The sequence below is a fragment of the Delphinus delphis genome, chromosome 13, assembly GCF_949987515.2.
Source record: "Delphinus delphis chromosome 13, mDelDel1.2, whole genome shotgun sequence".
In the NCBI taxonomy this organism is placed as follows: Eukaryota; Metazoa; Chordata; class Mammalia; order Artiodactyla; family Delphinidae; genus Delphinus; species Delphinus delphis.
Genome location: NC_082695.1, coordinates 51893409 through 52037587, shown reverse-complemented (window position 1 = coordinate 52037587; position 144179 = coordinate 51893409). Strand labels below are relative to the sequence as shown.

Below are 144179 nucleotides of genomic sequence, written 5' to 3'. Positions count from 1 at the left end.
GCCATGGGAAGTTAGAAACTAAATAACCTCAGAAATGTCCAGACTGCCTAAGGGAGGAGGGGGAGCCAAGTCCACTCGTGTGGAGGTTCTGAGCTCTGCTGCTCTCCAATGTGAGCACACCAGGAAGTCACTTGGTGGCATGAGTTCAGAGACCTGGAGGTCCTCCAGCTGCTGACCCGGGGCTCCCAACCTTCAACAGTAGAAATTCGAGTTTTTTTATACAAACATTGGTGAGCAGATGCCCCTTGGAAAGTATCCTCCATTTACCCTGGAATTTTACTTGCTGATTCCACAGTTGGGGGAGAGTGCGAGCACCCTCCTGAGGAAGGTCACAGGGAGGGGGAGTCGAAAGCTGATGAAGAACTTCCTCATTCAGCCCTGACCATGTCCCCGGGGAGGTGAGCCATGCCAGAAAATAGGTCTGTGGGAAGCTTTCCAAGCAGGACCAGAAATCAAGAAAATGACCCTCCATTCCAGGAATAGAAAGTATATTCATAAAGAGGAAACTTCTGGCAATAAAGAACTGAGGCTATGGGAAGCTGGGAGTTCTCTGACACTCTATCCCCAAAGCCACTTCAATTTAAAGTGCCCCTAGCAGAGAGTCTTATGATAAACACAGTCATTTTCCTCCAGAAGGAGAAAGTCTGTGTAGCAACTCCTCCAAAGGAGATGCCAGGCCAAGGAATAGGAAGGTAGAGAGAAATGCCCAGAGAACAAAGGCTCTTGAAGAGCATCTCTGGTCTGTTGGTACCTCCCTGTAAGGCTTGACTTTGTCTTTCCCAGCACAACCTCTGGGGCTCCATTCCAGTCAGGGTCAAAGCCAGAGATGCCTTGCATCATAAGACCCCAGACGTTCCCACTCAGGTTCTCACTAAATCAACCCACAAATACTTAGAGAAGACCTACTATGTGCCAGGAAATGCACTGGGTACTTATTAAGTACTGCCTAAAAATTCTGGAAGTGCTGGACTCTTCAGGTGTATGGAATGGTGAGTCAGAGACCCTGCCAAAGTCCTTGACAGCATCAAATACAGTTAATACCTGTGCATTTGGGGATCCCGGAGGCCATGACTGAGCACAGCCAGGAAGCCAGCCCTTGATGAGGTGAAGTCCAAAGTGAGACACAGTCAACTCCCATCTTCTGGTGTTTTCCTGGACTACGGTAGCAGGAAGGCATCTTTCCTACTGAATTGACCAGGTACTCACTGTCCTCACACTCAGATGTGTCATTACACCGTCCCCGGTAGTAAGTCTAGTTGGTGGGGCGGGGGGGAGCGGGGCGGCGGGAGGGTTATGTGACTCTCATCTCATCTCATCTCAGGTGACTCTCACCTGAGAGATTTGACTGTATCTCACAAAGCCTGGAATAGAGTCTTGTAATATGGTGCATTGTCTCTATACGTATTGAAGGAATTAGGTGTCTAAATGTTTTGGCAAAGCAACTGTTGTTGACCCAAGTTTATCCCTTCTCCCATGTGCCGAGTTTCTCAGGAGGTTTCTAGAATTGGTCAAAAACACATGTAGGTTAAAAGAACAAGGTTTCCATGCATATGATGCTTAATATAAGTGTGTATTTCATCATTTTCAGTGCTTCTCTGCAGGAGCTGCCTGGACCTGGATGCATTTTCTCAGCCAGTCATTCCCAGCCAGGAGAACCCTTGAAGTTTGGCTCATCACCTCAGAGTGCTTAGATCTTGAATTTCAAGTAGAAAAGCAGTAAGATTCCAATAAGGCTAAAATTGAATGCTCTGAAAAAACACACAGTTATGACTTTACCCTGTGTCCTCATTTCCTCCACCCACCCAAACCCTAACCTGAACCACAGTGTTAATCATCTGTACCGTGCAATTGAGACTTCAGGCTACTTGATTGTAACTTCTCTTTCCTTGATTTTTAACCTTTTTCTCATTTTGTTTTGGCCCCTCATCTAGACTGTAAGGCCCTTGGAAGGGCAAGGATGTGCAACAAGATAGAACAGGACACTTCCTGCTTCATTTTTCAACCCTAACCCTTTATGCAGAATTTACAAAGGAAAAAGAAATCGAACATGGTTTTGCAACTTTTACACCCCTCAGCTCAGTCAAGGATTTAAAGTGGAAAAGGCTATCTTCTCTCCCCAGACCTAACAGAGGGTTCTCCAACAGGGCCACATGCAGGAATTTGAAACTATTTCTGCATTTAAAAGACACAGAGGGGGCTTCCCTGGTGGCACAGTGGTTGATAGTCCACCTGCCGATGCAGGGGACGCGGGTTCGTGCCCCAGTCCGGGAAGATCCCACATGTCGCAGAGCAGCTGGGCCCGTGAGCCATGGCCGCTGAGCCTGCGCTTAGAGAGCCTGTGCTCCGCAACGGGAGAGGCCTGTGTACCGCAGTGAGAGGCCTGCGTACCACAAAAAAAAAAAAAAAAAAAAAAAAAACAGTGAGAGGGCTGCCACCTGACTCACACCTGAGAAGATTAAGGGAACTAGAGGCAGGAGTCTGACACCCACCTGGAAATCTGCTGGGTGAGGACAGAGTTGACCAACGACTCCAGTGGTGAGGGCTGCTTCTCTGTGATTGGCCTTCTCTCTGAGAAGAGAGCAAGATATGCATGAGTGTTTTTCGTGGACCAGATGTGGGCCAGGTGGAGAGAGGCTACCTAGGGCCTTTTTGCATCCTAGCCAATGAAACTTCCTAGAGGAAACAGGGTCCTCAGTAGAAAGAGATTCAAGGTGTACCACTGGATGTCCATGGCAAAAGAAGATGTCACATTGTCCAACTGAATTAGACAGGGGTCACACACAGGTCAGGGAAACTTCAGAACAAAGGAACCCAGCAAGGAACCTCTGAAAATCACAAGAAAGTGCCCTCAAGAGGAAGAATCAGTTCTGTCCATTGGCCAATACCAGAGACCATGATGTGCCCAGCCAAGCCAATACTGTCTGATCCACTCATCACTCCCTCCCATGCCTCCAACCTCCTAAGATTCATTACAGGGCCTCGTGACCAAGTCAGGGAGGATATGCGTAAGGAACCAGGGAACAGCAGACAACCAAAGAACCGTGCCTCGTGTCCCACCCAGGCTTCCAGCCTGAAGCAGTTCAAATCAGAGGAGGGAAGTATAGGCAATTCCAAGTTTGGTTCAGAGTTTTGATCATCACATGAGACTATGTATACTATTTATTGGCTCCAGCCTGTGTTTATGGCCTACAATAATAGCATCTAAAAATGAGCAGAAAAGCCATGAGAACTACCACAGTTCTCATTGAGCATTGGGAAAATTACTCTCCCTAAGGAAGTTTAAAACAATGTCAGAAAACAAAAATAAAGTCACATGTTGGTGATGTCTAAATCATTCATATTCAAAATGCCATGGAACAATGCCAATGTTTCAAAGTTCTGGACAAAAGTCCAACTTTTTAAAATAAAAAACATGACCCCCAAAGTAAGAGAAGTTAGGCACCAAAGAAAGAATCTGATAGTAAAAAGTCAGAAAATAATCATGAGGGCCCACCCCAAGCTTCCAATCCACTCCAATCCACATTCCAAGAGACCACAACACCTGCCCTGTGGATGGTCACAGAAGGATGGAACATATAGCAAACGAGACCAAAATCTGTGTGGGTCATTTAAGGAGATAAACAGTAAGCCAGGGTGTGGGTTGGCTGGGAAAGCTAAGAAACACCAAACAACAACAACAAAAATCCTCTAGTTTAAATATATTTTTAAAATTATAAAATCCAGCTGTGTTCCTTAATTCAACTGAATCTTTTTGACACCAACAACTTGCTAAGGCTTCAAAGCGCTGCTGAAAAGTAATGAACACAGTATCTCTAAGTACCAGGGCCTCCTGGGAAGGTATCTGAGTACCAGGCTCCCCTTAACGACATGGTCATTCTGAAAAGTCAAGGACCATGAGAGATGGTACCAACTCTCAGGAGTTATGACATGTCCAGGAAGAGTACAGGGTACAGATGTTTGTATCCTGGTCCCTCACCATTCAAATTACCCCCATAGCAGCCTCGCTCTGGCAATGGGGTTCTTATTTTCCAAAATCCAAGGAGGTTGTTTGGAAATGGAAAGGAATGCTCATCATCCATCATCAGAAACCTCTTTTTATCCATCAGGGTCTGGAAAAGTGGATTACAACAAGGAGTGTGTTGAGGAAAGCAGGATGGTGAAGCCTGGTAGTTGCCGCCTCACTGGCTCCCCAGAACCACCGATGTGGGCATCCATACAGCTTTTCTCTCACCCAGGACCCTTCCTACAGATGTCGCCCCTCCATCTGCCACAGGGTCCCTCCAGGATCACTGCTTTCAGCAACCCAGACAGTCCTCTCAGCTCTCTTATTTGCATCTTAGTTTTACATTCCAAGAATCTCAGCTTCCTTGAGGATGAAAGGCTTGTATAAAGAACTTTTTCTGACAGAATCATCCTGTGTCAACTTGTGACAGGGGAGGAAATCTCCTTCAAAGACCAAACCAAGCATCCAACCTAGGAAGGAGGCTGTCAAAATTCTCTGCTAGTTCATCTGCTTCAAGGCCACCACCACCAACAACAGCAGAGCTGACCAGGATTAAATAGTTATTTTTAAGTTTTCTTTTTACCATTTTCAATATTATAAAGACCCAAACTAAAGTCACAGTTAATAGAGTAGTCTCTCCTTACACTTAGCATTGGTTTCAAAGGAGAGTTTCTTTTATAATCCTTCCTCAGATACCAAATCCTCCTCATCCCCCACCTAAGATGTGCTTTACACACAAGCGGAGATGAGTCAGATGCTCAGGGGATTTGTACAGTAAGTCACTAAAACTCAGTTTCCCTGATACTCACATGGAAGGAAAAGAAGAAGAAAAGGCAAATGAACAAAAGGAAAAATGAAAGTCTGGTTAACCTAGGAACTTGAAAGAGAAATGCAATCAACCGGCTCTGAAGTTGAGGGAATCAAGAGCTCTATAACCAAATGCAAATAGGCCCTGGGTGGAAAAATTGTGTGGGAGGTGATGGAAAAGTGGAGAGAGGAAGGAAGATGGAGATTTCTTTGGTACTTACCTGTATGGCATCGACTTCAAGTCGTCTTTAAGTGGAACTGACGGCATTACAAACACAATAAGCACTTCTAGACAAACTGGAATAGCAATCACTTCAGGAGCTGGGAAGCATTCACAATTTTGCTGTTGTCAACGCTTTCAGTGGCTTTAATTTTCAATGGTAAGCACAGCTTCTATACAGTGTTGTCAAAACCGCAATGAAGTCATGTCATGGAATATTAAAGGGCCAGCCCGTGGAATGCCAACACAGAGATTTGAATTTCATGCTCACTCCTAAACATCAAGACAAATATGTCTAATTTCATAAAAACCTGGACAGCCCCAGGGAGGCTGACAATCATATCTATTGTTACCCAAGTTTGCTAGAATAAAACCTTGCCTTCCTGGGTGTGCGGGGCCAGAAGGGAGAAGGAAGGAGAGGAGAGAGAGAACAGAGGATTACCAAAGATAATCAGTAAAAAATGGCTGACCTTGTATGGATTTTGTCGACTGAGAGCAGAGCTCTGATTGCCTCCCAGTTGCTACCTAACTTGACCACTTTGGACTCAACCTTCCTAAGTGGTACTGAGAATTCTCTCAAAAGGAATTCTTTGAGCCTAACAAAGTGATATACTTCACCTCCAAAGAAACATGTACTGGACATTTCCTACCATATGTCAGCCTGTCTTAAACACAATAGGCAATGCTCGGAGTTGCGAGAGTGACCAAACCAGTTGGGCTATAATGGAGATGGATTTTAGGAACCAGTGGGAGCTTAAGTTTGAGAGGTGGATGGGGACAAAGGTGGGAAACATCTCCACTGGAGACTTTTCAGCAAGTATTAACATGTTAAATGTGGTGTTCCAAGAAGATTAATTCTCAGATTCACAGAGCTCAATTTGCTCCAAAAGAAAGAGCAAAATGCAGGCAAGGACATGGTCCTTTTATGAAGAAGGAACATAATGAAAATGGTTCATAGAATAGGCTCCTCCTACTCTTAACATTCACTTAAAAAGATAAGCCCTTTGTAATCCCTCCTCAGACACCTAACCCCCTGACCCTAACTGCCACCCACACCTCAGATCCACCTCACATTTAGAAGAAAAATACCAATTATACTAACAATCCGAGGGTCACATGTTGTTTTCAAGCCTTCTTAATCCATTTTTGCATCATGGCATTTTAAGATTTATAGGTGTTTTCACAGCTCTTATCCTGTTAGATTCTCATATTGATCCCATCAAGAAGGTACCTAATGATACTAATTTGATAATCACCTTTTCCAACCCATTTTAAAGTTGCCAGATGTGATGCCCCGAGGAGCTATGACTTGTCCAAGGGATTCGCTTAAGTTCCATCTTAGGAGTTCTGACTCCAAAACTAATCATTGTTTCTTCTCATTTTCTCCTCAGACTTCAGGTGGGGTTCCTGTGTTTCCTTCCACAAAGCTCACATCCTGATCCAGTTGAGATGCCTGCAAAAGAAACCCAGGATTTAAATAATACTTGTTCATTTTATGAGGACATGGGTCTTGTTTCAGGAATGATGAGGAGGGAAGATCTGAGTGTCCATGGAGAGTGGATGGAGTAATTCTTTCTTCCACATTTCACAAGAGCACATTCCTCTCCAAAAGCTAGGAAAAAATAGGCATAATGAGTGACAGAATGAAGAAACAATGGGCAAAATGTAGGCAAAGAGGCAGAAAGTCATAGCACCTTTCTATAACCTCCTTCCTATGGCATTTATAGCCAGAACTAAATCATCTATCCATTGATTAGTTTCATTTTGACCTCTTGTTAAGGGTAAGGACTGTGCATGCTTTTGCTTTATTTTCTAAAGCAGTGGTTTCCAGTTTTTGTAGTGCTCAGACGCATATGAGATGGAAGACACTTGTCAAACACAGATTCCCGGGACATTCAATGCCAGTGAGTCTCATCCAGCAGGTCTGGAACAAAGTTTAATGAACATCTTTAGGAAATTAGGTGGTTAGGTCATGGAATGGATATTGGGAAACTTTCAAGAGGCAGGAAATATGACTTGAAAGAAGCAGGAAGCAGATCTATGAGGGCCTTCAACTGCATGCCAAGGCATTTGGACTCCATCTTAAAAGCAGTAGCAATCCTAATAGGATGTTAAGCATGGATGAGGCCATAATTATTTATTAGAAAGATTATTTTGGTTGCAAAGTAAAAATCGGATCAGGCAGGTAAAGCTGGAAAGAAATAGAACAGTTAAGAATCAAACTCTACCTGAGTCCCTGAACTGGGTCAGCTCTGAAGGAAACAAAAAAATGGGCAGCTCCAAGAAGCAATCAGAAGATCAAGATCCTTGCTGATGGACAAGGTGAAGGGATGGAGAAGGAGAACTCAGGAACGACTTCTAGGTTTGTGCTTGGACAACTGGGTGGATAATGATGGATGTTTATTAAGTGTCAACTATGAGCTAGGCTCTATTCCAGTGTGTAGGCACAGCAGGATATGAAAAGTTGCTCAATTTGGAAGTGGTGGATCCAAGATTCAAATGCTAAAACCCACATCAACTGGGTCTAGAGTTCATGCTTCTAGATGGAGCTGGAGATAGAGAAAGACAATGAGTGTGAGTTTAGGAGCTGAGTTAGGAAAGGAGGAGAGGAAGAACAGAGAGTGAAAGAGATGTAGAGAGTGGATAGAGAGAGAGGAGGAGACTACAGAGGAAGTGGAATCCTGCAAATCACAAGAGAAAAATATCTACCAAGATCCTGCAGGAAGAAGGACATTAATGCCATATGTTGCAGAAAGCAAGATAAGAACCAAAAATGTTCTTCAGGTTCAGCCACCTGGAGGCCATTGGAATATTCACACTTAGGTCCATGAATTGGTAGGGGGAGATGGCAGGGACTTAGGCAAAAGAAAAGTGATGAGAGAGGTGACAATCCTCACAACGAAAGGTGATGTCAAGGAGGAGAGATGAATTATTCTCACACTGAACTTATGAGGCAGCAAGGCCTTGAAGAGGCTGTTAAGGAGGAATAGAGAAGGCAGTAAGGATATTTGAGGTGAGTGAGGCAGAAGTGAGAGTGATGAGGGTCTGAAATGACAATCTTTAGGGATAAGAGGATATCATGGACCCACAAAGCAGTTGCTGGGGAATGCTGAGGACCTAGTGATCTGTGGCTCCACCACTGGCCTGGTTGCGGTGGGGTTTTCTCCAGCTGCACCCCTCAGCTTGAGTCTAGGTGTATGGCTGGGTCTGCAGCTGAGGATTTGCAGGAAGGTTTTGTCTGGATATACAGTTAGATGGGATAAGAATAAAGTAGATAGGTGTTTTGATCTGAGTAAGTAAATAGTAAAGAAATGGGTGGCTGGATAGATGGATTACATTCCTGAATGTGGCCCCCATAGTACACGTCCCCATCCGACCATCATGAAGCAAGGAAGAAGGCAAAGCAGGAGTTCACAGCCCACATTCTCACAGGGAATCCAAGAATGAGTTATTGAAAGGTTGTGAAGAGCCTTTAGTGCAGGCAGCTGTGCCCTAGGAAAACCCACCTTTATAGCCATGCCCTAGATCACAGCGCAGGGCAGCCCACTGAGCCCAGGGTCTTAGGGAGAATCACGTGTCATGGGCAGGCTCTTCCCGAGTCCATTAAGTTGGGGAGCCATTACTTCTGAATGTAGCACTGGCACTGTGTCCTCATTCCCCTTTTTCTCTTTCTCCACATACCCTATTTTTTTTCCTTCAAAGTACAGGTCAAATCATGCCTCATTAATGAAATTTCTCATGCCCCAAGGCCTGACACATATTAAGTGCTCAATAAATAATAATGACCATTGTTTCATGATCGTGATTAGTGTTGTTTCAATGGTATGTGATTTCTTATATCCCCAGCCAGCCTGTGGACTCCCCAGAGGCAATGAACACACCTTCTCATTTCAACATCCCCACACCCCTGCTTCTGCCCGTGGCAGTTTGCCTGCAGTGGTAGATGACCTTCAGTTTACTCCCAACCCTGAGGGTGACCATGGTTGAAGTCACCTAACCAAGCTGTCCAGAAGAAAAGTGTGAGGATAGAAACTCTGGGAGAGGAGACAACAGGGAGCTCCAATACCTACAGCCAAATCCTCTCCTTACCTTCAGAGAGAAGTGTTCATCTTCTCTCTGAAGACAAACTCAGTGTATCACTGAGGGCCATCAGGAAATGGAAGGTACCCAAACTGGGGTTTTGAAAAGAATTTGATGATGGGACTAGGGGCAGTTTTCAGGAAGCCAACAGTAGATGTCAAGGCATCCAAAGATTCAAATAGCAGGGGCCTGAGAGACCAGGGGAGGGAGGAATTGACATTACCAGAACCCAGGGAGAGCTACAGTACTGGAAGAGGGCCCACGTGGCAGGAGCTGCAGGTGTAGAGAAACAGCTACAGCCAGAACCGTTTTCCCAGGTATAAGAGAACAGGACAGAAACACCCCAACCACATTCTCCTTGTCACCTCCAGCATCTTGCTTGTGTCCCATCGCTGAACTCAACAGGAAGACAGACAGAGGCTGCAAGGGAGCTTGAGGGAGGTAATGTGCAGGGCTCAGCATCCAGGGCAGCGAGCAGGGCAGTAAAGGGCAGAAAAAGGTGGAGTGTAATCATCACAATTAGCAAAGACCAAGAGCCAGATGAGGGAATGTGGACCACATATTCATCAGAGTTAATATTCTCTGAAAGGGCTGGACACCTGATTGACAGGAGGTAATGACTATCATTGACTAAGTGTTTGCTTAATAGTTGTTGGAGACACACTAGGAAAACCAAGCAGTGTCCATTCAGGCAGAGTAGGAGCAGTGCTAGCCTGATGTGGAATTTCATGACTCTGTGTACAATAGCAAATTTAGGGATGACCATGAAACCTTCTTTTCCAGTCTTAACCTCATATCCAGCAATCACTACCATGCAGCAATGGAATAAATAACTAAAAATAAACTGAAGCCTGGCCTGGGGAAGGGAAGCAGCCCTACCTTCACCAGACCTGAGACAATGAAACATGAGCAAGTGGGTGTCAGTCAGTTAAAAAGAAAAACCCCCTAGGAATTCCAGGGGAGAGAGGTCGTCACGCTGGGGTCACTGGTAGCATGATGTAGGCAGTGACCACAGAGGTCCTGATGGAACTGGGGAGAGACTCTGATGAAACTCACAGACCAGTGGTTATTTTCTTCCTGGAAGGGAAATCAGGCTGGGAAATAAGCAATGATGCTCTGGGGATTAGCAGTGCAGCTCCTGCCAGGAGCAGGTGGTGATTCAGCGGGCTGAAGAGACTAGAGCCCCGTATTCCTTCCCCACAACAACTGTGAGTTTTATTAAGAGATGCTCAGATTCTATGAGAGTGGGGATTATGTGGAACTGATTTCACCACCCATTTGACTCTGCTGATGAAGTTTCTTTCTCTAAGACCTTATGAAATGAGTATTGGGAGGCTGGTAAGGGAGAAGTCAGTCCCTAAAAGCCTCATCCCTTGAGTAGCTGGGCCACAAGGACTCTTGGCAAAATTTCCAACTAGGTCACCCATAAAGGTGACATAAATGGGAGGGGAGATGAGAATAGTACCAGACCCTCTTACCTTTATAATTATTACTTTGTGATATAATTCATGAAAAAGTGCCCTGAAAAGGTAAATAAATATAAGGTATTATAAGAGCCAAGAAATGTAACTTCATATGCAAATGAGACATAAAATGAAATTTTCCTCTATGGATCAAAATATACCTACACAGTCACACATGCAATTATGTATTACTAAGCATCAGAAACCTTCAGTGGCACTTCTCATTTGACTCAGAGGAAAAGCCAAAGCCTTACAATGGCCTACAAGCCCTCATGATGTGGCCACCATCATCCCTCCAAACTCTTCTCCAGCTGCTCACATAATCTCACTCCAGCCACACTGAACTCCGTGCTCTTCCTCCAACATGCCACAGCCTAAGGCTTTAGCATAATAGGCTGTTCCCTCTTCCTAGTTGCTCTTCCTCCAAATACGTGCTCACCTACTTCTTTTCCAAAATCATTTAAATGAAGGCTGCCTTGACCACTCTAATTAAAATTACCTTCACCCCAACCCTCTCAGTCTCTATATCCTTTCCCTTTATCTACTTTTCCCTCTTTTATTTCCACTACACATCACATTCAATCATACTATTTAGTTTCCTTATTTGTTATACTTATTGTTTCTTGTCTGTTTTCTTCACTACCATGAAAGCTCTGCAAGCACAATGATCCATACATTGTTCACAAATGCTTAGAACAGTGCCTGGAATATATAGGCACTAAGTAGGCATTTGTTGAATGAATGAAGGAATGAATAAATGCTCTACCATGTGTCAGACCTTAATTATGAGTCTTTATTCCACTCTGCTTGTTCCTAGCATAATTCTTGTCCCAAATTAATGCTTCATAAAGGGTAGTTGATGATGTCATTTAGTCAACAAACATTTATTGAGAGCCTATTTTACCTAAAACATGATGGGAGACACTAAGAAATATAAGATATCCAAGCTGCTCTTACAAAGTTATTATGTAGCTAGGGATGTGTTTCCCAATACCCAGTTCTCCCCTCCCAGACACCTGGAAAACTGTACTTTTCAGATGCCTTGAAGATGGGCAGTTGTGTGACTAATTGGCCAATGAAATTTGAGCAAGAATGATATTGGCCACATCCAGGATGAGTCAGTGAAAAACATCAGCTACCCCTGGACAGTGACTAAAGTGGCCCTGTACCCCAAGATACAGTGACTAGCTGGAGGAGACCCACTAAGTTTGGATCCTTGAACAAAACAAGAAAACTTTCTAGTGTTGAGCCACTGACATTTGGGAATCTTTTGTTCCTGCACAACCTAGCCCTTCCTGATTATCATGGGGTGCAGTGGGGACTACGAAACATAAGAATGATAAGACCTGAGTAAATAGCTTTCATGAAGCTGGATGTAACAAGTGGTCAGTAAGTGGTCCAGACGATCTCTGAGGTGTCCATGAAGAGGCAGGAATGTTGGAGTGCTATTGGGTAGATTGAATGAAAGAACTGAGAGCATGGTAAGGATGAGTCGTATTTAGTTAAGAAGAAAAAAAAATGAGAACGTTTTAGTTGGACAAATGGCTTGAAGGAAGGCCTGATGATGATGATGATAACAGTGACGGCGGTGGGGGCGGGCGGCATTGATGGGAGTGTTCATGAAAAACAAAGACAGCTGAGGTAATAGGGACAGGCTGATCAACTCACTAATTAATAAGCATGACTCACAGAAGTATCAGCATCAGGACAAGCCCAGCAAAGAGAAGAACATTTCCCCTCCCCTCGCCCCCACGCACATTTCACAGGAGCAAATGTTACTTAAAATTCAATTTACCCTTTTTTGTTGATTTAGGATGGCTGTTTAATTAGTTTTTAGCATTGCATATTGTTTATGGTCATTGTTTCAATAGAAGTTAAAAGTGAGAACGTTTACTGCTCTTGATTTGTAGACAAAATAACTAACTGTTCCAGATTTCTCTCCTCTCCCCTTGCCACATTTCTGATTTAAAAGTGTCTCTGACCTAGTGAATTGCTTCTAAATCATATCACTGCGGTTTGCTGAACTTCTATTGCATGGAATTTCTCCCCTAAGACAACATCCCTACAGCTGAGAAAACACATCTTCTCTCAGTGTTTCAAGTGAAAGGATGTCTGATAACAAATGTAATAGGCCAAAAGAACATTTGTCCTCTGGAAATGGCATCATCCTCAATAAGGAAAATTCCACAAAAAGCTTACGCTGAGAATTTCACTTTGGAGTTCACTAAGTCTGGTTCACCAAGTCTGAGCAAAGCTCAGACTTGCCCATGAACCAAACCAGACTTGCAGAGGGCTCCGGGCTGAGGCCATTTCTTTTCATTGTGGATCTATAATCAATAAACAATGGGAATCAACTAGGACCTGTGCTGGGAACCAGGGAATGTGTAAGCAGAAGAGGGTCTGCCCCCAGATTCCTCACAGCACTATCTGAGGACACATAATTAATTCTCATGGAAAGGAGGCTAACAGTGCCTTGAGAGCAGCCATGTTACTCAGGCTCCCTTCCTGCTGCCTCAGCATCACAGCCTACTTGCCCAGGTGCTTTTGATGGCCAAAGAGAGGAGCCATCTTAGAAAGAACTTCCTGAGAGAATTGAAAACACAGACAATTAATAGGACTAAAGATTACCTAAAGTTCTAAAAATGAGACTGGGAGGAGACTGATACAAACATAGCACATGAAGAAATGGTCTATTTTAGGAATATCCTATTCGTAGGAATCGCATAAGTGTTGGAGGGATGTACCCTTTGAAAAAGAGTTTTTTTCTCTCAAAGCCCACCAGGATTTCTGCCTTATGGAGCTTCCATTCTTCCAGTCATTTCTAACTTCTCCTCCTATACTGATATAGAACCTCTGCCCTGCGCACATGCATACACACACACACACACACACACACACACACACACACACACACAGCATGAAAGCATAGTTCAGCTCAGCGGTTAGGAGCTTGGATGCTGGAACCAGCCTCCCTGGGTTCAAACTCAGCGTTCTGATTCTTTAGATTTGTGACCTTAGTCAAGTTACTCCATCTCCCTTTGCCGTGATGTTTTCATTTGTATAATAGGGCCAGTCATGGTATTTACCACATAAGGCTCTTACAAGAATTGGATGGAGTGATGTGTGGAACATACTCAGAACAGTACCTGGCTTGAACCTGTGTCTTATGTTTCGGTTATGGTTCTTACTGTGTGCCTGTCAATTCAGTGGGTGGTTAGAAGAATCCCTGCAGTATGCTAGCGCTACAAACTACAGAGAGTATTTCATAGAGTCTCCGCCCTTGGGGTTGTGATAATCTGGTTGGGAGTACAAGACTGAGAGAGAGAGACTAACTAGAGAAGATTCTAGGGTGTGCTTGAGGGTCAGATCAGAGGGCGCAGCTCCTGGCCCTGAGTAGTTGGACTCCACACATGTGCTCAGCTCTTTCATTCCTTCCTGTATGACTCCCTCCTTGCCTGAATGCAGTAGGGCAACCATGGAAGCAAAGTCCACATATATCAGGGTGTCATGATCTCCAGGTGAAACTTGACTTCACCACACATTTCCCTCCCACACTTCTCTGTCCCAAAGCCTGAGGCTTCCCACTATGGCCTATAGACCCAGCCATGCGGAAAATGGGTTGAGAGGTGCTCCCTTATAAAAGTTCTTCAACCTTGAGTATTAAACAGTCAAGAAACACCTCCTAAAATAGCCTAACTTGCCAAGGTGGCTTTGGGCTTCCAATCTGCCACTGCTTCTCTCTAGAGGGAAGGCAACAGCCTGCACAACAGGGCCACTCCCCATCAGAGCCCAGGATGGAGATGGGAAGAACCACCCACCATTTTGTCTGCCATCCTTTATTAGAAACTCACAGCCTCTTCATCTTAGCCCAACAAGAACACGCTCTGTCTTTGTTTTCTTTCCACACATAATCTCTCACCCCAGGATTGTGTAAAAATATGATAGTTCCTAAACATTTCAATAACACCATCCCACCTGTGCTCACATGTAAAACAACTCACAATTCCAGCTGATAACCAGATAGCCAGATGCAGGAACAAGGTGGGGCTGAGGAAGGAGTCCTTCTTGAGTCATTTTCTCCCATCGCAGGCTCACAATTCAGAGAAAGGAGGTATCAGAGGTGGTTGGGCAACAAGAAATGCTTCCCAAAGCCCAGAGGAGTTTAGAGATGCTTGAGAAGTGCTTCCAATTAACATGTAAAGCAACAGTTAGAAATGGCAAGAGGATCCCAGATGTGGGAATTGGCAAAGGCAAAGGTGCAAGAGAAATCAATGTGGCACCTGTAGAGGATGTAGTGCTACAATTATAATGACATGACTTGCAAATCGGCTGGGGATGGGGTACATACATACATGTTTATTTATATTAGAGGACATTTCATACTACAAAATGCATCTACACAAATTACCTCATTTGATTTTCACAACTGATCTGTTGGATTAGCAAGATATGATATGATTCTTCATGTCACAGGGAAGAAATTCAAGCAGAGAGAGAAGTAATTTGTTTAGTTCATAAGATTAGTAAATATGGAATTTGGATTTCAAGCCACAAGTTCTAATTCCAGGCTCAATGCATTTTCCAGATCCCCTCTTTCCTCTCCTTTTTCTTCTTCTCCTCTCCTTCTTCTTCTTCCTCTTCCCCTACCTCACCCTCTCCTGCTCCTCCTTCTTCTTCATTTTCTTCTTCTTTTCCTCCTTCTTCCCCCTTCCCCTCCATTTGCCTTCTCCTTATCAATATGGTTACCTCCATCTTTATCTCCACCTCTATCCTTATCTCTATTTCCCTCTCCCTCTCCTTCTCTCTCTCCTTCTCTCTCTCCCTCTCTCTCTGGTAGTCCTGTTTGTACAGAGGTTGGTCAGGCATCTAGGATAGGGCTCCTATGTGCCCTCTGAGCCTATACCTCCCTTCAGTCTCTCTCAGGAGGCCTGGGTCCCAATCACTCTAACCTTTCCCCATGTGCCATCTCCTTCTTGCTCAAGGGATGGAACCTGCATGTACACATTCTCTTACCACTGGAGAGTAGTGTGTACCTGAGGCAGAGGGGAGTCCTTCACAGAAGACCCATCTGCTGAGTCAAGGACATGATGTCCCAGGGTGAAGACAGGAAAAGGAAGAGAGAAAGGGGGGCCCTGGGAAATAACGGGCATGAGAAAGAGGAGGTGCCAGTATGGCAGCTAGGTCACCTGCATTCACAGATCTAAATGCACATAGAGGGCTGTAACAATAAATAAAAATAAACAGAAAAAGAACTGAATCCCTGAGGAGGAAAATGGCAGGCTGCATATGTAAATGTCACTGTCAGATAGTCATTCCTGGCCACTCACCTGGCCCAGGGACCAGACACAGCTCAAGGCTCAGAGAGCTTGGGCACGTGCTCAATGTAGAAAGAGAGAACCTGGTCTCTGAGGTCTCCCCTCATGCAGTGATCTCTAGAATATTCCATGGCTTGGAGGACCCCATAGGAATCCTAGATGCTGCCACAGACACCATGTCTCAGACATACACACACACATACACACACATATCACGTATTCCATCCCACTCACCTGTGGGACAGGACCCTGTACTGGGACAGGACACAGGGACAGGACCCTGTGCTGGGAAACTCTCTTCACCCCAGACCCTCATCTCCTCCTCCATGATGCCCCACTTGGAAAGGCTGACAATCTCATTCCAATAAGGTGACAATGAGTAAGAAAGGGACTTACAAGTCTTTGTCCTGGGTCATATATGTATTGATGGAGAGCCATGCCTTAGGCCAAAGAAAAGGACAAAAGTGCTGCACAGGACACACACCTCATTTCCCTCCGGTCCCCAGGCACAGGGAAGTGGAAACTCTTAGAAACTTTAGCCTTGGCTCAACCTCCATTCGGAGTTCTAGGGACAGGGACAGAGGGTCCTGGCCTCCTTGATTCCCACTCCAATTTGCACTTCAGAGAGCTCAGGGCCTGATGTGCTCTCCAGAGAGGTGAACCATTCCCAGAGAAATAAGAGCTCTCAGTTCATCCCATCCTCCCCTTCCCCCTCTGTGTCCACAAGTCCATTCTCTACAACTGCATCTCTTTTCCTGCCCTGCAAATAGGTTCATCAGCACCATTTTTCTAGATTCCATATACACGTGTTAATATATGATATTTGTTTTTCTATTTCTGACTTACTTCACTCTGTATGACAGACTCTAGGTTCATCCACATCACTACAAATGACCCAATTTCATTCCTTTTTATGGCTGAGTAATATTCCATTATATATATGTGCCACATCTTTATCCATTCGTCAATGGACATCTAAGTTGCTTCCATGTCCTGGTTATTGTAAATAGTGCTTCAATGAACACTGGGGTACACTGACATATAAACACTACCATGTGTGAAATAGATAGCTAGCGGGAAGCTGCTGTATAGCACAGGGAGCTCAGCTCAGTGCTCTGTGATGACCTAGAGGAGTGGGATGGGGGGGTGGAGAGAGGCTCAAGAGGTAGGGGATATATGTATACATATAGCTGATTCACTTTGTTCTACAGCAGAACCTAACACAACATTGTAAAGCAATTATACTGCAATAAAAAATAAATAAATTCAACAGTTAAAAAAACACAAAAACAAAAAAAAAAAGGGGGGAAGAAAGAAAGAATAAGAGCTCTGAGAGGCCTCTCTCCTCTGTTCTGGGGCTGCAGAGCCTGGCTCCTGGGAGGCCTTGCCCCTGGAAGGGCCGAGACTTATCCTTTCTCATTCAGCTGCTCCTGGCACCCTCCCCAATCTCTGCAAGTGGAATCCCTCAGAGCCCCTCTGAGAAGCCCCTCTGAGAAGTCCATTAAGAACCCTTTGGATTGGTTTCTATCTCTCTCTTAGGAGAACAAGTCATTCCTCGATGATCTAAATTGCTTTGTGGTTTCACCCTACTGTAACCTCTTTTGAGCATACAGAAATGCCCAAGTCTAGGCGTTTAAGAAACAAGACATTCTTCCTCTTCTCACATTCCTTCCCCATTCCAGGCCCAAGCTTCTCCAAATGTGTTTCTTACCCCCAAACATCCCCTCCAAGCTTTTCCTCACTTTTCTCCTCTGTGCCTCTGGGAGACTACTTGGTGCTTATCAGAGGATGACTTGTTAGGACAGTGGGGCTGGTGTCTTTCTGGAAAGAGGAGTGGGAGGACAAGGCCCTCCCTCCAAAGGGAACCAGGGTAAGCAAAGGCATTGATGGCAGAAGTGAGTTTATTGTGAAAAGGGCCCAGGGCCACTGGGTTCACTGGAGCCAAAGGTTCAGGCAGGAAGGAGACATCATGAGAGAATAGAAATTATCAAAACACATTGACCCTCAACTATTTAGACACAACTTAGCCCTGTATGCTTTGCTGTGGAGCCCTCACCCCATGAGCATTCCATGGGGATGAGCTTAATGGCTGGAGCATTTGTAGTAAGAACCCCAACGCTTTTATCTGATCAAACACTGCTTTAAACTTTAAGCAGGGCCATTCTAGAACACACATCTTCTTAAGAGTTGTGTGTATATATGAGTCTTATCGGCAAAGAAACTATTAGCTCCTCTAAGACAAGGACCAGATCTCCCCTGGCATTGCTCTTCCTTCTCACCGCCCCCTCCATCCCAGGGCAGCACTGGGTGTGCAGTAAGGAGGTCACATGCCGTAACTGTGGGAAAAGCGAGGCTAGGAGATGCAGGCTTGCAAGAAACCTGGGCTTTAACCCTGGACCTAATTATCCTGTGACTTTGGGAAAGTCACCTAAATTCTCTGAGTCTTTCCTTTCTCACCTATAAAGTGACACTTGAGCTACTTTACTTCTTTAATGGAAAATCGGCTTGAAAATTCTTTAAATTAAAATATACTATTCAAATCTTAGGTACTACAGACTTGGCATTCACACATTCTATGCTCCATCTTTGACTGCTTGCAAGAGACCCCCAAATCCCATGGTATGACAAGAATTAACCACTTTGCTGGGATCTGACTTCCTTCAGGGGCCAGTAAAATTGAGGCATCTATGCTCCTAGTGGGTGAGCCTACTGACTGCCCAGCATCCATCCTTCCCAAGTGCACACCACACCTCTCTTTAGAAATCTGAAGGAGCAATAGCAGTTTCTATGTGTGTCACCTCTGTCTTCATAACATGTCTTGAATTCCTCCACCTGCCCACCCTGGTCTAACTAATCACCCTTGGGCTGTTGCAACACCCTCCTAACTAGTTCTTACTTTTAGTCTCCATCCCTGATGGTCTGTTCTTAACACAGTGGCTGGTATTCTTGAAAATCATAAGACAGATTCTGTCATCCCTTCATTCAAACTCTCCCATGTCTCCCCAGCCTCCCCATCACGTCCAGGGCTGTCTGAGGGTACAGAGTGCTGTGGACAGCTCCTGGATGGTCCTGAGTAAATACTGGTAGAATTAATAACTGATCGCTATTGCATTTGTAGAAAGAGGGAATTATACATGACTGTGTTTTTCATGTGTTTGAGATTCACAAAAGCCTCGGGATATAATCTCACAGACGTCAAGAGTTTCCCATACTACAATAGTAAACAATCCATATGTATTTAATTGTATATGGAAGTGAAGTGAATGACACCTAAATCCACATTTCCAGACAATGCCCAGAATTGGTGTACAAATAAATCCAGGATTGTGCATTGAAGCATGAGGTTAGAACACATGCAACTCAAGAGAGGATGGGGTCATGGGACAGAGTGAGATGGTAGGGGTCCTGGACAGGCACAGAGAGCCCTCCTTGAGGTGGCTGGGCAGGACAGTGATCAATGCCCGCAGGGGAGAGGAGCTACTCCGGGTGACTTGCTAAGAGAATTCTGTGGAGTATGTTAATTTCTGTGGGACTTCAGAGGCCCCATAACTCTAGGAGATTAATAAGAATCTAGGAAGTATCTGTCTTTGCCGGCTGCTTTCATTTGCGCAGTAATAAAGCTCGCCTTTCTTGTTTAATAAAAACAATGTGGAAACAAATGGTTCTGTGCACAGTGGAACTTTAGAGAAATGAATTTGGTGGAACAGAGGCAAGCATTTCATCATGCTGCTGGCTCCGCATATCCAAAACAGAAGCCATGTTTCCTCTCTCCCACCCACTTTTGCACACCTCACCCTACATTTTGGTGGTGCATCTGGACCACTCCCTCTTGCAAAGGGCTGGTGTGTCAGATGGAGAGGCACAGGCAAGTCCCCTGCTTCTGCTAGCCTGCACTTATTCCTCAAACAGAGGAAGCCAGGGCTTGGCTCTTGAGATCCCAGTGTCTGGAGGGAGGTGGGTGGAAGCCCAGTCCCAGGCTGGCAATAAATATGATGAGGAGGCACCAGCTCTCCTGCAAAGGGAAACAAACGTGCCTGTGAAGAGTGAAGAATAACGGGCTGAGAAATGGTTTAGAGGTATCACCAGAAAATGGATAACTAATGGGTCCTGGGGAAAAGTTGGTTCACATCGCCCGTTTGTTTGTACAACATGTGCCTGCAGATGACACGGGGAGGACAGAGAGTCCCCATCCAACTTCCTCCACCAGTAACAAGCACCTGCTAAACAAGCCATCGCTCTGACCCCAACAGTGCTTCTGATGTCCCCCACCCTTAGTTTCTCAACTGAGGACACGATCTCCCAGCTTAAACGTACCATAAAAGCAACAGGCTTTGCTAGAAGGTTATGCTTCCTCTTTAAGGTCCTGTATGACCATGAGAAAAGTGGTACTAAGGCTGGAGAGTATCTAAATGATGCTTTATGATGAGGAGAAAGACTAGTGGACAGCCTCCCACTGTGGGAGAAACTGAAAAATACAGGATTTATTAACTTCCTACTATGTGCCCTGCCCCACTGGCCACCATCCCCAGGGCGACACATGAATCACAGTAATGAATTAGAACCTCTTTAAACTAGACAAGTAGGGGGTCTGGTCTATCTGCACTAATGAAGATCTGATTTATTAACCATCTTTAAAGAAATGTAGTTTTATTACTTTCAAGTATAAGCATTGATTCATACAAGTGCCAACAAGTATTGCCAAGTGGAGGTCCTGATGGCCCTGCCTTAACAAAAAGATAAGATTAATTTGTAATTAACGGCATCCATTTGCATGGAAACAATTAATGGCTAAAGTCCTCATAAAAACAGTGCAATCTATTAACTAGATTAATAATGCCCCTTTACAATCTCAGAAAACTTATTAGTTTTTTCCAGAAAAGGCAAAGGTCAGCTCTTCAGGAGCTTGGGGGCTATGCTGAACCCAGAGAAAATTATAAAAGATGCCCGAGCTTGTTTGCATGACCCCCAACTCCCTTATCTCTTTTTCCTTCTCAGTTTCTCTCAGTTGGCATTTATTGAGGGCAACTAAAAGAAATTTAAAGAGAAAAGTATAGGATAATCTTTGACCTCAAGGAGCTTACAGCTTGGCTGGGAAGACAAGACACAGACACACTAAAATATTAGGGGGAAATCCAAATGCTTGATCAAAGCATGAGTAATAAGTAATGAGTAATAAGTTCCAAAAGTGGTTGAACCCCTTAGTTGTGCTAGTCCCTGTAAGAATCCCTTGACATGTGTATGTTAATATGTAAGCAACCCTGGGAAGTAGGCATTATAGTTTCCTTTCCCAATCCACAGAGGAAGAAACTGAAGTGCTGAGTGCTCTATACCTTGTCTACATTCAGACAACTGATAAGATATGTTATAACTAGTCCTCAGAAATGGCCCCACAATGAACCATACCCACTGGCATTCACAACACTGTGTGGACTCATCCTCTTGAAACGGGGCTTGTTCTGTGACTCAGTTTTGACCAATAAGAGTCTTGCAGAAGTGGTGGCTTGTGACTTCTGCAGCTAGATCATAAGAAGCCTACACAGTCTGCCAGGCCTCTGCAAACACTTCCTCTAGGAGAAGCCAGCCACTATGTAACAAGTCCAACTACCCTGAGACTGACATGCTGTGAGGAAGCCCGAGCTAGCCACATGGAGAGGCTATGTAGGAAAAGAAAGATGCTTAGGAGGTCCTCAGCTATTGTAGCCACGCCCACTAAGGTCCCAGACATGTAATTAAAGCCTCCACCTCGGAAACAGAGCCCAATTGAGCCTTCAGTTAACGCCAGCGCCAGCCACCATCTGACTACAACCACAAAAGAGACCCCAACCAAGAACCACCCAGTTGAGCCCAGCCAATCCAGAGAACCAATAAAATATGGGGTTTTTCCCTTATGATTCTCTGCAATAGATAATAGAACTAGTTGGTAAAATTTGAATGACAGCAGTATAATTCCAGAGTTACAAAGCGTAACCACCATTCCAGACCAGCAGTTCAGCATCATAGACCACTGTGTGATAATTGCATGTGTCTGCCCACCTTATCCCTTAGTTTGGAGAATCCCAAGCAGGCCTGCTCCTACATTCAGATTCCTGTCCTGTAAGAATGGTATTCAGTCTGTGAGCATGCTTCAGAGACGCAGTAACCCCACTCAGCTTCTGTGGATCAGCATTCATGACACAGGTACTAAAATACACGGCAGAGGGCAACTGCACCTGTCCTAAAACCCATTTTAATGCCCTCCTTGCAGCTGCTGTGAGAGTTTGTCCTGAGTACCCTACTCTGACTTACATCTCTCTGGTCTGAGCCCCATACCCTGGTCCCTACTATTTTTTTTCTTTTTTTTTCTTTTTTTTTTTTGGCGGTACGTGGGCCTCTCACTGTTGTGGCCTCTCCCGTGGTGGAGAACAGGCTCCGGACGCGCAGGCTCAGCGGCCATGGCTCACGGGCCCAGCCACTCTGCGACATGTGGGATCTTCCCGGACCGGGGCATGAACCCCGTGTCCCCTGCATCGGCAGGAGGACTCTCAACCACTGCGCCACCAGGGAAGCCCTCTGGTCCCTACTTTTAAGTTCATACTTCCCTCTCCCTAATACCCCATTACCCCGCTGGATCCATGGGGGTTAGGCTACTGAGTTGGCTGGTGCTTAAATTTGCTTTAGAACTAGGCAGGTGTCACTCTGAACTCAGATGAATTTATACAGAGTCTGACCAATCCCTGGACTTTGGTCTATATTGGTCAACCCTCCAACAAAAATGTGTCTTCTGGTCCTAACAGCACCAACCAGAGGCTGAGACCCATGTACATTAAGGTGGACAAATAATGACAACAGCTCAAGATGTTACACTGCCTTGGCTGCCACCAAGGAAAGTGCATATTGTCAGAGTCAGTCTATTACTAATACAATGAAGCTCCTAATATAAAATTCCTGACATCCGTACATTATGGTCTAGATACTTTGATGAATCTCTTTTCAAAATCCCTGGACATCCCACCAGGTCACTTCCTCTGTGTACATATACCAATGGATTGATCTCTGGTGACTGTCTACATCTCCCAGATTTTATTGGGATTCCTTTCTATAGCTTAGAACAAAACCAGGAGTTCAACTGGAGGATGAGGGTGTAACAAAAGAAGGATGTTCTTTAACATCTCCCTCCCGCTTCCTCTCAGCTGTCCACACCTCCCAGCCCAGAGGGCTCTAAAAGAAAGCTCCAGATGAAAAACCTCCCTCCTGAAGATGCATGCGACAAGCAAGTACACGTGGAAGGTGGAAGATGACTTCCTGGAGACATCACTGGCTGAAGGCTCTGGCAAAGTCCCACTGAGGCAAATCACACAGCCAGGGTCAGGAGCCCTGATCTGGAGGTGACATCCTGAGTATAATCTTGGACTCTGTTACTTCCTTATTCTGCAGCTTCAAGCAAGTTCTTTAATGTCTAAGACTAGTTTCCTCCTCCATAAAATAGGGTTAGTAGTGCTTACTGCATAAAATTTAATGAGAAAATATTAATAAAACTCTTACACAAAACATTAAATGGTATCTGTTAGCAATTGTAGCATATATGTGCAGTTTTCATGTTTTTGAATCAACTTGTAAGTGTTCAATATTTGGCCACAAATTGTATCTCCAGATTTAATTCAAATGCATAGAGTAAAAAAGTTCTCATATCAGATTTTATTGAATCCTCATAAAATCACTACCACAACTACACTTCTCTTAATGATGAAAATGAGATTTGGAGAGGTGCAGTAACTTGTATTATCATCTCAAGTTTGCAAGTTAAGGATCCAAGAGCAATGATGTGGCCAAAGTGGCCTAGCCCCTGAAAAGAGAAGAAAGGTTTGAATCCTATCTTTGAATTTGAAATTTGACTCCAAGCCCATGACCCTCCACCCTGACCTCACTAATGTAACAAGTCACCTCTCCACCAACAGGCACTTGTTGGAGCACCTACTTTCTACCCAGTCCTAGAAAAGATACGAGAAAAAAATTCCCAGGGCCTCTTCTGAACAGTTGATGAAGGAGAGACAAGGGAAATGTCAGCATTATAATGATTGTTTTAATGAATACAGAGAACATTTTTAGATGTGTTCCAAGTTTAAGAAGGCCTATAGCATTTCCAAAATAAGAAGAGAGAGTAAGACCTGGAAGATAGATATTGGGGATATATGTCAGGGCCATTCCAGGAAAGGAGGGGACACTCAAATTAGAGGGTTTCTTTGCAGAGCATTTATTACAATGGGGCAGGTAAGGTGACAAGGAAGCAAAAGGGGGGCCAGGAAGAGCAGCAGTGGAGCTGTGATGGGCCTCAGACTAAAGGGGTGAGGAGAGGCAGGGGTCAGGGGCACGGAAAGGGAGAGAGGCTTGTGTAGAGCACTGACAGGGGCAGGACCTTACAGTGACAGGCAATGTGGTCCCAAGGGAGGGAAGGAGGAGAGGAAACACCTTGACCCCACATTAACTCCTTCCTTATTGGCCCAACCAACCGAAAGCCAGAGGGTTCACGTGCCTGTTGGTATACAGAGTATCCTGAAGGGCAGAGGACGAGTGAGCCGTGGATCTGGAGGGCCAATGGGAGATATACAGTGTAGAGGGCTCTGAATTGTGGTTGGAGACTCATTAGATCAGGAGAAGAAAGTTGAGGGAGCCAGCATTTGAAGGCAGAATGAAGATGTGAGTCCAGTAGAAGGCAGTGGATGATGAGAAAACTGGCTTCGTTGGGCTGGATGGGCTTGGTAGGGGAAGAGTGGGATTTGAGGCTAGGCCAAATGTTCCAAATCACGGATTAGAGCAGCAGATCATCCAGCATGATGCCCAGCACATAGTAGGATCTCAATAAATCTTTTTGAAGAAATAAAGCAGCACAACCATTAAATACGTGGCTATGAGAATGTGGGGTGCAGTAAAGGAAAGCCCTCCCTAGATCCTACATGGGAAGGGGAGCCGGTGCAGACAAACAGGGAGAACAGGCTTCGTGCCTTTTCCTCTTTCTGGCCTCTCTTTGTGGAATCACTGCCCTACTACAGAACTTTATGGCATATACCCCATCAGGGCAGATATAGCCTAATGAGGCCCAGCAGAGCCACATTTCCTTCAAAGAGAGTCCAATTCTAGGGTTTTCACCCCACTTTTATCTTGAGCAGTAGCCTAAGACACTTACATTGGGATTACTGGAAGGAGGGTTTCTGGGTGGTAGAGGGCACAACAGGGCAGAAAAGAGCAAGGAGGGAGCCAAACAAAGAGGCAGGATCTCTAGACCACAGTCTGAAGGTGGACAGTGCCGGCAGGCTCCTGCCCCGACCTCAGACCTAAGGGTTTCCTCTCTCCCTGCTCCAAATTAACACTCAGGGCTAGGACTCTCCACCATCAGAGTAATAACACAGAGAAATCCTACTTCCTTTGTGTTTGAGTCTCCATGGGACCTTGTGCTGATGTGTCCATTAAATATTCATGGAATGAACAGAGTAGAAGGGAAGAAGGCAGGCCGGAAGGGAGGAGGGGATTTTCGAATGGTTACCCACACCAAGCCCATCAGTGAGGATATTCTAACTACCACTCATATCTCTCCAGGACAACACAGGGTGCTGTTGAAAAGACAGGAAAAGAAGGTTTAGTTCAGTTGGGGGACAAGACTGTGTTAAAAGGCACTCACCAACTACCACCGTTAAACAGCAGGTTGAGTAACACGGAACTGGTCATAAATGTAAAAAATGAATGCATGAAAAGTACAGGTCAGGGGAGTGTGAGACTGAGTGGCTCAAAGGATTGCATTCTATTTTGATAGTATGAGCGAATGGAGGAAGTTTTCCCAGGTGAAGGATACAGCCTGGATGAAGGCAAGGAGGTCAGAACAAAGGAGGGCCGTGTCCAGAGCAGATGCTCTCAATTCATATCTACAAATATTCACACACACACACACACACACACACACACACACACACACTCACTCACACACACACGCACCAGGATTGGGCAAGGTACCAGGGATTGAAGATTAGAAAGACAGAGTCCCTACTCTCCAGAAGCTGCCAGATTGTTACCAGTTCTGAGAATCTAGGAGTGGTGAGAAACTAGCCAGGCCTCTTACCCCAAAGATTATTTTCAGGGAACACCGGAAGGCTGGTAGCCTGGCTTCTGCTCAGACATCCCCAGATAGGGGTGGACATAGGGTCATCTTGATTCTCTCTTGGACAGTTTTAATTGATAGAAAGTTTATTCTATAATAACTTAAACATCCCAGTTGCTCCCACATAATGTTGTTTTTGTTGTCACAATCATCATCATGATTATAACATGATTATTATTACGAATATTACTAGTTTCTCCATGCCCGCTTCTCTCTGTGGACCCTCCGAGGACACCAGCAGACTCTGCAAGAATGTTGGGGCCACTGTCCTCCTGGGCAGGACCTATTCTGATGGCCCTACTCTTTCTCGGGTGCAGGGACTTCAGATCAGGGAAGCCCCTGCTCCCAGCACCCTTGTCCTCTGTGCCTTGGTCACATTGGGAAATCCATCGAAGGCTCCAGCCGAGCAGGAGAGCCTATGTTTCCGGGCGTCACGTGGCAAGAACTGTCATGAGAAATGGCAAGTGAAATCTCAGAGCCTCACCCACCACCCGCCCTGTTGACACCACCCTTTGAAAGCTGTGGGAAGTAGGAAATTGCTCATCTTCTTTTAATCAAGGACACTTTTAAGATGCTTAAATACAATACTAGTTAAAAATGGGCAGTTTTATATAAAGGAAAGGAGAAAAAGTACAGCAGAAATGTAAAGTATATCAGATTGAATTAGCTTTTCTTGCCACAGCATGTAAACAAATCTGTTTAATTAGAACACCTTGTTTTTATTGCCTTCTGAGCAATTTTTCCATGTTGAGGAGAAAAATAAGATAGTGAGGAAGGGATTCTGAAATCTCTCAGGGACCCCCAGAGATCTTCTCTGCTTCCCCTAATGAACCAGCTCCTGGAGTGCTCCCCTGCATTCCCCATAAGTGCCCCTGGCACCCCCTCTTCCCACTCATCCCCTCCCCCAGCTGTCTTCATTTGCAGAGATTACAGCAGATTTTATGCACAGAGGGGAGATGAGGTGTGGTCTCTGACATAACTTGGGACCCCCAAACACTGGAGAGAGGCAAACCCTCAAAGTTCCCAAGGCTCCAATAGAAGCTGGCAGAAAGGAGAAAGCCCTGGGCTGGAGTCCAGCATCTGGTCCTGAATCTGGTGCTGAGCCGGGGCTGTGGGTTCGGTCCTACTGCTTAGGCCTCTGACTCTGCAGTTATGTAGGGGAGAGACCCCTGCCAGTCCCCATACTCAAGGATTCAGACTTGTGTTTTGGACCTCATGCTACCCTACACACCCGCCTGGTATACAGAGGCCTAAACCAGGGGAGCTGAGAAGGATTTATAGAAAGCAGCTGGTTGCCCCTCAGCCCGCTCAGGTCCAGATGACACCCCGGTTTGCCCACCTGCAGTGGTTCTCACCTCCCCTCCCCGACGTGCACACATCCTCACACACACACCCGTGCTTCTTCTCCCCCCACCCCCGCCATGGCACTCACACCTGCAGGGGTGTGAGTATTTGTATTTTTGGTGTCTGGTTGGTTTCTGAACAAGCAGAAGATTTAAGCTTCTAATCCATCTGTTGGGTGCAAAGCATAATATATTCTGGGAGTGGATTAGGGGACTAAATTTGGGAAATGTGTTGTCAAAATGTGGTTTTGCAATGCAAGCTTATTGATGAGGGTGGCATTTGGAGTCTGAAGGCCTTTTGGAAGTTTCTGTGTGAGGAGGGGCAGGGGCTGGGAGGAGCAACAGGTGTACAGAATTCACCCTCCACAGAACGGTGGAGGTGGAAAATTCCTTCCGGGGTACCCCAATCACCACTTTCTAGACCCTCCCCTGTTTCTGCTCTCCTGTAGCAGGACCCTCTACCTTTCAGGATCCCTCCCCTCCATAGTAGCACCTTCAGGATACTGACATATTTATTCACACTCAGGAATGACATCTAATAATAAAACATAAATCTCGACTTCTTTCTCGGGTGTGTGCATTTTAATGATGTTCAAATCTTATGTTCTCGTAGTAGGAATGCAGGCATCAACCAACATTTAGAGATGATACTGGGAGTGGAGACAGACCAGGAGATCCACTTCCCAGACCCAGATCCAGACACAAACGCTCACTGGTGTCATCTCAGTCATGTGACACCTGGGATCAGTTTGGTCATTAGAACACAGATACCCATGGACGTGTTGCCCATGGATGTGGCCGAAAAATGGCTTCAGTCTATCTTGTTCCTGACACTAACCCTTATATCCCTCTCCTGTGCCCCCGGCCTCAGATAGGGGTCATGGGAGTGTGTAGCTTGGGATGCAGAAGTCAACTGCAGACTTGGGAGAACTAAGCAGCAGCCATAGGGTTACAGGGTTAGAGAGTAGGTGGGGCCGAGGGATATAGGCTGGGGTGGAGTAAGCATCACAGAACCCATCACTCACCCATCCAGGTGGAACTGGGCTCATCACAGAAAAACAACAGGGTCCTAAGAGAACATCTACAGCAATGTAGCAATCCCCAGCATCCGTGACTGGTAACTACCAACCTCCAGTAGATTATCCCCAGGGAGGGAGATCTCACTACCTCTCTGAGAGGCTGACCACCATGCTCCTGGTGTGGAATGATGAGACAGGGGAGAAAAGACTGACCCTTGATACATCAATAGATCAGAAAGATCAGAATCCAGTCTCACTACAAATTTGATATAAATGGTTAGGATGAAATCTCCCCATCAAACTCACCCTGCCCTTTTCCCAGCTGACTTGAAGATGGGGCTGAAACCTCTTCCAGTTTGTAGGCTTTGCCCATAACTGACCCCTGTCATCCCTCATCTGAGAATTGCCAAGTTTTATCAGTCCACTGTCCTTCTCCAGACAGGGGCTTAGTGCCCTGGAGCATATGAGAAGTACAGTCCTTGGCTTCAGAAAGCTCACAGCCCATGTGGGGCTGAGAGAGAAACTGCTCCTAGGACACAGAGTGATTTCAGTTGGGGTGGGGGAACATGCTGTAGGGCAGGATGTGGATGCGAGTTCAGTAGAGTCAAGGAAAAAAGTAAGATCCTTTAGTCAGAAGTCACAAACACTGGAGACCCCACCCCTCCCAACACCACTGTCCTCACCTTGCTTCTGAACAGGACAGCCCTCACCTGACCCATTTCTTATTACAATCTCCAAAGTCATCGACACTACCTATCCCTTTCTTTCATGGTCAGTCCCAGTTTGTCTCAACATGACCTTGGTGTCTTAAAATAGAGTCTGTCTGTATCGCCTCATGGACTAAGGTCACGGAGCCCAATTCTGCTTTCTCATGGTCCTCTCTGTGCAACAAAGGGAAGCACAGGAAATGGTTCAGGGTTCCATATTTAGAAAATAAATGCCCTGGTGCTGCTGTGCCTTGAGTGGAAGGATAATAGACAACAACAGAGGAAACACTGATGCTAATGATGGGACTGAGACTACCAATGGGACTTGATGCAATCATTTGACAGGAGAGAATCATAACAGTGTAATGAATATCCCTACTGGGGTAAAGAATACCAGGAGTAAAAAGCCAGAAAAGCTGGAGCAGTTCCTTTGGTGGTTTCCATGTCACTATCCTTTCTCCTATTCTCTCCTGCATTATCAGTTTTTCACTCTCTACTGGGTGATTACCATCAGCACATAAACATGTCATTATGCCACATGTCTTCCATTAAAATAAAACTCTCTTGACCCAGCTTTTCTCTGACTACTGACCCATTTCTTTGTCTCTGCGACAGGCCTCCTCAAAGGATTATCCTCTCTCAAATTCCTCTCCTCACTTTCTCTTAAACCCACTCTTCACAAACACCTCTCAACCAAAACTTTTCTTACCATGATCCCTAGTGACCTCCACATTGCAGTGTCCACCCATCAGTTCCCAATCTGCATCACACTTGCCCTTCCAGCAGCATTGGACAACACCCTCCACCTCCTGGGACTCCATACTCTCTCTGCGTGTGGAGGGCTTCGGAGCATCACCTCGGTCCTCTTTTCTAACAACGCTCACCCCCTTGCTGGTATGACCAGGCCCATGACTTCAAGTACTGATGTGGGCTCATGAATCCCAAATTCATTTCTCATCTAGATTTTGCTCCTGATTTCTAGACGTGTGTCTCTGACTGCCTACATGACAATCTCCACTTGAATGTCTAAGAATCCTCTCAAAGTCAACATATCCAAAATTGAACACCCAATTTTTTCCCACCCAAATCCTATTCTGCCCACACCATTTCCTGTCTCAGTTACTCAGGCTGTGAAGTCACCCTTGGCTCTTCTTTTTCTGTCACACCCTATATCTAATCTGCCAGTGGATTCTGTGGGCTTGTCTTTCAAAACACATGCAAATTCAAGATGTTCACCCCCTCTGTTTTCATCACCCAACCCCAATTAACTATTACATCCTTCCTTGAGTATTCTCACAGCCTCCCTTACTTTCTTGGAAGTATTCTTAACACAGCAGCCATGTGCTTTAAAACATGTTTCATGGCATTGGATATAAGAACCATGTCATGTGTTCAAAACTTTCCAGGAGGCCGTCACTCCACTAAGACTAAACTGAAGCCCTTGTGATGACCAGCAAGGCCCTCCTCCCTATGACCTCTCCAACCTCAACTCCTTTACTCTTCCCCTCGTTCATGGTCTCCAGTCACACTGAACTCCACGCTGTTCCTCAAGCACACTCTGCATCCCTTAGGCCCTTTGCTCTGGGGTCCCCTGACTAGAACTTTCTTCCCCCCAATGTCTGCTTGGCTCCCTCCATCTCCTTCTTTCAAGTCTTTGCTCTCACTTTCTCGAGAAGGCCCACCTGACCAACCTATTTAATCCTGCAACTTGCCCGCATAGCATCATGCCCATCCCCTTACTCTCCTCTACATTCTCCCATAGCATCAACGTACTGTATCATTTACTTATTTTCCTGTTGTTTTATGCCTATATCTTCCTCTGCTGAAATGTAATCTCCACATGGCCAAAAATCTTTGTTTGCTTTGTCCTCAAATGTACGGCAAGTGTAGTGTGTGGCACACAGGTGTTCAATAAATGTTTGTTAAGTGAGTAAATTTTCCTTTTTCTGCCCAAACACAGCCTGCTTCACTGGTTCCTTCCAGCTTAGCTCTTGATGAGTCTTGATCTTTGGGATAACATGCCTGCATTTCTGACAATAACAGTTACAACAGCTACAGTAGCTATGGCTTATGCATTGCTTACAAGATATGTAACCTAACCAATCACATGTGAAGTGCTTACAATACACCAGGCAAGGACCATGACAAGGACCATCTCTTTCAATTTTTCCCATGGTTCAGAAAGGTAGTATGATAAAATGCATTACTGGATCCAGTGTTTCATCCCCACCCCACCTGCAGCACCCGTACCACTGAGGTGCCCTTATGAACCCAGTGTATTCCCTCTCCCCTTAACTTTGAGTGTGGCCATGTGATGTGTTTTGATCAATGATATATGAGTGAAAATGACAGCAACAAGTTCCAAGTCTAGGCCCTAGAAAGCCTTGTATGTTTCCTCTTGTCTTCCTGCAATTCTGGAATCCCCAGAGAATCGTGCCCGGGCTGGCCCACTGGCACTAGAGAAAAATAAGAGGCATGGAGCCACTTCAGCGAAACCCAGCCTATATCAAACAGCCTTCCTTGACCCCCAGCTACATGATCAGTAAAAATGGTTGTTTTAAGCCACCGGTCTTTGGGGTGGTTTGTTACACAGCAATAGATAAGTGATAGAGCTATTGCTATGTTTCAAATTGGCTTTGCAAAGGTGAGTAATCCACCCAAGATCTCAGGGATGGTACGTAGTAAAGCCAGGGTTCATCTCAGGCCTTCTGATCCCAGAGCCTACATGCTAACCACGAGGAAACACCACCAACCCCCTTCTTGCCTTCTCTGTTCTGCACTACACATTGCTCGGACATATTCTGAATTCTTCTCCAAATATATTTACTTATTCATTCATTTGTTCAATCATTCATACTTTCAAAAAATAAAAGTTGATTATCACACAGTGCCGATAATTTGAAAGTTGCTGCAAATGCTGAAAAAGAACCTGAGCTATGTAAACAGAAATGTACCAGAAAGGGAGAAAACACAGAAAGAGTATAGCTAGAGAGACATGTGCCCAAGATGAAGCTGAGAACAATCACAAAGTAGACAGTGCTGGGGACAATTGTTGTGAAGGTTCCCAGGAAGCAGACCCTGATGCGGCCTGGAGCACCCAGCTTTGGGACAAGATGCTTGAGATAACGAGACTGTTTCTCTCCTGGGTGCTGTGTAGACCCAGCCCTCCTTCCTTACAGATACTCCTTAACCCCCATGACCTTTCACTTCTCTCTCCTCTCTGAATACGATAAAAGAACCTAATATTATTAGTTATTGTCCCTCAATGTTAAAAATAGACAAGCCATTTTCAGGCTTCATCAAAACAATATCATGATGAGTCACTTATTTTTCAGGATTGTGAATATCCAGAAAATATTAAAACGTTCCCAAGACAGCAAGGCAGCTCTCATCGTAAGAACACGTGGTTCTTTCTAAGATTTGTGACTTGCCAAGTGCCATATGGCTAATAAGTGGTATAATGATAATGAGTATTTAAGGATGAATGAGACAGTGTATAGAGAGAGGAAGCACGTCACTCTTTGACCTTGGGTGAGTTGGTAAACCTTTCTGAATCTCTGTTTCTCTATTAATAAATTGGAAATGAAAGTACCTAGTTCGTAAGGTTGTCGTGAAGTTGAGATAAGTTAAAAAATAAAGGGCCCAACAGGTGTTTGTCACTAATCCTTGGGCACTGATGCAGCATCATGCCATCCATTCAATAAATATTCAGTGGGGCTTCCCTGGTGGCGCAGTGGTTGAGAGTCCGCCTGCCGATGCAGTGGACGTGGGTTTGTGCTCCGGTCCGGGGGGATCCCACATGCCGTGGAGCGGCTGGGCCGGTGAGCCATGGCCGCTGGGCCTGCGCATCCAGAGCCTGTGCTCCGCGGCGGGAGAGGCCACGGCGGTGAGAGGCCCACGTACCGGCAAAAATACAAAACAAAACAAAAAATATTCAGTGAATGTCCACCACATGCCAGGTTCTATGTGATGTCCTGGGAATGCCGAGATATACAACATGGACCCATCCCTTCCCTCCTGAACTCACTGTAAAGGGTACAGATAAGTAAAACTGGCAGATCCAACAGAGTGAGCCACTTGCCCTGGTGGGTTATGTACCAGGTAAAAGGGAACACTGGCCAGTTTGCATTTTCAAACTTACAGTTACCAAACCTAGGGCACTTGTAAAAACCTCAGAAGAGATTTCAAATGATAACACAAAGAACATATTCATCAGGGTGTACTTACCCTGTCACGAGATAGGAAAGGCACATTCCAAGTACTCTGATGACCCAACCACGGAATGGGGACTTCCAGCCCAAAAGGAAATGGTCCAGCACCGTGAAAACTCAATGAAACAGATGGAATTGCATCCAACTGGGATGTCTGCTTGTCCTCATTCTGCATTAATCCTGCCTATGTATTGAATGCTTATTCCACAACCTCACATAATTCTCACAACATTCTCATGAAGTGAGTGCTGACATTTAACCCCTTTTCACAGACGAATGAACTGGTGCTTAGAGACATTTAGTAGAACTTGGAATTGATAGTTAGGAACTTACAGGGCTGCGACTCAAACCCAGGACCTCCTAAGCAGTGAGGGTCCTTCTCTCTCTCTTCATGGGCCTGTCTGGTGGGGCAAAAGAGCCTCTTGTAGGGAGCTTTTGCAGACCTAAGCCTATTTATGATTGCTCCCTTACCAAGAACCACAAGATCAAACTGGGGTTATAAATATAAGGGCTGTGCGTGACCTATGCAGTTTGAGTTACTTGAGAAGACTTTGAAACACAGTTAGGACTTCAGTTTGTCCCTGGGTGGAGAAGAAAAGCGACATCCGTTCCGTAATTCTTTTGATAAAGATGCATGTTCTGTGCACTGAGCTGCAGTTTATTTCTTATTCATCTGTTTCTGTCCTCTTTCTTAGAACATCTTAGATGCATAAAGAAAGAAAACAACTGAGCTGCTTCTATTACTGTAATTACAGCATGATAGGGCCGTAATTGAAGAGTAAACCACCTCAGGGGCTGGGGAAGGAGGGACAAATGCCAAGGCAGTCACCCGTGCCTGTAGGAGGGCAGGTCGCAGGGCTTGCGAACAAAGAAATAAAGTTCTCATTACACAAGATTCTTACCTGTTCCTTCTAGCAAGCGCAGCATGACCCTGACTTAGGAAGTAGTTATTAGTTCATGATTCTATCTGCTCCCAGCCTTCCCAACAAGAATAATTCTCTTTTCAGACCTCCCATAAGCCATTAACTATGCTTCTTTGGGACAATTTGGAACTTTCCATTTTGTGTGATGTTTATGTACAAGTGCAAGTTACTACTTCTGCTCAGCTCTCACCTCCATACAGGCAGGCTCTGTTTTAACATGTCTTTGGGTCCCTCACAGCAGACTGTGTGCTTCATTAATGTTCACTGAAAGAATGAAGATACAGCTCCATCCCTTGGGGAAAAACTTGCTTTAATCACACTGGCTTCCTTTGAAGATCTGGATGAATGGGAAAAAAAAATTTAGGTCCTGTTCTCAATTTCTACACAAGAATGTCTGTCTGGTCCTTGGAAATGTCTGTTTAAATCTCAGAAGAGTGGTAACTGCTAAGATCAATTGATGAAGACCCTGGGCAAGACCCTCATCAAATATTTAGAATAAAAGCTAAAACTGAAGGATACTAAACCCAGCAAGCTCCCCTTCCCTCCTTGCCTTGCTTGCTCGCAGCTTCTCCTCCTCCCTCTGCATCGTCATGGTCCATCCCCAACCTCACGTCAGTATAGGCCCTCATCACTGCATCCTCCGGTATTTCAGAAACTCCTAACCTCAATCACTCCCCGCTTCCTTCTAACCTGTATAATGTTTCCAGATGAACTTTCTGAACTCTTAACGTTAATTATATTGAGAAATGAATAAACACGGTGGTTGAACACAGAGTTTTAGAAATAGCCAGAGTTGGACTCAGTCCCAGCCCTACCATTTACTAAGCCTCAATCATCTCATCTATAAAACGATGATAATAACAGTACCTGCCTCATAGGCAGTGGTGAGAATTAAATGAACTATTATGTATATTTACCATAGTACCTGACTCCTCACAAGTCCTCAAGAGATGTTCAGGAACAGAAAAAATAATTTCCCTATTCCCTAACCTGAAATGGTTCTTAATGCCTACAAGGCACCTCCCTTTGCTTGGCATCCCAGGACCTCCAGAAGGTAAGTGCAATCACCCCTGCAGCTCTGCCCCCTACACAACCCCCGCAAGCCCCCGCTCTGCTTCAGCCAGAATGACACAATTTCTCCATTTAAGCGTGCTGGCTTCTCCCTCTACTACTGATCTAAATCCTGTCATCCTACATCTGGGTAAATATTTGGGAAACGATCTTTAGGAGACCCCCTCCTCAGAATGTATCTTAAGATATAGCCCAGATTGATTTGAGAATTCAGTATTTTATGTATGAATATGGACGTGGGTATGTGTGTGAACACAAAGGAAAAACAAGGTAAAATTATTCTGTTATTGTAATAAGACCTTTCATACATAAGAGCAAAAGAAAAATACATAAATAAAAAGATTACTAGATTTGACCACACGAAAGCTTCAAAACCTCCCTACATCTAAAAAACACATCACAAACAAACCTGGAAAACAGAAAGATCAAATGAGAAAAAAACACCATATATGCTGAACAAAAGAGTAATAATTTATAAACAGCTGTTACTAATCAATAGGAGGAAAATACCAATGGAAAAAAATAGGCAACGAATTTAAACTAGCAAATCACTTAAAAAAAAAAAAAAACTCAGACGCTAAAGAAATATATGGGAAAATGCTACCCTTCTAATAATAAGATAAAATCGGAGTAAAGCCCAAACTTCCACTTTGGTCTCTCAGATAGGAAACTGTCCTTTGCACCCAGTAACAACCAATACTGGCAAACCTGCAAATAAACAGGGACTCACCCTGGCAGGATGGGCAGCCAGCATGACCTGTCCTAGAAGCCACTATGACAAGATATGTAAAAGGTTTTTAAAATATGGATAACTTTTGACCAATAATTCTACCTTTAGCAATTAATCCTAAGAGAATAATCATAGATGAGCACCAAGATCTCTGCATAAAGGTTTTCATCAGTGTTTTTTGCAATAGGAAAAAAAAAAACACAACAGCTTAAATTTCCAACGGTAAGTGATTTAAAAGTAAATCATAGCATAGTCACATGACAGAATGTTCTATGGCCTTTCAGCATTATATTTTAGAAAAAATATTTAAAAGTTTAGGAAAACATTCACAAAATATTTTAAGTAAAAAAAGTTAAGTAGGATTGCAAATTTGTAATACATTCCCAGGGAAAAAAACTGGGGGAGATGGACCTGGAAATGCTAAGTAATTATTGTCTCATTGGTAATGGGAGGAATTACCAATAATTATTATTTTGCTTATTCTCATTTCTTTTCTGTGTTGGTAAAAAATGAATATAAACTAAACGTAACCAAATGGACCCTACACAGGCTTCAAAATCAGCTCAAAGTCTTACTTCTTCCATGAGGTCTGTCCTGACTCCCTCTTTCAGCCATAATTATCCATGTGATACAATCACCCATTTGATCATACACTTCCTAGTATTGCTGACTAATTATTCCAGATTAGTCTTCATTAATTAGTATTAGTTTTTCAGCAAGATTTCACTCAAGACCACTCACACCTGGATCTACCTACCTTTTTCAAGATGGCTGCAACACGTTCTCCCATCCCATGTGTTCTTCTTACAATTGGCATTGACATTCCTCCAGTGAAGAGGCAAGTTATGTCCCCTGCCCTGGCACCTGAGCCAGCCTGTGATGACAGAAGTGATACTAGGTGACTCCTGAAGGCAGAACATACAAGAGGATAGTGCTTCCACCCAGTTTCCTTGAGATGCCCTTTTTTTGGAAACCAGCTGCCATTCCGTGAGGAAGCCTAAGCCACATGGAGAGTCCAAGCATAGGTGATCAGCTGGCTAAGAGCCTCAGCTGAAGTCCCAGTCAACAGCCAGCAACAACCACCAGTATGCAAGTGAGAAAGCTTTTACGATGACTCCAGCCCCTTGCCACCAACTATCTACCTACAAATACCTGAAAGACCCTGAACAACAACTGCCTGGCTGAGCCTAGTCAATCCTTGAACTTGTAGAGATAAAAACAATAAAATTATTGCTATATTTTAAGTGATTAAGTTTGGGGGAGATTTGTCACACAACAATTGATAACTGGAACTTACTTATACCTCCTCTTCTCCTTTGCTGCCTCAGCAGCTCTCCTCTCCAAAACACTTTCAGTCCTAAATCCTTTGGCCCTATAAAAATTAATCCATGTATATTTATTATATAAATGAACGAGTGAATGAATGGGAGTTCTAAATGCCACTGTATTCCTTAGTTTCAAACTTATGCATGCTGATGAGCCAATTCTTAAGAACTTCCTGACCTAAGAGAACCAGCAAAGCAAATCCTTTTTATCCTTTTAGAGTCTGAACTTTGTTTCCTTCTGCATAATTCCTTTCAGTTACTCCTCTAGCTACCCAGCATGCACAAAAGTTTCACTCACTAAAAAAGAAGAGCTAATAAAACAAGAGGACCAATGAAGAAACTGACAGCACTGAGTTCACACTTTTCTCAGGAAGAAGCCACTTTCTAGAAAAAGGTGGGCCCTCTTTATCAACCAACGTGTGAGCAGGATATTGCTATCTTCATTCCCCCAGTCAATAGGGAGGCAAGCTATTGACTTCAGAGTCACAAGGAGGAATCCCAATGGGCAGAGCCCTCAATCCCATTAAGCCACCATTGCCACAGCCCTAGCACATGGCACCACCTTCGTGGTGTGGTTTGTAGGGCAAAGGGCCTTCTCTGTGCTAATCTATCATTTCAGATCCCTTCAAGGGGTAAGCACTTTCCTCTCCAGGCTCTTTCATTAAAGAGAAAGCTCCCTGGGAAGGGAGCACATGTTCATGGTGTGACAGAACCAGCAACAGCACTATTGTTATTCTGTCCTAACATCACAGAATGTGTTCCTGGAATTTTGTCCCTGGACTGGAGGGATAACTGTGCACAACTGAGGCAGGGGTTCATGGGTGAGGACATCCACAGAGAAGAAAAAATTAAAGGAAAATATGGCTAAGAACTCTGAAATCAAGCTTCTCATGTTTTACAATCTCACCAAAATTGAGTGATGCTACCAGTGCCTCTCTTTACTTGATGGTAACTGATTAAATTTGGTTAATCATTTTTCTTTTAATGCTTTTGGGAATCAGTGAAATTGGGATTACCTGGAACTCATGTTGCCCCCTCTTTCACTAGCCCTCAGAGACCTTAACTTGTCCCTTGCTGTTGAGGATGCTGTCAGTGACATGAGGAGTCAGACCTCAGACTTCCTTTGCCTTAATGCTGCCATCTCACCAGTTGGACCCAATTACTAGGAAAAGCAAGGATGTTGGGACTCGAGGGTGGAAATAGCGGGTAGAGGACTTATTGCAAGCACAACCTCACATGAAATGCTCTCCAAAGGCAGTGGGATTGTCTCAGATGTTGAAGAAGAGGTTGATGATTGACTTTTCACATCCTTCCTCTCTAGACACACTTCAGAGAAGGAAAATGAGGAGGTTTGGTGCCTTCTTGTATTAATCTTACATTTGGGAGGTCAGTGGTTTGTTCGGCCACTAATATCAGCTTGAGTTGGTATCTCAGTGCACACTTCTCTGGGCCCACCAGAAAGCTGGTGCCATGTTGTAATATACTTGGTAGAACTGACACCACGTATTTGGTTAGACAGAATTGACCACAGAAAAAGTGTTTTCTTTCCCCCTTTCCCAGAGGTAGATTTTTTTTTTTTTTTTTTTGCCAATAATCTACTTTCCCAGACAAGAAAGTAAAGTTCAAGTTAAGGTTTGTCCCCTAGATTTCCCAACAAATTTCTAAAACCTAGCTCCCTGCTATTGTCACCACTGTCACTATCATCATCCTCACCATGTGCCCACAAGCTCTATCTTTCCCGTCACCCAATCAGGTTGGTCTCATTACTTTCCCCATCTCCATCATTAGTGCCAATTAATCATCACCACTAACATCATTAGAATAATGGCCTTAGCAAACCCCAACTGGGAGAGGCTATTTCCCACCACTGCAGGAATTTCCATATTAAGACTTCTGAGCCCGTGAGCTCTGGAATATACTAATAGAGAGAAACCGTATTGGAAAAGACCTCTGGGAGAAGCTGAGGGAAAGCATGCCCCAGTCACCTCTCAAAATATCCAGCAAGAAGCCATCGGGGAGCATGTGCCCGTTCTTTGAACTCCCTCAAAGTACCTTTCATCTGTTCTAAATCCAGGATAGTCTTTGTACAGGGCTTGCTGTTTCTGGATAAATCCTTGGCCCTTGTTCAAGCCCTGGACTGTGTCAGGATGTTCCACAGACCGCAGCAGGACAGCATTGCTAAACGAGCGTTTCCAGCGGGACCCCTTTCTTGTGACACGGATTCCAAATCCCAGCCCAGAGCGTCTGCACTCAGCAGTACAACATGGCAGCGACCGCGTTCTATTCTCATTTCATCTCCTGTCTTCCTGGAGGAGGCCCCCCACACCCACCACAAGACAGTCAGTGGCTGATCATTCTTTCCTGAGGCACTCTATTTTCGGCTTCATATCATATCACAGACTCTCCCTGTGGAGCAAGCTAGCAAAACACTTTTTCCTTGCCTAAGCATTTGCCTTGTATCTGATTCAAATCTCTAACCTGGAAATTGGGAGAGTAAGCCAACAGGACACCAGTAGGAGGGCCTCCTGCTCTGCCTGCAGACTGCACCTCAGTCCAGGGACTTGCTGTGTGATGCTGGGCTGATATCCTTCCCTCTCTGAGCCCCCATCTCACTGTCCATTGTCAGAGAGTGTTTTGCACCACCTGCTTCCTGGATGTGCCGGAAGACAAACTCTGTTTTCCAATGCATATTACCAAACTGTAACACTTTCCCCTGGTATTTTTTTCTTTTTTCTTTTTCTTTTTTCTAATTGTCAAATGATTCTTTATTGAAACATTTTCCTTTGTAGTTCTTAACTAGGTGGGCATTCTGCTGTAACACTATTCATGTCATGTATGATGTCATGAAGGCAGCCATCAACACTGCAACCCACAGACTGTGCAGTCATCTCTAATGGCTCCAGAGAGTTCTCTAGCTAAAAATCAGTGCTGCATCTGTCAGGCAATGCTGACAGTGTCATCAAAAGTGGTATTTCCACTGAGCTTAATATTTTTCTTGATGATGATCAGGGCAGAGGCAATGGTACCACCTCCATATAGTTCTGTCTCTTCTGAATAGTTGGTTCCACTGTAACCTTAGACCCATCCAGCCACCTGCTGCCTTGGTGACATCATCATCAACCTTTTCTGGAGACAAGTTCAGGGGGCCGATGACACACATAGCACTGGCTTCCCCACAGATACAGCTCAGGTACGCAACTTTAATCTCCTCAAGGTCAAACCTGGGCAGCGTGTCAGAGGCAGCTGGGGTAGGATGAACTCAGATGCAGGATAACCGAAGAAAGTTGCACCTTGGCCTCCTCCAAGTCAAGAGCCAAGAGCTCCCAGGTATTTTTACACAGCCTCTATCTCTTCATTGCATTTGCATTTAATGTGTCACATAAGCCATAACCTGTAAGCAAAGCAAAATGGTCTTATTCCCATTTTACAAATAAGAACACAGATCAAGAGTAGTAGGTACCTCTTTCAAGGTCTCGGCTATCTGGATAGCGGCCACTTTGGGACTGGAACCCAGATGTCCTAATTGCTGGAGCTAAACTCCTTACACTTCCCCCTCACTGCCCTGCATGGAATGAACATGAGTAAGTCACAAAATGAGCCTGAAACCAGCGGAAGGGAGCAAGAAAACTATGAGTGGATTGTGAAACGTGAGTGAACTGTGAAAAGTATCCATTTAAATATACCTCACACTCCTATGGGGACACTTGTCACACTAAAACACAAAGGCCCACGGGCCACTTAGAGTTACAGGCCAGATGTGAGTGCTAGAAGAAGACTTGGGGGTCAGCGTACATTTTATAAAGGAGAAGAGTGATGCCCTGCAAGCCCACTGACTAGTCCAGGCCACTCCAGGACTCAGAAGTTCATCCAATGCCTGTTTCCAAAACCCTTCCCTTCAGAACATTTCTCCCTCCTTCTATGAGAAGGACGTGACCTCCTCACAGTGGTAGAGGCTCTGGCATTCCACTGCAAGCCAAGGTAGTTGGCCCTCAGCCATGGACACAGGCAGAGAAACTGAACATACAGCCAAGGAACTTCAGAGTCACTAGGTGGAGCATCCTATGAAGCCACCTCCCTGCAGCCTGCCACAGCGCCTGAACTTCCAACATCAGGTAACCAGGTCCATGGATTATGGCACGAAGGACTGCAGTGCAATTGTGAAAGTACCACACAGGATTATTGATGGCCAGAGCAATTTTTAGCCGTCAGTAGCCTACTATAACTTAGTCAAATAAACCTTGGCAGAGGGCAGGGCCCTGAAGAGATGGAGCACAGCACAGGTGTGTTTTTCCAGAAAGAAGAGGGAATAAGTGGTCCCTGGCCTGAAACTTGGAGTTTGGACTAAGGAAACTCCCCAGTCTGGAGGACAGCCCTGGATACTTGGGCAGCAAAGGGATGCAGGGGAGGGAGCAGTGATGACATTATGTGGGTAGAGAAATCTTAACTGGGCCAAGTAGTAAAACACCCACGCAAACTGGCTTAAGCATTAATAAAATAACAAAATTTTAAAATAAAATAAAATGGAATATAATGCCTTATGAAACCCAAAGGTCCAAAGGTGCACTGGCCTGAGGCTCAGCTGTCTCACTTCTCTGCCTGGCTCTGATTTCCTCTGGGTGGGCTGAGACCTCCTCCAGGACAGCAAAGAACGCCCATGGCCCCCTGCGGCTCCGCAACCCCTGCAGAAAAAGAACTCCACCAACCCGGAGTGCAGAAGTGGACTCTGATTGGCTACCTTAGACCACGTGCCCCTCCTTAACTAATCACTGAGCTCTGATTAGCCAGGTCTAGATCACGTGCTTCCCCAGAGCTGTGTTGGACTGACAGCCTCAACTTTCATTCAGGAGGCCGATTCAGCCAGTGCCATCAGCCCTGCCCCTTACGTCCTCAAGCCTATGCCACACGATGGGGGTCCGTGGAGGACACACATACACACTTAGGAGCACCTCTGCCACCAGGACTACCCAGCACTCTTCTGGGAAATGTCACAGTGATGGGATCCAGATGCTCCAGGGTGAAAACTGCTGGAAAGGAACCCAGCCACCCCCGCCCCCCGCCCCAGTTCTGAGCAGGACAGTTCCTCGGGAAGGGAACTGTTAAAACCACTATCCAAAGTAGCATTATTCGTTTAATTGTCTATTTTTGCTGGCGTTCTTGTCGGGTAGAAATATTAGCTCTGTGAAGTCAGAGACTGAATGTTTCCTTACTTGTGGAATCACCAGCACCCAGAATGGGTAGTACCTGGCCCAGGATACGAACTCAGTAAACGTTTAAGCTTGTACCGCTGAAGCAACAAGTGTGTCTTTAGGCTGCCCTCTGAGCTCCACCCCTACTCAGTTCAGGCACTGCCACTGTCCCTCTAGATTCCAGGAGCAGCTTAGGCTGACCATGAACAGACACATCCCTTCCTCTGTATCACCGGAGCACAACAGAGACTGATAGCTCTCACCTCTCCAGATTGCAGGTACAGAGGGTTCCTGCTCTCCCCTTCCCCCTCCAGGGCCTACTCACACTTGGCAAGGTTAAGCCATGGAGGTCCGCCTAAGTGAGTACACGCCCATAAGGGGGGAACAGCTGAGGGAGCTCCAGGCGAGGTGTTTAGGGCCTGGGTGGTCCAGATCACTGTAGTCTGAGTGGGGCACTAGGAGGCCAATGGCACCAAGATTCTGGGGTCTGCATGGAAGGAAGTCCTGCTGGTGGGAGAAGGGAGCAGGAAAACAGGGAGGGGAGGCGGCAAGTGGCCTGAGCAAAGCTTTCCTTCTCTCACCCAGACCTGTCATTTCCTGTATCTCTGGGAGGCTATGAAGGGGGTGCTGTCGTCTTCCTTTCTGCACAGCTACCTGTAATCATGGGTTCCATCGACTCCGCGTCCCTGTGTGGAGACTGCTCGCCATACCAGCTCCAGACCAGGGTTGCCTAGCAACTCAGAGTCCTGAAAAGAAAGAGAGAAAGCAAAGGAGCCAGACAGGAAAGGGCAGAGGGAAGTGGGTCTGGAAGAGGGAGGAGATACCAGGAGCAAACTGCCTTAGGCCCAGGCTCTCTAGTCCTTAGGACTGATCCACCCACCTCCAGCTGTTCTCTCACTGGCCATTAGGTGCCTGACATTCTACCACTGGAGATATTTCTCTTTCAATCCACTAATCTCCCTTGAATTGCAAATCCTCTAGAGAGGCTCTGCCCACTGCACTGTCCCACTTGACCATAGGAGGAACTTATCAGATGCTCTTGGGGAGAAGGAAAGGGGAAATGTGGAAATGAAGTCTAATCACATCCTAATCTGCCCTGTGCTTCCCCACAGCTACCACATTTGATATTAATTCAGTCCATTCCACTCTTCTCCATCCAAAGCCTGTCCACAGGTGCAGGGCAAAGATGTCAGGTTTGGGTGTTTGACAGCCAAATCTGTGGGGCAGTCAGTGAGCTGCTTACCTCGTGGAGCCTCAGTCTTTTCGAAAATAATCTTCAACCATGAGATTGTTGTCCAAGTTAGGAAAAATAATGCATTTGAGACTAACTGGAACAATATTTGGCACTTAGCACACATATATGCTAGTTTCCCTTCCTGAAGATTGGTCACAATGCCATGGTCACTGGGACGCTTGCAGTCCATGTAGCCCTTCTACTGTGGTGCAAACTAGCCAGACTCTAATTTTGGAGGTAACATTTAGCTCCAAGGCTGGAGAAATCCCCGGAACCTAATTCTGACTTTAAAGCTGGGAGACTTCAATCCTTACTCTTGGGCAACACATCACCCAGTGGGCAAAGCAGAGTCCCAACAGCGAGGAGTCAGAGAACAACAGACGATGGCACAAGGTTTTGCTCCTGAATTAATCAGGTATTCTGTCGGCTTTATTTTTCCAGCCTGTTGGAGCCATTCTTGCACCTGGCTGCCTTTGATGGGTCATTTCAGTTAACCTATGGTGGTACTTACAGCTTAGCCTACCTATCATCACGGTGCAGTGGGAGTCAAGCCTGGGACTAAGAATTTGTCTGGAACTGGGCTTGCCAGTCTTTGGCTGGTGTTAGACCTCTAGACAAAAACAAAGCTTCATTTCAGACCCTTGGAGCAGGATTTAAGATCAAGATCTGGCTGGCAAATGAAATGATTTTGTAAACTAATAATCTTGGGTTTATCCACCCTTCTATCCATCCTGCACTTACTAAGTTGGACCCAATTCTGCACTAGCTATAAGGAGTACATAAGAAAGAAGAAAATGGCCCCAGCCTGAATTTTCTGCCTAATAAAAGAACACTAGAAAATAGCCCATCCTTCAAATCCAGATAGAGCGGTTCCTCTTCTTAGGGCAAGCGTAGTTCAGAGGTGGAGTTGGAAATAGTATGGTCAGGGTGAGAGGGCTCCTGGGCGGAGGGAACTTTTTGAAGCATCCTATCTCCACACAAACTACCAAAGCAAATTACGAAGCTAATCTGACCTTTTCCAATATCCACATTCTTAGCCCACCCAAACACTGGAAAAAGGTGTACCTAAGAGTGGAGAGAAAAGTGACAGGCAAGCAAGGACCCCAAAGCTTGAAAGATATTAGAGTTGATAGGAAATTGACAGGAGAGGAAAGAATAAGGGACAAGGGTGCCCCCAGTGTCATTTCTATAGCTACCCGTTGGGTGTCTGATTAACAGTCTTAAACACCAGCTCAGCCCTGAGTCTTCATCTGCTCACTGCTCTCCAATTAAAGCTGCTGTGTCCTCCAGGTTCCCAAGGCCTGTGTGTGCATGTATGTCTGTGCGCGCACGTATGTCTATGCGTGCACATGTGAGTGATGGGAAAGGACGTCAGTGTGCCTGCTGAGGAACTGAGGGGCACCTACAGTGCATGCAGGTGGAATCTGAATTGTGTGTGTGTATAAAACCGTGTGGATTCATGATGGAAAACACTCATATCAAAAAACTGATATTAAATAGTAAACTGATAATAAAGTACTGGCTCAAAAGCCAGAGGTCCCTGGAATCTTTGGAAATATCTGACAATTTTGTTTCCTGTGGGGCCTCTGTTCAGTTTTATTCCTGGTACCAGCATGTGCAGCAGAGAGATGGTCTGAGATCAGAGCCCCTTTTCTCTGAGCTGCCCAAGGCCTTCCCAATGATTATTTGAGCATCCCCGCCATGGCTGTGGTTGTATTTCATATTTATCTAAAGTGGGCTGGTCTCCTCTGCAGTGGGTGACCCACTTTCAGGGCAAGACAGAAGACTTGAGCATCAGACGTTTGGTCTCTGCCTGACGCCTCATGCATTGGGAAGGGTGCTGGCAGGGAAGAGACCCATGGCCACCCCCTTCTGCCCCTCACTTCTGTCCCAACCAGGAGGTTTCTCATTGCCCCCAGGGTGTGGCCTCTCATTCCCACTCCTGGCCTTTGTCTGGGCTGTGCCCTCCACCAGGAACACTCTTTCCTCTCCTGCTCTGCCCCTTCGGACTCTGCATCCCGCCTGGGGCATCTCCCCACCCCACAACTGACAACCCCCAGATCCCTTGCCCACACAGCAGCCTCTCTACTGTCTCCCCTCAGACTGTCTGTGCAAACCACTTTGGTTTGCACAGACAAATTATATTCTGTCTTCTAATCGTTTCTAGCTGGAATTTTTCTCTCCAACTGAGGCAGGAGGTTGCAAATGTGCTTCCCTCTTTGACACCTCCTCCCTTGCTACAGTCTTCGCCTTAGGCCAGTCCCTTAATAAATCCTGCTTCTGTTGAATTAAGCGAAGCAGCCCTGCTGGAAGACTCACAGCTGGATGGCTCGAAATTTACCTAAGCTGAGGACTTTAGTGTTTGCACCAAGCCACTTCTGTGAATTTTATAATCCGAGACTGACAATTCCTCTTCGAGGAAACCAGGAAAGGGCTTATTACCCCCACGTTACAGATTAAGGAAGGTGAGATTCGGGGAGATTCGTGATTTACTCTAAGATCATGCAGTCAGGGGAGGGCATCCAGACAGCCAGTCCTGATCCTACAGATCCTACACTCTTTTCACCACTGCGTGTGGCCTGGGCGTTACCCTGATGCCACTCACATCCTCATCTCAACTGTTTGCTCTCACCCAGTACCCTCCAGGTGATGTCCCTCCATCTACCTTCTAACTTCCCTTGATCTCCAAAACCCCACCAGCGATGCTAAATCCTTGGTCGTATTTCTACTCCAGCCACATTGGAAAGAGGTTTAGAAACTTGATCACTATTGTTAACACTATTAAAACTAGTGCTAAAATATGAACATTTCAAAGGGGATGTGAGTTAGAACAGTAATGATCCCTTAATCCTCTCCCCTCTCCTGGCCCAACTGGCAGAATTTCGAAGAAAAAGATGGTTTAGCCCCATTCCATCCAATATGGTGGTTATTGAGTATTTGAGAAATAGCTGATTCCAATTGATATATACTTTATTTTTTAACACTATTGTTTTTTATTTAACATTTACCTAACCACGTTTTAAACTTTTTTCCATATAAATGTAAATAAATCTGCTTCATTTTTCAAAATTATGGTAAAGCACACAAAAATTACCATCTTAACCGTTTTATTGTATAGTTTCTCATTAAATATATTCACTTTGTGGGGTAACCAATCTCTAGAACTTGTTGATCTTGCAAAACTGAAGCTCTGTACCTATTAGACAACTTCCCATCCAATTGATATATAATTTAAATGTAAATAAACACAAAATTTCAAAAACTTATTTTGAAGAAAAGGATGTAAAACATCTTATTAATAATTTCTCATGACGATATGTTGAAATTAGAATATTTTAGATGTAGTGAATTAAATTAAAATGCATTCATAACATTAACTTCACCTGCTTCTTTTTACTTTTATAATATGTCTACTAGTAAATTTTACATTATATTTGTGGCTCACATTATATTTCTATTCAACAGTGCTTGTGTGATCATACACTTCAAATTTCTAGGACCCTTCAAATAACTCCATGCAGGTAGCCATACGCTCAGATTGTGTTTGAGGTCCCATTAGATGCAGCAATAAGAATTCAGAACAGCGTCTTTTGAGAAGATGGTACTTGTTTCCTCCCAAAAGTTGCCCCTAGCAGTCAGCTTCCCTGACCTTCCAGGGTTGATGGTCGGCCCCACCATGGAAACACTCAGCATTCCCAGCTGAGCAAGCCCTGACTGAATTCCCTAAGCCAGGCTCACTGCCTGGGCCAGGCACCTCTCTAGTCCCTTTGTCTTCCTGCATACTCCTGCCTGGCCCCAGAGGGAGGACCCCTAGTTAAAGTCATGCCTTAACATTCTGCACGCTGCCATGGAGTACTGAGAGGCTATGCATGCTCTTTACCGAATCTCCAATGTCTTTTAAGAGGTTGCTGGCTTTGACCAAAGTGAAGATACTAACTCAGGCTGGTTTAGAACAAATTAAGTTGGATCAACAAAGAGTAACTGACCCCCTGTTGGTAAAATTTGTCCTCCTGTCTGGTACATGTACTGTGCACATAGAAGCAGTTAATCTAGTCTTGCCCTCATCAAATATATAACAGTTAGAAGACCACTCATTGATAAGCAAAACTTAAATAATCGCAACTCAAGACAAAAAAAAAAACCTCAAGACTACAATGGACAGCTTTTTATCTTAGAGTTTAGAAGTCTTCCAGTTAATTTCCACACCCAACACAGACTCTGTGGCATGGTGGTGGGAAGGGGAATTGAACACCAGCTGAAGCTTGGAACCAGATTTACTGGCTGTGGGACCCTTAGCAGAACAGCCTCCTGTCCACCTGAGCCTCGGTTTCCTCTATCATATTTTAAAGGTGAGGTGTGGACTAGTTGATCTCTTTAACTACTTGTAATTCTGTCCTCCTTAAATGCTGCAATCTAAACTTTAGCATCCCCGCAAAGGCCCACGGGCACTGTTTCAAACTTTTGGTAACGTAGAGCTCCTTCCTTGAACAATATCTACGGTTTCTCAGAGATCTTCCTCTCAGGAGCTGCCATTATACTCTCTCTAACTTCCACCTGCAAAGTGGTACCAAATGGATGAGTAGATTCTAGTTGCTCTAGGTTTCAGAGGAGGCCAGGGCTTGTGAAGATGGAGGAGTGATCAGCTAATCTAGGGAGGGGAGGAGATTTCAGTGCAGCCTTGAATAATGGATAATATTGGACCTGCAGAAAGCAAGAGTATAGAATAAACCAATGCAAAAAGAAAGGAAGGAATGAAGGGAGGGTGAATTAACTTCTAGCCTGAAAGAGACCCAGGGAGAGAGATGGTTCAGAAAAGGGAAATACACAGGTTTTCAATTGCTCTTTTTAGTCTGCAGAAGATCATCTCTAAGTGAGAGAATAATATTTATAACCATTAAATGAAGCATCTAACATTTATTGAGTACTTACTCTGCGTTAAGCACTTTTATTTCATTAAAACTTCATAATCACTCCCATGAAATAGGAACTAAATGTTTTCCATTTTACAGATTAAATAACGAGGCACATGGAGGATTTTTTTTTGCACAAATGTTTGTTCTAGCTCCAAATTCTATTACCTTGTGATCCATAAAAAATCTTTGTTTCGGTTGGCACTGAAAGGCACCAGGAGATTTAGGACAGTAGATGAGGATGAAATGTCTTCGGCAGATATCCCACCCCATAAATATTTCTTGAGGTAAAGAGAGTGCCTCCCCCTTCACCCAACGCCTTAGTGTGCATGCTGGTGGAGAGAGGGTAGGTTCAGGAGGGTAGGACTTTTGAAATGAAGTCAATGGTCAATTTCTTGACAAGAAAGATGGGGTTGCCTAGGAAGGTGTTCACAGTCCATATTCCATGGGATGGCTCCCACTGGTCTCTGCTCTCATATCCATGTCACCTCTTGATGGCCACATTGCCCTGGAACTATAGCTTGTCTCCAAAGATTCCACATAAGCCAAAGGAGGCCACCCTCAGAGGCCACTGCCTGTCTCAGCTCCAGCAAGAAGCTTTGAATAAAACAAGAAAGGAAACCACAAGCAGCCATTTTCCAGTAGAGCAAAGAGCCCCCCGAAACATGAATCCACAGAACTAAGAAAGTCTGTAGATCCCAGGCTGCCCCTCACACTGAGGAGGGGGTAGGTAGGGGGTACATAACAATGTCATTTCATATGATTAAAAAAATATTGCATAAGTAGGGCCAAGGAAAATAGAATAAAATATAAACTAAAAATAAATGGTTGAGTCAACTCATCTTTAATGCTTTTCTCTGTAACATCTATTTTGTAAAATGGAATACGACTTTCATACTCTGACTACAAATTTAACCTTGGCCACAAGTTATGATGTACATTACAATCCCCTTTTATTATGTTACACAGTATTGTGGTGGGTTTTTTTAATCTATTGCTAAGCCCCTAACAGTATGTCTGCGTCAGTGGAGCCCATCTGTCACAACCACAGTGGAGATATTATTATGTAAATAGTTCTAGGGCCTCCTTTTGGGGGAATTTAATATACTGTCCTAATATCCCAGCCAGGCAAAAAAAAAAAAAAATGTTTATGAAAAAAAACTCTTTTTTTTTTTTTTTTTGGTTTGTTTGTTTCATCTGTAGAGAAAGGCAGGCTGAGTTGCTGAGGGTTTTTTTTTTTTTTAAATAGTTCAAATCTCTTCCCTTCTCTCTCTCATTCACAATGTCTTTAAAAGCTAATGCTATGGCTCCTAATAAAATAAAATGAAATACATGAGAGACTTCTTTTAAACACACCAGCAGAAGTGTAGAGCATTAATATCTTGCAGCCTAGTGCATTAGCCATCTTTTCTATATTACAGTCATATTTCAATAAACTAAGTTTTCTTAGCAGGTGCCATCTTGGATTATTTCTTTATTAGACTGAGTTATAAAATATGCAGAATGGTAGGCTGAATTTTTTGTTATTTATTGAGGGTTTTAAAGCTTTGCCAAAATCCATACAACTAAATCTTTCTCCTTAGAGGTGGAGAGGCAACACCTGGAAGGGACCTGCAGACACTTTTGCTTTCAGGGTTGCCAACCAGGTGGCTTGAGGAATGAGGGCAGGACAGAACAGAGTGTGATTTGCAAACAGAAGATGACAGTTCCCCAGACTTCTTAGTGCATCTTAATTAACCAAGTCAGGATTTTAGGGCAGCACAAAGAAAGGGGCTACCGGGACCTCCCAAGCCCACATCAACCATGTCCCCGATTTTACTCAATCAGGCATCAAAGGTTTGCTGAGCCCTAGCCAAGCGGTGAGTACTTTGCAAGAAGCAAGGGAAGCAAATTGCATGTACTCCAAGACCTCAAGGGGCACCCAGTCTAGACGGAGAGAAGCGACACCAGGTAGAGAACTGCTTGAGGGTTGTCTTAGTCTGTTCATGCTGCTGTAACAAAGTACCATTAACTGAGTGGCTTATGAACAACAGAAATGTATTGCCCACAGTCTGGAGGCTAGAAGTCCAAGATCAAGGCACTGGAAAATTCAGTGTCTGCTAAGAGCCTGCTTCCTGGTTCATAGACAGCCATCTCCTTGTTATGTTTTCACATGGTGGAAGGGCAAGAAGCTCTCTGAGGCCTCTTTTATTTTTTTTTTTCTCTTTCTTTTCCCCACCAGGTTTATTGAAGTATAATTGACAAATAAAAATTGTATATATTTAAGATGTACAAGATGCTTTTTTTTTTTTTTGTATTTTTTACTTTTGGCTGCATTGGGTCTTCATTGCTGCACATGGGCTTTCTCTAGTTGCAGCAAGTGAGGGCTACTCCTCACTGCGGCACACAGGCTTCTCATTACGGTGGCTTCTCTTGTTGTAGAGCACAGGCTCTAGGAGTGTGGGCTTCAGTAGTTGTGGCACACGGGCTCAGTAGTTGTGGCTCGCGGGCTCTAGAGCACAGCCTCAGTAGTTGTGGCACACAGGCTTAGCTGCTCTGTGGCATGTGGGATATTCCTGGACCAGGGCTCTAACCCGTGGCCCCTGCACTGGCAGGCAGATTCTTAACCACTGCACCACCAGGGAAGCCCACAAGATGTTTTGATATACATATATTATGCAATAATTACCACAGTCAGCTAGTTAACATTTCTCTCACTTCATATAGTTACCTTTTGTGTGGGGGGTGCAGTGGGGGGAGTAGTAAGAACACTCAGGATCAACTCTCAGCAAATTTCAACTATACATTATTATTAACTGGTCACCATGCTCTACATTAGATCTCCAGCACTGCATCATCTTACAACTGAAAGTTCATTACCTGTGACCAACTTTTCACCAGTTCCTCTGGGGTCTCTTTTATAAGGGCACTAATTCCATTCACAAGGGCTCCACCCTCATGACCTAATCTCCTCCCAAAGGCTCCACCTCCATATACCATCACATGGGAGATTAGGTTTCAATATAGGAATCTGGGGGGGTGGGGACACAAACATCCCACCTATAGCAGGGGTAAAGTGGTCACGTGACAGTATGGATGGTTCCGACTAAGGGCTGTAGGGGTTGAAAAGAGGGAGCTGTGGTGCAGGGCTGGCTAATCAAGGGAAGCTTCCCGAGGTGGTGGGGTCTCAGCTGGGCCCAGAAGGAGAAGTAGGATTTAGCTAGATGGAGAGGAGGGAAGTTGCCACCAGCCGTCACAACACAGGCACACATCTGTACTTGTTCCAGGCAGAGGAAAGGGCACGATGGAGGTCTGGGGGCAGAAAGAACAGAGGAGATGATAAAGAAGCAGATGGGGGGTCAGGGTGGCACTTCCCCATTTCAGCTTGCTGGGATCAAGAGAGGTCTAGGAACCAGGTGAGGCGAACCCATCCAGCATCTGTTTCACAAGGGGCTAAGTTTCCCGGCAGAGAACTCTCTTAAAATAAGCAGAAGTCAGGAAGCCAAGCTTGGCCCAGGAACAGAGAAGTAGTTTGTGATCACACTGAGAGCAGCATGATCCTCATTCCTCACACTCCCCTCCCAGTCTAGCCATCTCTCAGGTCCAAGGGGAAAAGTGACTATGAAACAGGAAGGAAGGAGACAGGGCACAACCTTTGAAAGAATGACATAGTCCAAGGATGTGACATAAACGCATTAGAACCAAATGGATCCAAGATGGCAGACAAGTCGACTTCCACTAGACCTTGAGCCTCAGTGTATGCTCACATAAGCAAGCTAAATGACACACCCACAGGCGCCATGACAGTTCCAAGACTGACCATAAGGATTGAAAAGTGGGCGGTGGCCCAATTCCTGGAAATCCCCGCCCCTTCCTAAAATAGCTGGAATACTCATCCCACTCATTAGTCTACGAAATTACCTACTCTTCTAAAAACTGACAATCCCATACCCTGGTGCCTTTCTCACCTTCTGAGATGGCCCACACTCTGTCTGTGGAGTGTGGTTCTCTCTAAATAAATCTACTTCTCACCTATCACTTTGTCTCTCACTGAATTCTTTCTGTGATGAGATATCAAGAACCAGAGCTTCATTGAGCCCTGAAACCACGTGTGTGATCTCAGTTGGAAGACTGGGTTTTGGCCGGGTTTGAGTCCCAGCTGTGTGGGTTCAAGTCCCAATCAGGATTTTGGCTGGGCTCAAGTCCCGGCCACGTGGGTTCAAGTCCCAGCCTGGGTTTAGGCTGGGTTTGAGTCCCAGCACATTGGTTCAAGTCCCAATCTGAGGTGCACAGTTTCAGCTACAAGGCAAAACCAGAAAATGCCACAAAAGTGTCGCCAGGCATCACAGCACAGGCTTCTACTTGTGACCCCCATCAAAAGGACACAGAGGGGTAGGGAGACATCCTCTGACATGTTGACTGCACACAGCTTTAGTCCCTAGTGTCACCTGGGCAATGGATGAGGTGGCCACAGCAGCAGTGGTGCCCAGCGGCAGATTGCAGGGGTGCACGGGACAGGAGAGTGAAGGTGGGCATGGGCCCAGAGCAGAGAAGGCAGCCGCGCCCAGAGGAAGCAGTGCCCAACAGTAGCGACAGCAGTGCCCGGTAGGTGGGGCCACTACCCAGATTTACAGAAAGTACATATGATGAAATGTAATCCAGGAAGCTAAGTGTCTTGGTAGAAAGATGTTTGTGAGCGTCAGCAAGCGGCTACAGTGAATGTGACTCCATTTACGCACCAGCACCATTGCCCCAGGAAGCTTGAGGCACACAGATGAGGGGAAAGGAAGGAACACTGGAAGTTGGCTGGTACTGAGGATAGGGATGTGGGACTGAGAGCAGGCCTGCCCGTGGCAGCGTGAAGCCATGTGGGTGACTGGCCATCCTCTGTATAGTCCACTGTCTTCAGTCAGGATTCAGCTAAGCACCTCCAGGCAGAGGGACCCTCCCTGCCCTGCCTCCAGACAAAGCTAGTTCAGGTCAGAGCTGGCAAACGGGAGCCCGGGAGAAGTCCCTGTGGCTTAGCTATGCTCAGCATTTGGTTTCTCCATCAGCGTGGACCACCACGGCAAGAGTGGTCAGGGGGCGACACCATGAAGGCCTCATCTGAGCAAACCAGGAGCGCCTGGTCCCAATAGAGGAAGGAGCCCCACAGGGAGAATGAACTTCCTCTGGTCTCCCTGTGCTCACTGCCGGAGCTCAAGACAGTTGTGGGAGAGGAGAGGGGTTGAGAAGCAGGAAACAGGGACCTTCCCAGCAGGGCTGAGTCTGGAACTGGCTTTGAGAAGCAAAAAGAATTTGACTTGGGAGTAAGAGGGGGTCCACTGGGAGCAGAGGACAAGCAGTGCCTGGTGCCCCCTCATCACACCTCCCCAAGGCAGTCAGGATCCAAACATGCCAAGTTCCCCTTAAAATCCCAGCCAAGAACCTAGGGGTACGACGGGAATAAAGACACAGACCTACTAGAGAATGGACTTGAGGATATGGGGAGGGGGAAGGGTAAGCTGTGACAAAGTGAGAGAGTGGCATGGACATATATACACTACCAAACGTAGAATAGATAGCTAGTGGGAAGCAGCCGCGTAGCACAGGGAGATCAGCTCGGTGCTTTGTGACCACCTAGAGGGGTGGGATAGGGAGGGTGGGAGGGAGGGAGATGCAAGAGGGAAGAGATATGGGAACATATGTATATGTATAACTGATTCACTTTGTTATAAAGCAGAAACTAACACACCATTGTAAAGCAATTATACCCCAATAAAGATGTTAAAAAAAATAAATAAATAAATAAATAATGTAAATGGAAAAAAAAAAAAAATCCCAGCCAAGAAACCCCAGCTCTGCCATTTGCTACACTGTGATCTTAGGCTATTTTCACAATCTTTCGGAGCCCCAATGCCCTCATCTGTAAAAGGGCGTAACAACGCTTACCTAGCAGGACTGTTGTGAGGGTACATGAGTTATCAAGGGCCACGCAGTAGGTGTTCAGCAAACGGCAAGCCTCTTCCTGCCTGTAGGTCCACTTCGGTGTTTGGGATTTATGTCCCGTGAACTCATGTAAACACACCTGTGGCATCTAATTACATTTCAACCTTCACTGCATACCCCTCCTCAGGCGGGGTAGTGAATCCCAAAGTCAATCCCCTCTCCAGGGACCATCTGTGGAGTTTCCTTGATGTTCAGACACACCCTTCCAGTGTCTGCCCCCAAGTACCACTGCTCATCAGAGGACACACATAAACTCTCCGGGTCTGTGCAGAGCTTTGAAGAGGCCAAAATTAAAGAGACTGAAAACAGGTGATTTCAGGGGGCCGTGTGAACCTAACCCTGAAAGAGGCCAGAAATATCAGAGGGGATCTTCCTCAATTTAGTTTAGATCCCCCACAAACGTGCAAGGCTGCAGGGAGAGCGACATCCTAACTCTACCATCACTGACCCCAAGAGGGTCTTGGCAGGGTGGGTGAGAGCAGAGAGCCCAAAGGTGGGAGGGCTCCCCAGGGCAGGAGGGGTTGGGAAAGCCTGGGGTTCCCAGGATGACTTCACCAGCAGTCTGGCTGTGACAGCTCTGGAAGGTAAATTACAGGGGCCCCTCTAGGGCCAGGACAACAGGAGCTGAGGTTTGGGCATTGTCCACCCCCTCCTCCAGCCTCTCCCCACTAGCCAGGTCTAGTGGGTCTCCTGAAATCACCTCCCACTCTCACAGAAGTAAGGCCATGGAAGCGGCCTAGACTGACCTGGCTGCCCCGAGGATATCTTCACGGGATTTGGGAAAAGAAGGAGGCAGAAGAGGAAAAGGAAGGACCAGGAAAGCAGCCATCTGGAGAAAGAGCAGGACGGCCTTTAAAAGTGAGATTTCCCAGGGAAGAGCTAAACCAGAACCTCTTTTCATCAAATTAGCAGTTAGAACCTTCCAGGTCTTGTGGCAGCTTCGCAGAGATTATCTGTCAGCTGAGAGGCAGAGTGGGGTGGATGCCCCAGGGTGACACCAGGGTTTGGGGAACTCTGGAAGAGACTAAGAGGACACCACAGAAGCCATGGAGGCCTGGGAGACAAGCTTTCCCTCTTTCAGGGGCTGAAGGTTGGCCCTGACACCTGAAACTATCTGGCACTCCCCCAGGAAGGGCGCCGCTGCAGGGACCCCTCCGGTCAGACCCCACCAGGCCTGAGGTGCTGCAGCAAGATGAAAGGCATCGAGGAGAGGCTGAGAGCTTTCAACTTTTATCTGAACCCTGTCTATCCAAACTCAGGTATCAGGTAGCAAAGGATGCTAAAATGAGATTTACGAAATATTTTTTTCCCCAAAGTCATCAGGATGGGACTTTAGGTCCTTATTTTACAGGTGATGATTTGCCACTCAAGAAGACTCACCAAGAACATGCAGTGACTCTGTCGCCCCAGACCCTGAGTCCCATTTCCATGTTCTTTCCATAAACTCATTCAAGCGGAGGTTAGGGCAGCTTTGGTACAGCCAGTCGGCTCCTCTTGTGCCTGGAACTGTGATGTCCAAGAGCAAACGCTTCTTCCCCTGGATGACCCCATGGTTGCCCCAACTGCTCACCCATTGCCTACGTCCAGAGCTGATTTAGCTCTTTGGACACAGTGGCTGATTAATAAGAGGAAAAGCAGGCACGGTGGGAGGGGCCTAAGGGGCCTGGCACGCCAATGTGCGGGGCAAGAAGTCCCGGGAAGAGGTAGCTCCATTTGGAAACACCCCCACCAGGATGCAGATGTTCCAGCAGCTGGCTGGGCAGCAGGCCTGGCAGGAAACTTCTCCAGCGCTGACCCCAAAATCCATGCCTCTTCCCCAACCCCCTTCTCAACACTTCTGTCCGCTCTTCTCCCTCTCTTTCCTATCCCCTACTCCCTTCCCTCTTCCTACTCTTCCCACCTCTTTTCCTCCCCGTTGCTGCATTTCTCACCCACTCTGTCCCTTACACCTTGTCCCTTTCCCCTTTCCCTCCTTGGCATTTGTTCTCTCTCTCTCTCCCTCCCTCCCTCTTTCTCTCCCTCTCTCCTTCCCTCCCTCTTTCTCTCCCTCTCTCTTTCCCTCCCTCCACGTCTGGACTTTCTAGTGCTGAGTAGTTCATATGGGAAGAACACCGACCTGGCAGTGTCTGGGTCTTTTTCTTTTGGCCAAAACCAGGAGTGTAGACACAAGCAAAATGTGTACAAGAGAGGAGGAGAAATTTCATCTAAGAACACGTTGTCTCATCTAAGGACACATTCCATTCTCATACTCCCTCCATTTGCTAGATGGATGGGAAAAGAGAAGACAAGCAGCCCATTGAACAGTTGGAACTCGTAGGGCACAGACATGAAATCATTTGCCTTTTTCCCATCCCTGGTTTTCAGACGGTCCCTGTCAAATCCCTTTTCTCAGCCTCAGTGATAACCCAGGCATATCTCATTGCTGGCTAATCACTTCCAATGATTAAAAAAGCACAAATGAACTGAGCCTTTTTCAGAACTCCATCATACATCCAATAAGGCATCATCTCCCCCCTTCCTCCAACACTGGCCAGGCTCTTGCCTAAAGGACAAAGAGATGATAAAGGGAGTTGGTCTACTCTTAAGACATCTCCTACTCTCCACCCCCACCCCCTGCCACCTCTCATGTGTTGGGGCAAAAAGGATAGAAAAGATGGAAAGTGACAAGTGTCTTTTACAGGAGTGGTGCTATGGTAGTCCTTTGAATTGACAGACCATTGCTACCTGTTGGCTTCTAAACTTCACTTGCTCAATCGTGGTGACCATAACGGCATCTCTGGAGGCCACTCACAGGGCCTGCCCCTGCACAGTGCCCTCAGGGGGGAGATTCAGATTCCCCTCCACCTATTTACCCTCTCACCACCCTCTACACCTCTGCCACTGGGCTCCTCTCCCCAGGCAGCCAACCTCTTGTGGATGGACCAGGGAAGTGCTGTAAAGGGGAGGGCATGAACACTGAAGGAAGAACCCAACTTTTACATTTTAGAACATTCTTTGGCTGGGAGATCCAGGATTCTGTGTTCTGGTCCCTCACTTGCTATCTCTGTGTCAATTGACCTTTGAAGTTAGCAGAGCTATATTCAGATTCTAGTTCGTAACTTGCTCACTGAGTGACTTTGACCAGTTATCAGCCTCTTTGTACCCCAGTTGCTTCACCTGCAAAATGGGGATAATAATATCTTCCATCCAGTGCTGCCAAATATGATAGAACTTAGCACAGGACTGGCACAAAATCAATGTCCCTTAAGTACTGGGAACAGTATTTTGCCTCTTGGAGCCCTAGTTTCCCTCATATGTAAAATAAAAAGGAGTTTTGAGCTCCCAAGTTCCTTTTCAGCTTTCGATTCTCTAGAATGTGCACATTTATCTCCTCTGATAGGGGTGTTAGCTATGCCTATGCTGGCAGGAGCACAAATCTCCTTCCGTGCTTGCCCAAGTATGCATATCGAATGGAGAGGCTGGGGGACTCCGATATCAACAACCCAACCCTTTGCGGGTCAGTCAGCATCACTCAGGACTTGAGCTACACACCCAGGCTGGACCCCTCACCAAGCCTAAGAGAAAATAAGGATGGACAATTCAGCATTGTCCATGCCCAGTGCTAGAGATGGGAGAACACACTCTACTCAAAGGGGTCAGGACTGCCATCTGGGGATCTAGAAAATCACAATTTCTTACTGTGATATTTTTGTTTCCAAAGTTACAAACGACACCAACCACACAAGCCATCTCTAGTAGATGGATCAAAATTTTCAATACTATTTCTCTTACTGTATTTTGAGTAATTGAAGAACAGAAAAGGAACTTCTTTTGCCCAAGGTCACACAGTATCTAGAATTAAAACTCTCTTCATTCTGTAATTAGTCTACTGGCCAAACTGCCTCTAAAGCACTTTTCTCCCTCTCCTGAGCCATCCCTCAGGCTCTGCTAGGAGCAAGGAGAGGAGACCTGAGACCTTGGGGATGCCTGGTACTTTGTTCTCTTTCCAAGCTGATCAGACTGAGAGCCACTGAGACTCAGTGAGGGAAGAGCAGAGCTCAGCAGGTTTGGAATGACTCCAGTTCATAGCATTCTCCACTCTCCCTGGGCTCCCAGTAGAGACAAAACCCAACAACCCCAGTACACCAAAAAGGATTCAATAATATATTGGGATTTCCCAAAAACCCATGGAGAACTTGGCCAGGCAAAGGACATGTCAACAGCTCTTTTGATGAGTTCAATGTAAATGAATTAGAAACAGATGGGCTAAGTTTCCCTTCAAATACACATGTGCTGGAGAGTTACAGCTGAGAAAATGCTTAGATCCATGCATTCCCAGGGACTGGTCAACCCCAAACAGAGTGGGATGTTTTGCTGAGTCTCAAACGCTGGCTTCTTCCCCTGTCCCTAAAAATAACTGAGCTGTCCAGCTGCTGGATGGATATTTTCTCTTTTGGTTTTGTTTCATTAGCTTTTCTCACAAAGCACCAGGGTGATAAATGACTTCAAACCTGGTAGAATGTTCTAGAGAAATCAGGCATCCAGAAAAGTAAAAAAAAAAAAAAAATCTGCCACTCTGCTCACATCATTCCCCTCACTGGGTATCTTGCCCCTTGAACATTACCTATCATTACTTACCCATCTGTCAATGTCAACCCCGAGATCTACTTCCTCTGAGAAATCTTTGGGGATTATTTTGTTCTTCCTGGACATAGAAATAAATCATGGCAACAACATTTTGAGCACTTAGTACATGCCTACAATATTCTGAGCATTTAGTGAATATCTAAGATAAGATCTTTGCCCACAGTGAGTATTTTCTCTAATTAAGAAAGTCCTATAAACTTGTGAAGCAATTAAGAGATAATAACAGGTGGTACAGGGAGGTCAAAATTAATGACACAAGTATTAAGTGCCTTCGGGAATTCAGAGAAGGTGCTGTGTGTATCAAAGAGGTCAGAAATCTTCATAGTAACCAATATCTATTAACGGCTGTGTTTGGGGGAGTTTCACAAATGTTTTCTCTTTGGATCTTCACAAAAGCCCTTTAACACAGACAGGGATTGATTTTACAGAAGAGACTCAGGAAGATTAAATGTCTTGTCCATGGTCATACCACACGTAAGTGGTGAAGTAGGATTAGAGGGGCAGACCCATGGTTTCTAACCCAGGCACACTCGCCTTACATCACACCACGTTCTGCAAAGGTCTGTTAAAGTCAGACAGGTGAGGTTCCCTGATGTAACTACAGCCTTATCCTGGAATCTCCTTATGACTGGAATATCCTGGACATTTCTCAATATGTCCAAAGTTGACCTTCACACTCCCACCTTCCCATTTTGCTAATGAAATGCACTCACCTGGGATTTTCTCCTCTTCTCTGCCATTTTTAAAGATTCAGCCTAAGTCTGTACCCAGGATTTCTCCAGCCTAAAATGTTTTCTCCTTTTTTAGAACAAATAGGACTTAGGTTGCATTTCTCACTTGTCAACTAATTATGCACTGGGTTGCACATCACTTCTGTTACCTTGGATGTTTATTTAAATAATCTTAGGTTATTGTTTAGTACATCAATGTTTCTTCTTCTGCAGAGATTAGTTACCTCTGAGGAGAGCTTTTATGTCTGATACATGCTCCCAGCTGTTTTGAGAGTGTTTCAATGGCCACAATGAGCAACCATGTCTTGATAAAAGTAACAGTCTCCACCCATGATGATGACTGCCAGCTGCAGCCCCAGGTCCCATCCTGCATAGGACTGTCCACCTGAATGTTCTACATGCTTCTCAAACTCCTCATGTTGAAAATGCTACTATCTTCCCCTAAAACTAGCTTTCTTCTAGATATTTCTCTTGCTTCAGAGGCAATGTAATTCTCCCAATCAGACTCCAAAGGTAATCATCAGCTTTGATCTTGACCCTGGACTCCTGCTGATTGTTAATTGGAAGTTTCTTATATGTGTTAAAGGGGGCCCTATCATTCATGTGTCAGATGATCTGGCAGAGATAAGGAACAGATTCCTGGGGGGGGGGGGCTGTAAAGTGAAAGGATGAGATACACAGGTGTTGGGCTTCACCCCGCAGGCCTGCAAACCCTGTGCTTGCCCAGCTTCAAGACAGAAGAAAGAGACCGGAGTCAGCAAGAGACATCAATGGTTTAATGGGTCGGGGAGCTTACACATCTGAAGCAACCTCCTGGTGTGACACCCCACTGTGTGCAGCAGATGGTGGGCAGGACATGGCAACTCCCAGAGGAAAAGGGAGATTGCCAGTTACAGGGGAATTGATGTCAGGTTGGCTCATCGGTTACCAAAGAAACTAGCAGAGGGGCACGCCCCTCACTGCCCCTTTGATAAGAATAACCACTAGCTGGGGCCTGGGGCAAGTATGTAGGAATGTCAGTCAAGTGAGTAGGGTATAAGTGAAGCAGTTCGGCAGCCATGGGTAGAGCAGGGGATGTAGAGAGAGCAAGAGATCAGCCACTTTGAGGGGCCTGACCACAAAACAGGGAAACAATTAGACAACCCAGACCCTGTGTTGTCAGTTCACGTTGCAAGTGCCATGGGGATGACAAGCTTTGGTTGAAGTAAGTCAAAGATGCTTCCTGGAAGAGGATTCAAGTGAGCCTTGGAGGCAAGGAGGGCTGAGTTGGGAGGAGAAGGTTCTGTGGCCTGCCCTGGGGAGAGGGAAGAGAAGATAAATGCATAATCCTGTTCCCAGGCATCAGAAGAGATCCAGAGGAAAAGCAGATGAGACAGGGAAATGCTGAGACCCGGAAGGGGATATGTCCAATGGGGCTGGCTCAGGGAGCTGAGAAAAAGAATACCAGAACTAATGTTCAGAACCTAGACTTCCTCTCCCTTCTCTTTCAGAACAGAGCCAGGTGTAGTCTCCCCATGGCAGGATTCTGGGTTTGTTCTTATGTGACCATGGTACATGCTTTCAGCAGCTTCACTGTCAGCAAGAAATTGTACCCAGAATAAGCCTTCCACACCTCCTTTGAGAGCCTCTCTCTCTGCCCCTAGAGTCTAACTCCCAGGGTGCCTTGGGGTGCCCCCAAGACCAAGAAGCTCAGGAGAGCCTCACAGAGGCTGGAGGATGTGGGCAGCTGAAGCCATTGGGTCTCAGCCTTAGTGACTGAGTTACCTCCATGTCCCAAGGCGATTTTTCAAAGGGGCAAAGAGGAAGTCAGCCAGCTTTCAAAGTTCCCCACCTGGGGGAGGCACTGGGGACTGTCGTCAGAATCCCACCTTCCCTCTCCTTCCTTACTGTGGTAGCCATGAGAATGATCATGCTGGACTTAATGGAACATAAGTGACTAAGGGCTCCAACTCCTAATATTTTAAATCCATGGACTATGGCTCAAGGACTCCCAGAGGATTTGTAGAAATTTCCTTAAATTAATCTAAGGATGCTTCCACCCAATGTTCTCTCCATCTCCTTCACAAAGTCAGATTTGGATCATGGTCTGAAGATTTTTTTTTTTTGTGGTTGTAATAAAAATGTAATAGGGAAGAAGATTTTGTATCCTATTACAAGTTAATCACTAAAGGGATGTTGCCTATAAGCTTAAATTATACATAATGGCCCATCTCTGGGAACCCTTCTTCTCAGGTAATGAGCATTAAGCTAAAATACCTTTGTTTAGCTCACAGGAAACATCCTGATTAGGCCCACCTGTGAATGACTGCAGGGAGGAAGAAATTAACACATCCCCTCTGGAGGCTGATGCGATCCAGGAAGTGTTTGACTTTACTCTCTCCCTTTTAATATAAAAGGAGCCTGAATACTAACTCAGGCAAGATGGTTCTTTGGGGCATGAACTCACCATCTTCTCAGTTTGCTGGCTTTCCAAATAAAGTCGTTATTCCTTGTCTCAACAACTCGTCTCTCGATTATTGGTCTGTCGTGCAGTGAGCAGTATGAGTTTAGACTTGATAACAAAAACACATAATATGAAATTTACCTTCTTAACAAATTCTTAAGTGTACAGTAGAGAGTTGTTAACTCTAAACACAGTGTTATACAGCAGATCTCTGGAATTTTTTCAACTTGCATAACTGAAAATTTAAACCCATAGAACTCCCCATTTCCCTCTCCCCCCAGCTCCCGGCAACTACCATTCTACTGTTTCTGTGAGTCTGACTACTTTAGATACTTCATGTAAGTGGAATCATGAAGTATTTGTCCTTCTGTGACTGGCTTACTTAATGTAGCATAATATTCTTGAGGTTCTTCCCTGTTGTTACATAAGAGAGGATTTCCTTCTTTTTTAAGGTTAAATTATATTCCATTATATGATGTATTTACTGCATTTTCATTATTCAACCATAAGTGGACATTTAAGTTGTTTCCACATCTTCACTATTGTGAATAATGTTGCAGTGAACATGGGAGTGCAAAATATCTCTTCAAGACCCTGACTTAAATTCCTTTGTATAAATACCCAGAGGTGGAACTGATGGATCATTTGGTAGATCTATTTTTAATTTTTTGAGAAAATGCCATACGGTTTTCCTTAGAGTCTGCACCATTCTATTTTCTCACCAATAGTACCAAGGGTTCCAATTTCTTCAAATCTTAGCCTACACTTGGTTTGGTTTGGTTTAGTTTGCTTTGGTTTGCTTTGGTTTGGTTCCATTTTATAGTGGCCACCCTAGCAGGTATGAATTGCTATCTCATAGTGGTTTTGATTCACATTTCCCTGATGATTAGTGATGTTGATGATTTTTCCATATACTTGCTGTTCATTTGTATGACTTTTTTAGAGAAGAATCTATTCAAGTCCTTTGCCATATTGTCAGCTGATCTTCAACAAAGGTGCCAAGGTTACACAATGGAGAAAGGATAGTTTCTTCAACAAATGGTTGAGAAAACAGGATATCCACTTGCAAAAGAATGAGATTGGAACCCTACCTTACACAATATACAAAAATCTATTCAAAATGGGCTAAGGACTGAAACATAAGACCTGAAACTGTAAAACTTAAAAGAAAACATAGGCAAAAATCTTCATGACACTGGTCTTGGCAATGATTTCTTAGATATGATATCAAAAGCTCAGACAACAAAAGCAGAAATAGACAAATCAGACAACATCGAAGCAAAAATTTTCTGCACAGCAAACAATCAACAGAATGAATAGGCAACCCACAGAATAGGAGAAAATATTTGCAAACTATGTATCTAATAAGGGGTTACAACTCAGTATCAAAAGGACAAGTGACAGGGGCTTCCCTGGTGGCGCAGTGGTTGAGAGTCTGCCTGCCAATGCAGGGGACACTGGTTCTTGCCCCGGTCCGGGAAGATCCCACATGCCGCAGAACGGCTGGGCCCATGAGCCATGGCTGCTGAGCCTGCGCATCCGGAGCCTGTGCTCCACAACGGGAGAGGCCACAACAGTGAGAGGCCCGCGTACCGCAAAAAAAAAAAAAAAAAAAAAAGGACAAGTGACTATTCTAAACCTTCCCTTGTTCCCTCCCTTTTTTATGTCATAGAGGCTGTACCCTCCTTCACCTCTCCCTGTGCTCAGAGATCAGGCAGGGAAGATAATATCAAGGATTTTATTCTCACAGAGGTGCCAGACACTGAATATGTCTCTAACATCTTCCTCCCAGGGGCAACTGCCTTTAGGAGAGTCTCGAGAGAAAAATTATAAACCAAAGTAATAAATCTCTAAGAGGTTGCAGGTGTGAGGAGAGATTTCAGGTACTTTAACCGGTGGGTAAAGGGTTTGCTTACCTTCATTTCCAAGGATCAGAGGAGGCTTCTCAGCATTCTCAACATTCATCAGATCTGCCTGCATCCACAATGGATAGGTAATATTCCTAATCCAAGAAGATTTCAGAGCATCAATATCACCATTAATAAGGAGTATTTTAAAATCTCAACCAGAGTTTATTCACTGCTTTCAGAGCTCCAAACACCAAACAGTATGATTCCTCCCACCGCCACAACTGCAGAGACTAATGGAATGTGGAAAGTACTACAGATGAGCCCTGAAGTGACTAACGATTCGAGGCAGTTCTTTTTTTCTTAACATATATCTTCCAGGATACTTTTCTTTGGAGAATAAAAGTGTAAAAAGAAAAAACTCTTTAGGAAAAGATGTCTATTTTGTTTTTACATAAAATAGTTCTAGAACTTGTGGATCTATATAATGCTCAGGAAAAAGAAGAAGGAAAAGGAGAAGAAGGAGGAGGAAGAAGAGAAAAAGAAGTAGAAGGCAAGTGTTGTTTGTCTCTCAACTCTGTCCCATCTGTTTTGTATTGCAAAATTATACCACACATACAGAAAGGTACCTAAAATATAAGTATACACTTTAATAAATAATTACACTACCCAGGTCAAGATAAAGACATTTCCAGCATCCAGGATCCCCTCCAACTGCCTCTCTCTCTTTCCAACCAAAGGTAACCATTATCATGATCTTTATGATAATCACTTGTTTGCTTTTCTTTATAATCTTATCACCTAATTGGCATTCCTAAACACTACAGTTTAATTTTGCCTGTTTAGAGCCTTATATAAAAGGAATCACATATATATTCTTTCGTGTTCGGATTCATTTGCTTAATATTGGGCTTGTGAAGTTCATCCAGGTTTTGCATGCAGCAGTAGTTTGCTCACTCTCTTTGCTGAATAGTATGCCACTAGATGAATATACTAAATTTTATTTATCCATCCTACTGGTGATGGGTATTTGGGTTGTTTCCAGCATTGGGTTATTGCAAATTATCTCTTGGCCTATGTGTGCATGAATTTCTGCTGACTGTACACTTAAGAGTGAAATTGTTAGGTCACAGGATATGGATATCTTCAGCTCTGGGAAGCACAGCTAAACTGATTTCCAACGTGGTTTTGTCGATTTACACTCTCACCAGTATTGTATATGAGCTCTCACTGCTCCACATCCTTATAAAAACTTTCTATTAATGTTTTTTTTTAATTAGCCATTCTGTAGTGATGTAGTGTTACCTTATTGTGGTTTTAATTTGCATTTTCCCTATTATTATTGATTACTAATGAAAGTGGACATGTTGTCAGGTGAACACATGGTCTTTTTGTGGAAAACCTATTGAAATCTCTTGTCCATTTTTCTGTTGGGTTGTCTTTTTTTTTATTATTGATCTCTAGGAGTTCTTTCTTCTGGAGTTGGTTTTATGTGTTGCAAACATCATGTCTCATTCTTGGGATTGCATTTTCACTCTCTTGTCGTTTCTTTTAATAGACAGAAGTTCTAAATTTGAACGTAGGTAAATTATCAGTCTTTTCCATAGAATCAGTGTTGTTTCCTGTTTAAAAACCTTTTCCTCTTCTGAGATTATGAAGATATTCTCTATCTTGTCTTCAATAAGATTTATTATTTTACCTTTTACATTTATATACACAATCCATCTGTAATTTTTTTTAATGATGTTAGGTAGGGGTCAGAATCATTTTCTTTCTTTTTTAACCTTCTAGAGATCTATTTTGTTCTACAAGCATTTATTGAAAAGACCATTCTTTGCCCACTGCAATATAGTGTGACATTTGTCATAAATCAAGTGCTCATATGTACACGGGTCTGTTTCTAGGCCATTTATTCTGTCTCATTCATCTATTAACCTCTTACTGCAACAATACTGCACCATCTTAATTATTGTAGCTTTAAAATAAATCTTAAAATTCAATAGAATAAATCTTATTCTTCTTCAAGAGTATCTTGGTTATTCTTAGCATAATTTACATCTTGTTTGCCTTTTTTTAGATTCTTAGAATTTCATTTTATATCTTTGATGGTACTATAAATGGTATATTTATATTCTAACTTCTAATTTTCTAATTGTTTATGGCCGGTATTTCAAAATCAACTGGTTTGTGAGTAGTGACCTGTTTACAGAAAGCTCAGTAAAGTGATTTGTAAATGCTAATGATTTATCTGTAGATTTGTTTAGGTATTTTTTACATATACAACAATATAAGCTATGAATAAATACTGACAATTTTATTTCTTGCTTTGTAATTAAAATAATGTTATTTTTCCACTTGTCATGGTGCATAGGTTAGGATATCTTATACAATGTTGAATAGAAATAATGATAGTGGGCACCTTGGCCTTGGCCATGATCTCAAAAGAAAATCTGCCAACATTTATACATAAAGTATTATTTTTTGTTTGTCATGCATTTTTTTCATATAATTAATAATCATTATTTTTAAGAAAACACTTTATTGAGATAAGCTTGACACACAGAAAGCTGTATATGTTTAACATATACAACTTGATAAGTCTGGAGGTAAGTATATACCTATGAAACTACTGCCACAATCTATGTCATAAACATACCCATCACCTCCAAAAGTTTCCTCCTGCCCTCTTAATTATATTAATTTTTTGTGATAAGCATGTTTAACATAAGATCCACAACCTCAGCAAATTTTTAAGTATACAGTACAGTAATGTTAACTGTAAGATCTATGCTGCACAGATCTCTAAGATGTAAAACTGACACTTTGTACCCTTTGACTAATACCCTACCCATTCCTACCAACCCCTGCCCCTGGCAACCACTACTCTGCATCCTGCTTCTATGAGTTTGACTATTTTAGATTCCCCATATAAGTGATAACACATAGTATTTGCCCTTTGTACTGGTTTATTTCAACCCAGTTGAAAAATGGGCAAAGGAAATAAATATACATTTCTTCAAAAAAGGTATACAAACGACCAATGGGTATATGAAATGATACTCAACTATCACTAATTGGCAGAGAAATGCAAATCAAAATTGCAGGAACTATCACCTCTCACCTGTTAAGATGGCTACTTTTTTAAATGATAATAATAAATTAAAATTTTTAAAAAGAAAAAAAAATTTTAATAAATAAAAATTAAAAATAAGTGTTGGCAAGTATGAGGAGAAATTGGAACCCTTGGGCACTGTTGGTGGGAATGTAAATTGTTGCAGTCACAATGGAAAACAATATGGAGAGTCCTCAAAAAATTATAAATATAACTACCATATGATACAGCAATTCCACTCCTGGGTATATATTCAAAAAAAAATTAAAATCAGGATCTCGAAGAAATATCTGCATTCCCATGTTCACTGCAACATTACTCACAGTGGCCAAGACATGGAAGCAACCTAAATGTCCATGACTGGATGAATGGATAAACAAAATGTCAACACACACACACACACACACACACACACACACACACACACACACACATACACGAATATTATTCAGCCATAAAAAAAGGATATCCTTCCATTTGCAAAAACATGGATGTACCTGGAAGACATTACACTGAGTAAAATAAAGTATTGTTTAAGGCAGGGGTTTTGTACACCTCCTTTATCAAAAAGATTATCCTTTATGACAAGGAAGTTTATTTCTATTCCTAGTTTGCTAAAGTTTTATTTTTATCATAAATTTTATCAAACATTTTTCTTGTACCTATTGAAATAATCACATAATTTTTCTGCTTTAGTCTGCTAATTTGGTAATATATATTCATTGATTTTCAAATATTAAGCCAATTCTATATTTGCAGAATAAACCCAGCTCAGAAGTGACAGATTATGTCTTCCCATATATTACTGGGTTTGGTTTCCTTTTTGTTTAGGATTTCTGTCTAAATATTCAGGAGAGATTCTGGCATTTACCTGATATTTTTCCTTTCTTTTTCACAGATTTTGGTATCAAGTTTATGCTGGCCTCATAAACAAGTTGGAAAATATCCCCTTCTTTTCCCTCTGTAGAAGAGTTTGGTTAAACGGGCATTATTTCTCTCTTAAAAGTTTGGTAATTCTTTTTGATGACACTTTCTCTTTCCGAAGTTTTCTTTTTTGGGAAATTACAAAATAAATTCCTTTATTAGTTATAGATCAACTTGGATTTTCTGTTCTTATGTTATGTTTAGTAGGTTGAGTTTTTTCTAGAAAATTGTCTTTTTCAAATAAATTTTCAAATTATTTGCATAGAGTTTTTGTAATACATTCTCTTTCTTTCTTATGTTTCCCAAATCCATAATATTCATTTTTTCATTATTTGTTCTAGCTATCTTTTTTCATGCTTACTCACACCAAGAGTTTATCAATTATCTTATTCCTTTCAAAGACTTAGTTTCGTTTATCTTTTATTTTGTATGCTAGTTTTTACTTCTATATTTTTGTTTCATCTTTACTTCAATCTTTTCCTTTGTGTTTATTTTCAAGTTTTGTTTCTAACATTTGAAATGATTTATTATTAGTTTTCAGCTTTTTTTCTAATACATAAATTTACGGACATAAAGTTTCCCTTTAAATACTTCTTTTGCCACATTCCACAGCTGGATGTATTTTATGCTTATTACAATCCAATTCCAAATAGTTTCTATATTACTTTGTGACTTCCTCTTTCACCAATGCCTTATTTATTTATTTTTATTTTTTGAATTTTATTTTAATTATTTTTTTATACAGCAGGTCCTTATTAGTTATCCATTTTATACATATTAATGTATACATGTCAATCCCAACCTCCCAATTCATCCCACAACAACCCCCCCAGCCACTTTCCCACCTTCATATCTATATGTTTGTTTTCCTCACCCATGTCTCTATTTCTGCCCTGCAAACTGGTTCATCTGTACCATTTTTCTAGGTTCCACATATATGCGTTAATACATGATATTTGTTTTTCTCTTCTGACTTACTTCACTCTGTATAACAGTCTCTACATCCATCCACGTCTCTGCAAAGGACCCAATTTCGTTCCTTTTATGGCTGAGTAATATTCCATTGTATATATGTACCACATCTTCTTTATACCTTCGTCTGTTGATGGACATTTACGTTGTTTCCATGACCTGGCTATTGTAAATAGTGCTGCAATGAACATTGGGGTGCATGTGTCTTTTTGAATTATGGTTTTCTCAGGGTATATGCCCAGTAGTGGGATTGCTGGGTCATATGGTAATTCTGTTTTTAGTTTTTTAAGGAACCTCCATACTGCTCTCCATAGTGGCTGTATCAGTTTACATTGCCACCAACAATGCAAGAGGGTTCCCTCTGCTCCACACCCTCTCCAGCATTTGCTGTTTGTAGACTTTCTGATGATGCCCATTCTAACTGGTTTGAGGTGATATCTCATTGTAGTTTTGATTTGCATTTCTCTAATAATTAGTGATGTTGTTTTTCATGTGCTTCTTGGCCATCTGTATGTCTTCTTTGGAGAAATGTCTATTTTATTGGCATAGAGTTCCTTGTAGTAGTCTCTTACGATGCTTTGTATTTCTGCAGTCTTTGTAACTTCTGCCTTTTTGTTTCTAATTTTATTAACTTGAGTCCTCTCCCTCTTTTTCTTGATGAGTCTGGCTAATGGTTTATCAATTTTGTTTACCTTCTCAAAGAACCAACTTTCAGTTTTATTTATCTTTACTATTGTTTTCTTTGTTTCTATTTCATTCATTTCTGCTCTCATCTTTATGATTTCCTTCCTTCTACTAACTTTGGGTTTTGTTTGTTCTTCTTTCTCTAGTTCCTTTAGGTGTAAGGTTACATTGTTTATTTGAGACTTTTCTTGTTTCCTGAGGTAGGCTTGTATTGCTATAAACTTCCCTCTTAGAACTGCTTTTGCTGCATCCCATAGGTTTTGGATCATCGTGTTTACATTGTAATTTGTCTCTAGATATTTTTTGATTTCCTTTTTGATTTCTTCAGTGATCTCTTGGTTATTTAATAACATAATGTTTAGCCTCCATGTGTTTGTGTTTTTTACATATTTTTTCCCTGTAATTGATTTCTAACCTCATAGTGATGTGGTAGAGAAGATGCTTGATATGATTTCAATTTTCTTAAATTTACTGAGGCTTGATTTGTGACTCAAGATGTGATCTATCCTGGAGAATGTTCTGTGTGTACTTGAGAAGAAAGTGTAATCTGCTGTTTTTAGATGGAATGTCCTATAAATATCAATTAAATCTATCTGGTCTATTGTGTCATTTAAAGCTTGTGTTTCCTTATGAATTTTCTGTTTGGATGATCTGTCCATTGGTGTAAGTGAGGTGTTAAAATCCCCCACTATTATTGTGTTACTGTCAATTTCCTCTTTTGTAGCTGTTAGCAGTTGCCTTATGTATTAAGGTGTTCCTATGTTGGGTGCATATATATTTATAATTGTTATATCTTCTTCTTTGATTGATCCCTTGATCGTTATGTAGTGTCCTTCTTTGTCTCTTGTAACATTCTTTTTTTGTTTTGTTTTGCAGTACACAGGCCTCTCACTGTTGTGGCCTCTCCAGTTGCTGAGCACAGGCTCCGGACGCGCAGGCTCAGCAGCCATGGCTCACGGGCCCAGCCACTCCGCGGCATGTGGGATCTTCCTGGACCGGGGCACGAACCCATGTCCCTTGCAGTGGCAGGTGGACTCTCAACCACTGAGCCACCAGGGAAGCCCCATTCTTTTTTCTTAAAGTCTATTTTATGTGATATGAGTATCACTACACCAGCTTTCTTTTGATTTCCATTTGCATGGAATATCTTTTTCCATCCCCTCACTTTCAGTCTGCATGTGTCCCTAGGTCTGAAGTGGGTCTCTTGTAGACAACATATATATGGGTCTTGCTTTTGTATCCATTCAGTGAGCCTGTGTCTTTTGTTGGAGCCTTTAATCCATTCACGTTTAAGGTAATTATCGATATGTATGTTCCTATTACCATTTTCTTGATTGTTATGGGTTTGTTTTTGTAGGTCCTTTTCTTCTCTTGTGTTTCCCACTTAGAGAAGTTCCTTTAGCTGTAGAGCTGGTTTGGTGGTGCTGAATTCTCTTAGCTTTTGCTTGTCTGTAAAGCTTTTGATTTCTTCATCAAATCTGAATGAGATCCTTGCTGGGTAGAGTAATCTTGGTCATAGGTTCTTCCCTTTCATCACTTTAAATATATCATGCCACTCCCTTCTGGCTTGAAGAGTTTCTGCTGAGAAATCTGCTGTTAACCTTATGGGAGTTCCCTTGTATGTATTTGTCGTTTTTTCCTTGTTGCTTTAAATAATTTTTCTTTGTTTTTAATTTTTTTCAGTTTGATTACTATGTGTCTTGGCATGTTTCTCCTTGGGTTTATCCTGCCTGGGACTCTCTGCACTTCCTGGACTTGGGTGGCTATTTCCTTTCCCATGTAGGGAAGTTTTTGACTATAATCTCTTCAAATATTTCCTCAGGTCCTTTCTCTCTCTCTTCTCCTTCTGGGACCCCTATAATGCGAATATTGTTGCATTTAATGTTGTCCCAGAGGTCTCTTAGGCTGTTTTCATTTCTTTTCATTCCTTTTTCTTTATTCTGTCTTCCAGGTCACTTATCCATTCTTCTACCTCAGTTATTCTGCTATTGATTCCTTCTCGTGTATTTTTCTTTTCAGTTATTGTATTGTTCATCTCTGTTTTTTGGTTCTTTAATTCTTCTAGGTGTTTGTTCTTTAATTCTTCTAGGTCTTTGTTAAACATTTCTTTCATCTTCTCCATCTTTGCCTCCATTCCTTTTCCAAGGTCCTGGATCATCTTCACTATCATTATTCTGGATTCTTTTTCTGGAATGTTGCCTTTCTCCACTTCATTTAGTTGTTTTTCTGGGGTTTTATCTTGTTCCTTCATCTGGTACATAGCCCTCTGTTTTTTTTATCTTGTCTATCTTTCTGTGAATGTGGTGTTTGTTCCACAGACTGCAGGATTATACTTCTTCTTGCTTCTGATGTCTGCCCTCTGGTGGATGAGGCTATCTAAGAGGCTTGTGCAAGTTTCCTGATGGGAGGTACTGGTGGTGGGTAGAGCTGGCTGTTGCTTTGGTGGGCAGAGCTCAGTAAAACTTTAATCCACTTGTCTGCTGATGGGTGGGGCTGGGTTCTCTCTCTGTTGGTTGTTTGGCCTGAGGCGACCCAACACTGCAGCCTACCTGGCTCTTTGGTGGGGCTCTTGGTGGACTCTAGGAAGGCTCTCACCAAGGAGTACTTCCCCAAACTTCTGCTGTCAGTGTCCTTGTCCTCACAATGAGCCACAGCCACCCCCCGTCTCTGCAGGAGACCCTCCAACACTGGCAGATTGGTCGGTTCAGTTTCCTATGGTGTCACTGCTCCTTCCCCTGAGTCCCAATGCACACACTACTTTGTGTGTGCCCTCCAAGAGTGGAGTCTCTGTTTCCCCCAGTCCTGTCAAAGTTCTGCAATCAAATCCTGCTAGCCTTCAAAGTCTGATTCTCTAGGAATTCCTCTTCCCGTTGCCAGAGCCCCAGGTTGGGAAGCCTGACGTGGGGCTCAGAACCTTCACTCCAGTGGGTGGACTTCTGTGGTATAAGTGTTCTCCAGTTTGTGAGTCACCCACCCAGTAGGTATGAGATTTGATTTTATTGTGATTGCACCCCTCCTACCATCTCATTGTGGATTCTCCTTTGTCTTTGGATACAAGGTATCTTTTTTGGTGAGTTCCAGTGTCTTCCTGACAATGATTGTTCAACAGTTAGTTGTGATCCCAGTAATCTCACAAGAGGGAATGAGCACACATCCTTCCATTCTGCCATCTTGAACAAATCTCCTTATCTTGTTTTAATTGCTTGAAAATAGTAAACAATTATTTTAAAGTCTGTACCTGATATTTTCAGTATATGGATACTCTGTGAGTCTTTATTTGGGCAAGTTCTTATTCATGTTGTCTTTGTCTCCTCATATGTCTGGTTATCTTTGACTGTATGTCAGATAATGTATTTGAAAAATTATTTACAGAAATAATTTGAGACCTAGAATGTCATTTTTTTCCTCCATAGGTGACTTTTTACTTGATTTTGCTTTACACTTGAGAACAGTTATCTTGGATTGCCTTAATCCAGTTTCAAGTATCAAGAATTTCTGGGCTATCCAGTGACTCCAGCTAGGCTGGAGTGTTAAGAGGTTTCTTTTACTCTACTTCACCTGTCCTTTCAAAGTCCCAACCCAAAATGAGGGTGATTTACCAATGCTTCATCTCTGGATTTTTATCTTCTCCTGAGAAATTCTTTACCACTTTGTTAGTTTTTCAGTGCCTTCAGAGTGCTCCTTTTTGTTGTTATTCATCTTTTCTAGTCCTCAACAGAAGGGTTTGTCCAAATTAATTAGTCCCTCATTTCTGGCACTGTCCCACATCTGACACCTAGGAATCCTATATTGCCTCTGTCTCCAGAGAGACCTCTGCCCATCTCCACCCCTTAGCTAGACACATGTTACTACCAAAGGGAATTGGAAGAGCTGTAGATTTTTATCCAATGACTCAACTCCAAGTCACCTCTGCCCCAGTCTGGCCTTGGCTTCATGTCTCAGTACTAGTAAATGGGCTACTATCTTATCCTTGTGACCAAATAATACCCACCACAGTTCTGGTAATCACATTCATGTCTTTTTCTTTGCACTTAAAGGCATTCCCTGTACTCTATACCCTCCAGAACTGGATCTCCACCTTGCTCCTTTTCAGGAGGTTCCTAGCCTCCTGCAAGGAGGCTACAGCATCTCTATGAGTATAAACCAGGACCCTGGAACCTGCCAGTGTTCCTGGGATGCCACCTGCTGGCCAGGTCCTCAGTTGCTGACACTTGATCCCTCCTCCTGTCCTTTATAAGACTTCCCTGAGGCTGTTTGTCAGGGCATTATCTGGCTGCTCCCAGCACTCACCCTAAGAGTCTTTCCTGAAAAGCTAGCCTTCCGCCTACCCTTGCCCTTAGGTTTACCCATCTAGGGATGTTCTTGCCTTTAGCTGGGCTCCAGCTGAGTCTGTCCAGGCTGCCAAATTCCATCTGTGCACCCAGTCCCACCAGGAGGCAACCTGGCCATGACATGAGGTGAAGGACCTGAACCACAATAAGGGAAACTATAAAAGATTCATGCATTCATTCATCTACTGACTCATTTCATCTTCATGACCTGAGATCCCAGGGTGAGGGAGGGGGTAGGCATGTTTGTAAGTAAGTAAGACATAACATTAAACTTCTAATTACCAATAGTTTAACTACTCAAAACTATTGGCTTTAATCTAACCATCAAGTGTTGGTTAATCTAACCATCAGTGTTGCCTTTTCAACACTGACTGTACAGTGATAATACTAGGTCTAGGAGACCATTTTGTCCAGGACTTGGCTAAAAACTATAAAACCTTACTCCTAAGATAAAGCCTATTTAAAATAAACACAGTATTCATTTTTATGTAAAGACTGTTCTGTGGAAGCTTTGCTTTATTTATTCACTGAAATAAAACATTTATTTAGGCAGGCTCTGACCTGGGGATACAGAGAAAAGGGACTGGGGGATTGTCCTTGAGGGGTTCCCAGTCTGTTACATTGTGCTAAGGGCCATGATGGAGGGTAGCAGGCACAGAAGGGCCTGAGCATCTATGGAATAAGAAGTCCAAGAGGGCTTCTGAGCATTGACACTGGGCCTATTCTTGGCAGTCAGCAGTCAGCTGGATCCTGCCCCCATCCCCACCTCCTTCTTCTCTTCTGACACTGCTCACTGACTTTACAGATACATTTTTCAAAGTGCAAAAGCAAAATTCAGTTCAGTGCGTCTGAGTGATTGCTTACTCTAAATTAGTGGAGTTTGACTTAATGAGGTTTAAGAGGGTCATTTTTCTCCATGTAGTCAAATGAGTCCATGCTCTGCCCATGAGGCCCTTAGAATAAGACCTTGTTTTATTTCCTCAGTCTCTATCCCACCTGCTCAGTCTCCTCATTGGAAGGTCTAATTATTTCCTATTGGACAAACTGAACTAAAGTCCTCCAAAGTCCCCATCAGGAGGGCTAGCAGGACATATGCTCTAATACCTCTGCTATATTTCTCAGTTTGTTTACCAAGGAGTGTAAGCATTTAATAATCTCCAGCTGTATACCTGGTCCTTACGTATTACAGCTTTTTAAAATAGGGTTCCTATGTCAAGTTTGCTTATAATCTATATCAGTGAAAAAGAAATATTTTCATGATAACCTAAGCAGTGCACATTTATTTATTCCACAAGTAGTTTTTGAGTATTGAGGATGTGCTGGGCATTGCACTAGACATCAGAAGCCCTAAGCCACTAGGCCAAAAGGACAAGCTAACAGAAGACTACAGTATACACCCCTTCCAAGGGCTCTTCCCACATGGGTCCATATGGTTGCACAACACCCTTCCCACACAACCCTCTGCCATAGCTGGTTGGATTGGATCAGATCTGGGGTGAGCACCTAACTCAGGAAAGACAATCTCTGTGTTGACCACCAGCCTTTGAAGTGGTGGGCACCTAAATTGTGAGCAAATAAGCTCACTGGTAATCAGCTGAATATATCATATTTTCTCTGCTAAAAAATTTTTATGGGGAGAAAGAAAGTGGGCCTGTTGATAATGGGACCACAGAAATCACACCAAAAGCAGCCAGTCTGCAAAGTCCTTAAGTCTTGAGTTTGCTCAAATAAGCAGAAGCTACAAGTAAACAAAAATTCCAAAATGAGACAGAATAGTGGAGGAGGTGGTTGGTCATTAATGGAAAGAACAGGAGATTATGAGCTCCTGCTTCTAAGGGGGCACCAAGATAACCTGGGCAATAGAGCAGCCTGCTTGGAATCTGAAAGTCCTCCCAGACCCTGAGTATCACAGCCTCAGAATGGCCCCGCTCTCCTGAATTTCTGTCCTAGGAGGTTCAGCCTGTGCCTGTGGGAACCCCACACGATGTAAACCCAAACTCTTGTTGTGAACTGAGCATCTTCCACCTTAAGGAGTCTGAACGATGCAACAGGAGATTCCCACTCCCCAGAGCTCTGGCCAGCTGGTGGGTGTTCAGGGAGGCTATCCCAGCCGCATCCTGAGCTCTGAGTCTGCTATTCACACAGGCCGTGCCCCGATGCAGGCTGCTGATGGAGACGTGGATCATAGTTGTTAGAAACAAATTACTTATGGTGAAGCCAGGTGTTACTCTAGAGGTGCACGGCTGCCTGGGAAGAGGAAAAGGAAGGCCACTCCCTGAGCAAGACAGGACTTCGATCCTTCTTAGAAGACAGGTCATCCTTCCTTCATCACCCTCCAACTTCCTCCCATGCTCTGGCCCCACAGATCTGGGTCAGGACAAGTGGGAGGTGAGAAGGATGAGAGGTGCGAAGTGACAAACATCAGGTGACAAACGGGGAAAAGGCCACAGGACAGATTGCTCCTCCAGGGGGCACTGAAAACTGTGCCAAAACTCTATGCAAACAGAGATCATATTTATGCAAATACCCACAAGGGCTCTACAGTTGTCAGAGGCAAAAAGGTAAGTTCTGAGGGGAGAGAGATGTTGACCTCCCTACCTTCCATACAATCAAAGGATTGGAGCACAAGGCTTCAAACGTTGGGTCTTTAGGAAGCTCAGCCCAAACTACAAACAGATGATGACTTCCTTTAGCAGGACCAGAGCTCCCTTTTGGGTGTAGCCATACTCAGTGCATTTAAACCCTGGACCCAGACATACCATGCCTCTTGCTGTCCCTTGCTGGCTCCACCCTGCTCTCTTCTCAGGGAAGTGCCCCATGTGACAAACTTTTCTCCCTTCTCTGCTCTCCACCCACCTTCTCCCTCACCTCAGCACCCTGAGAGGTGACTAATGCTAACTTAGCACACATTTCTTTCTAAGACCGTCAAGCATCATACACATCTGAGCAAGTACCTTCAGTGCCTTAATCTAAAAGACAGGCGTCTCATAATGAAACTCCAAGAAGAAACATACTTTGTTTTGTTTTGTTTTTGAGGTTTTTTTTTAACTTTTTATTTTATATTGGAAGATAGTTGATTAACAATGTTGTGTTAGTTTCAGGTGTACAGCAAGCAGGGGGTGAGGGGATGATTCAGTTATACATATACATGTAATTATTCTTTTTCAAATTCTTTTCCCATTTAGGTTATTACTTAATATTGAGCAGAGTTCCCTGTGCTAAATAGATATATACTTTGGATGGTGAGAGGCAGAGGCCTCCATTAGGCTTCCAAAGTCAACTGCACAAGCAACCCACCCTCACCCAGCCAATGACAATGACGGCCCCACCCCATGACAACTCATCCCTTCCTGGGAATCCTCAATTCTGCAGGTAAATTTTTATTTCCCAAGTGGTCCTACACCTGAGGCAACTCCCTTGAAGGAAAAAAACAAACGGGGGGCTGAATTTTTAGGAAACAACTTCCCTGGGGGCATGGCTAGGACTGGCTTCTGGAATTCATTTTCCAGCTAAGCACTTTAGAACAGTGTTTCTTGTGGTTATTAGCATGAGTGACAACAGCCTTTTTCTCCCTGAGCCACACAGATTAAGGAAACCTAAGACTACGTTTCTAAAATTGTTTCCATTTCAACCCACAGAGAATCAATACAAGAGAAGAGCATCGCCTTAAACACTAACGTTATCCAAACTCAAATTAATTTCTGATGGATCGGTGGCTGCGTTTTCTTAAGGCGAGGCCAGGATAAATATACACATTTCCTGAGATGCTTTCTCTTCCTCAGCAGCACCTCCCCCCCCAACCTCCCTCCCTTCCTACACATGGAGAGGGCAGAGAATGATACACTCACACCCCGTCGTCCCTTCAGGACACAATCTGTATGAGGGAATTGGGAACCTATTTCTAGCAAAGAGGTCCTGGAGCTCTGCTAGAGCCGTCTGTCAGCACTGACTCTGTGGCTCAGGGGTCTGCAATCTGTTGGGAGCTGCCTAGCACAAGCTGCAGAGAGCCCTGGGCACAGGGTGCAGACATAGACACCAGGACCGTCCACAGTCACTGTTCGACCCAGCCCTGCCCCAACTTGTCTGCGCTGCTGGGCTCCCTTAATTTCACCACCACCACCATGCATTCAGATGGTGCTCAGGACTGAGCATGGCCTGAAGCAGGAGGGGTTGAAGCTACAGGTCCATATGTCCAGGCTCAGCATCCAGTCATCGCTGGCCTCAGATGTCTGCCTTGCTGCCCTCCTGCTCCCTGAATGCCTGTCCTCACTTTCTTATTCCTCAGCACTCAGCTCAACCTGCCTGAGGAAAGCCTCCTTCCCAAACCCCCTTGTGGGGTCGGGCTTTCTCGTCTGTCTCCCATCATTACACCCGGGCACACCTCCACAAAGGAGATGCTCCATTATCTGATGTGGCCACCTGTGCAAGGTGCATGTCTGCACTGCACATGGCTGTTTATGTACCTCCCACATCATAATACGAGCTACCTGACTGCACAGTCCATGCTTACTCAGCAGCGGATCTGAGACGGCACCTGTCACACACTTTTTATTTAAGAAAAGGAAGAAAGGAAGGAAGAAATAATTGAACGAACCCCAACTCGGACCTGGTACCCAATGAACAAACCTAGCTTCTGTTTTCATTCCTGAGATTGTAGTGAACACTTCCATATTGTTCAGTTCCTGCCATCAAAAGATGGATTTTTCTGCCTTTGCCACAGGATTTGGCTGTGTGGTTTGCTTTGGCCAATGGGATATTAGCAACTGTGACCCAAGCAGAGGCTTGGAAACACTTGCTCAGTGGAGCTTGCTCTCTCTTGCTAGGAATCCAGCAAACATCATATGAATAAGCCTGGGTTCCTATAGAAGGATGAGAGACCTCTTGGAGAGGGAGGCCCAGCTGCCCCCACCATCCGTGCTATCCCAGCTGAGGCCCTGGACATGTAAGGGAAGCCATTCTAGAATACCCTGCCCCAGCTACATGCCCAGACCAGAAGAACTTCACAGAATCATATGAAATAATAAATCATTGTTTTATGCCACTAAATGTTAGGGTTGTTTGTTTGCAAAAGCTAGCTACCTGATATGGCTCCATTCGCTATGCCAGCTTCAGTAACCCGTTCTCTCCCCCTTGCCCATTTTCCCACCATCCTGACCCCATTTTACTTGCTTCAACAAGCCAAGGCTTTTCTGACTCAGGACCTTTGTATATGCTGTTCTCTCCACTGGGTTTCTCTCTTCTACCTTCTGAACCTGACAGACTCCATTTCATCCTCCAGGTCTCAGCTTTCCTAGTCATCCACGCCAAACATTGTTGTCTCTCATAAGTGTTCCCTGTCTCGGTACCACACTGCTGATCCAGCCCCTATTACTGAAATGTGGCCTGTGATTGCTGTACCAGCAGGCACTGCGCTTTACTCACAGGCCTGAACCTCCTTCCCTGACTTTCTGTGGGGCAGGTCAGTCCCTCCATTGGCAGCCTTGGATCTTATTCACACTAGTTCTTCCTCATCCCAGTTTTCCCAGCCCATGGCTGGCTATCTTCAAATATGTTACTAACAGAGTGACCTAACAGAAATTACAAACATGATACATAGACAAAACCAGTTTTATACCCAGGAGGGTGAAGGCACTATCGTCATTTCTGATGCCCTGGAGTCAGTTCAAGCCGACCAAAAAGCAGCTTGGAAGGTCAACACTCAAGCAGAGTTCTAATGGATGACAGAAAAGGTCAATTAATTTAGCCCCACCCCATTCCCAACTGTCATGAGAAATTAGTGAGCCGAGGGAAGGTGTGCAAGTGGTGTGGAAAAGCAGAAACATCAAATCTTCACTCAACAAACATGACAGAGGACCTACTGTGGGCCAGCGCTGAGATCTCCAGCCGAAAAATTACAAAAGGAGGCAAATATTAGCATAATGAGGAAGCCAGGGTCATGTACGAAATAATCATCAATTAATCTAAGCCCCGGTGATGCTGTCCTGGGTTGTGGAGGGGTACAAGAGGATCGGGGGGAGGGGAATCCCGCCCAAGTGGCAAATGGCGGGGCGGGGTGAGAGGGTTTGCTGGGAGAAGGAGGTGTGGGTGGTGAATGCACAGAGTGTGGGCTGGGCCCTAATCCAGTACAGGAAGCAGTGGGAGATGGTGCAGACACAGCTCTGGTCCTAAACCCTACATGCCTCCCTCGGGAGAGGGAAAGCTAAGGTCTAGCTCAGAAGAGAGCTACCTCACCCCACAACAGGACTTGATAAAATGTTGGTGCATTTTATCAGGCCCATAGAATTACTGGGAAGAGCTCACCTGGGGAGATTCCACCCATAAGAATTATGTCCAGCTGCCCTCTTTCCCCTGTCTCTCCTGGTTTGGACTCCATGCAGGTCCAGTCCTGGATGTTGTCCCACTCCACCTGGGCATCTTCTGTCCCAACACTAGTGGGACCCTGCCCTCACCTCTTGGGCAGTATCTGATTTTGTTCATTACTTCTCCAATATGAGTCTTGCTACCTCCAATGCTGTCCTACTGGACATTTACTGGAGTATAAAGTCATCACAAAGTTCAAGACTGTCTGCTTTATTATCCTTACAATCACCCAGCTAGAGCAGACTGGAGGGTTGGCACACTTGTCATCATCATGGTGTGTGGGAAGCGGTTGTCCACCATCTCCGGGCACTGTCATGACGGTCAGTCCAGCACCTTCCTGCGGGAAAACACCAGAGCAATGATAGTGCAGGCTCGAAGGTCAGCTTCTTGGGAGTTTGGCAGAAGTCTAAATATTCCGTTGTTCTGGCTGGGGAGAAAGAGAAAGGGAAGAATGGATTATGAAAGTATCTTAGCATTGGTCTCAGTCCCAGATTCCTCATACGTGGCTGGGAACTCAACTGAGGAGCAAGGCTTCTGCCCTAGGGTGTGGCCCAAACACAGGGATCTCCAGGATAGGAAACTGTCCTCTGGAGGCTGAGGACCCACTGATGGGGCCCTTTTGTAGAAGCTGTAGGACTGCACATTCAGTCACATCTTGGAGTTTTAGGATACGGTGACAAGTTTGAGCTCAGGGAATTCCAAGGGGACACTGAGTCACCACGTTCCTCTAGGAGATCTGGTGTCTGGGTTGAAGTGTGGGGTCGGGATGGGGGGGAAGCATCCTTGGCCTGACCTTTGGCTGGGTGGAGGGATGCACAGCCAGAAAGATTATTACACGTGGGTCAGGAATATCCAATCCTCTTTCCCAGAAGGTTTACCCTGTGAAAGGTATAACCTAATGAGGCGGTCACAGCATTGATATTTAGTAAAGAAATTAGTCTTATGCATTTTCAGTAACGTGTTATTATATGATTAGATTTAAAATTTTTCTCCCTGAGGAAATTCTCACTGCTCATCATAGAAAACTAACAACTAATTTTAAGTTCTTGGAAGGCAAGGGTGACAATTTTTCTTTGCTTGATTGTTCCACAGCATCTAACTGCATAATTGGCAAAATAAATAATTGCTGTGTCTGGCTGAATTTGAGTGAGGCTATGTGAACACTGATGAGAGACAGAGAGAGAGACTAGGAACATTGACCAGTGTTTGAAAAGTAGCATTTATTGTTAGAATATTCTTTCCTGACCAGATTCAGGTTTGGGATAAACCAAGTTTAGTCCAGACGAATCACACCATAACCTCTGAAGTAGTTTGGCTTAGCAGATAAGCTCAAGACTATCTATTTATTAATCATTTGTTTAATGATTCAATACATTTATTAAGCACCTACTATGTGTAAGCAGAGAATCATGCCTCCCCACAAAGTTGATGGCAGAATTGGGTGGGAGCTAGAAAATGCACATCCGACATGGACATTGCTAATGAAAGAGTAGACTCAGGCTGCTAGTCAGGGAAAGAGTAAGGGATTTCTCTTTGCATCACCATCACAGAATACCTTACATTTGATGCCAGCCTTCTGTTTTCTCCAGTTTCTGCCATCCACCTATTTTCTCCTTCTGCATTATTTACTCTGTACTATTCATTCTGACTTCAATCACATCAACCTTGTCTGGGCAATTCCAAGAGTAAAAATTTAGTGTAGATCTCAGCTCCTCCTCAGAGCTAACCTCAGCTCCATCTAAACCTGCTTCAGTCTACCATGTGCAACTGTCTATAATGCCTGGTCTAGCTCCAACTATAATTTACCTTTATCATGCTCTATTGTTTCCTGTGGGGAACTCTAGGTCCCCAGAAACTTCCCTCAACGGACAAGGTTTTCTCCTTCTCTTGGTCTCCTTGGATAAGACAGAGTACACAGTTGGAGCTTAAGAAAAAGAATTCTCAAATGAGTAAATCAAAGGGTAAATGAATGGATTATCTATTAGTTACTGTAGATATGGAAAGACCTTGCATTTGGTAACTGAGTCATCTACAGGTTAATTTATACTAAAATGTGAACAGTTGATGATTACAAACAGATATTTCTGCAGGATGACATTTGCATTCAGTCAGGGATATTCAGAGTATTAGCTCCCCCAAAATATGTTACACTGAGTCATTAAGTTAGGTGAATATAACCTAAGCTCATGGTGCTGTAACCCGTTTAACCCATTAACAAGCCCTGGCTCCCCTTCACAATATCATCACTATCACCAGTTGATTCGATAGTGGTATCACAAGCAGAAGTCTGTGTGTTTGGTGAGACTCAAGGTTAAGGGGCGTGTGAGTATCCCCAGCGCATGTTAGCAAGCTCTGACCTTCCAAGGTAATGGTAAGTAAGAAAACAACTACCACCACCCCACCATCACCGCACCCTCACCACCTATACACACACACACACACACACACACACGCACGCACACACACACACGCATGCACACACATGCAAACATCCTTAGAAATCTCACAGCTCCCCATTCCTCTCAGCAGAGAGTGGGTTTTTAAGATAAATTCCTTTAAAGGTTGTGTGCCTGCCAGCCACTGATGTGAGGAATATAATTAAGATGGAAAACAACCAAATCCTACAAGGAGCAGCAGCAGGACAAGACTGGGTCACCTCAGTGAAAAGTCCTCTCTCCCCCGTGGCTCTGAGCTCAAGAGCTCCCCACAGGCAAAAACAAAAACAAAAACAAAACAAGTGAGAGCAGAAGGGAACACAGGAGTAAAACAAAAGTTATATTTATGGAGCTCTGTCGGGCAACCCCCTCACCACCCCCTGCTGGCTTGACCCCTGGGGTCACCTTCCAGTCTGGGGCTGGATCACCATGTCTCACGATGTTCTTTCCCACGGGCCCCAGATGTCATAAGTCAAGTGAACTCAGGTGGGACTCCTGCTGAGCACTCAGCAGCAGGGCATGTGGTGAAGGGGAGGATGCCCAGGGGAGGGAGAAGGAAATTGTGAGAGCTATAGGGCTGACTTCAAATCAGTGACCAAGAGCCCCAAAGAGTTGTGATGTAGTCAACCTTGGCTCCAGCAGGCCCTGAGATCCCCAGTTCAGAGGATGGGGAGGTCCAGCAGCATGGGCTGGATGCCAGTGTTATCAAATTTGGGTGGGGGCAACATCCTGGCCTGAGGTGTTTGGTTCATTTAGAGCCAGAAACTGTCCACTAGCTTGGGAGGCAAGGAACTGAGTTCAGGCACAAAGAGTCTAGGCAAAAACGTGCTAGAGAGTCAAGGCCAAACCCAAGAGGCCTGGGTTTCAAGACAGCGTTCTGTCCCTTCCCAAAGAACTGGATGGCAGGGTAGAAAATGGCAGCAGAAAATCCTTCTTGAGGGTTATATAATTAGGGCTTACGGGACTGAGTTTCAAAATCAGGTAGATGTGGGCTGAAATCCAGCCTGTTCATTTGAAAAATGAGGAGAATACCTCCCTATGGAACTACTGTAAAGGTTAAATGAGATAGTGAATGGAAAGTGATTCATACAAAGCCAGGCATATATTTATGGTATCATCATGGTGCTGATGGCAGAGAGAGCGCTGCTGGTATTGAAGGAAAAATGTTAACAGTGACATCTAGAGCTACTGAAAACCAAACTGTCAGATTCTATTGGCTCATGGGGCCAGGTGACTAAAAGCTACACTACTGGGTCAGGATTAATGCAAAAAGTGAAGAACTGTTAACTGAAAACTGCCCTCATTCCAGCTATCCACTGCAAGAGCTGGCGGAAGCTGTGCCCAGAGACATAGGCAGCTTATCACTCCTCCCATATGTACCACATTGGCTTGGATTGTAGAGTTAAAGTACACATTAGCAATCAGCTTGCTCATGCAAGGAAAGTGATCTGCACAAGATCACACAGCTGGTTTGTAACAGAGCAGGAATCAGAACTGAGGCCTCCTAACCCAGAGCCTAGTATTCTTGCCATTCTGCTGGAGTTCTTCATCCTCATGATGATGAGGATGCAAGAAAGCATCCATAACTACCTCCCTCCTTTCCTCACTGCCCCTATCAGCACATAGACCTATTCTTCTAGGCTTGGGTAGCTCTTCTTGTGGGAAACAGACCTGTACCAAGGAAGAGGCCAAGCATGGAGAAGCTATACGGCTGCATGAGTCTTCCCTTCCTGGATGTGGAGGCCACCTCCTCACTAAGGCACAGGTAAGGGGTGTGGATGCCATGGGGATCATGCCATGGAGAAGAGCCAGCTTTCCCCAAGAATTCAGGTATTGGTCCTGCCCACTTTTCCTCCATATCTTTCTCATTGTCATGAGACACCAACTACTCTTCCAAACATGAGGCATGAATCAGAACTAAAATTCTGTTTCTTAAATTCACAATTGAAAAACAACAGCATTTACGTTAGTTATTTTTGTCTAGGATACAAGGACAGTCTATGAATATAATACACACAGTTGGAGAGGAGGAGACAATTCATCCCACATCTCTCTGACAACCCAAAGGCCAACTGAACCAACTTTGTCACTTTCCATAGTTAAGAACATACCACTAGCCAACTAGAGTGGTTTAACCAATTCTTAGAATATTGAATTCAGGTCTCATCTGAGCTGATTTGGTTTGTTGATTTAAAGTAGTTAAATTGAAATGAATTAATCTAACTCCATGAATTACTGAGTTGAATTATTTGAAGTAAAGTAAAGTGAAGTGAATCTAGGTTAGTTCATTTTTAGACTCAGAATAACCAAGGTCCTTAACACTGAGTTGATGACCAATGGATACTGGTGTTGACCTTGAGTAACTGATTGTTCTGGAAAACTGGCACCCAGACAGGATCCTGCACAAAGTAATTGCTGGGTCCTGCAAGTAAGGCCCATCTGGGGCAAGGGAATCTAGGTCTGGCTCTGGGTGTTCATCATGCATCATCATGGAACCCCACACACCGAAGGGGGACAGGAAACTAGGGGTGCTTCATGACTGGGGCAAATCCTGTAGCATACAGACCTTGTTCATACCCTAACCTCTAAATTTAATTCAATCTTCTTTGTTGATATAGAATTCAAATGCTGGTCTTAAAATTAAGAACCGCATGGGTGTGGTGTTGCTTAAAAGAAAGACTATGTGGGTCAAAACATACAAACCTACAGAATATTTTAGATATCCTCTGTGTCTTCTACTTTCCTTCCCTATAGAATTAAATGTATTTTATACAGTGAATATTCACATCTTCCCCCTTCTCCATCAAGAACACGACTTCTACCAATTCTTTCTTCCGATTCCCATTGTTATGTAAGCTGAGTGTCTTGGAAATAGGCATGTATCTTAAAAATAGGCTTATCCAAATAATGTAGCTGTGAATGTGGTATTCAAGCAGTCTCTAACTTAAGAGCGTGCTCTGTTCCAAAAGCTTGAGTGGATGTCAGTTTTCTGATGCTCAAAATGCATTTTCCCATAGAAACCATGTTGTGCGTGGTGGTTAGGGCCCCAGACAGCCCACAGAAGCCTGCCGAAGCCCCATGTAGCTAGAGTGCAATAGTGTCCTAATAGCACCCTAGACCCCAACATTTTCTATGGGAGAGCACATTTGGAGTTCTAACTGGGGACTCCTCCTCCCCTCCAAATCCCACCTCTGATGGTTGTGGGATTGGTCACAGGATCTCCTCAAGTTCCCAGAGAAATGGATCCTCAAAGCACCTCAAGTTCCAAACACCTCCCCTGGAATTCATCAGTCTTCTGCTTTTCTTCCACATCTTGCTATTCACAGTCAAATGATGTTTTTCCTCACAACACACCAATCTAAAGCAGGGAATCAGACAGATGCTCACTAGGTTGTCCTGCCTTTAGAGAGGAGAGCAGTGGGGAAAGGCCTCACCTGGGAGGCAGGTAGCGTGGCTTGCATTGTGTGCTCTATCAGGCCCTGGGTGGCTGGTGGAGAGAGAGAAGGAGGCCCAAGGAGAGTAGGTGGGAGTGTGCCTAAGACTAACTTCATCGTCTTAAGCAGCACCCTTAGTGCACAGAACTGCACCAAACACATCAAAGAAGGAACAGACTATACATGAGGGTATGAGGTCAAAACAGAATAAAAACAGATACATGTCCCTTTCAAATGATAATCATCCTTGGGTACATTATTAGATGAAAAACAGAATAAACAAGAGGAAACAAGACAGAATGAGAGAAGGTGAAGGAAGAGATGCCACGGCTGAGTGAAAGTGAGTGCCCTCTCAGGGGACCAGAGAGCACCCCACCAGCCAGCATGCCTCTGGGTCCTGCCAGCCCACAGCAGCTCAGGCACTGGGTGGAAATTCCCTCGGGCACACTAGCAAGGTGATTTCTCCATTGCTCCTGACTGTAGTTATTTGTTTGTTTGTTTTTTCAAGTTTTGGTTTTCGGTTTTAGTATTTAGCCTAAAGTCACCTATTCAATAAATAATTTATATAATTAATGTTTGGAGAGAGAATCCAATTTTTCATAACCATAAGGTAGATAACTCATCCTCACAGCTCTCATTAAATTCTATTTCCAGCTTCCATTGTTGTACTGGAGAAAGGAAAATAATTCCATACCCAACGTTTTGGGGCTTTCTTTCATGGTTCAGAAGTCCCTTTCCTTTGGTGAGGTAAGCACCACAAGTATTCAGTGGATCTCATCCGTCAGGAGGAACACAAGGGGTGACCGAGCCCACCTGCCATCCCACGTTCTGGTCCTTTGGGTATCATCTCTGCAAAAATAATGGCTTTCACCATCAACAAATGAATGGATAAACAAAATGTGATCTATACATACAATAGAAGATTATTCAGCTGTAAAAAGAAGGAAATTCTGGCACATGCTACAATGTGGTTGAAACTTGTAAACATTACGCTAAGTGAATAGGCCGCACAAAAAAAAATTGTATGATTCCACTTACATGAGATACATAGAGGAGTCAAATTCACAGAGACAGAAAGTAGAATGTGGTTTCCACAGGCTGGGAGGTGGGGAGGAAGAAGTTGGCGAGTTATTGTTTAATGAGTTCAGAGTTTCAGTTTGGGATCATGGGGAAAGTTCTGGAAATGGATAGTGGTGATGGTTGCACAACAATGTGAATGTACTTAATGTCCCTGAACTGTGCACTTAAGAAATGGTTATAATGGCAAATTTTATCTTATGTATATTTTACCACACATACAAAAAATAAATGGGTTTCCAGCCTCTGCTCAAACACTCCATTCTAAAAACATGTATTGAGGGAGGACTACATGCAGTGTGTTGTTCAAGGTTGCAATTTTAAATAAGATGATCAGAGGAGGACTCGTCGTAAAGGTGAAGTCTGGACAAGGACTCGAAGTGGAAGAAGCCATGGCAATATGTGGATAGAGAGAGAAAAGCCAGTGCAAAGACCCTGAGGCACTTGATGCCTGGATGTGTGAGGACCAAAGTGATGCTGAGAGAACTTGCATGGGTTTACATGGTTGTGACTGTAATACTGCTGGAATTTCCAAGCAGAGATGTTCTGCAGGTGGTCAATACTGGATTAGAGATGGAGATATCCAATTCAAGTCTCATCCACATGGAAGCAATGAAGCTAATAGCATAGGCTAAGCATTTAAGCATTCTTTTCATTAAGGCATCACACACTCACCCTCTGTTGTGGCCAGTGATGCAGAGTTTGGGACAATGTGGTTCAATTTATCCAGAGACTAAACTTCCCTTCTCCTGTCACAGTGTGAATCTAGGCACTGGAGTGATTCTAGGTGACCAAACACTCCTCAAACAGAATTTTGACAAATGCTTTTTTAGTCCACTTTTTTAAAATCCCAGCACTTGCTCTCACCTTCTGGGGGGCCTGGAGCCTCCATTTCATTTTGTTGAATAAAGGAGTGAGTGGGTGAATAAACAACATACATGAAACCAAAGAGAACCTGGTGCTGGAATATTAGTTAGGATTCCAGGGACACTTGAAGGTCTAGTGAGAAGGAGAACTCACAGAAAACTTTTGAGGAATTAGAAATAGTGTGAAAGAGCAGGGGCTGCTATGGATGGAGCACATCATGGGGCCAGAGCCGAGTGTCTAGAATGGTATACGAGCCCCTACCAAAAGTGTGTCCTAGGACTTGTGTTCAAAACGCCAGAGTGTATCCATACATACTTTGGGATTATACCCAAGGGTCCTATCAAATTCTAAGCATTCTGTTCTTCTTCAGTGCTTTCTTTTTTTTTTTTTAACATCTTAATTGGAGTATAATTGCTTTACAATGGCGTGTTAGTTTTTGCTTTATAACAAAGTGAATCAGTTCTACATATACATATGTCCCCATATCTCTTCCCTCTTGTGTCTCCCTCCCTCCCACCCTCCCTATCCTACCCCTCTAGGTGGTCACAAAGCACCGAGCTGATCTCCCTGTGCCATATGGCTGCTTCCCACTAGCTATCTATTTTACTTTTGTAGTGTATATATATGTCCATGCCACTCTCTCACTTTGTCACAGCTTGCCCTTCCCCCTCCCCATATCCTCAAGTCCATTCTTCATGACCTTTTTTTTTTTCTTAGTTTCCATATATATGTGTTAGCATATGGTACTTCTTTTACTCTTTCTGACTTACTTCACTCTGTATGACAGACTCTAGTTCCATCCACCTCACTACAAATAACTCAATTTCGTTTCTTTTTATGGCTGAGTAATATTCCATTGTATATATGTGCCATATCTTCTTTATCCATTCATCTCTCAATGGACACTTGGGTTGCTTCCATGTCCTGGCTATTGTAAATAGAGCTGCAATGGACATTTTGGTACATGACTCTTTTTGAATTCTGGTTTTCTCAGTGTATATGCCCAGTAGTGGGATTGCTGGGTCGTATGGTAGTTCTATTTTTAGTTTTTTAAGGAACCTCCAAACTGTTCTCCATAGTGGCTGTACCAATTCACATTCCCACCAACAGTGCAAGAGTGCTCCCTTTTCTCCACACCCTCTCCAGCATTTATGGTTTCTAGATTTTTTGATAATGGCCATTCTGACTGGTGTGAGATGATATCTCATTGTAGTTTTGATTTACATTTCTATAATGATTAATGATGTTGAGCATTCTTTCATGTGTTTGTTGGCAATCGGTATATCTTCTTTGGAGAAATGTCTATTTAGGTCTTCTGCTCATTTTTGAATTGGGTTGTATGTTTTTTTGACATTGAGCTGTATGAGCTGCTTGTAAAGTTTGGAGATTAATCCTTAGTCAGTTGCTTCATTTGCAAATATTTTCTCCCATTCTGACGGTTGTCTTTTGGTCTTGTTTATGGTTTCCTTTGCTGTACAAAAGCTTTTAAGCTTCATTAGGTCCCATTTGTTTATTTTTATTTCCATTTCTCCAGGAGGTAGGCCAAAAACGATCTTGCTGTGATTTATGTGATGGAGTGTTCTGCCTATGTTTTCCTCTAAGAGTTTGATAGTGTCCGGTCTTACATTTAGGTCTTTAATCCATTTTGAGTTTATTTTTGTGTATGGTGTTAGGGAGGGTTCTAATTTCATACTTTTACATGTACCTGTCCAGTTTTCCCAGCACCACTTATTGAAGAGGCTGTCTTTTCTCCACTGTATAGTCTTGCCTCCTTTATCAAAGACAAGGTGACCATATGTGCGTGGGTTTATCTCTGGGCTTTCTATCCTGTTCCATTGATCTATATTTCTGTTTCTGTGCCAGTACCATACTGTCTTGATTACTGTAGCTTTGTAGTATAGTCTAAAGTCAGGGAGCCTGATTCCTCCAGCTCCGTTTTGCTTTCTCAAGATTGCTTTAGCTGTTCGGGGTCTTTTGTGTTTCCATACAAATTGCGAAATTTTTTGTTCTAGTTCTGTGAAAAATGCCAGTGGTAGTTTGATAGGGATTGCATTAAATCTGTAGATTGCTTTGGATAGTAGAGTCATTTTCACAATGTGGATTCTTCCAATCCAAGAACATGGTATATCTCTCCATCTATTTGTATCATCTTTAATTTCTTTCACCAGTGTCTTATAATTTTCTGCATACAGGTCTTTTGTCTCCTTAGGTAGGTTTATTCCTAGATATTTTATTCTTTTTGTTGCAATGGTAAATGGGAGGGTTTTCTTAATTTCACTTTCAGATTTTTCATCCTTAGTGTATAGGAATGCCAGAGATTTCTGTGCATTAATTTTGTATCCTGCTACTTTACCAAATTTATTGATTAGCTCTAGTAGTTTTCTGGTAGCATCTTTAGGATTCTTGATGTATAGTATCATGTCATCTGCAAACAGTGACAGCTTTACTTCTTCTTTTCTGATTTGGATTCTTTTATTTCTTTTTCTTCTCTGATTGCTGTGGCTAAAACTTCCAAAACTATGTTGAATAATAGTGGTGAGAGTGGGCAACCTTGTCTTGTTCCTGATCTTACTGGAAATGGTTTCAGTTTTTCACCATTGAGGATGATGTGGGCTGTGGGTTTGTCATGTATGGCCTTTATTATGTTGAGGAAAGTTCCCTCTATGCCTACTTCCTGCAGGGTTTTTATCATACATGGGTGTTGAATTTTGTCAGCAGCTTTCTCTGCATCAATTGAGATGATCATATGGTTTCTCTCCTTCAATTTGTTAGTATGTATCACATTGATTGATTTGCATATATTGAAGAATGCTTGCATTCCTGGAATAAACCCCACTTGATCATGGTGTATAATTCTTTTAATGTGCTGTTGGATTCTGTTTGCTAGTATTTTGTTGAGGATTTTTGCATCTATGTTCATCAGTGATATTGGCCTGTAGTTTTCTTTCTTTGTGACATCCTTTTCTGGTTTTGGTATCAGAGTAATGGTGGCCTCGTAGAATGAGTTTGGGAGTGTTCCTTCCTCTGCTATATTTTGGAAGAGTTTGAGAAGGATAGGTGTTAGCGCTTCTCTAAATGTTTGATAGAATTCACCTGTGAAGGCATCTGGTCCTGGGCTTTTGTTTGTTGGAAGATTTTTAATCACAGTTTCAATTTTAGTGCTTGTGATTGGTCTGTTCATATTTTCTATTTCTTCCTGGTTCAGTCTCAGCAGGTTGTGCATTTCTAAAAATTTGTCCATTTCTTCCAGGTTGTCCATTTTATTGGCATAGAGTTGCTTAATCTCTCATGATCTTTTGTATTTCTGCCGTGTCAGTTGTTACTTCTCCTTTTTCATTTCTAATTCTATTGATTTCAGTCTTCTCCCTTTTTTTCCTGATGAGACTGGTTAATGGTTTATCAAGTTTGTTTATCTTCTCAAAGAACTACCTTCTAGTTTTATTGATCTTTACTATCATTTCCTTCATTTCTTTTTCATTTATTTCTGATCTGTTCCCTATGATTTCTTTCCTTCTGCTAACTTTGGGTTTTTTTTTGTTTTGTTTTTCTTTCTCTAATTGCTTTAGGTGCAAGGTTAGGTTGTTTATTTGTGATGGTTCCTGTTTTTTAAGGTAGGATTGTTCTGCTATAAAGTTCCCTCTTAGAACTGCTTTTGCTGCATCCCATACATTTTGGGTCGTCGTGTCTCCATTGTCATTTGTTTCTAGGTATTTGTTTTATTTCCTCTTTGATTTCTTCAGTGATCACTGCTTATTAAGTAGTGTATTGTTTAGCCTCCATGTGTTTGTATTTTTTACAGATCTTTTCCTGTAATTGATATCTAGTATCATAGCATTGCGGTCAGAAAATATACTTGATACAATTTCAGTTTTCTTAAATTTACCAAGGCTTGATTTGTGACCCAAGATATGATCTATCCTGGAGAATGTTCCATAAGCACTTGAGAAGAAAGTGTATTCTGTTGTATTTGGATGGAATGTCCTATAAATATCAATTAAATCCATCTTGTTTAATGTATCATTTAAAGTTTGTGTTTCCTTATTTATTTTCATTTTGGATGATCTGTCCATTGGTGAAAGTGGGATGTTAAAGTCCCCTACTATGAACGTGTTACTGTCGCTTTCCCCTTTTATGGCTGTTAGTATTTGCCTTATGTATTGAGGTGCTCCTATGTTGGCTGTATAAATATTTACAATTGTTATATCTTCTTCTTGGATCGATCCCTTGATCATTATGTAGTGTCCTTCTTTGTCTCTTGTAATAGTCTTTATTTTAAAGTCTATTTTGTCTGATACGAGAATTGTTACTCCAGCTTTCTTTTGATTTCCATTTGCATGGAATATTTTTTTCCATCCCCTCACTTTCAGTCTGTATGTGTCTCTAGGTCTCAAGTGGGTCTCTTGTAGACAGCATATATACGGGTCTTGTTTTTTTTATCCATTCAGTGAGTCTGTGTTTTTGGTGGGAGCATTTAATCCATTTACATTTAAGGTAATTATCGATATGTGTGTTCCTATTCCCGTTTTCTTAATTGTTTTGGGTTCGTTATTGTAGGTCTTTTCCTTCTCTTGTGTTTCTTGCCTCGAGAAGATCCTTTAGCATTTGTTGTAAAGCTGGTTTGGTGGTGCTGAACTCTCTCAGCTTTTGCTTGTCTGTAAAGGTTTTGATTTCTCCGTCAAAACTGAATGAGATCCTTGCTGGGTAGAGTTATCTTGGTTGTAGGTTTTTCTCCTTCATCACTTTAAATATGTCCTGCCACTCCCTTCTGGCTTGCAGCGTTTCTGCTGAAAGATAAGCTGTTAACCTTATGGGGATTCCCTTGTGTGTTATTTGTTGTTTTTCCCTTGCTGCTTTTAATGCGTTTTCTTTGTATTTAATTTTTGATAGTTTGATTAATATGTGTCTTGGCGTGTTTCTCCTTGGATTTATCCTGTATAGGACTCTCTGTGCTTCCTGGACTTGATTAATTATTTCCTTTCCCATATTAGGGAAGTTTTCAACTATAATCTCTTCAAATATTTTCTCAGTCCCTTTCTTTTTCTCTTCTTCTTCTGGGACCCCTATAATTCGAATGTTGGTGTGTTTAATGTTGTCCCAGAGGTCTCTGAGACTGTCCTCAGTTCTTTCCATTCTTTTTTCTTTATTCTGCTCTGCAGTAGTTATTTCCACTATTTTATCTTCCAGGTCACTTATCCGTTCTTCTGCCTCAGTTATTCTGTTATTGCTCATCATTGTTTGTTTGCTCTTTAGTTCTTCTAGGTACTTGTTAAACATTTCTTGCATTTTGTCTATTCTATTTCCAAGATTTTGGATCATATTTACTATCATTATTCTGAATTCTTTTTCAGGTAGACTGCCTATTTCCTCTTCATTTATTAGGTCTTGTGGTTTTTTACATTGCTCCTTCATCTGCTGTGTGTTTTTCTGTCTCTCATTTTGCTTAACTTACTGTGTTTTGGGTCTCCTTTTCACAGGCTGCAGCTTCACAGTTCCCGTTGTTTTTGGTGTCTGTCCCCAGTTGGTTCAGTGGGTCGTGTAGGCTTCTTGGTGGAGGGGACTAGTGCCTGTGCTCTGGTGGATGAGGCTGGATCTTGTCTTTCTGGTGGGCAGGTCCACGTCTGGTGGTGTGTTTTGGGGTGTCTGTGGCCTTATTATGATTTTAGGCAGCCTCTCTGCTAATGGATGGGGCTGTGTTCCTGTCTTGCTAGTTGTTTGGCATAGGGTCTCCAGCACTGTAGCTTGCTGGTCATTGAGTGAAGCTGGGTACATCAAGTTGATTGTGGAGATTTCATCTGCTTCTCCTGAGGCTGCTGGGAGGGATTTCCCTTTCTCTTCTTTGCTTGCACAGTTCCCGGGATTCAGCTTTGGATTTGGACCCGCCTCTGTAGGTAGGTCGCCTGAGGGCGTCTTTTCTTCACTCAGACAGGACGGGGTTAAAGGAGCAGCTGATTCGGGGACTCTGGCTCACTCAGGCCGGGGGGAGGGAAGGGCACGGAGTGCGGGGGCGAGCCCGTGGCGGCAGAGGCCGGTGTGACGTTACACCAGCCTGAGGCACGCCGCACATTCTCCCAGGGAAGTTGTCCCTGGATCCCGGAACCCTGGCAGTGGCGGGCTGCACAGGCTCCCGGGAGGGGAGGTGTGGAGAGTGACCTGTGCTTGCACACAGGCTTCTTGGTGGCTGCAGCAGCAGCTTTAGCGTCTCATGCCCGTCTCTGGGGACCGCGCTGATAGCCGCGGCTTGCGCGCGTCTCTGGAGCTCCTTTAAGTGGCGCTCTTAATCCCCTCTCCTCGCGCACCAGGAAACAAAGAGGCAAGAAAAAGTCTCTTGCCTCTTCGGCAGGTCCAGACCTTTCCGCTAAGCCGTGGCTCACTAACCCCTTCAGGCTGTGTTCATGCCGCCTACCCCAGTCCTCTCCCTGGTATCTAAGCTCCGAAGCCCGAGCCTCAGCTCCCAGCCCCGCCCGCCCCGGCGGGTGAGCAGACAAGCCTCTCGGGCTGGTGAGTGCGGGTCAGCACCCATCCTCTGTACGGGAATCTCTCCACTTTGCCCTCCGCAACCCTGTTGCTGTGCTCTCCTCCGTGGCCCCGAAGCTCCCCCCTCCGCCACCTGCAGTCTCCACCCGCGAAGGGGCTTCCTCGTGTGTGGAAACATTTCCTCCCTCACAGCTCCCTCCCACTGTTGCAGGTCCCGTCCCTATTCTTTTGTCTCTGTTTTTTTCTTTTTTCTTTTACCCTACCCAGGTATGTGGGGAGTTTCTTACCTTTGGGAAAGTCTGAGGTCTTCTGCCAGCGTTCAGTAGGTGTTCTATAGGAATTGTTCCACGTGTAGATGTATTTCTGATGTATCTGTGGGGAGGAAGGTGATCTCCGCGTCTTACCCTTCCGCCATCTTGAAGCTCCCTCTCAGTGCTTTCTTTGTTGTTAGTACTCCCACTGTGAAAGGAGGAATTCCAAGAAAGAATTCCAAGAATTCTTGATACTTTGTAAACATTTTTGTTATATGAGGTTGTGTATGGCATCTGGACTTCCAAACCATTTTTAGGGCATTTCAGAGCCTTTAGTATACTGTATTTCACTGTTTCCAAACTATACATCACTGCCCTCACAAAGGCCATGACCTCATCAAAGGAAACAAGAATATCATATTCATTTCTGTAGCCTATGTTCACAGCACAGCATCTAACTATAACTGGCACTCAGTAAGTATTTATGGAATAAATCAGTGACTGCTATTGATGCAACTAGAATAAAGTTTCAGTGTTGAAATATGTCTTAATACCCCATTCTTCCTGCTATATTTAGAAGGGTTGGTGAGAATGGTTCCATTTTACAGATTAGTGACATAAGGAGTGTGTTAGTTATCTGCTGCTGCATAACAAATTACCCCCAAAATAAGTGGCTTAAAACAATCTGCTTTTATTATTTATTATTATCTCTACTATTTTCCTTTTTCTGTGGATTGGAAATCTGGGCATATCTTCTGCTTCAGAATCTCTCACCAGCTACAATCCAGGTGTCAGCTAGAGCCACAGTCAACTCAAGGTTCAGAGCGGGCAAGATCTGGCTCCAAGCTCACACAGCAGTTGTCGACATGATTAGGTTCTTTGAGGGCCACTGGAGTGAGGGTCTGTCTCAGTTTCCAACTGGCTGTTAACCAGATGTTACCCTCAGGTCGTTGCCATGTGGGTCTCTCCACCACGACACCTTGCTTCATCATAGCCAGCAAGCCGAGAAGGCAAGAGAGAGAGGGCCAGCAAGATGAAAGTCAGTCTGCTATAACTTAATCTCACACGTGGCCTCCCACCACTTTCACAATGTTCTATTTGTTCGAAGCAATTCACTAGGTCCAGCCCACACCAAAGGCATGAACTCCACCAGGCAGAGGTCACTGAGACCCATTTAGAAGCAGGTGACCACACAGGGCACTGAAGGTACCTCAGTCCTTCAAGATCATGAAGTGGATTGGAGGTCAGATTGATGATTAGAGCTTGGAGATCTCCAGTCTCCTCCTGCCCATCCCGAATGGTGCTATGTGGCAGGCCTGTGGGAGTGGGGCGAGTGGATGGGGAGGGACAGAAGCAGAAGAGTGAGGAAAGGGGAGCACCAATCCACTTGCTTAAATTTACACTGGAGCAGAATTTACATTTTTTCTTTCTTTTTTCTTTTTTTTGCTGTACACGGGCCTCTCACCGCTGTGGCCCCTCCCGTTGCGGAGCACAGGCTCAGCGGCCATGGCTCATGGGCCCAGCCGCTCCACGGCATGTGGGATCTTCCCGGAACTGGGGCACGAACCCGCGTCCCCGGCATTGGCAGGCGGACTCCCAACCACTGCGCCACCAGGGAAGCCCAGAATTTACATTTTTCACGTTATCAGCGAGTGAGGCAGAAATGAAAGGTGACTGCAGGTATGGATTTATTACCACTAATGCAAAAGCTGTTCCTAATAATATTTTAAAGCATTTCCATAGAATAGATCTGTTCAGTTCAAATTTATAATTGGGGTCTGAAAAAAAGCACAGTGGTGATCAGGGAGTGCCAAAGAGCTGAGCTTTCCCAGCCTTTTGTGTGCAGGTTTTTCTGGTACAGAAGGGAGTTGTTTGGGCTGCTTTTGGTCCAGAAATCATCTCTGGTGAATTCAGCCATTGAAAAGTCCCCCACTCTGCCTCTCACTCTATGATGCTGCTCAGCTGTCACCATCCCCTATGGAAGAAAAGAAAGAGCTTGGGAAACAGTGCTGGACGGGGGAATGGGTTCTCAAATCTGAAAGCTGTGTGAGTGATTAATTTAGATGATTCTGCACCCAAAGACCTTCCCCTCCTCCATCCATAACTCCATTGCCTGAGCCTCTCCCACTGTGTCCTCAGGTTTTTCCTCCTGTGGGCTTAGCTCCTCTCCATTTGCAAACCAGGTGTGTGTGTGTGTGTGTGTGTGTGTGTGTGTGTGTGTGAGTGTGAGTGTGAGAGAGAGAGAGAGAGAGAGAGAGAGAGAGAGAGAGAGAAAGAGAGAGAGAGACGGAGGGAGTTGGAGGTGGGGGAGCTGAAAATAGCAACATGTTTTTTCTGGGCTTTTTAGAAATAAATGAAGCATGATGAGAACAAAGAGAGGTAAGTGTGGATAACTGAGTTTGAAAGGTGGGGAGAGGCAAGTGGTGAAAGGAAGGGGGAGAGAATTCCACATCTGGTACTTTTTTTCCTCACTCTTCAAATTAGGTCTTCCCATGTGAGGAACAAGAAAACTGAAGCCAAAGAGGTAAAGTAGCTTGTGCAAGGTGACAGTGGTGGATCAAAAACAGTGTCCCAGAGATGCCTGATGTGCCTTGGATGTAAAGGCAACCTGACCATGTCTGGGGGAGCAGCTGGCCTTCCACTGATAGGGGGTTGCCAGGATGATCCTTCTCCCTCCATCTTAGAAATTATGTGTATATATATATATATTTCTTGTTTCTGATTGTTCAGACCATTTTAGATGACAAATGAGCATTCTAGGAGACCATTTCCAGGAGCAGAACACTGGAGCACATCATCACAAAGTCCCCGCGAGTGAGTGGAGCTGGCAGCAGGACCCTTTGTGGTGCTCCAGGCACACCAGCCCCTCAGCCACACTGTGCTGTGAACAGAGGCTCCTCAGACCAGAAGGGTGAGTTGAGAGTGAGGCCTAATAGGGACAGAGGGTCTTTGAAGCCCCAGAAGAGGCTTCTGGTTGCTGAGCGATGGAGTTTCCTAGAAAGCTGGCACCTGCCTGCCAATGGGGCCTCCCGAGAAGTTTAGGCAAGTCTGTCTTACTAGGGACCCCAGGTGACGAGGCTAGCTTTACCTGAAAGTGGAAGCAGTCTTTACGGCTGATCTTCAATATCTCAAGAAGGGAAAAATTTCAAGGAGGAGAAGTCAATTGTGCACTGTTATGACAGAAGAAATAATGCCAACCCGCTCCAAAGCATGTCCTAATATGTCCCCTTACATGGTAAGGGAGGGATTAAGCAATTGCTGATGAAATAAGGCTGCTAATCAGCTGACTTTATATAGGGACATGAGCCTGGATTATTCAGGTGGGAACAATGTCATCACAAGGGTCCTTAAAAGAAGGAAGAGAGAGACAGAGTGTCAGCATCAGAGTGACAGGTTGTGGGGACTCAACTGGCCATTGTTGGCTTTGAAGATGAAAGGAGGCCGTGAGCCAAGGAATGTGGGTGGCCTCTGGAAGCTGGAAAAGGCAAAAAAGAATGATTCACCTCAAGACACTCCAGAAGGCATGCAGCCCTCCCAACACCCTGATTTCAGCCCCAGTGAGACTTGTGTCAGATTTCTGACCTCCAGAATTGTAAAACAATGCATTTGTGTTTTAAGCCACTAAGTTTGTGGTTACTTGTGGCAGAAGCCATAGGAAGCTGGTAGGAAACAGTGTAAGGTTGTCTAAGTCCAGAGAGAAACTCTGTGGGGTCCAGAGAAGCCAAGGAATTCCTCCCCTGATGTGGGGCTGGGAGGAGTGGGGCAGCACCCAGCCCCGGCAGGGTGCTGCCGGTAGAGTTAGAGGGGAGTCTGAGCAGGCTGGTCAGAGCCCTCAAGGGCTCAAAGCCCTCAAGGGCTGTCGGTGAGACCCCAGGCACAGCTCGAGAGGCTCTAAGCCTTCTCCCTGGGAAGCTTTGGAGTCATCGTTTAAAAGAATTCAGGAACCACTAGCCAGTAACAGCCACCAAGGGGACCCGGCATCTCTGACATCTTCACCACCTCTCCTGTTCTGTTTATTTTCCCTGTAATGATTGACAGTTGAACACTTTAAGAAAAGGGCTCTGTGATTTACTTCATGCAAAACGATGCTAAAGAACAAAACAAAACAGCTTCAATTCCCCAGTCAACCAGCAGTGTTGCCAGAAACCTGGGGTAGAGAAACAAGTTTTGGCAACAAGGGAGAAGCAGAATCCTTGTGGAGCCTGAGACAGGGAGAAAGAAAGGACTTTCAGAGGCTGTGAGAAGGTTGTCCACACAGGCACGGAGCCAGGACCACAGGAAGCGTGTGGCTATGTCCCCAGGAGAGACCACTCTGTGCTCAACTCAGGCCTGGCATGAAGTTGGCACTCAGCAAACGTGAGCTGCTCTTATTATTCTCATTAGTACTAATAAGAAGGAATGTCCTTTAGAGGATGATTATCAGATTACCCTCACATTTTTTAAAAAGGCTTGACATTCTGTCATACGATTCTTTTATCTGATTCTTCCATAACCACGTTGACATGGTAGGACAGGTGGCATTTTCCCCTCCATTTTATAAATTTTTAAATGTCAAAGTGAAACACGTACTTGTTTTGCACGGACTTCAGGGGTAAGGACCTCAGTGGACATCATTGCCAAGAGGCTGCAAGGCAGAGAAGGAGAGTCAGCAGGGGCACAAAGGCACTGGTCTCAGAGCACCTGGGAGACACCTTGTGTGACCTCCAGGACTAGCTGAGGAGACAGAGAGCCCAGAAGCTTGGACCCACTGTCTGCAGACCTCACAGCTGGCCACTGATTGGACCCAGGCTCCCAGCTCTCCACTCAGGCCCCGCACCACCCTGCTCTGAACTTCCAGCCTGCCCTGTCTTGAGCTGGTTAGGAATGGGGCCATACATAGAGCAATACCACCAACCTGGCAGGGCTCCCACCCTTCCGAGGCTCAGAGCCACACCCTGGCAAGGCTTCCAGCCATTTCTGCCTTCTTCTAGTTACCAAAGGAAAAAATACTGATTGTAAACATCACTTTAAAAGCGTGCCATCCGACAGCAGGCTCAGCTGCAGTACATCAGCCTGAATTGTACTCATTTATGGTGAAGCATTTTATATTAATGTTTTCATTGCTTATCACAGACACTGGCTTTAAAGTGCTTAAGCCAGCTGTACTGAGTTATTTATTAGGCTTTTATTTCCAAGTTGCCTTTTCCTTAAATAAAGTGTTTGTTTTACTTTCATACATTTAAGAATCCCTCTTGTCTCCTGTCAATCACTTCTGATGGCTGATGTGAATGCATCCCCTACTTCCCCAGGATATCGGATCCTCTGGAAAGAACGTGAACTGGAGCCAGAAATGCTGATGGAAGGACAAGTTTCCAGTGAGATGGAGAGTTTAGTCTCTACAGGGCCATTTAGTTTTCCTTCCTCCATTTCCTTCTTTATTCCCACAAGCTGGATTCTACCTCCACTGTAACACTGAAGATCTTCAATGGTTGCCTAAAGAAAACTGATTGGACATCTGGACTGTTGATAATCTCCCTCTCCTTGGTTCTCTTCCTGACATTCTGACCACTCCTCTATTCCCTTCATTAACTTCACCCTATTCCTCTTCCCTAAATGCAGGTGGTCCAAGGGTCAGACCTCAGGCCTGTCTCCTTCAGAACTAGCAGCCACATAAAGTCAAGTCTAAAGGCACAATGATGAGATACCCCACTTTCTTCACCTTCTGGGGTCTCAGAAGACTGACAATAAGACAGAAAGCTAGAGGGTTTGTTGCTAGAGGGTCTGCACTTGTGAGTCGACTAACAAAATTTCCAGGACCCAATCACTCCACACTGAAACCCATCAGTCAACAAGGCCTACCCATAACCACAGAATTCCAGTCAGCAACATGGTTCCTCACTCTGAAATATGAGGAGATAGCCAAGGATCAGCAGACATTTAAGAAGAACTCCAACAAAAATCAAAGCAAAACAAAAATTGGAAATAAGGGACTCAGGAAACAAAGGTGAAAAAGGAAGCAAAAGAATTCCTTTAAAAAAATAAAAACTATAGCTAATGTCTTCAGAAAAAATAAGTAGCCATGCAACAAGAACAGAAAGCTACTGTAAAAGGGCAGTCAGAAAATAAAAGTGTATGGATTTTAAATATGGAATAACTATAATGGAAAATTAAATAGACTTCTAAAAGATAAATCTAAGAACTCTCTTAAGAAGTAGACAAAGAACAATGAGATGGAGTGAAGAGAAGAAATAATAAGAAAATTAAAGGAGATCCAATAGCCATTAATAAACATTTCAATAAGAGAGCCCAGAGGGAACAAGGAAGGTGATTACAAAAAATAAATCCCAAGAAGATTTCCAGAACTAAAGGGTATGAAATTTCAGATATAAAGGTTCCACCAAAAGGTCAAACATATGAATGAATAAAAATGCACACCTACATATCTCATTGTGAAATTTCAAAACGTCCGGGACAAAGAGTAGAAATAAAAACTTTCACAGAAGGACAAAAAAGAGATCTCACACACACGGCTAGAAATCAGGAAAACATCAGACTCCTCAAAAGCAACACTAGAACCTAAAATACTGCAGAACAATGTACTTCCATCCTAGAATTCTATATCCAGCCAACTGGTAAGTCAAATGTGAAGAGATAATAAAGACATGTTGAGATAAGCAAGAGCTCTAAAATTTTACCCCTTGTGTGTTTTCACGAAAACTTCTGGAAGAGGATCTTCACCAAATCAAGGACTGAAACAAAGAGAACACAAGATCCAGGAAAGAGGAGGTCATTAGAAGAGACAGTACAGCAGAAACTGGGGCATGAGGGGTGCAGCAGGCCTAGAAGGGACCAGTCCAAATCGAATAGAGCGAGGGGCTGGAGACCCCAGAGGGATGGTCTCAAGAAGAAAAACAACACCATTCAGTCACCCAATGGGTTTGACAGTGTCTAAGGGATTTTGGTAGCTCTAGCAGGAAGTCTGGGAAAGAATCAATGGTAGGTACATAGAAAACTAGACAAATTATTAAATCTGACCATTTTTAGCTCTTAGAAAAACAAAAAAAGTTGTTTAAAAAAGGAAGTAATCATACTTGTATTCTTTTGTGAATATTTTCATAAATATACATACGAAAATACTAAAAATTCACTTAGAAAATTGCAATATAACTAGGCTGGGAGGATGGAAAAAAGAGAAGGGGGGGTGGTGTGTAGGCTGAAAGAGAGAAAGCCTGAACTTCTGTAGATGGAAGTTTAAAAAAACATGTCCTGAAGATATAGCAATATAATAACATCATTTAGAAATATGAAGGTAAATAGCAGCACCAAGAGCTCCGAAAGTTGAAAACGGTGTTTCTCGGAGGTAAGACTCAGGAGTAAGGAATAGGAGGCAAAGGAACAGATAGGGTTTTTTTGTAAGCTTTGTCATAAATTTGAATTTTGTAATCATGTACATGTATTAGTTTGCTAGAAAGTAAAAAATGAATTTGTGTGTATAAACTTAATGATAAACTTAATGATACATGCAAAGCTGCATATTCTAGAAAAGACAAGCGTCCACTATGAGCAGACGTACAATGGGGAGCAAAAGCAGACGCAGACCCTGCCCTCTTGGAGCCTCTTTTTAAATGACATGCTGCCTCTTACCTCTGGACCCTGCACAGAGTGCTCCCTGTCCACTTGTCTGTCTGGAAAATGCTGACTGGATTATCGAGGCTCCTTTCACACCTTCCCTGACTCCCCAAAGCAGCCAGGCCTGTCCTGGCTCCTACTGCCCTTTGTGCAAGCCTCCATTGCAGCCACTGTCTCATTGTACCGAGTGTGTGTGTTTGTAGGCCTATCTCTCAACTAGTCATGCAAGGACCCCATTTTACTCTGAGTGTGTCCCTAGTGCCTAACAGTGTCTGACTCTATATCAAAGTCCCGTAAGTGCATGTCAAAGAAGGACATGCATGGATGGATGAGTGGATGGATGGATGCATGCATGCATGGACGCATGGATGCATGCATAGAGAACCAGGCTGTGTTTCCTAGCTGTCATCTAAAAGAAGGAGCAATACTGGCTGTTTAAATAAACAAGGAAGACGGGGAGAAAAAGAAATACGTAGGATACTGACTGTGCCACCCTACCCGGGCTAGGCATACGGGCTGCACAGAGTAAGCCACCAGAACCTCAGTAATAGCTAAAGAACTATACTTTTGCTTCTGCAATACTTGGAATCCAATGTGCACACAGAAGAGGGTAGAAGAAGGGAAGTGATACAGAAAGGGGAGGCAGAGACCCTAAACACTTTCTGGCAGTGGCACCTGTTCCCGGCTTATGTCTTTGAGCAGGAAGCTCATATACCTCTCGGTGCTACTGAATGCTGCTCTCAGCTCACAGTGATCACGAAGGCAGAGGCCAGGGCGCCTCCAACAATGACCCTCCATGGCCAGTACCAGGGGCTTGATGAAGGGGTAGAGTTCCTCTCAGGCCCAGCCTGCGGGTGCCGTCAGCACTGCTTACACACATTCTTTCCACAAAGATCCCCAAGCAAGTGGACCAAATGCAGGGATCACGTGCAAGCCCCCTCATGCTCCTGCCCCATCCAGCAGAGCCGTTTCCTAAATTGGGAACCTCAACTCCACAATCTGACTCTAAAGGGCAAGGGACATTCGTCCAAGACTCCAAGAAAACTTCTAAAGCCCTACTGATGCCACTACGTCCCCACCAAAGAATCTTTAGTAATTGAAAATTAAATGAATTTCTCATACATTCGTCTAACCCTGGATGGTAGCTGGTCAGCTCTGCGGCATGAATTAAGGGTTCTGAGAAGGCCACGCTGCCCCAAAATATCTCCCCACTGGCCTGAAATTCTTCATTGCACTTTATAACCATGCCTGAAATTCCACCAATTAGAAACTCATTTACAAGCCCCTCTTGTAAAATGTGCAAGAGTGATTAGCTTTATTTGATGTCACTCCAGAATCTAAAATTAGGACCAATCGTTGGGCCTAATAAAGAAAAATTGATGGGCTTTAGTTTGACTGAAAAAGGCTTTTCTGTCAGTTCTTGCTCTTCAGAATGGGACTGGCAACTCCCCTGAATGACAGACAGATAAGCCATCACTTAAGACAAAATCTCCTTCTGGACAGCTCTAAAGGGGCAGAAAGTTCTTCCTCCCAGTGGATTAAAATTTGCTTCCGGACACGCTCAGCAGTTTGCCCTAGGTCTGCTCTCAACAACACAAAGGGAGTCTAATTAGCATCTCCTTGTCAGATATTCTAAGCCAGGCCTCCTCACCCTACGAGCTCCCCGCGGTCCTTCCTCCATGTCTAGTAGCTGGGCAATCTGTGTTTATTGATTTGGCTAAATAAGGCATGACTCCAGGATTCCTTGCCTGCCCACCAGAGACTGGCCTCTAGTTGGGTAGAAGTTGTAGTGTCTGTGCCATGCGATAAGTCTTCTATTCTCTGCTTCCCACTGACAACCTGCTCTGGCAGTGTGGGGCTGGAAGCATCACATGGATGTTACGGTCAGACAAGGCCATGTGCAGGGAAGTCAAACCAAAGAGGAGGGCTCAAGAATGTACTGACACCTGGGCTGACTGGGTTTGGCAAGACATGTACAGGGTGCAGGAGACCCTGAGGATGTGGTCTGATGTCAAGCCAGAGGTTGTTTGCTCTGTATTTCTCCATGAAAGGTCTACTCTTGAAGGCTCAACAAAGCCTGGCCTTCTAAGCCCTCACTAATTGGAGGCTTCAAACAAGTTTCCTAGGCCCTCTGAGCCTCTATTTCTTCATCTATTCAATGAGGACTTTTCTATCTAGCTTCTGCATAGAATCCCATGAGAATCCCATGAGATGAAGGACTTGAGGATACTTTGAAGGCTGTAGAGCAAAGTGCTATACAATGGCCCAGGGTGGAGATCACGGTTGACTTCTGTCCGACTGGGGACAGCCCAGGTCCTCAGCTGGGAATTAAGGCCAGAAGGAGAGCCAACACTCTGCCATGAAGCGTGTTTCTAATTCAGGTAGGAACTGAGTGTTCCAGAAGCCTAATGATAGATTCATGGCCTCTTGTACCTGATGAAACTGTGTGGTTGCATCTTCTGACATGTTGCATGCAGTTTGGAGTCTGGGGTTCATCCCTCGACATTGTCCGTTGCATGGAGGTACCTTACTGGCCACACGGGTCTACAGGCCACACAGCCAGGCGTGAGTGCAGACATCTGTCTGGGTTCCTCACCAGCCAGTCCTAGAGTAGATCTTTGCTTTTCCAGATATAGAGGATATGAAAGCCAGGGGTGGAGGAAATGTGGAGTTCCTCCGAGGGGAGGGTAGAATCAGAGACTGAAAAGGAAACATGACTGAGTCTGTGATGGACTTTCCAAGGCAGCCCTAACTGAAATGTTTTTCTTGACCTAATTCTGGGCACAAATCATGACAGACTAGCCAGGAAGCTAGTAACTAGGGGAGCAAGACTGGGTGATCCTTTTTTATAACTTCATTTTGATCCTTACATTCTACTCCCCTCCTACCCCCAAACACGGCTATCTCCTGACATCCTTCAAGACTCAGCCTTAACTTTGCTTTCTCAAGGAGGCCTTTCTACTTCCCTTAGGCCAGGCTAAAGCTCTCCAGACACTAGCAAAGCACTTCTAGCCCTCCTTCCCTCTTCTCTCTAAGAGCTCTGTGACCACCTGATCTTTCTATAGCCAATGTGCCTGGCACAGAGTGGGTATGTAATTAATTAAAATTAAAGGAGAGAGAGAGAGAGTTCTCTCAGTAAAGGTGGAATCACCAGCTCTCTTAGAATGCAAATGGAGAGGAAGAGCCCATTGCCCTGAGCAAAGGGTTTACTATTGTGATTAACTACAAATAACCTAAAACTCTTAGCAGCCAAGCATCTTCCATCAAGAGTTGGATGTGACCAAGAGAATGTGTGATTCCCCAGCCTAGGCTTCAAAAGGTCTTGTAAGCTTCTTATCTTGCCACCTTTTGAACTCTGAGACAGCCCTGTGAAGAAGCCCCAGCTAGCCTGCTGGAAGTTGAAAGCCCCCAAGGAGAAGAAACAAGGCACCCAGGCAGCTAATTCCTGGCCAATAGCCTGCCAAATTCCAAACGTGAGTGAGAGCATCCCAGCTCATCAAACCACCAGCCAACCCACCAGATGACCAGAGACACCTGAGAAAATCCAGCAGAGATGAGCTGAACCAACCGAGAACAGACAAACATTGAACTAAATAAGAAGTTATCATTTTAAACCCCTGCATTTTTGTAATGATTTCTTACAGAGCAAAAATTAACTGACACAACTTTTCCTCTGCCCCTTTTTGTTCAACTTAGCAGATCTAACTCTTGGCTAGTGTCATGGAGGCAAAGGGCATGGACTAAGTTGTATTAGTTGTGTCAGGAGTCCAGAAGCCTTTTGAGGCAGACACAGCCCACATCCTAATCCCTGCAGCACAGCTTTAGTTTAGGGAAACCTGTATATGTGGATCTCTGTGACCATGATCAGTCATAATAGATAAAAGCTAATAACACATCTATAGTTCTTACTTCATGCCAGACACTTGTAAGGGCTTTACATCTATTATCTCATTTAATTTTCAAAACAACCCTATGAGATGGCACCATTTTATTTCTGCTTTACAGATGATAGCACTGAGGTTCAGAGATCCTAAGTAATTCTCCCAAAATCCCACGCTAGGAAATGGTGAAGCTGGAGTTTGGTCTGATGTAGGCTGATGTCCAGAGTCCTTGCTCTTACTCAGGATGCTAACCTCTGGTAAGAAATGATGGCTGGGACCCAAAAGGGCATCTCCCAACAGGGAAGGGAGATGCAAACTGGTGACCCAGGATCAGTCCTAGAGCTTATGGGGTTTCATGGGGACAAGGTGATTTTGGCACAGAACGTGTGGAAACTGGAAATGCCTCAGGACCCAGTCCCTCTGGAGAAGCAATTTGGGGAAACAGTGGCTCAGCATGTGAGAGTGAGGATCCAAGTATAGGAAACCCCAGAAATGGCTGCGGGTACAGGGATCTGGACCCACAAGGGCATCAGGAGGGTACCAAGGAAGGGCCCACAGACAACACAGGCCCTGTAGACCAGAAGGCAGCAAAGACACCACCCCCCAAGTAGGTGTGTCATGGTCAGACGGAGCTTTCAATTTTTTCTCTCCCAGCTTTTGGGAGAACGTGCATTGTCAGGGATAAGAAATAAGGAACTGGACTTCCTGATGATATGAGAAGTTGAGGTCTTACATGACTGATCGGAAAATAAAAACAGAAGTGACTGTATTTGCATCCAAAGCAAGTGAAGTGGTCTCAGTGGCCTCATAAGTATTTCTTGTGTAGAACTGCACGGTTTGGAAAGTGCCTTCAAATATTTTATTTGCCTGTTTGCTTCTCATAACCCTGCAAGATGGGTAGGACTGGTGTCATTGTTTCTGCTTTTCAGATGATGCGGCTGTGGCTCAGGGGAAGTGCTTTGCCCAGGGTCATGGAACCCATGGGAGGCAGAGGAGGATGCCAACGCAGGACTTTGCCCTCCAGATCTAGAATTCCCTTCCAGTGGGCCATGGCATCTCTCCATAATCATGAAAAACGTGTAACAAATAAAGAGAAGTCATAAATAAGGACAGGAATCCAAGGGAATGCACATGGGTGACTCATTATCACAAGAGTGGCCCCAAACCCTAGAGGAGCCCAGAGAAGGTCACCAAATCCCCCACGGAGTCAACAATGGCCTCAAGGAAGAGCTGGGGGCTTGCGCTTGATTTAATTCATTCAAGCAACTCTTTGTTTCACGAATGGTTCTTTGGAAAGCTGCTGACAAATTCCATCCAGTTACTTTTTAGCAACAAGTTGCTTGGGGCTGATCTGCAAAATAGTCTGCTGCTTGATGTAATCCATTTTTATCCAAACTGTTTTATGTGCTAAACACATCACGGCCATTTTTTTATGTTTACTTGTTTGTTAGCTGATAAACAGAGGCTGTTTTAGGGCAGCAGCCCCAGGTCCCGTACCCTAACACCTGCCCACTTTGGGCCAAGTCCCAGTTGCGGTTATGGCTTTGATGGCGAACACAACTTTCCATGGCTCATTGTTGAACACCTGGAAAAAGACACAAGCGAGAAGTGGACTGGCCCCCCAGCGTCAGAAGTCAGTGGTATCGAGAAATTGCTGAAATTGAGAGGAATTATCATTTCTAGAGTTGTCTTTTGATAACGAATTGCTGAGGCCTAACTACCCACAGATTATTCTATCTGAGTTTATCTTGTTGCCACAGATCCGCATGCTGTAATCAATCACGCTGTGTATCCGTAAAACAGCTTGATAGTACACATGTATTCGCCTCAAAATAAAGTTGTAACATTTACACACAATAACTTACCACGCTGCAGGCTTTGCCTGACGTAGGCTCAGTATCATCGATGTTTTATTGGATCTCACACAAACTTTTGCCTAATACAGTCGTTCTACAGAGAAAAGTTAATTGAAGTCTTTTGTATCAAAGAAAATTAAAAAGAAAGAGAAGGAACTGAGGCAACCTGCTCTGGGTCTGAAGAGAGGCCAAGGTGGGTAGAGGCTTGAAGGAGAAGGACAAGGTGGGGTTCAAAGCCCAAAGCCAAGCCCATCACCCCACTCACTGGCCGTGCACTCTGCAGACCTCAGCTACCTTATCTGTAAAATATTTAGCATCACCAAATGTTAAGATGTAAATTATACAGAGAAAGTCAGGGAGATGGAGGAGGATGCAGAGCTGGGCAGGAACGAGGTATAAGGGGCCAGTACATCATGGGATACAGGTGGCCACACCCACCAACTCATATAGGATTGAGTGGAGTCAAAACAGTGTGAAAAGTAGTTTGAGACTTTCTTTGTTGACTGCCATTCGTACTAAAATCTGTATAAATGTTATTCATTTGTTGACTTATTCATTATCTCTATCTCCCCATGACACCCCACCCCAACCATCAGTTCCATTAGGCAGAGAGTTGCCATCTCACACACCGTGGTGTGAGCAGTATCTGGTGTGTATTAGGCACTCGGTAAACAACTGATGAATGAAGGAAACACAAATGAGTGAATCAATTGGGCCTGGAGTATACTGCCTCTGACACTTCTGAAGAACTGCCACAGGTGTCCTACTCTGGGCAGCCCCTCTGGCCAAAGCCCTGGGCTCGATCTCTCCTTCCACCTCCATCCAAACTCACCTGTGCTCTGCCCACGCTCTCAGCGGTATGACCAACCTAAGAAAGTAAGAGCAAATGGTCATGCTGCTCTTTGTGGACGATTTAAGTGTCCCTCTGCTCTCTACCCTGATCAGAGGGCACATGGGATGTGGAAACCACTTTGGGGACACACTTTAAGAAACCCCAGAAACTAGGACGTGCCATATAAATAAGTAATGCTTTTTATGTTGTAGAAGTACTCAGTGAATTGGATGAAATGAACAACTATGCTAGTTGTTTTCAGGGCATCAATGTCATCCATGAAGTTTTTGCAACTTACCCCTCAGGCTATACTTTTAGAAGGCCTGATGGAATAGGTTTGTAATGGAGCCTGGAGAGTTATGGTTCCTAAAATTTCACAGATGATTTTGATACACTCTGAAAATTGAGAACAGCAGGGCCAGACAATGACTTATGGCCTTCCCCCCACTTCAATTCTAAGTGCAGTTTTTAAATGCCTTTTGGTGGAGGCGGGGGGGAGTGGGAAAGAATGAATGTAGTGTTCTAAGAATTCAGAAAGTCGTGAACGAAAGCAGTGATTCAAATAGTGTGAGTTTAACATCTGACCCCTCTAGTTTTCACCGTCCACTGAGCATGCCATCCTCACTCCCTGCCCCTGTCCTAGGTTTATGGAATTCTTCAACCACCTACACTGTCTCTTGCAGCTTCAATGCCCTCTCCAAATCACACCCATTTGTTTGGGAAATGATGTATATGGTTAATCATGTGAAAATCAGTTGACATTTGGGCAAAAACCTATTTAAACACTGTCTTACTGAGACCTTTAAAATTTGCCTTGGGATGGTCCACTCATATGCACTAATTTATTCACTAAGTGAACAAACATATTTAACCCCATTCTATCAGGAACCGTGCTAGGTGCTGGGTATGGAGCAGTGAACAAGCAGATATGGGGACACAATCCTTGCTTCATGCTTAAGCTTCATAGCTTAAGAGCTATCTGCTACTTCCAGCTTAGCGCTTTGGGAAGTCAATGGTGTAGACAGCTCCCAGGAGTTTAAGGAGACAGAGATCTCATGAAGAATCACAGACATTATCCTGATGATTATCCATGCAGTCATCCAGGGTTTCATTCTCATACCCTAGTGGGATGTAAGAGGCTGAGATTTCACATGACTCTCTCTAGGTGGGGCTCCTTGGCCCCTGGGAAAATATAACAAAGGGCAAGTTGAGTTTAACCATAAACTCATGAATAATTGCCTGGGAAATGGGCCTGGTGCCTTGGCTCCTCTGTCCGGGTTGGCTGTACCTTGCTGAAGCAGAGATGTAAACCATGACAAGTGCCTGCGGTTGCCTGGTTACCATAGCTGTGAGGTGGGGAAGGAGGCACAGGAGAAGGCTGGGCACAGAATGAAGCAAATGAGCCTGGTATTAGGGTGTTAGGGGTCAGAGTTCTTCCCTCTTCCAGGCCAGTCTGTGTCCTTTTCACAAAGCAGCTGGACATGGCTTGTGGTGGCCTGGGCAAGCCATGAGGCAGGAATTAGGGACATTGCCCATGACATTCCACACTTATTCACAGCCACTGGGGCCATTCTGTTTTGCTCTCACCCTTCTCAGCACAGGACATTCTGTTTCTCTAGAATGATTTGAGCAGCGCCAGGATGGCCCTGGCCCTAGGAAATGGTCCAGGTGGGAGGGATTAATCACCACGCAATGTTCAACCTTTTCATCTCCTAGTTCCTATTGCCAGCAAGTCCCCCCTTTCCTAGCCCAGACCTCTGCTACCCCTGGGGTACGCAGGCCCCCCTACCTACCACACTGCACACATCCTTTCCCTTTAGTTAACCGGAAGCCAGCCTAGGACTTTCAAAAAGAGCTCTTATTAGGAAACCCTAGGAGCACAAAGAAGAGAAACAGATGAGTGTAATAATGCTTCACATTTGTATAGCACTTTGCAGTTTGCAAAGCACTTGCACATTCATTACCTCATTTACCCAGCATGAATTCCTTCCCCTGACTTAAGTAAAGCCTAGCCAGGGACTGGCACAGGTTCCACTGGGAGTTTCCTCCATCCCCACCTGACCACCATTGGTCAGGCGACATCTGGCAACAGCGGCAGCCTCCGTGGGTCCTGACGCTCCCCCAAAGTCTGATTCCTGGTCTCAGGTCTGAGTGCTACTTTTTCCCAGAGGTCACTTTCTAAAGCATTTTCACCAACTAGTCGTTAATGCTGGGTCTAACTGAAGTTTCTCGTTTCCAGGACAGAACTGGGTTTGGTGTCTCTCAACTTATTTATGGAGAACTATGACACCAAGCATTCATTGAGCACTTACTGAATGTCAGGCGCACTGCTTTTTATGTGAATTAACTCATTTCTTCCTCACGAAAATCATCAGGTAGACAGTATTATTGCCACTTTACAGACGAGACAGGCTTAGTAAATACAAGCCATATTTGACATTGTAGAGGAGATCAGTTGGGTGAAGTGCAGGACACTGAGACTGAAGTCCTTTTCTTTATTGAGTCATTACCTTAGGGATGCACACGTTCAAGATGCATTTACCAACTTCCTCCCACAGGTCTGGCGGGCCACAGGACCCGACAGAGAATCAGTCATGGCTCTGCCCTGAAGAGCCCACTGGCTAGCTGGTCTCCATCAGCCTCTCCTACTGCTGATGCTATAATGCAATGAGTATCACCACAGACACTCAAACCTGGTCCAGGGGCCAGAGAAAACTGCCTTGAGGGCATGACATCCATGGGAAGGGGGGGAGGATGTCCCCAGCAGAAAGAGAAGCAGAAATAAAGGTTTGGAGGTATTAGAGGGCGTGAACCATTTAGGAAATTCAGTACCACTAGTCAAGTAGGGTGGGTGAGCTGTATACTGAATTAAGGGGCTCGGGCTTTTCCTTGACATCACAAAAGCACTATCGATGGGTTTTAAGCAGGAGGAGCTGCTATGCCACCTGCAGCATAGGTGATACAGAGGACTTTTACCCTCAGGTTATTTTTTAAATTAAGTTCTTACTTATCATCTTATTGTCCTATCGTTGTTTCTTTCCAATAAAAGGGAGTTCAGGTAGGGACTCATTAAATAAGGCTCTCTGGCCACTGGTTGCTAATGAGCTAGCTTTGCCACCCTCTATTGGGGGAAAGGTAAGATGATTTTCTCCATTCTCTTCCGTCCCATGATCTCTCTCCTCCCATATTACAGGCTTTGGGTCACTTAAGCTGTTCTGGTCTGACAGATGACAGCAAAGTCCAGGCACGTGTCTCTGAATACTCGTAGTTTCCATTTCTTCTGGATTTACCTTTACCTTCGATGTCCATCTGCAATAGGCACCCCTGTCCACATATGCTGTCAGAGTTCACAACTTACCCCTCACAGTTCCATGCCCCATTTGTCAGGCGTTAAAGAGGTTGCACAGACCTTTGGGCTGGCTGGCTCTGTGCCAATGCTGCCCTTCAACTCTGATAGGGAACTTCTGGGGGCAGGCCAGGGCCAGGTTTGGAGGAACCCAGACACTGGCACCTCCTTGCCCTTGGGGGGGGCATTCTTTATTTGGTTCAGCATGCAATTGAAGCAGACATGGGCATGGAGAAGTGAGGGTAGAGGGGGCCAAGGCTTGCCAGCCAGGCCCACCAAACCAATTCTGGTGATTGACAGGGCTGCAGGTGGCATAGTCAGCTCCTTCTCCTAGCTGGGACTGTCTTACATAGGTCAGAAATGTTCACGTCCCCAGCTCTGAGTACATATATAAGCTTGTCTTTGGCTGTCCCCCTCTTCAGGGTCAAAGTCCTGTTTTATTTCCACAGATGGGAGAGGCCTCAGAAATTGCCTTCTAACCAACCTAGGTTATGATCTGGGCTTGAGACACCAAGACAATAGACACGGGTTTCCTCGGACCATGACAGGTTAAAGGACTCAGAGAGTGCTGAGGTCCATACACAATTGTGTGGGGTAGGTCTGCCAGTTGCTTTCATCAGACCCCAAAAGGGGTCCACAGTACCCCCCGCAAAAGGTTAATAAGCCCTGATGTGAAGGGTGCTTGCTGGTCTGCATTCATCAATCCTATGGCAACCCTCTGAGCGCAGGGCCAGCCCTCCCTACTGTGGGTCTGCCCGATCACATCCAGTTGACCCAACTAATGCAAACACGGCAATAATTTATTTCAGTTCAAAGAAATGCAAATTGGGTTAATATCCCTTTCTGTGAACCATCACATATTCAATGTAAACTAATTCATTTCTACAGCAGTGAATTTTTCTAGAAACAAATGATACTCTGTTCTGCACAATTCAAACTAGCACATTTTTTAATGCAACAAACATTTATAAACCACCCATCCTTCCCCCCCTTCCCTCCTTCCTAAAAATACCCATTGCAGCACCATCTTCTAGCCTACAGCCTGTCATCCCGAACTGCTGCATTGTATTTTTATAATGGGACTGTTTCAATCCCAGTCATCAAATTACCCTGTTTATTATTATCCCCATTTTACAGATAAAGGAACTAGGACACAAGGAGGTCACCTGCCTGGCCCCTAATCCCAGGGCAGGGCTATAATGAAGAAACCATGTTTCCAGGTTACCCTAGCCTTGGGAGAGCAGAGGCAGGAGGGCAGGCTTGGTTATGCTTCTGGAAACATCCAGTGTTTAGGAGGAGATGATGCCTGTAGCCTCTGACCAGAGGCCAGGGCAACGCAAGGAAGACCACGGTCAGCCTTGCAGTGATGCCTCCTGAGCCAGCTGCCCTGGACAGATCTGTGTAACTCCATATGGAAGCAGGAGTCCCGAGAGGGCAGAGAGGAAGCGACGGGGTGAGAGGGAGGCTTCTCAGGGACCAGCAGCTTAGAACCGGCCTGAAGATCTGGAGCCCTAATAGAAAGGGCATTTGCCCAGGAATCCAGGCCCTATTTGGTGCTGGCTCTCCCTCACTAGCCCTGACATCGCAGGCTAGTCCCACCTCTCTGAACCTCCGTTTCTCAGAGTGAACGATGGCCTGGATTCCATGATATCCAAAGGCCTTTCAGGAGCACCAAAGGGGGCTTTGTGAAAGGACTCCCAAAATTGCCACAAGTGCCCCCTCCCAGCACAGTGCTGGAGCCCTCTTCAGCCAAGGCCCGGAGGCCAGGTCCTGTGCCACCATGAAGCATCCCAGACCTCTGTCGTGGGCAGTCAGGCTGCTGTAGGACAGCCAGCTCAGTGGATCATAACACCAGGCAGATTGTGGGTTGACGTCATCCTTTATATATACAAAATTTCATGCACGTGCATACACACACACACAATTTTTTCTGAACATGTAGTTTTCGATTTAAAGAACTAAACCCCAGAGATGGGATTGTTTCTGGCTCCTTTCCAAGACCATGATGGCAGAAACTGGGGACTTTGTCCTGGTGCCCATCAAAGTGCCACATCCAGGTACCACCTCCTCAAGAGCTGTCTGAGCTGTCAGTCTGTGGGCTCCAAGGCTACAGCAACTGCTCCACTTGTGCATGTCCCCCCCACTGCGGATGCTCCAGCGCCCAGCCCCTCACACGCTGGGCAGAAGTGGGTGTGGGGACAGAAGCCACGCCAGAGCCCTAGCACCAGCACTCTCCTGAGGCAGATTTTGTTATTAATAAACACGATGCTTCGAGCATTTGCTTATGATTGTTTGATATTTCAGTTTTCAGTAATTTTCTCAGTTAATAATTTATTAAATGGATTATTTGTCATTTCAATTTATTAAAAATTGATAAAGGGCTCATTTCTTTTTTCCCAAGCTGGGACACAGAGAGGGATATACAGGCCGGAGTACAAATTAAAGGCGCCCTACTTCCTTCCCCTCCCTGTCCCCGCCCAGTCACCCATACCCAGTGAGCACCCTTGGGTCCCCCCTTCCCAATGGCTCTTCGCTCCGGGGTCCAGCGATGAGGCTGGACCGGCCTGCCCCACCCCCTCCCAGCCCCTACACCACCCATCCCCTGGCTTCTTATCTCAGCTCATCTCACAACCACTCCAGAAGTGGGGCGGCCTTCAGCTGCCCAGCACAGCTAGAAGGATGCCTTACGGATCCTCCAGCAATGGCGGACTGCGCATGCCCTGTTCGAGGCAGACATTGGTGGGACCCGAGGCGCCACGACTGGAGCAGGAGGCAGGAGGTAAAAGAACATGCAAGGAGACCTCAACAGTGCTATCTGCTCTCCCTGTGGCCACGCCCACCCTGGCGGGCAGCTCTCTTGTGTTTAGTGCTATTCATTTCTTCATGGCTTCTATAATCTGAGTATATTCTGATCGTGGCCCAGCCTATGTTTATGAAACAAGCATATGAAGGCATTTCAGGAGAAAGACAAAAGCAGGACAGTCTCCTGATGCTTTTCTCTCCTCGTCCTCCTTTTCTGCGTCCACTATACGCCTCTCTTATTCACCCCTCTCTCTCTTTCCACTCTCTTACCATCGCTACGACCCGCCGTGCTCTCTCCATTCTCCTTCCCTATACCTTTCTTCTCTTTGGACCTTCCTCCCCAAGCACTGAGGATCCGCGGGCTGGTTAAATGCCTTCATTCCCACCTGCGGGCACAGCCTGCGAGGGGTCTCATCAGAGCTTCACCACCAGCTCCCTGAGGTCACAACAGCTCTGACCTACCTGTTTTCCAGGCTGAGAGGTAAGCCCCATGTACCTGGGTCCTAACCTCAGGTCCCACCCAGCCACAGCAAGAAAAAAATGACAGTGCCCTCTGGATCAAAGACAGTACAGATGAAGGCCTGCCCAGCCACAGCAGAACCTCAAGGGCAGAGGAAGAGGAAGAAATCATGGGTGGGCGGGTGGGTGAGCAGAGAAACAGCAGCCACCGTGAAGTCACTTTAGCCAGGAAGGTTTGGTCATCGATTTGCCATTTTTGTCTGCCTTCATGGGCTCCTTGAGATCCCACGGTTCACTGTTTTCCAGAGCGCTTTTCCCCAAGATGAGTTTAATGGACTTAGAGAAGTCACATTGTGCACAAATTGGGAAGTTTCTGAAGCACCGTGCCGGCTCTCATGCATACACACTCGCCAAGTTCCCACAGCTGAGCAGGGAAGGCAATTCAAGGCGCAAACACATCCTTGGGTAAATTACTTCCTATTAGTATGTCACATATTTCTTAGATAAGACTGTAGTTCCAGGAGGTGACAGCAGCAGCTGACAATAAAAGTTTGCACTCTTTTTAATTTATATTTTCCCTGCCTTTCTATTTTGTTTGTTGTGTTTTTTCTTTCCCCTCAAAGTTACATAACATCACATCCAACTCCTTGCTCCCAGGGAAACAATGCCTCCTGAGGCTTTTCCTGACTCTCTCCCTGTGGGATTGTGCAACTTGACCTGTAACTTCAAGAACCAAGGAGGAACCTCAAAGGGGCATGCCACATCCTGAGGACAGGAGGCTTGGGGTTGAGGCTTGCTCCATCCCCCTCCCATTCCTGCCCAACTCCAGAGCTAGCCACAGCTTCCTGCCTCTCTTCAAATCCATAATTCTCCACTGAAGAAATACCGAATGTCTTATACCTGAGCAATATGAGCTGGAAGAGACAAGAGAAGATAGAAGTCCATCGTCTAGTTACTGAGTGAGAAAAGAGAAAAAGAAAGTAAATATATATGAGAAATGACAACATGAGACTTATCCAACCAGGCTGCAGAATCTTGGCTGGAGGGAGACAAGGTCAGGCTAAAGGAGGCTGTGACCTAACACTAGGCTTTGAAGGACAGGTAGAGGACAGAAACATTCAGAGCAGTGGGACTCCACCTCATCTTCTGGAAAATGAGGCTTCCTTTATGCTGTTCTCTGCAAACACAGTGGCACCTGGGCGTTTAAGTACATCTGGATGGAGTATGAGAAAATAATGCTCCAGTGAGCATCCCCAGTAGGGAACTGATGCTTCTGAGCAAGAATTTCTCTTGTCCCAAGAGTTGAAAATGTCTCTTCAATACAGGGATGGCCCAGTTTGCCAGCCTTTGGATTGGAAGTGGAATGCACCCACGGATTTTAGTCCATGCTAAAATCCTACACCTCCAGCCCAGACCTCTCCACCCTCCCAGGACAGAACTGCCCCAGATTTCAAGGACATGGTCTCTTGGGAATCTCTCTGTCCTCCAAGCATAGGTCTGAGCCTCTTCTGGCCTTTTCACCTTGCAGTAATTCTTTCTTCCCACAGTCTGGAGAATTCAGAATCCCACACTCTCCTTGGGAGAATCTCACACTCGCCGTGCCTTCAGCTCTCTGGCCTCTGTTCCTCTTTTGGCTCCAACTCTCCCACCTGCAGGAGGCTCATTCCAGTGGTCCTCATCTCAAGCTCAGAACCAGCCATTGCACTAATAGCAACTCCCCCCTCCTCCTTCCTGAGAGCAACCATCTCATTCTCCTCATACCTCAGGTCTAAAAAGTCTCCCAGCTCAAGCTTATGGCTGAAGAATAGGTTCAGTTTTCTGCAAGGAATGTTGCAACCCTGTCCCTATAAAAGGATGGGATCCCAGACCCTAAAGAAACATCAGAACCACAAAATGCAGACAAGACCCACATCCACTGAGGAGGAAGGTGGGCATGCCCTCCGGGGTACAGGATGAGACAGGGCTTTTTAAAGGAAGCAGCTCTGAATTTTGTAGAAAATGAGGTCGTTTTTTCCATTAGTGGACAAAGAAATAGAGGATTAAGGAACAAGGATTAGGGAAGAAGGGGTGGGATGTCATTTTGTGTAAATGCCACAAAATGGTGAATATAATTATTTTTAACTTTTCAGCCAAAGTTTTGATATTGCACTCATTGAAACAATGGGAAAAGACTACTAAAACATAAAAACACTGTCAGATCAACCCCGTAATTGTGAACTGTCCAATGCCATCTTTTTGATAAGTGTGGAAACATCCTGAATACTTTAGGACTTTTGGACCTTAATCTCTACCACTTTTAATTCAAAATTGCATCTCCCCCCACCTTCTCCCAGGACTCTTAATTTCTCTTTTCTCTCCACCATTATTTATTTAAGCCTCCCAACTGTATTATTTATCTTAACATCATATCTGTATTATTTATTTTATTGTAGCTCCATAACAATATTATTTAAGTCTATAAAATAAAGCTTTTTCCCTTGAACTCTCTGTGCAAAACAAATTGTATTCTACTGAAACATTCTTTGAAATGTCCTTCTTTTCTACCACTGGATAATAATAATACTTTGCATTTATATAGTACCTTTTATCCTGGGATTATTTAAGTCTGCAAAAGCAGTCTGTCTGAGTCCTCTCTGCAAAAATCAAGTTGTATGAAAATATTCTTTGAAATGCCCTTTATTTTTCACCACTGGCTGGTACAGAAATGCTCTTTGTGCATTACTTTTCACCTAGGAATTCCCAACTGGTTCTCTAATTAATACCCACCTACTTAGAAATGTCCAGGTAAATATTGTCTCCACTTCCTGAGTGGAGAAGACCTCAAAGGACAGGAAATATGTGTAAATCAGAGGACATCGCACCTCACAGCTCCTCCCTGCCTTTGAGATAGATCCTCACAGCCTTTCTCCTCCCAGCCATCATCTAGTTTTATCAAAGAAACACGGGCTGAGCTCTGGAATCAGACTGCCTGGGTTTAAATCCAAGTATTCCCCAAGCAGGTCTTGAAGCCTCAGTTTGCTCATCTGTACTCAGCATCCTCCCCACATCCTATGCTTAGCTCAAGACTCTCGCACATCCAGAACTGTCCTTCCTATTCCTAGCCACTTGTCCACCCTTCAACACTCAAACTCCAGGTCCACGTCTAGGACAAGCAAGTGGCAGTCCCTAACCTTCTCCAGTAATGGCAGTGGTACCGCCATTTTCATTTTGGACGACCCTTGGCATGTAATGCTCAGGCAAAACATCCTAGATCTCGATTATGTGTTATTTTGCAGTTTTTAACTGTCTCTTGTGAGTGAACTTTCATGTATTGACGGATTCACTCAACAAGTATTTATTATCTATTATGTACTGGGCACTCTTTTTCCTCTAAGGATATAGCTGTGAACAAAACAAAAACCCCAGCAATTTCAGAACTGACACTCGTGTGGGAAAACAGATCCACCATCAGGTCTGTAAGGCTACATAGACTCAGCTTCTTCTCTCCTGGCTCCCGAAGTGCTGAACCGAGCATGGCGCACACAGCAGGGGAGCAGAAGATATATGTTACCTGATTTTTAAAAATATTAATGATAAAGATATAGGAGTCTTTGAAATTATAATGTTAACAGTTTTCTCTAGTTTCAAAAAAACCATTTTTTAAAAGTTGTCTCCACTATACTTCAAAAAAATAAAAAGTTGCCTCCAGCCCCAAACTGGTTATTAAGTCCCCACGTAACCTTATACTGTTTTATATGATCAGTTTAACTCTTTCCAGAAGTACTATCACTGTGAAGTGGGTCAAGTCTACAACCTTCAGTTGCTCATCTGTCACATGGGGCTGGTGCCTTTGGGCCTTATTGAGAGGAAACAATGAGACAGCCATTCAAGCGCCGGAACCAAGCCTAGCACAAAACAGCAGCTTGATAAACCACAGCATCACATCAAGTTACATCCTTTTCCTTCTCGAGGCTCTGGTTCTAACGCCATGTGATGACAGAGACTGAAAAGTTTGGGCTGATGAAAAGGGCCATCTGCTCTCCCCAGAGAGGTCCCTCCTTAACGCTGGAATACAGAGCAGGACTCCTTTCTCTTTTGTGGTTTGTGTCTGAACACCAAGCACTCCACAGCCTTCACTGGAGGCACTACGCCCCATGACACTGGGTTACAGTCTGCTCTTTACACTGTCAAACCTCTTCCACCTTCCTTTGTTCTTTTAATCCCCCTCACCATTTCTTGAATTCTGTGTTTACTGTGTCTTGTGTCCTTGCATTCCTTTGCATTCTTCCTCAGGATGTTTCACCCTAATCAATTTCCAGGTAAATATTGCTCCTTGTCGTACCCAGGTCCATCTTTGTGTGCCAACTGGAAGAGGACTGTAGTAGATGCTCAATAAACATTATTTGCATGGAATTTGGTTTGGTGTGGACTATATGAAGTAGTTATAATTACCCCCACGTTAATAGGTCAGAAAGGGAAGCCTGCCCCCTCCCAAGTTTCCCTCACTTGTAGCCCACACTGCCTCCTTTCCCTCAGAGAATAGAATCATTCCTCCCCAAAGCTGCACATTGTGTGTTCTTCCTGAGTACCTTCTCTGTGTCTGTAGTTGTGCTGGGCACTGAGGATACACTAAGGAGCAAGCCACAGTCCCCTGTATGCAAACATCACAATCTAGATGGGGAGACATACAGAAGTAGGCAACTAAAATACTGTGTGGCTATACCATGGGATAAAGCACGGGGTCCCATGGGGCCATGTATCATGGTCCCCTAACCCAGTTATACCAGGTCAAAAGGTTTTCTGACACATGGAGTAAACCAGAGATAGGGGTCAGGGAGATGGTAGACATTCAGGCAGAGGGAACAGTGCAAAGATCCCTAGGCAAGCAAGCATGTTCAAAGAACAAATAGTTCAGGGTCTCTGGATCCAGGGCCAGATCCTGAAGGGCCTTCTAAGCCCCACTGAGGAGTTGGGGCATTTCCCTGAGGTTACCAGAAAGACATTGGAGTCACTGAAGTTAATTAATCAGAGAAGGGACATGACTAGAAACAAAGAAAGCTCCCATGAGGGCAGAAATGGATACCAGGAAGAAAGATAGGTGAGAGATAAGAAAACCCCTTGGAGGATTGATTTAGAAACTATTTGTTTAAATGTTTCTAAAAATGATCTTATATGTAGAAAATCCTAAATATTCCACACCAAAAAAAAAAAAAAAGAAAAAAGCAATTTGAGATAATAATCAAATTCTGCAAAGTCGTAGGATACAAAATCAACACACTAAAATCAACTGCATTTCTATACACTAACAATGAACAGCACAAAACACAAATTAAGAAAACAATTCCGTTTACAATAGCATCAAAAAGTATAAAATACTTAGGAATAAATTTAACTAAAGAGATGATAGATTCATATACTGAAAACTACAGTGTTCCTGAAAAAAAAACTAAAGAAGGCACAAATAAACGGAAAGTCATCCTATGTTCATCAACTGCAAGACTTAATGTTGTTAAGAGATTAATACTACCCAAAGCAAACTACAGATTTAATGCAATCCCTATCAAAATTACAACCGTGTTTTTTTGCAGAAATAGTCAAATCTACCCAAAAATTCATATGCAATCTCAAGGGAGGCTGAATGGCCAAAAAAATCTTGAGAAAAAATAAAGTTTAAGATCTCATATTTCCTTATTTTAAAACTTACTACAAAGCTACAGTAATCAAAACAATTCAGTACTGGCATAAAGACAGATGTATATACCAATGTAGTCATATACAGGGCTCAGAAATAAATGCTCACATATATGATTAAGTGATTTTCAACAAACAGAGCTGGGAAAACTGGATATCCACATGCAAAAGAATGAAGTTGGACCCTTACCTTACACCATATAAAAGCAACCCAAAATGGATCAAAAACCTAAACAGAAGAGATATTAGAAGAAAATATAGGGAAAAACTTAATGACATTGAATTAGGTAATGGTTATGAAAAGCACAGGCAGCAAAAGCAGAAATAAATAAACCGGACTATATCAAAATTTGAAACAGTTCATCAAGGGACGTAATCAACTGAGTATAAAGGCAACTCATAGAATGAGAGAAAATATTTGCAAATCATATATCTGATAAGGGATTAATATCCATAATATATAAAGAACTCCTACAACTGGAAAAAAACTTGATTAAAAATAGGCAAAGGGCTTGAATAGACATTTCTTAAAATAAACATCCAAATGGCAGTCAAGCACATGAAAAGATGTTCAATATCACTAATCATTAGGGAAACGCAAATCAAAACCACAATGAGATTATCACCTCACACCCGTTAGAATGGTCACTTTCAAGAAAAACAGATGCAAGGGTATAGAGAATTTGGAATCTTTGTTCACTATTGTGCAAATGTAAAAAGGTGCAGCTGCTGTGGAAAACATCATGGCAGTTCCTCAAAAAGTCAAACATAGAATTACCATGTGATCCAGAAATCCCACTTCTAAGTAAATACCAAAAAGAATTGAAAGCAGGATCTTGAAGAAATATTTGTACACCCATGTAAATAGCAACATTATTCACAATAGTCAAAAGGTAGAGGCAACCCAAGTGTTCTTTGACAGATGAATGGATAAATAAAAGGTTAAACAATGGGATGTTATATAGCCTGAAAAAGGAAAGAAATTCTGACACTTGCTACAACATGGATGAATCTTGAGGATATAATGCTAAGTGAAATAAGCCAGTCATAAAAAGTCAAATACTGTATGATTCCACTTATGTGAGGTACATAGAGGAGTCAAACACAGAGTGACAGAAAGCAGAAGGGTAATTGTCTGGGGATGGAGAAATGGGGAAATAGGGAATTGTTTAACGGGTACAGAATTTCAATTTTGCAAGATGAATAGAGTTAGGGATGTTGGTTGCACAACAATGTGAATGCATTTAATACTACTGAACTGTACACTTATAAATGGTTAAGATGGTAAATTTTATGTTATGTGCATTTTACCTCAGTTAAAAAAAATTAATGCAATTGAGGAAAACAAATGTTTCTAAAAGAATGATGCTGCTGTGAAGCTTTGCTTCCAAACTTCAGTTTGGGATCATTTTCTTCTCCATCACAATGTCAGGCACATCGGTATCAGCCTTTCCCCATTGTCCTCTCAGAGCCATAGGAGTCAACCCAAGTGTTCATAGAAGATTAACATAGCTCAGCTCTGTGGCCAAGTGGTCTGGCCGGTCCTTCACCCTTAAATTAGAGTCCCCACAGCTGCACGAGCTCTGGCTTGCCCTGCCCTACACACCATGGTGGAGAACACATGGGCTGGAATCCTGCACACTGGCTGCCTCTGACCAGAGGGAGAGCAAGACCTAAGCTCAACATCTTCCACCCCCACCCCCTAGCTTCTCATCTCCATCCCCCAACCCACGGAAGGGAGCCTGGGGAGATGTCAGGAGTGTAGATGTCCCTCCACTGGGGCAATGAGGAGTATATATTCTCCCCCAAAGAGCTACTTGGCAAATTAAAACTTGCCCCAGGGGCTTCCCTGGTGGCGCAGTGGTTGAGAGTCCGCCTGCCGATGCAGGGGAGACGGGTTCGTGTCCCGGTCCGGGAAGATCCCACATGCCGCGGAGCGGCTGGGCCCATGAGCCATGGCCGCTGGGCCTGTGCGTCCGGAGCCTGTGCTCCGCAACGGGAGAGGCCAAAACAGTGAGAGGCCCGCGTACCACCAAAAAAAAAAAAAAAATTGCTCCAACCCCTGTTTTCAAAGTTTTATACAGAATTACACAAAGGGCAAGAGAAAGCAAACAGTCTTCTTTATCTCCCCTTCCTGGTTACCCCCATTTCCCTCCACAGGATCTGAGGATGACTCAAAAACTTAGCACATAGCAAGCACCATATTTTTTAGAAGGCTTGTTTGAAAATAATTGCTCCAAAGTATCACCATGACCTTGCTGTCAATGGGGTGTGGGGTTTTTTGGTGATGAGGTTTTCTTAATCCTAATGGGACTTCACTATCTTTGAAGCCTAAGGACTTAAAGAAACTGAGGACTTGTGTGCAAATAGAAAGCATAACCAATGTGTCCCCTCCACACACGTCCTCTCTCTGGGCAGAGTAAATCTCTGGGCAGATTTACTCTGCTCAGAGAGGAGACGTGTGTGGAGGGAACTTTTTTTTTAATGAATTTATTTATTTACTTACTTACTTACTTATTTATTTTTGGCTGCATTGGGTCTTCACTCCTGCGTGCAGGCTTTCTCTAGTTGTGGTGAGTGGGGGCTACTCTTCGTTGCAGTACATGGGATTCTCACTGCCGTGGTTTCTCTTGTTGTGGAGCACTGGCTCTAGGCGCACGGGTCTCAGTAGTTGTGGCATGTGAGCTCAGTAGCAGTGGCTCGCGGGCTCTAGAGTGCAGGCTCAGTAGTTGTGGCGCACAGGCTTAGTTACTCCACAGCATGTGGGATCTTCCCGGACCAGGGCTCAAACCCGTGTCCCCTGCCTTGGCAGGTGGATTCTTAACCACTGCACCACCCGGGAAGTCCGTGTGGAGGGAACTTTTGATTGGTCAGTGGCATCCAGGAGCAGTGAGGCCAGAGATGCTGGATCTCCTCCCCCAACTCACCCTTTTGTATTTGCAGTTGGAGGTTGAGGCTAAGCGTCTGGGTACATCTGCATAAGCACATCAGGGCTTCAGAAGTAAAGAGATGGAAATCCCCAAGTCCTTCTCCTTGAAGCATGGAGTTATTGAAACACACCAGATGGACTAGAGTAGGACTGACCTAGACCGAATGGCAGGAAAGGAGGGCAAGTTCCCTGAAAAAAAAAAAAAAAAAAAAAGGCTCTAATGGAATAGGGCCCAGACTCCATGCCAGAGCTCTGTAAAGGGAGAACAGTTCTGGAAGTGTAACTTGCTTGTCTCTCCTGCTAACTCACTCTCCCTAATGCAGACAAGGGGGATAAAAGGCTTCCTGGGAGTAAGAAAGAAGGGTCGTGAGGCCTGCAGCAAGGGCTTTCTTGCAATGAGGTGTCCCAGAGTCTCCCTGATGAAGAAACATCCTCTCTCCCAGGTGGCCGCCCACAACTTGGACAATCTGAAGAGGCCCACTGCAGTGGCCTTGGAAGCAGGGAAAAAGCTAGGTAGACTGATTCTCCAAACCGAGGCTCCAGGAAAAGGCTGAATATTTTATAATAAACATAACCAAAAATTACTATTGAAATCAGTAGAGATTTTCCCACAAAGCCGTGCCATGTTCACCTTAGTCTTGGCATCCCCCGTGCCCCACGGCCTGCCCTGAGAACTCGGGGGCCTCAGCTCCAGCAGTGTGGGCTAATGTGTGGGTCTCAAGGTCAGAAGTGCCAGTGAGTTTCTTCCGGTGGCATAGTCCCCACCCCACCCCACACCCTGGAGGTGGCTCGTGGGCCTTCTATAAAGTGGAATGAAAGATCCTTTTGGTAGTCCAACACTAGTCAACATATTCCCAGTCTCCACTCCAGAAATCCCATCAAATTCCTTCCATAGCAGATGGAGCATCTCCCTCTGGGACTGCAGGAGTGGAATATGAGTGGAACATGGCATGCAGCAGAGAGTAAAGACATTGGGCCCTTGGTGAGTCTATGGGGCTCTAGGACCAGGAAGACTCATGAGGTGTGGAGCCAGTTTCTGAAACTCAGCAGACCCAGGGCTGGCTGCCAGCATGGGTCACAGGGCCAAGGGGTGGCTTCTGAAGAGCTGGGTTCAGAATCAATTAAGCAACAGGGCTATTTACTGACCACTTTAGATTACATAGAAAAGGAAAAAAAATAATCCACCATGAAAATGAAATCCTGTCAGTAACCCCAATAGGCTTGCCCACCAACTAACAAGAACAAGGTAAATTTGAGCTCAATTTACTCAGATGGATAATAAAACTTTCAATTATGGTTGCATTATTTGTTGCTATATGGTTGAAAGATTAGGTGACAATATGCAAAAAATAGTTTCTTCATATTATAATATTTAGTAATGTCATTTTATTTTTTATATGTTTCATTAAATTGTTTTGTGGCTTTATTATCTACCCAGATGCACAGCCCAGAAATACAATTATTCAGATTTAGAAGCAATAAAATTTGGCATGCATTTTCTCGTATTCAGAATTCCTGCATGTTAAAAAGAAATTATAGCGTTCTTCCCACATTGCACTGCTCTGAGGCCCTCACAGACCCATTCATTAACCGAACACATTACAGAAAGCACACCATTTAGGTTAAAAGGCCCTTCGGATAACAGATATGCATGCACGAAGCAAATATTTCAGTGTAGCCCCGCCTTTTGATTATGACAATAATAGAGGCAAACGGATACGCGTTTGCTGTAATGTGCTGCTCGGTGATGGATCCACTGAGTGGTGAAAACTCTGATTGCAAAGCAGCACACAGAGAAAGCATTATGACAACAAAACCTATCTTCGTAACTATCAGGAAGTGGGAGTTTTACTACTTGGAGAAAAATGAAAGCTTCCTGGGGAATTGTATTTCAGAAGAGTTCTGTAATATGTGAATCCTAAACATATTTCAGCTGCCCATGGAGCGGTGGGTGTAGACAGATAAGGGTTGAGGGATGGTGGCCACTCAGCTCAGAAATATTTCTTCCAAGTCACTACCTAGGGCTCAGAAGCCCCCTATTAAAATTCAATCAGTTCCTTGGGGACATTTGTCTACCACTGGGACACTAACATGTGTTTAACAGACGGTTCCTTGAAATCATGGGAACCAAAATGCCACTACATCAAGCCATATAACACAAGACTATGTCAAGTTGGTTTTGTTCTGGGGACAGTTAATAGTGTTAACTGGGGGGAGGTGTCAAAAGAGGGAAAAGAGGGTAACAAAATGTGATCTTACACACAAAATAGAGGAAAAGATAAATTACAAATCGAAAAAATATATTTGCGACACATACCACCAACAAAGGATTAGTATTGAGGATATACAAAGAACTACTATAGGTCTGTAAGAAAGGAGCAAACAAGATGATAGAAAGAAAAGGACAGAAGACGTAAAGAACCATCTCACAGAAGGCAAAACACAAATGGCCAATAAATATTTGAGGAAATATCAAGGAAATGCATAACGAGTTGCATCTGATTTCCATTTAATTGGCAAAATTAAGAAAGATGACACTGGGCTTCCCTGGTGGCGCAGTGGTTGAGAGTCTGCCTGCCAATGCAGGGGACGTGGGTTCGTGCCCCGATCCGGGAGGATCCCACATGCCGCGGAGCGGCTGGGCCCGTGAGCCATGGCCGCTGAGCCTGCGCGTCCGGAGCCTGTGCTCCGCAATGGGAGAGGCCACAACAGTGAGAGGCCCACGTACCGCAAAAAAAAAAAAAAAAAAAAAAAAGATGACACTAGATATTAGAGACAATATGGATCCAGAGGATTGCCACGGGGAGAGAAAATTGATAAAATCTCACTGGAAAAGAATTTGGCATTATCTTATAAAGTTAAATAGTCATATATCCTACAACCCCCAAATTCTGTTTCTGGGTATATACTCAAGAGAAACGGGTACATAAGTGTACCCGGAAGGATGTACAAAAGCATTCATAGCAATACTATTCTCGGAAGAAAAAATCTGGAACAATTCCAAATGGATAAGGAAATTCTAGAGTACATCACAATGAAACATTGTAAAGCACTCAAAACTAATGAACGGCAGCTACACACAACTATGTGGTTGACTCTTGGCAATACCATATTGTTGAAAAATGTTAGTTCCAGGAGACTACAGACAACATGATTTCTTTTTCTGAAAACTTTAAAACAATCAAGTAAGCAATATAGTGTTAGAGATGCACATATGTAATAAAACTATCTTTTAAAGGGGATGATGAGCACAAGATCCATGTGAGTCCAGCAGACTATTCGGGTCTAATAAAATTGGGCACATGGGTGGTTGCTCTGTTGTTCTCCGAAGTTTTCTGTATGGTTGAAATATTTCGTAATAAATTATTTTAAAAGCAGTACTTTAACATCAGACAGGCCTGCTGTATTGGAGTTTTCGTCCTCTTACCAGCAACCGTAGATGAGACACTTGAACTTTCCAGTTAAAGATCTCAGTTTCCTTATGTGGAAAACTGGAGCAGTAATAATGCACACCAATGTGTAAAGGACATCGTACAGGGCTTTGCAATAGCTATTACTTTAAAAAGCAATTTTTTTCTGTTAATAATAATATAATTAATGCAATTATTTTCCCTCTCCTATACATAATGTCCTTACATCTACCAAAAAAAAAAATAATAATAATAACAGGTCAGTCATATCGAGCCTTTTGACCTAATTGATGTAGCACATGCTTTGGGACAGTGTGTGAGATGTATTTACTTACAAGAAGGCTGGGCAGGTCCAGGCTTGGATGAAACCTAAAGTATGAAAGGTAATAAGTATTGGTGCCCACACATCCATCGGCGTTCCCTAAGAGCTCCAAAGCCTCTACCTGCTGCCTTATCTCTGCTATTTCCTATTTAGGAGTTAACAGATAACAGAGGTGTGTGAGTATTCCTGTGTTTTGAGAGAGGATTCTTAGAAATAAAATATCTTTCAGATCCAAAGTCCTGATATAAATAGCAGATTAGATTCTGCCCTAAACCCCCTCAAATCACACCAAGTAGAAATTTCTTGTAAAACAGGACTGGAGCTGGGAATGCAAAAGTCATGTGCCCTGACTTCTGAGCCAATATTCCTGCATTTATACACACACACACACACACACACACACACAATTTTCTCACCCAACCTCTGCTTCTACATGTAAGTAGAGCCATCTAGAACAGGCCGAACATTGTATCCTGATATCCTGTTGTGGTCTGCAGAGTAAAGGTCTTGTCCCTGGAAGTACACATGGTCTCCCTTGAGAGGGACAATCATCCCAGAGTCAGTTATCCAAAGAGTTGGCAGGTTCCCGAAAGGCAAGCCTCAGGCAGGGAAGAGAATCTTGTTTCTCTCAGAGCCTCATTTTATAGGCTCTGTTCTTCAAGGAGTCAAGACGCCTGGGGTGAGCTCCTGGGTAATACATGCTGAAGTGATGCCCCCCCCACCCCGCCCATGGAGACAGGCTGGGAGCCGGAATGAGATGAATCCTTTCGTATCCAAAGAGCAAGCTGTAGCCTTCACATCGATTCTGTAGTGTAGCACCTTCCCTGGGTTTGTTTCTCTTTGGCTTTCTTCCCAGGGACTCAGTAAAGAATTGTTGGAGCACGCCAGCACCGTCCTCCTGTTCCCATGCTTGTCTTGCTAACATGCATTCCTGTGTGAGAATTAGTGGTGGGTCCTCCAATAAGAGCTAATTTTTATGTTTTTAAATTCATAAAGTGAAAACAGGATTATAAAGAATGTTTGAACGTGGAATAACATGTCTCCCTATGACTCATGCCCAGAAGTTCTTACCAAACACCCCTTCCTCCAATGGAGAGACTTTTCCCACTACTACCAACTAGATCAGTGAGTTAGCTCTTTCTGTGTAACAAACCACTCCAAAACTTAGTGATCTGAAACACCACTTATTTTGTATTATCTCACGATTATGTGGGTGGGCAATCTGGGCCAGGCTCAGCAGGGTGGTTCTTCTGCTGGTCTCCCTGGGATCACTTCTGTGGCTGCATAAAGCTCACAGGTGGGATGAGGGCTGCTTGGTCTAGGATGGCCTCATTCACATGTTAGGCAGCTGGTGGTGGCTGTCAGCTGGGGTAGGCAGGGCCACTGGGCCACATGTCTCCAGCAGGCTTGCCCTGTTCATTGACAGTGTTTTGGTTGAGGGTTCCAAGAGCAGCGGGAGAAGACAACTTCAATGTGCAATTGCTTCTCAGGTCTCTGTGTCACATTTAGTAATGTCCCATTGACTAAAGACAAGCACATGGCCAAGTCCAGAGTCGGTTTAGGAGGGTATAAATACAAGAAGGGAATTATCACAGCCACTTTTTTAAACAATCTTCTATACCAGCCTTAAGTAGCCTGGATCTTATTTTATGAGATAGGAAAGAATTTTCCTTGGACACACCACACATCCATACACACTAACATACTTACGTCCACACATGCACACAAAGACTCATTGCATATTCTCATGTTAAAGGACATGTATGTACACATCACAGTTACACATGCCCCAGACACGGACACATGCCCACAGGAGAGAGTTACATGGAGATACACATAAAGCTGGTCGTGTGTATAGGCACAAAAGACCATTTATAAGACAAGGATTTTGCTGTACACACTCCGTTTCATTTTAGCTTTCAGCTTTTCCTTGAGAAAATCTGCCACGGCAAATTCTCGAGGAGGAATCTGCTGCTACAACCCATCCTTTGATATGAAGGGTTAAGCGATTAAAGATGACCCAGCCTGCCAGCTGCAGGCCCGTCTCTGTGGTCTGATTTCTCAAGATGATACAGCTCACTTCCCAGTGGTGATTGCAAGATTTAAATCTAAGTCAGGAGAGAGAAAAATGCAATTCTTAGTGCAGTGTTAGAGCACAGCCAGAGACAACATAACCGATGAACAGACAGAGTTTTACAGAATTGTTTAACCATTTTACCGGATGGAAAATAAGGAGATGCATTTTCATAGAGCTTCAGAGCTGCAGGACCTTAAGAGGTCCCCTGGTCTAGAACTCTGAGTATCTAAAATGGATGTGCTCTGTTCTAGAAAAGATATGGCTTTTTAAATAAAGATCTCTTCATTCTCTACTGAAAGCATATGACTTTGTCCTATGTTTTCATATCTCTATGCATATATTATCAACAATTTATAATTAATAAGTGTTTACATTCATAAAGTTTTAAAGTAGTATTATGGGAAAATATATTTAAAGTACGATTACATGTATTTTCATTTCTCTCACATTTTTTATGACTATGGGGGGAAAATCTTTTTTTCTACAGGGGGAAAATTTCTAGAGAATGTGTATCTGAAGAGCCAAAAGGGGTTTCAAATATGGAACATTCTTATAAGCTCACCAAGTCTCCCCGTAGACTCCCAGGACAGATCTGTAATTCCACTCTGCAACTCCCCATGTGAACCACCTTTAAAACTGATCCCCCTACTTAATGCTTTCTGGATCCAGCCAAGTTCAGCCCTGCCCTCTCCCTTGCCCAAGCCCACTTGGCTGATGGATCACACCCAGTGTCTCAGTCTTTTTGGGCTGCTATAACAAAGTACCCTAAACCAGGTGGTTTAAACAACAAACATTTATTTCTCACAGTTCTGGAGGCTGAGAGTCCGAGATCAAAGTGCCAACAGATTCAGTGTCTGGTGAGGGCCAACTCTCTGCTTCCAGATGGCTGTCTTCTCCCTGCGTCCTTGCATTGCAGGAGGGGCAAGGGAGCTTGCGCTCTAGAGCCTGCGAGGCACAACTACTGAGCCTGTGTGCCACAACTACTGAAGTCTGCGCACCTAGAGCCCGTGTTGCACAGCAAAAGAAGCCACTGCAGTGAGAAGCCAGTGCACCACAACGAAGAATAGCCCCCCACTCGCCACGAATAGAGAAAGCCCACACACGGCAACAAGGACCAAACACAGCCAAAAATAAATAAATAAAATAATTTTTTTTAAAAAAATGATAGACTAGGGAACCACAGACCTCCTGAATGATGTACCTCAACATCTCCAGGTTCCTTTACAGCCAGGAGAAGCCCCCATGGTGTGACTGTCACACACACACACACACACACACACTCAGAGAATGGGTCCTGCTCTGACGAACTGATACAGTTGCATGTTTTAACAATGCATTAAACATAAATCTATCCTGCAATTTTTTTTAAAGAAGCTTTTAAAAAGGGTACAACGCGCTAGTCCAACGATCTATGAAAACGAGAACGGTAAAGCTGGTGATAAATAGAGTTTAAATATGAGTGAGGTGGCACTAACTTCACACAAAAGGCGAGGAAGGTCTGACCCCTCACTCAGAGGCTGTCTTCATCCTCAAAAGTGTATTTCCCCTCACATCACCTCAAATCATTATCCGGCAATCCTGTAGGCCAGGGAGCAGCTGGTTAGAAAACAAAGGTCCAGAGAGAAGAGGTCACAAAGGAGTTGTGCTAGAGGCAAAAGGAGACAGGTCGTGGCTCCTCCCCCATATCTGGAAGGGCACTCCTGGGTCTCCCTGCCTGTCCAAACCTCCATCTCCCCCAGCACTGCCCTCAGGATGAAAGCCATATCCCAAGTTTCCAAAGGCAGGGTCTGAGTCTTAGATGCTTAGATGCTTCCCATCTACCCTCAGAACCTAGCATGGAGGGGGCTATACACTGGGCCCCCTGGGGTGGAGGCTGTGGTCAAGCATATGGAAGAGTCCCTCGAATTCTGCCAAATACAGCTCCAGGGAGGCGGCAGCCCGCAGAAGCTGCCAGGAAGGGGTGGGCGGGGATCTGCTCAGAGGGTTGGACACACCGCTGCTTGGAGTTTAGAATGAAGCATATGCCTGCCCAGTGCCCCTCAAGCTCCAAGGCTGGGATTTCATACTTCATTCTCTGCACTTGAAAATGCTTACTTTGAAGGGAAGGAAAAAGTCAACAAAAAACATCAGCCCATTGCTAAGCCACGAGAGCTGACTACGTTCCTGCAGCCTGTCTTGGGCCAACCATCCCAGAGAAGACAGGAGTACAAAGCGCCCACCATTTGGAAGCTGACGGAGCAGTTTGGGAAGTCAACACGTTCACGGACATGAATGAACAGAGTGAGGTTCCCATCGGAGTTCTCAGCCCTTAAATGCTCTCGGGTCTCCGAGTTCAGATCTCTGAAAAGATGTGAGGGCATAAAAGCCAGAAGGGCTTTTGTGGGAGGTTTGAACCTGGGCCTGAGCCTCAAAGAATGAGCAGGTTGGGACGGGGTGTGTGATGAGGTACAGGGGGCCATCACAGGCACAGGAAAGAGCTACAGCTCAAAGGAGTCCAGTTGGAAATGAAACAACAGACGCTGCCTGGCCAGGGTAAAAGGTTTGAATCGAGAGACAGAAAAGATACTGGAGGGTCAGCAGGTTCCGATCACATGGCCCTTGAATGCCATGAGGAAGAAGCTGACCTGTTCATCCACTTGGCAGGGAAAACAACATCAATGGCTCCCCCTTGGTCCTTCGGCATTTAGCGGAAATGGAAAGGAACACAAGTGAGATGGGAAATCGAAGACCGGGATGGTACCAAGGCCTAGTATTGGACCCAAGGCCCTTGCAAATGGTCCCAGTGCAGATCCAGTCTGTCCTGTAGTCACTAGGGCAGTTCTGGAAGCTGGTAGTGTCCTGATGCTGCACTGCACCTCCCCCAACACGCTGCAAGCTCTTCTCAGATGGCCGTGCTTAGGCAGCTCCAGCCTTAACCATGCAGGATCACGAGTGGTGGCAGCACCAACGAGGAGCCCCTGGCCGGTCACAGAACCTCAGGTAGGTGTGGGGACAGGCTGCTTGGGTTCACTCGGGGACAGTTGTTTAACTGCTGCCCCGTCTCCCTCTGCCAAGGGTAGGAGATGGGGCTGGATGGAGGTGATGTCCTAGGCTGATGGAGCCAGAAACTCTTTGATACTGAATACCTCTCTGCAGAGTATAAGAGGGATAAAAGAAAATTAGAATTAAGACAATGAATATAAATCTGGTAAAATAAGTTATTCATTTTTCATTTTCATTGCATACCAGGCAACATGGTATGTAGCTTGACTGTGAAGACCAGTTGTAGGAGAAAGCAGTAACGATCTGGGAGACATCTGGATGGCCCATGAAGAGTCTCCCCAGTCCACCTGCCCCCATGCCTTCACTCCATTTTTCCATTAGACCTTTACTGATACAGGAATGCCCCATTAAAAACTCCACAGGTATTTTTTGGATTAATATTCTTTATTTCAATTTTTATTGAAATATATTTGACATATGTCATTGTGTAAATATAAGGTGTACATGTTGATTCGATACATTTGTATACCATAATATGATGGCCATTGTAGCAGTAGTTAACACCTCTATCATGTCACATAATTATCATTTCTTTTTTTTTTTTTTTTTTTAATTTTTGGCTGCGTTAGGTCTTCATTGCCGCTTGCAGACATTTTCTAGTTGTGGCGAGTGCGGGCTGCTCTTCGTTGAGGTGCGCGGGCTTGTCATTGTGATGGCTTCTCTTGCTGCGGAGCATGGGCTCTAGATGCACGGGCTTCAGTAGTTGTGCACAGGCTTCGTTGCTCCGCGGCATGTGGGATCTTCCCAGACCAGGGCTCGAACCCCTGTCCCCTGCACTGGCAGGCGGATTCTTAACCACTGTACCACCAGGAAAGTCCTTAATTATCATTTCTTTTTTGTGGTGGGAATAATTAAGATCTAGTGTCTTAGAAGTTTGATGATTATAACACGATATTGTTGTTTATATTCACTTTACTCTGCATTAGATCTCTAGGATGTATTTATCTACTAGTTCCAAGTTTGTACCCTTAAACAACACTTCTTTTTACTCCCCCAGCCTGTAGCCCCTAGTAACCACCATTTTACTCTCTGTTTTCAGGAACTGGCTTTTTAGATTCCACATATGAGTGATGTTATATTATATTATACAATGTCCTCAAGGTGCACCCATCTTGTCACAAATGGCAGGATTTCCTTCTTTCTCGTGACTGAATAATATTTCATATATATCACCATATTCATTCATCTGCTGATGGGCACTACGTTGCTTCCATATCTTGGCTATTATGAATAATGCTGCAACGTTACTGGAGCATGGGGGTACAGATAGCTCTTTGATATCCTGTTTTCATTTCCTTTGGGTATATACCCGAAGTGGAATTCCTAGATCATATGGTAGATCTATTTTTATATTTTTGAAGAAACTCCATGTTGTTTTCCATAGTGGCTGCACCAATTTACATTCCCACCAACAGTGTGCAAGGGTTCCCTTTCTCTACACCCTCACCAGCACTTTATTTCTCTTGTCTTCTTGATGAGAAACTGCAGTCTGGTTTTACCAAGCTACTTGGGGTTTCCCCAACATTCCCCAACACATCATGCTCCCCGGTCACCAATCCTTCCACTGGCCACAATGCCTCCTTCCCTTGTCTGCCACGTAGACATCTGCTCCTTCCTGACTCAGATGAAACCTAGCCTGGGCTGCTCCCACAGTGCTGCATCCATCCCTCTTTATCACCTGGCTCATTGTTCTGTGATGATCTGTGTAGATGCCTGTGCCTCCTTTCCCCCACAGGAAGTCTCCGAGAACAGAGGTCATGTTTTATTTTGTATTCCTAATGATTGAGTCCTAAATGTAAATGCTAATTCCTTTATCTCCTGCTGGTATTTCTCCTGGGCCAGTTTGTGAAAATGGGCAGGATTTGATGCAAGAGAGTATCAGGAACTAGACAGGAAGTCATGCCTTGGGGGAACAGACATGCTTCTTCATCTCATCGGTGAGGTAGGTGACCACATACAGTATACACTGGCAGGGGCTTAGGAAGGGTAGGATACTCACATGGAGAGACCCTCCCAACCTGACTACTGACACCTAAAAGAGTAATAATAGTCACAATAAGGTAAAGAGTCTGGTGATATTGACTATCCATTTGCCTGCTTCCTGTGGCCCAGGTGCTACACTAAGCATCTGACATGTCTGATCTCATTCAATCCATACCACAAAACTGGGAGGTAAGTTATACTCATCCCAACTCCATAGGTAAGGATGCTGAGCCTCAGAGCAGACACATAACTTGTTGATGGTCATGCAGCTGGCCACCGGAAGAGTCGTGATTCAAATCCACTCATCTGCCCCAAAGCTCTTACTTTCCACTGTGCTGCCGAACAAGAAATCAGGCTGAAACTGCAGGTTTCATTTGGTGGGAAAACATGTTTATGCACAGTTACACTGTCTTCCTCAAATCCTTTCAGACCATAACAAGGCATTAAATAAGTAATCATAAATAGGGATTTTAGTAAATTCACATCCACACATACTTGCCTAAAGCCAGTTCTTCCCCTGAGCGAGAGCCTCCCTGTGGGGCGGGAGGTGCAGGTGCCAGACTCCTGAAGGAGATGACGTGAGGGAACAGGCAGGTGGTGGGAGGGGGAGAGGATAGAAGGCTGTGAGTGGAAGCTGCTGGAGAAGGCAGCTCCCAGTCCTGCGGATTCTGTCTTGACAAAGCCCCTCTGCCACCCGCAGCTACTGTTGGGATTCAGGACCTTGCTTACCCCACCCAACTGTCTGCAGTTGCCTCACAAGGATTCCCCTGCTCTTAGCCCCATCCATCCCAACACAATTCTCTCCTCAACACAGCCTGACCTCACTGAAGCACAGCCCAGATGCGCTCCAACACATTCAGAGACTCCCACTACCTTCTGATTGAAGTCTCAAATCAGCAGCTCAGCTCAAGGACTATGATACTCAGCCTCCAACCAACCAACCAGATTTGTCCCCCCGCCCCGTTACTGTTTCAGACACCCCAGGCTTCAGCTTCAGGCCCAGAACATGACTCACTGCATCCCAAATGAGCCTTGCTCTTCCCACTCTTCTTTCCCTTCTCCTAAAACACCACTGTCTTCTCTTAGGCTGCCAACAAACATTTGTAGAGCACCTACTAGGAATCAGGTACAGTGTTGGCTTGTAACATCAGGTTTCTCCTTCAACGCTTAGCGCAAAGGCTGACTTCTGCATGAGGTGTTCATCAGTCTCCTGATGAGAAGTAACTTCATCCTTCTCTATGTGCTCAAATATTTATAACACCTGGCCTTGAGACACAGGCATACATCTGCCTCCCCCAGCCCTGTAAACTCCATAGGGTCAGAGAGTATGGCATTGATGGCAACGAGCCCCATCATTGATCATGGTGAGCTTCAGTCCAATCTGTATGGACCAATGGACAATTCCAGAGTTCCTGGGTCATCACTCCCCACTGGCATGTAGAGCACAACAAAGAATATTATTGAAACAATCGCCAAAGTACCAAGGTATGAATTATTTGAAGCATCTAATTATTACAAAGGCGTAATAGAAATCATTTAGTGCCCTGGATAATTCTGATTTACCTAACATTCTTCCTATCGTGTACCTACACAATTAAACAGACTATGTGAATCTGTAACACTTGGTGCTATCAGACAGAGTCAATACGCAAGCCACGATGAAGAGGATCAAAATTATACTGTGCATTCCCTCTTGGGCTTAGATTCCAACCTCTAACGGTAAAAATAAAAGTGGATGTCAGGCTTGAGACACATTTGTTCCATCAGCCAGTTGGAAATCATTTATTAAACACCTGCTGCACCATCCTGCAGCTGGGCTATGAAGTAAATGGACACAGTTCCTCCCTCCAGGTGTTTCTGCTCTGGTCAGGAATACAAGACTTACTCATGAAAAAACCAAGCTAAACAACACACAAGCAAGGTGTAAATTAATAATGTGAATGCTGAGGAAAAATCAAAGTAAGAGAAAAGTCCAAAAAGTTGAGAGTAATCAGGAAAGATGCATTGGAACCATCTTACTTTCTCAGTAGAGACGAGCAATGAGCCTCAAAAATCCCTGTATTAACCATCTTAAGGTGTCAGGTCCAGATGGTTCTGGTGGAGAAGGAGATCCTCTGTGTAGGGCATCTAATCCTTTAGGCCTTTCACTTATTCACATATTTCCCAATTCATTACTCAGTAAATATTTGTTGAGTACTTACCACACGCCAGACCCTGTGCTAATGCCCAGAATATGGTGGTGAACCCCATGGTCTTTGTGAATTAGTGGGGTTTGGAATGTACTACAAGAGAGGGTCTTTTTAATTTTGGAACTTTACGCCTTCAAATGTAAGTTGATTTTCAAGTGAGTTGAATTCCTAGGCATAGAATAGATGATGATTGGGATGGAAGGGTGGTGGTTCAGAGGCAGGTTGGATGGCAGGAGGAAACCTTACTGAGACCAAATCCATCATAATTTATAGCATTTCAAGGGTTAGAGGTTTGGGGGCAGCCATGGAGAAGAAGTAAGGGAAGAAGCTTCTGCCCAAGAAATAGAGGCCACAGAGGGTTCTGCGCCAGGGTCAGCCCCCACCCCCAAGCTGAGACTTGGCATTGCTGGCATGGATGGCAGAGCCAAGAAGTGCAAAAACAATCAAATGGGGCTGCCATCAATGAGGAAGCATCGTGCAATGCCAGCACTTGATTTGGAAAGTATTCATAAGGCTTTCTTGGCTAGGATATTTAAGACAAAAATAGAAATATTCTCATCAATGATTTATAAGATTGCTTTAGCGAGATGGGGCAGAACCCAGTATAACAAAGAGCAGAAAAGCAGCCTCCTAACTTGTCACTGGGCTGGAGAACATGGGCCAGAAGAGAGAGAGGCGTGAGCGGCTGCTTCTTGTTCCTATCATAGAAATCAAAGCCGGGAAAATCTACCAATTTAGCCAGTCTGAACCTCAGAACCCAAGCCACTTATTGGAATCTTCCAACTGCAATTTTATTCTTCTCTGGGGTAGAAGTCTCCAGAGGTGATATCTGAAAGGTGCACGTGTATTATAGAGAATAATAACAGTATGAATAAATTAGCAGCCAATCAGATAGAAACATTATTCCAAACAGAAAGCATCTCTTCTGGATTCTACCCTTGGAAGTGGTGGAGACGGGGACCAAGGAATGAAACAAGAACAGATTTAGAAAGAGCAGAAAGTGAGAGAAAGCCTTCCCACAATAAGGTAAGGTCATTTCACAGTTACGTGCTGAGCTTATTATAAGTCCATTCCTGGATTCTCTTCAGTTATGCACAAACGGACTCCATCTCCTGGACTCTCCATTGGAAGCATATGGGATGGGAGAGGAGAAGTCACTCATTTCAGACCAGCGCCTCACGCCTGTTGACCAATCTCCAGTCCCTGATACCTCCTGCCTCCACCCCATCATACCCGAAGCTCCCCAGCCAATCGTCCTGAAACTCAAAATCTCATCAAGGCACCACTGTAATGGGGACAACTTTCTGCACCCTATTCCTCAACTACAAGATCAAGATCCTACTCAGACTGACATGTTGGAAGCTCTCCAGTCATATAAGGATTTATTGTGCACACAGGATGCCAGGCTCTGGGGTGCAAAATTGAACAAGAAAGGCACACTTGTGCCCTTGAGGAGCTTACAGTCTACCAGGGCTGGGGGGAGCAGGGAGGAATCAACCAGTAAATTAATCAATTAATAACAATTGTGCAGATGGCTGTAAAAAGGAGAGTGAGGATGAGAATTGTACCATCTGAGACTGAGGGACCCAGCACAGGGGGAAGGGGGAAGTGACAGAAGACAGGCTTAGAAGGAAAAGCAGAGGGGACAGGGTGAGTTATGAGGGTCCTGGAATAACAAGCCTAGGAGTTGGGCACCATCCCAGACGCAATGGGGAGCCACTGAAGGCTTTTGAGGAGGGAGTTGGCAAGACCAGATCTAGGATTTAGAAAGCCCATTCTGTCTGCAGAATGAAGTGCATGTGGGTCAGAGAAGGCAAAGCCAATGGCAAAAGACCAGTTAGAAGACTATAGCAATAGCGTAAGTGAGCAAGAATGCAGGCCTGACAGGGAGGAGGTGAAGATGTGGAGAGCTGGCAGGACTTGGCGGCCAAGGGCATCTGTAGGATGAGGGAGAGGATACAGTCAGGAGTGATTCACATTTTGGCTGAGATGACTGGGTAGATCATGGGGCCAAAATAAGAACCTCAAGTGGGGGGGATATTTTTTCTCATGGGAAGAGAGAACCCCTGAGTCTGAGAGTCTTTTGATGGAAACCTCCAGAAGTTGTAAGTAAGAGGCTGAAGCTCAGGAAGGCAGAGGAGACTGACTGTGCATGTTCGACTGGGACCTTCAGCCTGGGACAGGGAATTACCATCCTGTGTGAGAATGTAGTTCCCTAGGAGACTGCAAGGCCTTAAAAAAGAAAATTCAAGGCTGGGACTGGGGTAACCCAGCATTTGAGGACTGGACAGAGAAAGGGCTCAGTCGGGGGACTAATGAGAAGTAGTAGGTGAACAAAGAGAGAACAGTGTGTTTCTTAAAAGAGAAAAAAGATGGTTCAAAGGAGTAATTAGTGGCATTAACACGAAAACGAAAAACGTAGCCACTGGATTTAGCCGAGCAAGCCACTGATGACATTAGTAAGAATAATTTTGGTAAAGTGGGAGAGACAAAAGCCAGTCTGAGCATATTACAGAACAAATGAGAAACAAAGAAGTAGAGAAAGCAAGGGTAGCCACCTATTTCAAGACCTCTGGCACAGGAAAGGAAAGAGATGGGGACATCTTGAGAGAAAGGAGTCATGGCAGGACTTTTTAAAGGAATTGGCCCATTGTTAGGCAGACCCAAGAGACCTCAGGATGCTAGAGGATCGATTCCTCCAAGACGTGTGGCAGTGAATAAGACGACCTCGAAACTCCACGCCAAATCTGAGATTCCATGCCTCTCTGGAAAATGAACCACATCAAAACAATCATTTTCACAGGGTCTGTTGAGGATAAGGAGACATACTTCAGCATGAGCATCAGGATATCGGGATTAGAAGGGAGCACTTTCCTGTGCATCTTGGATATGAGTCAAGGAGCATGTCTATCTCCCCTAAAAAAAAAAAAAAAAAACTGTAGGTCACATGGCTCAGGCTAGAGAAAGGGACTCAGGAGGGAACCCATTCCCTCCCTCTAAGAGAACATCAGCTCCCCCTGGGAGGGAGCCAGGGAAATAGGATCAGGCTGAAAACAGATTGCACAGCAGCAGAGCTGACCCACCCTCCCACCTCTGTGCCTCTTTCCCCAGGGCGGAGGCACTGCCCCCCTAGGCTCCCTGTGAACTGGGAAGCAGACAGTGCTCTGTGCCTCGACCTCCGCCAGCACCCATGGGCCCTGGCCAGGCCAGCTGCTGAAACAGCCTTCCTGGGAAGCAGCATCTCCACTGCCCATGCAGCCTCAGCTCCTGGCCCAGGAATACAGAGGAGCGAGAGAGGAGGAAAGACAAACAGGGTGAAAAGGAAATACAAGGGAGAGACAGAAAGAAACAAAGATGTGCTGAACAATGAAGAAACAGCCATTTATAACTAAAGGGTAAGTGTGTGTGCATGAGAGAGAGAGGAAATGAGAGAGAGCCCTGGGTTGTATATCTGACCCTTGAGCAAGTCACTTTACCTCTTTGGATGTTAATTGCCGGATGTGTAAAATGAGAAAAGTGGATTAGAAGATGCCTAAGGTTCCTTTCAGGTGGAAAATCCTGTGTTTCTCAAATTCTGTATCTGTATATATATAGCACCCCCAGAGGCCAGAAGCATTAGCAGCGCAAAGAAAATATAATAAACCCCAATAAGGACGAGGCGCTCACCCATGTGTGTGTCTGGCAAACACGTAAACACATGCACACGTGCGCACGCCCACTCTCTCTCTCTCTCTCTCTCTCTCTCTCTCTCTCTCTCTCACACACACACACACACACACACACACACACACACACACACACACACGGCACACACAGGAGGGTGGGCGCTCTGTTTCAGGGTCTGCCTCTCAGTGAAGGAGGCGGTTAGAGCACATTAGAGCTTACACATAAAACTTGTCTGATCAATTTACAGCCATGCCTCTTCTACATACTAGGAAATGCTAAATCTCAACCAACCTAAATATTTGAAAAATGAATCATTTTAGATTGTCAAGCTTTCTAAGTAGCTAAGGATTTACTCTTCAAATGATCAAAACTAGTTTTAAAAGCCACCCCAGAGGGACATATTTGGTTTTTTGTATTATAACCAGATTGCCGAACCTGGCTTCACTGTAGATTCCCAATAGCGCTGGTTATCCTATTGCCGAGAGCTGTGCCAGGCTGGGCTGGTGTCCCCAGGCACAGCAGCAGGAGGGAACAGACCACAGAAGCCTTCCTGATTTGGGGAGAAGAGCTGGGAGTGGAGACAAGGAAGGGCAGGCGTTCTTGCTACACAGCACATCCCTCCCATCCCAGAGCTGGACCTTAAACAGGAAAGGGTTGGGGGAGAAAAAGCACATTATCAAAGGAAGCCGAAAGTTGGGCACTGGGCAACACCTCCTGTTTGGGTAGCTCTGGGCAACCTGGGGCCACCACTGGGGTGGGTGGGTATAAAAGGAGAGTGGGTTTAGGCAGAAAGATGGGGTTAAACAGATTTCATCAAGTCTTTCTCCCTGTCCATCCCACCTGCCTGAGGTGTGGGAGAATTCCAGAAGCTATCTGGTTGCCGTCTGGGGTGGGAAACACAGGAAGAGACCTAGAAGCCGGGGTCTGCCCCCGCCCCCTGGGTGAGGGAGGATGAGAGGCTGTAGTTGGGTGTAGGAGATGGGGGGATTCGGAGGCTGCCTGTGACCATGACATCCAGCTGGGGCCTGGTGGGCAGGGGAACTTGTCAGCTCCCACTCTAGGATCCCTAGGTTGGAGATCCTCCAGGAGACCATAAAGGCCCAGACAACAGCACAGGGACAGCCTGAGGACCCCTCCCCAGCACAGGTTGTGTAAGTTTCCCCCTACCTCAGATGCCATCTTGGCTGGAAGAGAGAGGGAAAAAAACTCCAAAGACAGAGGATTTGCCCATATAAGACTGATTACCCTGAAAGAAAATGACTGACCACTAACTAACACGTTTGAAGCCTTCCTCTTCCCCTGGCATAAAAGAGCCTGGGCCCTGGGCCGGGAGAGCAAAATCACAGTTAAAGAAAATAAAGGCCACTGCGTGTTTGCCCCTGTCAGTGTTAAGTCCCTGAATGCTGCTGCAAGTGAGAGCTGGCTCTGGCCCTGTCCTCACCTGCTACCCCTGCAGCCCCTAAGCATCTTCCCAGCCCTTCCTGGGAGGTCTCACCCCAGGGCTCAGGGCCAGGGACCCGAGGACAGGGGCATTTCCAGCCTGAGAGGCAGGGCAGTGCTCAGAGAGGCCAGGGAGATGCACCAGTCAGTGTGGGAGGAGGGAGGGTGTGGGCACTGGGTGCTGGCTGGAGGCCTCTACCCTGCTCAGAACCTATGAGTTATGGTGGCACAGAGGATGGAGGGCTGGCTCCTTCTGGAGGCACCAGACCACTTCAGGCCAGCCTCAGACTTAGCTTGTAAGATTTGAGGGGCCAGAGAAGGCCTCAGGCTACCCCAGAACTGCTTCCCAACAAAGCCCTCTTGCTGAGAATCTGTTTCCAAGGCGAAGGACTGAAGAACACAGTAGCCTGTGAGAATATTCAGGCAAAGGGTGAACCTGGAAGGAGGCGGGGAGTATCCCCTGGGCCAGACTGGGGCAGAGCACCAGCCTGGGACCTGGACAGGTGGGCCTGGCCCCTGGACCTCCTCCATGGACCCCAGAGCCCAGTGTGACTGCCCATAAGATCACAGCCAGGGGACCCTCTGGACACAGTGGTCTTGAGAGCTCTCAGCCCCTGGGTCCCTGTGGCCTGACAGCCCAGGAGACCCCTGAATCTACTCATCACAGCCCCTGACAGGCCCCACAGCCCATCGTCACCACTCTGCTCTAGACCATGTGAACACACACACACACAGACATGCTCACAGACAGACACACAGACACATGCCAAGATGACCAGCACTCTGGATAAAGGGCCTCACTTAGAGTCAGGCCTCCCTCTTGTGGCCTTGGTCATCTTATTATTATTAGATTCTGAGGGGTGTGAAAATACCAACAGCCTCAGGCTCTGCCATCTCTCAGAGGAGGCATGGAACCCACCTGCTCTTTCACAGTCTAGAAACTGACTTTTATCATCATCATCATCACCATCACCACCATCAGAGCCAAGTGGGGTCAGAGAGATAATCCAAGTAGGTGGGTGAGTGCCCTCATCAGGAGCTGCAAGGACCAGGCCCTAGAAGAGATGCTCAGGAGAATACAGGTCGAAGCTGGGAAGGGGAGATGTGAACAATGATGAAAGCTCAACTTTATCCGATCTGCACAAAGAGATGATTTGTGAATCAAAATGGTGGAAGACAGGTGTGCTGCGCCCACATAGGACCAAGGGGACCTGGTTCCAACTCAAGGGCTATAAGGATTCAGAGTAGCAGAGACCAGTGCTACCACAGTGGTGGGGATGGCAGGGTAGGACTTGTTATGAAGAGAGCTGACAGCACTGCATGAGTTAAATAAGTGAGCCTAAGTAAGTGGAATCAGCCAACCTGATTTTGAATTTTCACTCTGTCACTTCCTGGCTGTGTGACCCTAGAAGAGACACCTAACCTCTCTGATCTTCAGTAACCTGGTATGTAAACTGCC

General features: G+C 44.7%; 1 pseudogene; it reads right to left on the bottom strand.

The window, feature by feature from the left end:
• Positions 1 to 40135: 40135 nt before the first annotated feature.
• Positions 40136 to 133083, bottom strand: LOC132435752 (uncharacterized; annotated as a pseudogene).
• Between the last annotated feature and the right edge of the window lie 11096 nt (positions 133084 to 144179).